This window comes from Tachyglossus aculeatus, chromosome 26, assembly GCF_015852505.1.
Source record: "Tachyglossus aculeatus isolate mTacAcu1 chromosome 26, mTacAcu1.pri, whole genome shotgun sequence".
Taxonomy (NCBI): Eukaryota; Metazoa; Chordata; class Mammalia; order Monotremata; family Tachyglossidae; genus Tachyglossus; species Tachyglossus aculeatus.
The window spans coordinates 4,890,649-5,030,918 of NC_052091.1; the positions used below are offsets into that span (position 1 = coordinate 4,890,649).

Genomic DNA, 140,270 nt, shown 5'->3' on the forward strand with positions numbered 1-140,270 from the left:
TTATTTATATTAATGTCTGTCTCCCTATCTAAACTATAAGATTGTTGTGGACAGGGAATGTATCTATTTGTTGTTTTATTGACTCTCCCAAGTGATTAATACAGTGCTCTGCACACAGTAAGTGCTCAATAAATGTAACCGAATGAACGAACATAAGGGGTGCACTGTGGAGAAAAGAGATAGAAAAATATTTACTGTAAAAAGAGAATAATAGTAATAATAATAATTATGGTATTTGTTAAGTACTTACTATGTGCCAAGCACTCTACTAAGCGCTGGGTGTAGATACAAGATAGTCAGGTCAGACACCACCCCTGTCCCACCTAGGAGTCTCAGTCTTCATCCTCATTTTGCAGATGAGGCAACTGAAGCACAGAGAAGTTAAGAGAATTGCCCAAAGTCACACAGCAGACAAGTGGTGGAGTCAGAATTAGAACACAGGTCTTTTGATTCTCCGGCCCCTGTTCTTTCCACTAGGCCATACTGTTTCTCTACTAGCCATGCTGCCGGGATTTTACGATTCCCTTAGCCCCTAATAGATAATCCATTGGCAACATTAATTAGGCACAGAGACTGGAAATGCAAATCCTGGCTAAACTGCAGGCTCACGCTGGTCTGGTCCCCCTCTTTAACTTAACCCAGACTGCCCCAAAACAAGCAACACCAATCAATCAATTAGTGGTATTTTCTGAGCACTTACTTGTTCAGAGCACTGTCCTAGGCCCTTGGGAGAGTACAATACAACAAAATTCATTCTTTCATTCATTCATTCAATCGTATTTATTGAGCACTTACCGTGTGCAGAGCACTGTACTAAGCGCTTGGGAAGTACAAGTCGGCAACATATAGAGACGATCCCTACCCAACAACAGGCTCACGGTCTCGAAGGGGGAGACAGACAACAAAACAAAACATGTAGACAGGTGTCAAAATCGTCAGAACAAGTAGAATTAAAGCTATATGCGCAGCATTAACAAAATAAACAGAGTAGTAAATATGTACAAGTAAAATAAATAGAGAAATAAATCTGTACAAATATATATGCACGTGCTGTGGGGAGGGGAAGGAGGTAGGGCGGGGGGGATGGGGAGGAGGAGAGGAAAAAGGGGGTTCAGTGTGGGAAGGCCTCCTGGAGGAGGTGAGCTCTCAGTAGGGCTTTGAAGGGAGGAAGAGAGCTAGCTAGCTAGCTAGTGTGGAGGGAGGGCATTCCAGGCCAGGGGAAGGAGGTGGGCCGGGGGTCGACGGCGGGACAGGCGAGAACGAGGTACAGTGAGGAGATTAACAGCAGAGGAGTGGAGGGTGCGGGCTGGGCTGAAGAAAGAGAGAAGGGAGGTGAGGTAGGAGGGGGCGAGGTGATGGACAGCCTGGAAGCCGAGAGTGAGGACTTTTTGTTTGATTCGTAGATTGACAGGCAGCCACTGGACATTTTTGAGGAGGGGAGTAACATGCACAGAGATGATCCGGGCAGCAGAGTGAAGTATAGACAGAAGTGGGGAGAGACAAGAGGATGGGAGATCAGAGAGGAGGCTGATGCCATCAGACCTTCCGCTCAACACCCTCCCTAATAACCATCCTCCTGTCACGTAGGTGACCAGTCAGCCAGTCATTTAGTCAATCGTATTTACTGAATGCTTACTGTGTGTAAAAAAGTGTACTAATCGCTTGGGCGAGTACAATACAACAATAATAATGATGGCATTTGTTAAGTGCTTACTATGTGACAGGCACTGTTCTAAGCACAGGGGTGGGTACAAGGAAATTGGGTTGGACACAGTCCCTGTCCCATGTGGGGCTCACAGTCTCAACCCCCATTTTACAGATGAGGTAACTGAGGCCCAGAAAAGTGAAGTGATTTGCCCAAGGTCACATAGCAGACAAGTGACAGAGCTGGAATTAGAATCCATGATTCCCGGGCCCGTGCTCTACCATACCATGTTGCTTCTCGTACAGACACATTTCCTGCCCACACTGAGCTTTCATTCATTCATTCAATCGTATTTATTGAGTGCTTACTGTGTGCAGAGCACTGTACTAAGCGCTTGAGAGACAGACATTAATATTCATTCAATTGTATTGAATGATTTAATCGTTATTTAATATAAATAACTATTTATATTTATGCATATATAATATAATAGTATAATATATCATATAATAGTATTTATATTATATAACATATAATCGTTATATATATATATATAACCATTAGATTTATATGTAACACAAAGGCTGAGGACTTAGAGCAGATCATGAAGGCTGCCCCAAGGCGACTACATAACCGAATAAACTATTCGAGGGTTGTAGATGATAGGAACCAAAACATTTCTTCTCTAAGAGGATTTTACACATTTTGTTTGTCAGAGATTCTCATCAATTTGAGCTTGAATCCCTGACAGAGAAGCCTGTTTATCCCAAATGGTTTCTTAGAATTGTATATGACTCTCCGGGTGCAATAGAAGAGGATTTATAGCACAGCTTTCCACCTCAATTGTGAGCTCTATTACTGGATTCCAATCTATCAGCTTGACTCCAGCTTCATTGTTCATATGACTCCTGTCTTTCCACTCTCAAATTCCACCCTAAATCCTACCGGTTTTTCCATGCTTCCTGGATTGACCCCCTTCCTCTCCATCCAAATGGCCACCACCCTGATTCAGTTTTTTTGTCATACTCTGGTTAAATTATCATATTGACCATTTCACTGGTCTCACCCCCTCCAGTTCATACTTTCCTGTGCCGTCCAGATCATTTTTTCTAAAATGTGGTTCTACAACACGTCCCTGCTCTTCATAAACTTCCAGTGGCTGTCCATTCCTCCATATCAAGTGGTTCTACAACACGTCCCTGCTCTTCATAAACTTCCAGTGGCTGTCCATTCCTCCGTACAAAGTGGAAAAGCCTGTACATTGACTTTAAGGCATTCCATCAGATTTCTAATCTCAGAGTAGAAACTCTATGTAGGTTGGGAACGACAATGATAATAATTGTGATTTTTATAAACTCTATGTGCCAAGTACTGTACTAAACACTGGGGCTGATACAAGATAATCAGTTCAGACACAGTCCCCGTCCCATTCAGTCAGTCAGTCATATTTATTGAGTATGCCCTGCACCGTACTAAAGTGCTTAGGAGGCAATAGAGCAATAAACAGACACTTTTCCTATCACTATCATTGTTCTGGGCTGGGCAGAATGTGTAGTGGATAGGCCCACTTTGGCTCAGGAAGGGGTGGCCACAGGTGACTGGGCTTCCTTCCTCCCCCAGTGTGCATGTTGGAGAAGAGAGAGAGAGAGAGAGAGAGAGAGAGAGAGAGAGAGAGAGAGAGAGAGAGAGAGAGTACAGGCAGAGCTCTGACCAGAGGCTAAGAAATCCATCCCAACCACCCAGACCAGGAGACCACCCGGTGAGGACCAAGGGAGGTCAGACAAGCAGAGTCCGAAGAGATGACTTCTAGACTGTGAGCCCGTTGTTGGGTAGGGACCGTCTCTATATGTTGCCGACTTGTACTTCCCAAGCGCTTAATACAGTGCTCTGCACACCGTATACGACGGAATGAATGAATGAGAATAGAACTCAGCAAGTCTGGAGATGGAGTTCTTTTGGGGGATGGGGCCGGAGTGACCCTGCGGAATTCTGGCCCCAGTGCAGCCCTCAAGAAGGGATGGGAAAGGTCACAATCGGGGGAAGCTGGTAGCCAGATGGAGTCAGAGCGGACAAAGTTGAGAAATGTCTGTGGCCCTCTGCCCTCCGTTTGGGCATCTCCCCCCGCCCCCCAGCTTCTGTGGTAAGCAGGCGGGCAGACAGAGGCCAGAATGGGAGGGGGAAGGCCAGAAAAACACGTGGCTAAGGCTCTCCGGTCTACCTTGATCTCCCGTGGCAATCACTCTGAGGACTGGGCACAGGGGGGACTGAGAACCTGTCTACATTTCTACATGTTTTGTTGTCTGTCTCCCGCTTCTAGACTGTGAGCCCGTTGTTGGGTAGGGACCGTCTCTCTCTGTTGCCGACTTTACTTTCCAAGCGCTTAGTGCAGTGGTCTGCCCACAGTAAGCGCTCAATAAATACGATTGAATGAATGAATGAATCTAGAGTGGGGCAGATTTCCATTCTAAAGGCATTTGCTCCCACTCCCTTGCCTTCCCTCGCTGCCGTTTTCAACCTCTCACTCCCTAGAGGCCACTCCCTCTCTACCGGCAAAACTTCCGAAGTCTTCCCCTTGCTAAAAGGAGCCAACTGTGTCCCCTATGACTTAATTTTTTTAAATCGTTACTATTATTGTCCTCCCAACCTAATCCCCTGCTTCTGCATCACCTCCACATTTATTTCCAAGACCCCTAAGTCCTTGATAGAGAAGCAGCATGGCTCAGTGGAAAGAGCCCGGGATTTGGAGTCAGAGGTCATGGGTTCAAATCCCGGCTCCGCCACTTGTCAGCTGTGTGACTTTGGGCAAGTCACTTCACTTCTCTGGGCCTCAGTTCCCTCATCTGGAAAATGGGGATTAAGACTGTGAGTCCCCCGTGGGACAACCTGATCACCTTGTAACCTTCCCAGCGCTTAGAACAGTGCTTTGCACATAGTAAGCGCTTAATAAATACCACTATTATTATTATTATTATTATTATTAACTTTCCAGCACCGTGGACAGAGACCTTGGATTCCACACGGGGTGCTCGTCGCCCTCTGGTGGCCGTAAGTAGTCCCTGCAGTTTCTCTGGGACGAGCGGAGCCAGGCGGGGGCAGAGCGCCTGAGAGATATCTCATTCATTCAATCGTATTTATTGAGCGCTTACTGTGTGCAGAGCACTGTACTAAGCGCTTAGGAAGTACAAGTCGGCAACATAGAGAGACGGTCCCTACCCAACAACGGGCTCACAGTCTAGAAGGGGGAGACAGACAACAAAACAAAACATGTAGGCAGGTATCAAGTCTTGTTAGGCAGCCAGAAGAGAGGCTGGGGACTAAAGGGAGATCTTTTCATTCATTCATCCATCCATCCATCCATCCATCCATTCATTCATTCATACTCACTGAGCGCTTACTGTGTGCAGAGCACCATACTAAGCGCTTGGGAGAGTACCATATAATAATAATAATGATGATGGCATTTGTTAAGCGCTTACTATGTGCAAAGCACTGTTCTAAGCGCTGGGGAGGATACAAGGTGATCAGGTTGCCCCACGTGGGGCTCACAGTCTTAATCCCCATTTTACAGATGAGGGAACTGAGGCACAGAGAAGCTAAGCGACTTGCCCAAGGGCACACAGCTGACAGTTGGTGGAGCCGGGATTTGAAGGGCACACAGCTGACAGTTGGTGGAGCCGGGATTTGAACCCATGACCTCTGACTCCCAAGCCCGGGCTCTTTCCACTGAGCCACGCTGTTTCTCTCAATAAACAGCACATTCCCTGCCCACAGTTCAATTCAATCGTAGTGCCTACTGCGTGCAGGGCACTGTACTGAGCCCTGGGGAAAGTACAACACAGCAATAAAGAGTGACAATCCCTGCCCACAATGAGCTCACAGTCTAGAGGCAGGGGAGACAGGCATCGATACAAATAAACACAATAAGCTTACAGTCTAGAGAGGCTATATTGTATTATATTTATATTATATTTATATATATTATATTTTATAAATATATTTATATTATATAAATATAACTAAATAAATTACTGATATGTACGTAAGTGATGTAGGGTGCAGGATGAATAAAGGAAGCAAGTCAGGGCAATGCAGAAGGGAGTGGGGGAAGAAGAAAGGAAGGCCTCTTGGAGAAGATGGATCTTCCAGAAGGCTTTGAAGAAGGGGAGAATAATTGTCTGTTGGATTTGAGGAGGGAGAGCATTCCAGGCCAGAGGCAGGATATGGGTAAGGGGTCGAAAGTGAGACAGATGAGATCGCGGTAGAGTGAGAAAGTTAACAGAGGAATAAAGTGTGTGGGCTGGGTTGTAGTAGGAGAATAGTGAGGTGAGGTAGGAGGGGCAAGGTGATTGAGTGCTTTAAAGCCAATGGTGAGGGGTTTTTGTTTGATGCGGAGGTGATGGACAACTACTGGAGTTACTTGAGGAATGGGGAAACATGTCTTGAACGTTTCTGTAGAAAAATGATCCGGGCAGCAGAATGAAGTATGGACTGGAGTGGGAGAGATAGGAGGCAAGGAGGCTGATAGAGTAATCAAGGCAGGCTAGGATAAGTGATTTGTACCGTACTGTCCAAGCGCTTAGTACAGTGCTGTGCACACAGTAAGCGCTCAATAAATACGATTGAATGAATGAAGTGATTGGATCAAAATGGTAGCAGTTTGGATGGAGAGGAAAGGGCAGATTTAAGCGATATTGTGAAGGTGCAACTGACAGGATTTAGAGCCTGGTTTTACTGCCTATGTTCATGCCACCCAGATCATAGCAGAACCCGGTAGAGTGAACGGTGGAGGGCCGCAGGACCCCCGACTCCTCCTTCTTCCAAATTAGGGGCAGTTGGAGTGGGGTTGCACAGAGTCACAGCCCTGCTCTGATCCCTGGGACCCCCAGATGTGACTTCTGGATCAGAGATACCCAGACACAGGCTCAGGGGCTGGTGAGGGGGTGGGGGTGGGGTGCTTAGGACTGGAAAAAGCTGGGGCAGATGACCTTCCTCTCTCCCTCCCTCTCCCCCTCTGCCATGGGGACCAATTTCCTCCCTCCTCCCTCTGGTCACCATAGAAGGGACCTTCATTAGGGAGGTGGAGAGTGGACAGACACTACCAAATCTGGCCTCTGGTGCCTTCAAGTGTGTATGTTGGGGGATAATACTAATAAAAATAATTATTATTATGGTATTGGTTAAGTGCTTTACTATGTGCCAGGCATTATACTAAACGCTGTGGTGGATACAAATAAATCGGGTTGGACACAGTCCCTGTACCATGTGGGGCTCAGTCTCAATCTCCATTTTACAGATGAGGTAACTGAGGCCCAGAGAAGTGGAGTGACTTGTCCAAGGTCACACAGCAGACAAGAGGCGGAGCCGGGATTAGAACCTATGACCCTCTGACTCCCAGGCCATGGGGATAGAGAGGAGGCAAAGGCTGCCAGGTCCCCAACTTATACTTCCCAAGCGCTTAGTACAGTGCTCTGCACACAGTAAGCACTCAATAAATACAATTGATTGATTGATTGATTGATTGATCTGATCTCAGTGTATTAGGAAGGACAGGGAATTCTGGAGGAGAGGCAGAGCCGGGCAAAATAATGAGAAACAATGAGATCCCTGGGGGTGTTTATCTCAGAGAAGAGAAGGCTGAGGGAGACCCATTGAAGGGCAGAGAGTGGAAAGAGTTTCCCAGAAGAACTGGGTTGGGAAACATAGTGGATAGAACACAGGCTGGGGAGTTAGAAGGTCATGGGTTCAAAAGCCGGCTCCACCACTTGTCTGCTGTGTGATCTTGGGCAAATCACTTCACTTCTCTGGTCCTCAGTTACCTCATCTGTACAATGGCATAGTGCTCTGCACAGAGTAAGCCCTCAATAAACACTATTGACATAGTGCTCTGCACAGAGTAAGCCCTCAATAAATACTATTGATATAGTGCTCTGCACAGAGTAGGCCCTCAATAAATACTATTGCCTGATTAATTATTTATACATTTTGGGTGTGGAAGCGGTTTCCCCAGAAGCCCAGAAACATAGCTGCCCCTAGCTGGTCGCTTATCTCTTGAGCAGCCATTTCCCCCTCCCCGCAACACACCAGATCATGATCACAGAACATGCAATGCATCTGAGGGTGAATCACAGAGCTTCCCCGGGACCGTTGGTCGCGTGGATTTTGACCTCAACTTCTGCCTTTCCTTATCAGCTGGGGCCAGAGGTGGTCAGGAGGGAGTCTCATTGTGAGGTCCTCAGAAGGACACTGTCCCCATCACTCTCTCTTTCCTCTTCTGCGGTGTGAATCGAAGCTACTGACCCACCTCTACTGGGTGGACTGAAGAGAGGTGCTGAGGGAAAGGGTAACGCTAGAGATACCTGTGGGATTTGTTTAGCGCTTACTAAGTGTCAAAAATTGTAGTAAGCCCTGGGGTAATAATAATAATAACAATGATGGTATTTGTTAAGCACTTACTATGTACAAAGCACTGTTCTAAGCACTGGGGAGGTTACAAGGTGATCAGGTTGTCCCATGGGGGGCTCACAATCTTCATCCCCATTTTCCAGATGAGGTAACTGAGGCCCAGAGAAGTGAAGTGGCTTGCCCAAAGTCACACAGCTGACAGTTGGCAGAGCCGTGATTTGAACCCATGACCTCTGACTCCAAAGCCTGTGCTCTTTCCACTGAGCCACGCTGCTCCTTCCAAGAAGGGGTAGAAATCAGATGATCAGGTCAGACACGATTCCTTCCCCACTAGTGGCTCACAATCTAAGCAGAACAGGTATGGAATCCCTATTTTACAGATGAGGAGGCTGAGGCCCAGAGAATAATAACAATAATAATGATGGCATTTGTTAAGCACTTACTATGTGCAAAACACTGTTCTAAGCGCTGGGAGATACAAGGTGATGAGATTGTCCCACGTGGGGCTCACAGTTTTAATCCCCATTTTACAGATGAGGTAACTGAGGCCCGGAGAAGTTAAGGGATTGCCCAAGGTCACACACATCAGGTAAATGGCACTTAGAACAGTGGCTGGCACATAGACAGCACTTAACAAATACCATTAAAAAAATGTTGAAGTCAGGATTAGAACCCAGGTCCTCTGACTCCTAGGCTCAGGCTCTTTCCATCAGGCCACACTGCTTATTGCTACCCAATCAATAAATTAATCGATCAATAATATCCACTAAGCACTTACTCTATGCAGAGCACTGTTCTAAGTGTTTAGGAGAGTTAACAGAATGAGTAGACATGCTCCCTGACCCCAAGGAGTTTACAATCTAGCTGAGCTCTGCTGAGGGTTGGGTGGGGGGACTGTCTCCGCTGATACCACTCCCACCTTCCAATGTGGGGGTCACTCATTGGGATCAGCCCCAGCCCACCTAGCTGTCCAGACCTCAGCTTTTAGCCACCCGAGTCCTGCAAACCCTAAAGCTGACATTGGAAAATAAGATCTGGTTCTAATCCTGGCTCTGCTTACGTACCTTCTGTGTGACCTTAGGAAAATCATTAAATTTCTTTGGGCCTCAGTTTCCTCATTTGTAAAATGGGGACTAAATAAATGTTCTCCCTCCTCCTTGGGCTGGGAACCCTGTATGGGACAGGGACTATATCTACTCCAGTGATCTGCACTGTTTGGTACATAGTAAGCACTTAACAAATTCTACAATTATTATCATTATTATTATAACTGCTGCTACCACTACTACTATTACTACCACCACCACTATCACTATCATTGTTCTGGCTGGGCAGAATGCATAGGTGATTTTTGACACCTGTCTACATGTTTTGTTTTGTTGTCTGTCTCCCCCTTCTAGACTGTGAGACCGTTGTTGGGTAGGGACCGTCTCTATATGTTGCCGATTTGTACTTCCCAAGCGCTTAGTACAGTGCTCTGCACACGGTAAGCGCTCAATAAATACGATTGAATGAATGGTCACAGGTGATTAGGCTGGAAGCCCAAGTCTGGACTTCCTCCTCTAGTACCCTGAATCCTTGCCATGCCGCCCTCCATCAGTAATAATAATAATAATGATGGCATTTGTTAAGCGCTTACTATGTGCCAAGCACTGTTCTAAGCACTGGGGGGATACAAGGTGATCAGGTTGTCCCACGTGGGGCTTACAGTCTTCATCCCCATTTTACAGATGAGGGAACTGAGGCTCAGAGAAGTTAAGTGACTTGCCCAACATCACACAGCAGACATGTGGCAGAGCCGGGATTCAAACCCATGACCTCTGACTCCAAAGCCCGGGCTCTTCCTACTGAACCATGCTGCTTCTCTGATCATCATCATCATCATCATCAATCATATTTATTGAGCGCTTACTATGTGCAAAGCACTGTACTAAGCCCTTGGGAAGTACAAATTGGCAACACCTGATGAGCAGGTGCCTTCACTAGTGTCCCAGGGGCAGGACCTTGGACCAAATCTCCCCTGCAAATGAGGCCTCAGATTCAAGAGGATGGAAATCCAAGCCCTAACCCTTCTCCTGCCCCCATCCTGGGAGGGTGGGCAGTGCCCCGGGCCCTTCTCTGTCCCCCTGCCCAGTGGGGACACTGTGAGTCAGCAGTGGAACTGAGGCCACAGCCCCTAGTTCCTCTTTCCACATATCTCCTTCCTCCCCGTGGGCCCCTCCCCTGCCCAGAAACTCTCTCACCACAGCAGAACTGCTGGCCTCCTGCAGAGACCTGAGCCGTGGGTCAACCCCCCTGTGCGGTGTGAACCCTCACAGGGAGTGACCCTCTTGCTCAAGGTCTCAGATGCTTGAGGTCTGATCGTCCCTGAGGCAGCCCTTGTCCTGGTAACAAGGACAAGCTGAGAGAGAGGCAGGTACCCAAGGGTCATGGAGGTGGGGAGAGATTCTGGGGGGGATTGGCAGGTTCATGAGGAGGCAGGGAGAACATGGTGAGGGAGGGTAGAGAGCAGGATGTTGGGGGTGGGGGAAAGGTTGGTTGGGGTGGAGGATAGAGAAGATGGTCACGGGAGAGGATGTCAGGGGGAGCCTGTTGTGGGAAGAGGTTGGCTGGGGTGGAGGATGGAGGTGGGTGGGAGAAGAAGTTGGCTGGGATGGAGGATGGAGAGGATGGTGGGAAGGAATGAGGAGAGCTTGGCTGGGCTGGAGGATAGAAAGGATGGTGGGGGGGGAAAGGAGAGGTTGGCTGGGGTGGAGATTGGAGAGGATGGTGGGAGGAGGTAGGGTGGAATATGGCTGGATTCAGTCTGGAGATACCAGGAAGCCCCCTGAGCACTCTGGGTTGCAGAGGAGGAGGATGGCATCAGATTCACTCCCACGACTCCCGGCCACCAGCCCATCACCTGGGGAGGACAAGCCCTCCGACCTCCTGTTGGCAGCCCAGGTCACCGTCTCCATCTTTGCCATCCTCTTCATCTTCGTGACCTTCTTCGCGGGTGTGTGCGGCAACGGGTTGGTCATCTGGGTGGCCGGCTTCCGCCTGCCCCACACGGTCAACCGCGTCTGGTTCCTCAACCTGGCAGTGGCCGACTTGGCCTTCACCTTGTCTCTGCCGGTCCTGGCGGTGGTTTTGTCCCTGAGCCACCACTGGGTCACCTGCAGGGCGATCACGGTCCTGCTGGTGCTCAACCTCTTTGCCAGCGTCTTCCAGTTGAGTCTCATCGCAGTGGACCGCTGCGTGTGCATGTTCTGGCCCCTGTGGGCCCGCCGACACCGCACTCCTGGACGGGCGGCGCTGGGGGCCGGGGCCGTCTGGCTCCTGGCCCTGGCCTGCATGGTTCCGGATGTGCTGTTCTTCGACTGGTGGGCCTTCCAAGGCTCAGCCGAAGGCAGCTGCTACAAAATCCTGGAACCCCGGAACCAGACCCATGGTGACGGGGAGCGGGGGTGGCAACCATCCAGGCGTCAGGCTTTGGCCCTCCAGGCTGGCCACTTCACCTTTGGCTTCCTGCTGCCGCTGATCCTCATCGGGGGCTGCTCCGGCCTCATCGCCTTCAAGCTGTGGAGGAGGCGGGAGCAGCTCAGCAGGCCCTTCCGCGTGCTGGCCTCCGTGGTGACCGCCTTCTTCATCTGCTGGTTCCCCTTCCATCTCCTGGGGCTGCTGCAGCTGGGGTCGGGGGCCCCTGCGGGCTCAAAGCTGATGTCCCCCCTCTTCAGCCTCCTGGGGCCACTGGCTATGTGCCTGGTCTGCCTCAACAGCTGCCTGAACCCCCTGCTCTACGCCTTCCTGGGCCGGGATTTCCGGGAGCACCTAGTCCGCTCCCTGCCCGCCGCCCTGGAGCGGTCCCTCAGTGAGGAACCCGGCCTCCTCCACCCCAACTCCTAGGGGACTGAAAGGCGGGGACAGAGACTGCAGGGTGGTGGTGGGGGACTAATTAATTCATTAATTAATTATGGTATTTGTTTAGCGGTTACTCTGTGCCAGGCACTTTACTAAGCACTGGGGTGGATACGAGCAAATCGGGTTGGACACCGTCCCTGTCCCCAGTTGGGACTCACAGTCTCAATCCCCATTTTACAGATGAGGGAACTGAGGCACAGGGAAATGAAGTGACTTGCCCGAGGTTACAGATCAGACCGGTGGCTGAGACTGGAAATAGGACCCAGGTCCTCGAACTCCCAGGCTCTTGCCCTTCCTACTGGTGCTTTCCGACTCACTACCCACTGGCCTGAATGGAAAGTACCGGGAGGGGGCTGAGCCTGCGGGGAGAAGGGGATTTGGGAAAGCGGAGAGTGGGTGGGAACTGCGAGGAAGAGGGGACTGTGGGGAGGTGGTAGAGGCGGGGGCTCCCGGGAAAGGGCAGGGAGATTCATTCATTCAGTCGTATTTATTGAGCACTCATTGTGTGCACAGCACTGCACTAAGGCTTGGGAAAGTACAACACAACAATAATCAGTGACATTCTGTGGGGTGGGCCAGAGGTCTGGGGAGGGAGAGAGAGCTGTAAGGAGGGCTGTGGGGGTAGAGGATTATGGAGAGGGGACAGAGGACTGAAAGAAGTAGGTAGAAGACTGCGGGGGTCGGGGGTGGCAGAGAAGACTGTGAGGGAGAGGACGTGAGACTCCCTGGGGGGGCTGCAAGGCAAGGGAGAAGGGACTACTGGGGGTGGCGGGGGAGGAGGGACTGCAGGAGGAAGAAAAGGGGAAGGGGTAAAGATCTGGGGGTGGAGGAGATAATAATACTTATAATAACTGTGGTATTTGTTAAGCGCTTACTATGTGCCACACACTGTACTAAGCGCTGCCGTGGATACAAGCAAATCGGATTGGATGCAGTGCCTGTCCCACGTGGAGCTCACAGTCTCAAGCCCCATTTTACAATGGAGGTGACTGAGGGTCAGAGAAGTGAAGTGACTCACCCAAGGCCATACGGCAGACGAGTAGAAGTCTGGAGGTGGTGGGGGGTACCTGAGCCTGAGACGGAGAACTGTTTCAATGATTAGAGAATCACCTTAGCCCTGAAAATCAGTTAGTTTATCAATCAGGCTAATCCATTTCAGGGGCAGGTTGAACGATTAAATCTCCATGGCTAAAGTCTGAATGAGGAGGGAGGCCATCAATATGCCAGTCCTGGGAAGATACAGTCCAAAACAATTAATCAGTAGAATGTACTGAATGCCGACTGTGCACAGCACACTGTACTAAGCACTTGGGAGAGTATGCGATTTAATAGACACAATTCCTGGCCTCAAGGAGAGTGCAATCTACTAGTATGGGTTGTGGAGCAAGCTGTGCAAATTCCAGGTTGGTGGGAGGGAAAAAGTAGGGGTGGTAAATGGATCGAGGGTAGAAAGAGAAGGGGGTACAACTCAGCCCCCCAACAACTGGTAACACAGTCACACGGCCCCCCAACCCTACCCCTGCTCTCCCCCACTGCTCCTCTACAGGCCTCAGTTTCAGAAAGTCAACACCCTCCCACATTTCTGTGACAAGTTATGCAGATATCACATGGTACTAAAAGGGGACATTGCTGCAAATTTTGGCCACTGGGCAGGGGCAGGCCATCTGTCCATCTGTCCACCTGCCTGCCCTAATGCTTTTGGAGAGGCTGGCTCACCTGGACATGCGGCGATGAAAATAGCCAGACCTGGAACACTTACAGAGGAGAACGAATTCAGGGCAACAGAGGAACACACATTTTTTTTCTCTGACCCTCTTAGCCTCCGGACCTTTAGCCCACTCTGCTCATCCTGTGCTGAAATGGAAGATTGTGCATTTGGAAACTCCAGAGCTATGCTTCAAGAAGTGGAATACAAGATAAGTGGCCATGCTGACATTTAGGGTGGCCCAGTTTAAGTTAAGGTTTAGAACAAGACAAGGAACAACCTGTGATTAAAGTATCTCCTATTTCTAAAGTCTCTTTGGCCTAATTCCTGTTGCCATTTTATTTTCACTCTCCCAGCTAATAGAGAGTACAGATTGCGCCTTTTGTATTTTTCTATAAAAAAAATAAATATCGGTTTATCTCATTTCTTTAAAGTGGAGCGGTCTGTGTTTGCCTGTGTGAACACACAACCTCTGAGGAATCCATACTGCCCTGGAGTTTGAGGCTTTTGATGATCTTTGATGATCTTCTGCAACTGGCTGCTGAATCCTCAGATAATAATAACAATAATGATAATAATATTTTATCCTCATATTCCCGTGGGGGAAACTGAGACACAGACCTTTCCTCTCTCTTAGTTTTTGTGCATGGGAGACCCTAGGCCTTTCCATCCAAGTCAAGAAAAAGAGAGGTGAGGAGGGGGATGAGGAGGTAGTAGTAATAATAACGATGGTATTTGTTAAACGCTTACTATGTGCCAAGCACTGTTCTAGGTGCTGGGGTAAATACAAGATAATCAGGTTGTCCCGTGTGTGGCTCACAGTCTTAATCCCAATTTTACATATGAGGGAACTGAGGCACAGAGAAGTGAAGTGACTTGCCCAAGGTCACACAGCAGACAAGTGGTGGAGCAGGGATTAGAACCCATGACCTCTGGTTCCCAAACCTGGGCTCGTTCCACTAAACCACGCTGCTTCAGTGGTAATATTACTACTAAAACAATTACTATTAAGGAATGTATTAAACACTTAGTATTTGTTGAGGGCTGAGGTGGATACAAGATTATGATTGCTGACATAATCCCTGCCCCTCTGGGGCTCACGGTCTATACGATGGGTCACGACGTTTCTCATAAAATTAAGCTCATAGCCAAATAAACCCTCACTAAACTTCCTTTTGAATCAATCAATCAATGGCATTTATTGAGTGCTTACTATGTGCATAGCACTGTACTAAGTGCTTTGGAGAGAAATCCATTATTACATGGAGATCGTTCTGGTTAGAAAGCCCTCAGACGAGAGACAGACATTTGACCCAGTTTCCCATATTGGAAAACTTCCCCAGTCTCACTCCAAGTGGAATTTAGCTCTACTTCCCTCAAGGTGGGGGAGAGGGGAGAGAATCTGTGCATCCCTATTGGCCTACAGTCTATCCCTTCTCAGAATATTCCAAACCATCCAGAGAGGAAAAATGGGCAGGGGGTGAGGGTGAAGTATAGCCCAAGTCAACTGGTAACCTGGCTATCTCTATTTCTTTCTCTCTCTCTCTCTCTCTCTCTCTCTCTCTCTCACACACACACACACACACACACACACACACACACACACACACACACACACACACACACAAACACACACCCCTCCCTTCCTCTGTAGGAAGAGGAAGCAGCATGGCCTATTGGGAAGAGCAGAGGCTTGGGAGTCAGAGGGCGTGGGTTCTAATCCCGGCTCCACCATTTGTCTGCTGTGTGACCTTGGGCACGTCACTTAATTTCTCTATGCCTCAGTTACCACATCTGCAAAATGGGGATTAAGATTGTGAGCTTCATATGGGACAGGGACTGGGTCCAACCTTGTATCTACACCAGTGCTTAGAACAGTGCTTGGTATATAGTAAGTACTTAACAAATACCATAATTATTATTATTATTAGGACACACAATCCATCCCCACAGCAGGAACTGGGGTTGGAGGCTGGGGGAGCTGACACCCAAGTCCAGTCAGTGCAGAGGTTGTTGCATAGCTGCCCTATGGTGTGTGTGTGTGTTGTGTGTGGGGGGAATGGGACCCTCACAGTCTAAAAGGGAAGGGAGAACAGATATTTAATCCCTATTCATTCATTCATTCAATCGTATTTATTGAGCGCTTACTGTGTGCAGAGCACTGTACTAAGCACATGGGAAGTACAAGTTGGCAACATATAGAGACGGTCCCTGCCCAACAGTGGGCTTCACTGTATGGAGAAGGAAACTGAGGCACAGTGCAGTTGCTCAAGATCACAAAGTAGACAAACAGTGGATACCAGATCTTTCAACTCCCAGGCTCGTGTTCTTTCACTTAGGTCACACTGTTTCTAATGGACGAAAATAATGCCACTTGCATAGAAAGATTTAATGGATAATCCATGGAGATTAAAAATGTGAAGCTCCTAGTCTCCCCCAGTTTAAGGAGCAGGAAAGGGCAACATCAATGCATAATGGTTGCCTCCCCAGCATGATTTTTAATAAGCTTTGAAAGTAGTGAGAATTCATTCATTCAATCGTATTTATTGAGCGGTTACTGTGTGAAGAGCACTGTACTAAGCACTTGGAAGAGTACAGTTCAAAAATAGACACGTTCCCTGCCCACAGCGAGCTCACTGTCTAGAGGATGGGGAGAGGGAGTTTCAGGCCAGAGGGAAGATGTGGGCAAGGGGTTTGTGGTGCGATAGAGGAGAACGAGGTACAGTAAGGTTGGTTTGGTAAAGTGAAATGAGTGTGTGGGCTCGATTGTTGTAGGAGATCAGAGAGATAAGGTGGTACTGGAGAGCTGATGGGAAGGAGTTTCTGTTTGATGGGAGGTGGATGAGCAAACCTTGGAAGTATTTGATGAGTAGTTGGTCCCCGCCCTAAATGCAACTCATAGTCTAACATGGAGGGAGAATGGGTATATAATCCCCATTTCACAGATGAGGAAACAGAGGCACAGAGAAACCAAGTGACTTGTCCGGGGTCCTACAGCCGTCAAGTGAGAAGCTTCATGGCCTAGTAGCTAGAGTTTGGGCCTGAGAGGCTGAAGGACGTGGTTCCAATCCCGGCTCTGCAGCTTGTCAGCTGCAGGACCCTGGGCAAGTCACTTAACTTCCCTGGGCCTCAGTTCCCTCATTTGTAAAATGGGTGTTAAGACTGAATCCTATGCAGGACAGGGACTGTGTCCAACCTGATTAACTTGTATCTACCTCTGTGTTTATTACGTTGTGGTATTTGGGAGAAGCAGCGTGGCTCAGTGGAAAGAACAAGGGCTTTGGAGTCAGAGGCCATGGGTTCAAATCCCGGTTCCGCCAACTGTCAGCTGTGTGACTTTGGGCAAGTCACTTCACTTCTCTGGGCCTCAGTTACTCATCTGTAAAATGGGGATTAAAACTGTGAGCTCCCTGTGGGACAACCTGATCACTTTGTAACCTCCCCAGAGCTTAGAACAGTGCTTTGCACATAGTAAGCACTTAGTAAATGCCATTATTATTATTACAGCCCCTGCCACATAATAAGTGCTTAAGAAATGCCATAAAAAGGGGCAGATGTGGAGGCGTTTCCCTGAATCTTTCCAATGGGTTCCGCCATCCCAGCTGTGAGCTCTACTGAGCCGGTGCCCCCCCAAAAGCCCGGCCCAAGGGGCCAGGCAGCCACTGTAGTAACCTCTCCCGGAACTCCTGGCTCAGCCACGTGTAGAGTAGCGGGTTGAAGCAGCTGTTAAGGTAGATCAGGCAGATGGCCAAGGCCGCCAGCGGGGCCGGCAGTGGGGACCGCCCTTCCGGGAAGGGTCTGAGCTGGAGCAGCCAGATCAGGTGGAGGGGGAACCAGCAGAGGAAGAACATGGCCATGATGAGCATGAGGACGTGGAGGGACAAGTTGGATAGCAGCCGCTGCTTGTGTTTAAGCCGGACAATGACGAGGCGGAAGCAGGCCCCGATGACGGCCAGGGGCACCACGTAGCTGACCACGAAACGGCTAATCACTAGGGCAGGGGTCTGCTGCCCAATGAGATCCAGCCATTCCTGGGTGCTCGGCCTGCTCTCGTGCCCTGGGTCGGATTGGTTTGCTGAAGGGGGGCTCATGGCTCTGTTCACCAGGCCAGGGAGGGTGAACCCCAAGGCCAGAAGCCAGGCCCCGCCAACCACCAGGGCCGCCCGCTGTGGGGTACGGTGGTTCCAGGTCCAGACGGGCCAGAGCACGGACACCAAGCGGTAGACAGAGATGAGGGTGAGCAGGAAGGTCCTGGTGTAGAGGTTGAAGTCGGTGAAGATGCCGAGGAACACGTGGAGCTGGCGGCCTGAAGGCCAGCGGGGGCCCAGGGCCAGGACGGCCACACTGAGTGGCAGGAAGGTGGTGCAGATGAAGTCGAGCGCAGCCAGGTTGAGGAACAAGATGCGGGTGACCAGGCTGGGCAGGTGGAAGCAGCCACCCAGAGGACCAGGCCATTGCCAGCCATGCCCAGCGGGCAGCTTATGGACAGGACGGCCAAGCCCAGGAAGTGCGGGATGGAGTCGGCCATGTGAGGCTGGATGACGTGGGGGCGGAGGGAGACCAGGGCGGGGTCCTCATTCTGGAACACATAGTATCCTGCGTTCTTCTCTTCCTCCCACCAGCCTCCTCCTCTCTCTCTGAACCCGATGCCTGGCCCCCATCCTCCTACTCCCCCATTGAGACCTTACCCCTTGGATACCCTTCCTCCCCAGCATGATGGTCACCCCTGACTGTCAACCCCAGGCCTCCCACCCACTCTGGGCCCCAGGCCATCCTGACCACCCCCCCTCTTTCTGCTCCCCGGTCACCCCCAGATGTCACTCACCAGTTGGGACAGTCTCTCTGGGGGCTGGAGCTTCGTGGTGAGGGATTGCGGGGGTCCCTGCAGGAGGAGGTTGGGGCTGGGGAAGCAGGGTGAGGGTGGGGATTTATGGGTGGAGGCGGTTCCCGGGGTGGCAGGACAGGAAGGGGCTTCAGTAAGAGGAACTTAGGACTGAGGGACTGCATAATTGTTGACTCACTGGGGGAAATCGGGAAGTGGGAAGGAACGGCTGAGTGCGGGGCTCCCCTTCCCCCCACCCGGAGGACTGTGGGGGGCAGGAGGAACCTCTCTGGAAGGAGCGGTAGGAGTCCGGAGCTCCAGCCCAGTCCCTGCTGAGGGGGCATCCCTAACTGCACCCCCTAACTGTACCCTGCTCTTGACTTGACCCCTTCTGAATTCTTCATCATGCAATGCCTCCCAACTGGGCCCTCATTTCCCTCAAAATTCACCAGATTTCAGCCTTCCCAATCCCCCTAAAATCTATTCTCCTCTAACAGACTTTCCTAGTTAATTTCCAATATCCCAGGTTTTTTTAAGGTATAACAATAATAACTATGGCATTTGTTAAACACTTACTATATACCAGACATTGTACTAAGTGCTGGGGTGGATACACTTATCCTCTGTGTGACTTTGGGCAAGTCACTTAACTTCTCTGTGCCTCAGTTACCTCATCTGTAAAATGAGGATTAAGACTGTGAGCCCCATGTGGGACAACCTGATTACCTTGTATTCCCCCCCAGTGCTTAGAACAGTGCTTGGCACATAGTAAGTGCTTAACAAATGCCATCATTATTATTATTACAAGCAAATCAAATTGGACACAGTCCCTGACCCACATGAGGCTCAAGTCTTAATCCCCATTTTACAGATGAGGCAACTGAGGCGCAGAGAAGTTAAATGATTTGCCGTAGGTCACACAACAGACAAGTGCTGGAGGTGGGATTAGAATCCACATCCTTCTGACTCCCAGGCTCCCAAGCCCGTGCTCTATCCACCAGGCCATGCTGCTTTTCAATTTGCTAAGCATCTACTCTGTGCTAGGCACTGTACTAAGCACTGAGGTACATATAAGCTAATCGGTTTGGACACAGTCTATGTCCCAGCTGAGGCTCACTGTCTAAATCACCATTTTACAGAAGAGATAACTGAGGCCCAGAGACGTGAAGTGACTTGCCCAAGGTTACACAGCAGACACATGGAGGACCTGATATTTAGAATACAAGTCCTTCTGACCCTCCAACCCTTAATCTATCCACTAGGCCATACTGCTCCTCCTGTATCGACATCATCCACACCTATCACTTATGTATTCATTAATGCCCAGGGGACAAGGCACCTGGGTACTAATCCTGGCTCGGCCACTTCCCTGCTGTGTGACCTCAGGCAAGTTACTTAACTTCTCTGTGCCTCAGTTCTCCTCATCTGTAAAATGGGGATTCAATACCTGTTCTCCCTCTACCTTAGACAGTGAGCCCTGTATGAGGACAGAAACTGTGTCTAATGCGACTGTATCTAACCCAGCCCATATCTCAGAACTTGGCACCTAATAAGCACTTAACAAATACCATAATTAATAATACCCATTCTCAACACCTGTGAATAAATATCTCTGATATTTATGATATTTATGATTAAAATCATTTATTTTGATACCTTCATTTGTAAACATTTTCTTTTCTTCCTCTCCCATTAGAGTGGAAGCTCCTTGTAGGCATGGAAAAGGTCTGCTGCTTTGGTGGTATTTCGCTAACCACTCAGTACAGTGCATGGTACTAAGTAGGTGCTCAATGAATCCCATTATTTCTGCTACGACAACAACAACCAGAGAGTTCGGTGTCAGACCGGTGGTACATCCAGCTCAGAATTCTGCCTTTGATGATTTAACATGGACTTAACATGTCTAAAACCGAACTGCCTAACTTCCCACGCAGATCCTTTCTTCCCCCTCACGTTTTGTAGACATCACCACCACCCTTCCTGCCACACAAGCCTGGAACCTTGGTGTTATTCTTGACTCCTCTCTCTCATTCAACCCATGTATTTCATCCATTGCCAAATCTTGTCAGTTCATCCTTGTCAATTTTGCCAAAATCTCTCCTGTTCTCTCCATCCAAGCTGCTATCATGTTAATCCAAGCACTTATCCTACCCTGCCTTGATTTCTGTATCAGCCTCCTTGCTACCTTCCTGCCTCCTGGCTTTCCCCACTCCAGTCCATACTTCACTCTGCTGCCCGGATCATTTTTCTACAAAAACTTTCAGTCCATATTTCCCGACTCGTCAAGAACATCCAGTGGTTGCCCATCCACCTCCACATCAAACAAAAACTCCTTGCCATCGGCTTTAAAGCACTTAATCACCTTGCCCCCTCCTACCTCACCTCACTCCTTTTGTACTACAACCCAGCCCACACACTCTACTCCTCTAGTGCCAAACTACTCTCTGTACCTCAATCTCATCTATCTCACTATCAACCTGTTGCCCACATCCTGCCTCTGGTCTGGAATGCTATGTTTTCATATCCAACAGACAATTACTCTCTCCACCTTCAAAGCCTTATTGAAGACTCATCTTCTCCAAGAGGTCTTCCCTGACTAAGCCCTCATTTACTCTTTTCCCACTTCCTTTTACCTTTCCCTGACTTGCTCCCTTTATTCACCGCCTCCCCCCAGCCCCACGGCATTTATTTGCATATCTGTAATTTATTGATTTATATTAAGGTCTGACTCCCCCCTAGACTGTAAATCCACTGTGGGAAGGGACTGTCTATTATACTGTTGTGTTGCACTCTCCCAAGCTCTTAGTACAGTAAGCCATCAATAAATACGATTGATTGATTGATTGAATGATGAGGACAGATGTTTGGGGGAACATTGTGAACCTTGAAACCCATCTGTATGGTGATGGATTCCCCATCTAAAGCCCCATCCCCATCTAAAGCCTCTAACTTTCCCCTCAAGTGACTCAGACTGGACCACACTAGAGTGGAAGAAGTCAAGTGGACATGGTGATTGCCCTTGAGGTTTTCACCCAGAGTCTTTGGGATTTATCCAGGTCACGGATTCTCCAAACCCTCCTGAGCAAGGGCAAACTGAATCCTGGACCGGGGTGAGGAGAAGTGAGTTTGAATCCACTCGGTGCCACTCACTCGTTTGGGCCCTGTGTTGAGTTGCTCAGTCTTTGGTTCCCTGAGAAATGGGCATAAGTGGGTGTAGAAATTTTCGTCTCCCACTGACCCAGATTTCTAACGACTCTTGCTATCCTCTTCCCTGGCCTTTGGGAATCCTTCCTTTCCCCTTCTGAGGAGCCGGACCCCAATCAATCAATCAATCAATTGCATTTATTGAGTGCTTACTATGTGCAGAGCACTGTACTAATACTTGGGAGAGTATAATTTAACAGAGTTGGTAAACACGTTCCCTGCTCCTAAGGAATTTATAGTCTAGAGGAATGTATTCCCCCAGTGCACAACTTGGGTTGAGGGAGAATAGAAGGAAGAAAAAGAAATAGAGAAACACCAAACTTCAGCCATATGGGGTGGCGGCGGGAGGGATATTTTGAATGAAAATTGTCAACAAGCAAATAGAATACAGACTGTTCCCCATCACCCAAGGATTCTCTGCTACTAATGTTAGAGAAGCAGCGTGGCTCAGTGGAAAGAGCACGGGCTTTGGAGCCAGAGGTCATGGGTTCAAATCTCAGCTCTGCCAATTGTCAGCTGTGTGACTTTGGGCAAGTCACTTAACTTCTCTGTGCCTCAGTTACCTCATCTGTAAAATGGGGATGAAGACTGTGAGCCCCCCGTGGAACAACCTGATCACCTTGTAACCTCCCCAGCGTTGGGGGGAGATGGGGAGATAACTGGAGGGAGCCGTGGGGTCAAAGGAGTGGTTTTTTTTAGGAGAGAGGAGATATGGCCTGCTAAAAAACAGTGGGAAAGAAGCTATTGGAGAGTGAACAGTTTACGATGGAAGTTAGGGAGGAAAGGAAAGAGGGGACAAGTGTTTTGATGAAGTGCAAAGAATGGGGTCAGATGCGCAGGTGGAGGGGGTGGATTTAGAGAGAAGGCAGAAGATTTCCTCTAGAGATAGTGCTGGGAAAGATGGGAGAGTTGAAGAAGGGGAAGGACTGGAGATATTTTCAGGAGATCATGCCTGATAGTGTCAATTTTGTTGATGAATTAGGTGGCCAGGTCAGTGGGGGCAAGGGATGTGGAAGTGGGGGTGGGGGAGACAGGGGACCTGAGGTTGGAGTTAAATGCCTGGAACAAGTGGCACCGGGGGGTTCAAATCCCAGCTCCACCAACTGTCAGCTGTGTGACTTTGGACAAGTCACTTAACTTCTCTGTGCCTCAGTTACCTCATCTGTAAAATGGGGATTAAGACTGCGAGCCCCCTGTGGGACAACCTGATCACCTTGTAACCTCCCCAGCGCTTAGAATAGTGCTTTGCACATAGTAAGTGCTTAATAAATGCCATTATTATTATTATTATTATTACAAGTCCATCAGGTTGGACACAGTCCCTGCCCCACATGGGGCTCCCAGTCCTAATCCCCATTTTACAGATGAGGCAACTAAGTCAAGGAGGAGTGAAGTAACTTGCCCAAGGTCACACAGCAGACAAGTTGCGGGGCCGGGATTAGAACCCACGTCCTATGACTCCCAAGCCTGCACTCTTGCCACTGGGCTATGCTGCTTCTCTGGAAGGATGTGGGCGAGGGGTTGGTGGAGGGATAGATGAGATCGTGGTAGTTAGAACAGGTTGGTGTTAGAGGAGTTGGAGTGTGCAGATTGGGTTGTAATAGGAAAACAGTGAGGTTTGGAGGGAAAGAGCTAACTGAGGGTCTTAAAACTGATGATGAGGAGTTTCTGTGGAATGTGGAGATTGTCACTGGAGGTTTCTGAGAGGGCAGCGGGGCCTAATGGAAAGAACAGGAGACTAAGAAGCAGGAAACCTGGTTCCAGCTCTACCACTGGCCTCCTATGGGACCTTGGGAAAGTTGCACAATCTCTATATCTGTTTCCTCATCACTAAAATGGAGATAAGATAGCTACCTCTTAGACCATGAGCTCTATGGAAGGCGGGGCTGGGGGGGCGGGCGGTAGGGCAGTCAGGCTCAGGCTCTACTGATTATCTTATACCCAGCTTCCGTTCCCTTAATTCCACAGAAACTGGACTCTCAAATGTCACTAATGATCTACCTCTTGTCAAATCCAACGGCCTCTACCCCAGCCTAATCCTCCTCGACCTCTCAGCTATTTTTGATACTGTGGACCACACCTTTCTTCTAGAGACGTTATCCAACCTTGACTTCACTGACGCTGTCCTTTCCTGGTTCTCCTCTTATCTCTCTGGCCATTCATTCTCGGTCTCCTTTGTGGACTCCTCCTCTGCCTCCCATCTCCTTATAATAATAATAATAATGATGGCATTTGTTAAGCGCTTACTATGTGCAGAGCACTGTTCTAAGCACTGGGGGGGATACAAGGTGATCAAGTTGTCCCACGTGGGGCTCACAGTCATCGTCCCAATTTTACTGTGGGGTCCCTTGAGGTTCAGTTCTGAGCCTCCTTTTATTCTCCATCTTCACCCACTCCCTTGGAGAACTCATATGCTCCCCCGGCTTCAACTACCAACTTTATGTGGATGATACCCCAATCTACATCTCCAGCCCTGATCTCTCTCCCTCTTTGCAGTCTCGCATTTCTTCTTGCCTTCAAGACATCTCAACTTGGATGTCCTCTGGTCACCTCAAGCTTAACATGTCCAAAACAGAACTCCTTATCTTCCCACCCAAGCCCTGTCCTATCCCTGACTTTCCCATCATTGTAGATAGCACCACCATGATGATGATGGCAATTGTTAAGCGCTTACTATGTGCAAAGCACTGTTCTAAGCGCTGTGGAGGATACAAGGTGATCAGGTTGTCCCATGAGGGGCTCACAGTCTTCATCCCCATTTTACAGATGAGGGAACTGAGGCACAGCGAAGTTAAGTGACTTGCCCAAGGTCACACAGCTGACAATTGGCAGCATGGCTCAGTGGAAAGAGCACGGGCTTTGGAGTCAGAGGTCATGGGTTCAAATCTTGGCTCTGCCAACTGTCAGCTGTGTGACTTTGGGCAAGTCACTTCACTTCTCTCTGCCTCAGTTACTTCATCTGTAAAATGGAGATGAAAACTGTGAGCCCCCCGTGGGACAACCTGATCACCTTGTAACCTCCCCAACACTTAGAACAGTGCTTGGCACATAGTAAGTGCTTAACAAATACCATCATTATTATAGGGGCAGCAACAGTGCTTGGCACATAGTAACTGTTTTACAAATACCATAACTACTATTATCCAGCGCTCAGAACAGTGCTTTGCACATAGTAAGTGCTTAATAAATGCCATTATTGTTATTATTTATCATTAATTGGTGGAGCTGGGATTTGAACCCACGACCTCTGACTCATAAGCCCGTGCTCTTTCCATTGAGCCATGCTGCTTCTCTAATCCTTCCTACCATCCTTCCTACCTCTCCTCACTACTCTCCTACTACAATCCAGCCTGCACATTTTGCTCTTTTAAGGACAACCTCCTCACTGTTCCTCAATCTCATCTATCTTGCCAATGACCTCTTACCCACATCTTGCCTCTGGCCTAGAACTGCCTTCCTTAGCATATCCAACAGATAATTACTTTCTCCCTTTAAAGGCTTACTGAAGGCTCATCTCCTCCAAGAGGCCTTCCCTGACTAAATTATCATTTCCTCTTTTCCCACTCCCTTTTAAGTTGCCCTGATTTACTCCCTTTATTTACTACCTTCTCCCTAGCCCCACAGTATTTATGTACATATTCATAATTTGTTGATTTATATTAATGCCTCTCTCCCCCTTAAGACTGTAAGCTCGTTGTGAGCCGGGAATGTGTCTGTCATAACAATAATAATAATAATAATAATGATGATGATGGTATCTGTTAAGCACTTACTATGTGCAAAGCACTGTTCTAAGTGCTGGGAGGGATATAAGGTAATCAAGGTTGTCCCACGTGGAGCTCCCAGTCTTAATCCCCACTTTACAGATGAGGTAACTGAGGCCCAGAGAAGTTAAGTGACTTGCCCAAAGTCACACAACTGACAAGTGGCGGAGTCAGGTTTAGAACTCATGACCTCTGGCTCCCAAGCCCGGGCTCTTTCCACTGAGCCATGCTGCTTCTCTATTATATTGTATTGTGGTACTCTCCCAAGCACTTAGTACAGTGCCCTGCTCACAGTAAGCCATCAATAAATTCAATTTATTAGTTGACTGATGAAGACGAGTGCTTGGGGGAACAGTGTGAGCCTTGACACGCACCTGTATGGTGATGCATTCCCCAACTAAAGCCCCTAGTTTCTCCCTCAAGTGATTCAGTCTGTACCATACTAGAGTGGAAGAAGCCAAGTGGACATGGTGATTGCCCTTGAAGTTCTTATCCAGGTCATATCCGGGATTTATCCAGGTCAGGGACCCTCCAAGCCCTCCTGAGCAAGGGTGAACTGAAGCCTGGATAGGGGCAAGGAGAGGCAAGTTTGAATCCCCCCGATGCCACTCACTCATTTGGGCCCTGAACTGAGTTGCTCACTCTTTGGTTCCCCATCTGAGAAATAGGCATGAAGAGGTGTGGAGATTTTTCCCTCCTAAGGGTCCAGATTTCTAATGATCCTTGCTGTTCTCCTCCCTAGCCTTTGGGGATCCTATCTTTCCCTTTCTGGGGAGCAGGCCTCCAATCAATCAATCAATCAATTGCATTTATTGAGCACTTACTCTGAGCAGAGCACTGTACTAAGCCCTTGGGAGAGTATAATTTAACAGAGTTGGTAAGCATGTTCCCTACAAACAAACAGCCTGGGCTGAGGGAAAATAGAAGGAAGAAAAATAAATTGAAAAACAACAAATTTCACCCATATGGTGTGGGGGAGTGGGGACATTTTTATTGAAAATTGTCAGCAAGCAAGCAGAGTATTGATTGTTTCCCCATCACCTAAGGATTCTCTGATAATAATCTTGAAAGTGCACTTGGGGGGACTCTATCTGAGTTAGCCTCTCACAGTCCTGTGAAATGAACATGGGACTGAAAGGCAGGAGACCCAAATTCTGGTCCCAACATTGGCCTTGGGCAAGTCACTTATCCTCTCTGGACCTCAGTTTCCTCCTCTGTTAAATAGGAATACCTGCTCTCCCTCCCTCAGATTGTGGGCCCTGAATGGGAGGAGGAGGATGTCTGGTCTGATTTTCTTCTGTCTACTCTAGCTCTCAGCATAATGCTTGGCATAAAGTAAGCACTTAATTAGCATTGTAATTAACTATGGTAGGCGAGGTGGAAAGATGGGCAAGGGAGGAGTTGTTCTCAGGGAATCAGAGAGGAGGAGGAATCTAGGGACAAGGAATTCTGGGAGGCATTCCTAACGAGGATGGGAGGTAGGGGAGATATTGGAGGCACCTCCTCCCCGCCAAAGGATCCAGGGTATGTTGGAAGACCCTGGGTCTCAGGGTGGGGACACGACCCCGAGCGATAGGTTCTCTAAGCAATCCTCACTTTTAGAAGCAGCTTGGTGGATCTCCTGAGGGTTTCGAGGGTCCCACCATTCCCAGCCCCCCTACACGTGGGAGGCACAACGACCCAGCTCCTTGATCTTCTCCACAATCGTCGCCGCTTGGTGCCGGACATTCATTTTCGCCACGTGCACCAGCTTGTCGAAATCATCCTTGCTGTAGCCGGAAATGCGGAATGTGGGATATCTCTTATGCCACTGCTCTATGTCAGCTGGGATTCAATCAGAGACAGACCCATGGCCGTTGACCGACAGACAGCCACGGATAGAAAGCCCCCCACCACCGAGAGACAGACAGGCCCCCCACCACAGACAGACAGGAAGACACACAACCAGGGAGAGACATGCAGCCATTGAAGGACATAAAGCCATGGACAGACAGCACCATCACCATGGACAGGGGACAGACCCACCACCACAGGTGGACACACAACCACGGACAGCCAGACAAGCACGCAACCACAGAGAGACACACAGCCACGAGCAGACACCCGGCTACAGACAGGCAATACCATCATCACAGACAGACAAACATACAACCATGGTCAGAAGCCCCACCACCACAGGCAAACACACAGTCATAGATGGACACACAACCATGGACAGATGGCACCACCACCACAGACAGACAGACAGACAGTCACAGACAGACAGCCCCATCACCATGGACAAATAGAGAGACCCATCACCAGGGAGAGACATACAGCCAAGGACAGACACATAGCCACAGGCAGGCAAGATCCAAGGCCAGAGACAGACAGATCCACAGTCACAGCCATGGACAGACAGAAAGACAGAGACAAGTATGAGAAAAAGTCCCGGGGTAAACCTCGTGGCCCCTAAACTAAGTCTCCATTGGCCATGGTGGGCAAGGAACCCACATACACCATGTCTCTGACCCTTCAGGCCCTCAGTTCCAATTCCTGCTTGTCTGACTTCCCATTACAGTATTAAAATCCTTGAGGGCAGGACACTGGTATTTGGCTTCTGTTGTAACTTCCAAGCACATAGCATAGTACCCATCAATCAAATGTATTGATTTAACACTGCACTAAGCACTTGGGAGAGTACAAAAGAGTAAGTAAGCACAATTCCCACCCACAAGGATCTTACAATTTAGTGGAGGAAACAGACATCGAAATCAATTTCAAATAGGGGAAGTGGCAGGATAAAAGGTAATGTATATAAGTGCCGTGGGGATGGGGTGAGTAACAAAGTGCTTAAGGGATACCAGCCCACTTACATAGCCGATGGAGAAGGGAGAGCAAATTGGGTGGGGAGATGAGAAGTCCAGTCTGATTACTTGTATCTACCTTAGGGTTTAGAACAGTGCTTGGCACCAGTAAGTGCTTAACAAGTAGCATAATAATAATAATTATTATTATTATTAGTCAGAATAAGCTTCTTGGAGAAGATGTGATTTTAGCAGGACTTTGAAGATGGGGAGAGTTGTGGTCTCTTGGACATGAAGGGAAAGGGAGTTCTAGAGGGAGGATGTGGGCAAGGAGTCACAGGTGAGAGAGACAAAACTGAGGCAGAGTGAGTGGGATGCTTGTTAGAGGAGCAAAATGTGAGAGCTGGGTCATAATGGGAGAGGAGCGAGGTAAAGCCAAGGGAAGAGAGCTGAGGGGCTCAGCCAATACCTGCCCTCCAATCTCCCCCTCTTCCAATCTCCTACCTCTTCAGTCCCCTGCTCCCCCAGTCTCCCACCTCCCCTTCCATGTCCCCATTGTCTCCCACATCCCAATCTCTGACCCCTCCCCAAACCCACACCCTCCAGTCTTCCCATCCAATCTCCGACCCCTCCAGTTTCCCACCCCCTAGTCTCACACCCTTCAGTTTCCCTCCTCCCCCCACAAAGCTCTCTTCCCCCCGGATCTCCCACCCCCATTTCCCGGCCCTCTGCTCCACCTCCGCAGTTGTTTCTGTTGAAAAGCGGGAAATGCATGACAATTGGGGCCTGTTCCCTCTCTCCACCCTGGAAGACATAGCAGTCGGATGGCTCCTTGGCGTCTCTGTCGAGCTCTGCCTTGTTCACAGGGGGGAAAGGGATGCCGTTGGCTTGGCAGTAGTCCGAAGCGACCTTGATGGTCTGCAGGAAGACCAAGGGGATCCAGTTACCCATCAGCCCTCAGGAGGCAACTGGAAGTTTGCCCGAATCCTGAGTCCCAGGCCCAGGCTTTTTTCACAAGGCCACATTTCTTTCCTGGTTCCAGACCCGCTTGGAGGATGGTGCCACCCCCTAGCCAGGGTGAGCCAGTGCTGCCCCCCCTCATCCCCTTGTCCCGGGGTGGGCTCTTCCCCTAATACCTCAAAAGGATCCCCAGAGCTGAAGTCAAAGGACAGGATCAGATCCACGTGCCTGGCGGGGTGGAGGGCCAGGGGATATGCGCTGTTTAAGGCCAGGCCAGCATCCACCAGGTGGAGGACTTTGCGCTCGGTCACCTCTGGAGCATTGATGTCATCTGAGGACCCGCAAGTGGGACCTGATGAGTGCCAGTCCTCGCTCTACCCACCCCTATCCCCCCTGGATCCACCCTTGGGACTTTGGTTAGTCTCGGGGGGCCACTCACGACTCCTCTCTGCCTTGGGTGCCTGGATCATTTTTCTATAAAAACGTTCAGGACATGTCACCCCATTCCTCAAAAGACTTCAGTGGTTGCCCATCCACCTCTGTATCAAACAAAAACTCCTCACCATTGGCTTTAAAGCCCTCCATCACCTTGCCCCCTCCTGCCTCACCTCACTTCTCTCCTTCTACAACCCAGCCTGCACACTTTGCTTCTCTAGTGCTAACCTCACCATGCCTCGATCTCACCTGTCTCGCCACTCACCCCTGGCCCACATCTTGCCTCTGGTCTGGAACGCCCTCCCTCCTCAAATCTGACGGACAATGACTCTCCCCACTTTCAAAGCTTTATTGAAGGCCCATCTCCTCCAAGAGCCCTTCCCAGACTAAGCCCCACTTTTCCTCACCTCCCACTTTCTTCTGTGTCACCCTGACTTGCTCTCTTTGCTCTCTCCCCCCATATCCAAAGCACTTACATACATATCTGTAATTTTATTTATTTGTACTGATGTCTGTCTCCTCCACTCTAAACTGTGAACTCATTGTGGGCAGGCAATGTCACTGTTAATTGTATTATACTTTCCTAAGTGCTTACTACACTGCTCTGCACACAGTAAGTGCTCAATAAATACGACTGAAAGAAAGAATGAATGAATGAATGAATGAATGACAACCCTGGCAGGCCCCCAGAGTCTCCTTCACCAGCCAGGAAGGGTCTGGAGCTGGAGACAGGTGAGGCCCCCACACAGTCAATCTTATCACCTCCTCCAGTTCTAGGCTCTCCCCCAGGGTCGTTAACCCTCACAGGAAGCTTCTTACCCAACTTATACAGGAAGTTATTGGTGCTTCCCCAGTCCCAGTTGAGGAGGCACCGCAAGGTTTTTCTCAGGAAGGAGAAGAAAGAGGCTTCATAGCCTGGGGAAGGCAAAACATGACATCAGCTCTGCTGAGCTTGTGCCTGGGTATGTTTTCTGGTTTAAGACAGTCAAAACAACAACTGTTTCTGTGTTTCTGCACAACATAGCACCGCCAGATCTGCTAGAGGGGCTGAGGCTGGGGGACCCTGGGATTGTATCATCAGTCTGTCAATCAGTGATATTAACTGAGTGTGGAGTACTCGGGATTCAGTCATGAGTCTGGCAGGACTAAGAACTTGAGAGGAGGGATTGGTTCCAATGCCAGTGACTTAATTAATTTAATTAATGATGGCATTTGTTAAGCACTTACTATGTGCCAAGTTCTAAGAGCTGGGGAGGGATACAAGGTGATCAGGTTGTCCCACGTGGGGCTCACAGTCTTCATCCCCACTTTACAGATGAGGTAATTGAGGCTCAGAGAAGTTAAGTGACTTGCCCAAGGTCACACAGCAGTCATGTAGTGGAGCTGGAATTAGAACCCATGACCTCTGGCTCCCAAGCCCGTGATCTTTCCACTGAACCATGCTGACATTCACACTCTCATCCCTACCTGTCATGTTTCCAATCTGACTGTCCTGTGTCTACCCCAGCGCTTAGCGCAGTGCTCAGCATGAGCCCACTGTTGGGTAGGGACTGTCTCTATATGCTGCCAATTTGTACTTCCCAAGCGCTTAGTACAGTGCTCTGCACATAGTAAGCGCTCAATAAATACGATTGATGATGATGATGAAGTACTTAATAAATGCCCCAATTGTTATTATTATTGTCGTTGGCTCATAGAATGTGGTGAGCAAGTAGACTGACATGGGGTCAGCACATCGTGATGTGCACAAAAGGGACTTTTGCTAGCAGGGTCCGCTGATGGCCAAATTAGCCACAAAATAGTTTCAGCCTTGTGCCGGAACATCTCCATCGCCCAGTAGGTGGTTGCTCTGGTCTTTGCCACTCACATTAGCCAGTTATTTTCAGGATTTCTGCTGGGCCTGTCCACCTCGCAGAACGCCCTAGGGATTTAGAACAGTGCTCGGCATATAGTAAGCGCTTAACAAATGCTATTATTATTATTATTATTACTATTTCTTAGGTCAGAACCCTCCACCACTGATGGCAGAACCCCAGCAGGCAGGGCCGGGGCTAAAACCCAGATGTCCTGATTCCCAGAGCGCTTCTCCTTCCACTGGACCAACAGCAGGGCAGGAAACAGTACCAGGAAGAAACTGCTGAACAAATAACTGCTTGAACAAACAAATGTAGGCCTACATCTTCAACTCTTATGTGCACATGTATATTCAATTGTATATGTGACTATTCTAATATTTCATCCTGAAATATTCAGTCTATTCCCTATCTGATTCTCATTCCTTTTGTTCCACTATTTGAAAGTAATGTTGTCTGACAAGCCCTCATTAAAGAGTAAGATCCGTTTTTGTTTTTTAATGTTAAGCGCTTTCTAGGTGTCAGACACTTGACTGAGCAGTGGGGTAGATAAAAGATAATCAGGTTGGACCCAGTCCCTGTCTCACATGGGCCCCACAGTCTTAAAGCTCATGGGCAGGGAATGTGTCTGTTAGATTGTTATGCTGTACTCTCCAAAGTGCTTAGTACAGTGTCCTGCACACAGTAAGCACTCAATAAATAAGATGGATTGTTTAATCCCATTTTACAGATGAGGTAACTGAGACACAGAGGATTTAAGTGACTTTCCCAAGGTCACACAGCAGACAAATAGCAAAATCGGGACTATAGCGCAGGCTGTCTGAATCCCAGCCCTGTGCTCTTTCCACTAAGCCATGCTGCTTCTCTTGTTGGCACGGATCGTGGATTTTACTTCCGTTAGATTCCCCCAACTGTTTAGTACAGTGCTCTGCACACAGCTGAATCTCAATAAATTCCATACCTTCTATTTCTACCACAGGGAACAGAGCACATTAAGTTGAGTTCAATTTTTGAACTTGTTAGCGATAAAACTCTATTCTCATTTGGGGCCATTTCTGCCCTGCCCTCTTACCCCCCCAGTAAGCTTGGGGTAACATAGTTTCATAACATGGTTCTTGCGTGTCCAGTCATTCACAACCCAGAGATCTCTGGGATCAGGTCTATAGGGAAAGGAGGCAAAGAGGACTTACTTGTTTCCACGAGGGGCAGCTCAAAAATCTTCTCCACCAGCTGAGAAAGAAGTCTCTTCTTATCCTCCAAGGACATTCTGTCCCACTCCTGGATTGTCACCTCAGCTGACTTATAGGCCTCCTTAAAGGTCAGCGAAACTGTCCCAGAGTCAGAGACCACTTAGTTCTCTGGACCCCCCCTGTGGGGAGGAGGTGGGGGCAATGGAGGAGGGGGTAGAAAGGGGCCAGCCATCCCCAAGGTCTGTGGGGGGTGCAGGGGCAAAGAGGGAAGGAGAAGGGATGGAGGCAGGTCTGGATAACTAAGGAAATTGGCAGGAGCTGAGCACAGGGGACCTCAGGAGGATGAGCTCAGTTCCAGGGCCAAACCAGGCTGTTCTATTAGACTGTAAGCTCCTAGTGGGCAGGGTCCCTGTCTTGGGTTTTTCTTTTGTCTCCCAAGAGCTTAGTACAGCACATTGGAATCAATCAAACAACTGTATTTATTGATCACTTACTGTGGGCAAAGCACTATACTAAGCAGTTGGGAGAGCACAATACAGTAGGGTTGGTAAGTCCTGATCTCTGCCCTCAAGGAATTTACAGCCTAATAATAATAATAATAATAATAGTGATATTTTTAAGTGCTATGTGCCAGGCATTGTATTAAGCACCGGGGCGCATACAAGCAAATCTGTTTAGACACAGACCCTGTCCCACACAGGGCTCACAGTCTTAATCCCCATTTTACAGATGAGGTAACTGAGGCCCAGAGAAGTGAAGTGACTTGCCCAAGAGCACACAGCAGACAAGTGGTGAAGCCGGAATTAGAACCCACGACCTTCTGACTATAGAACCCATGCTCTATCCACTATGCTATGCTGCAAATTACAGTAAGGGGTTTGGCAGAATATAAGGATATGGACTTAAATGCTGCAGAACCCGGGTGGGCTCAATTATTACTACTACTACTACTGCTACCACCATTACTATTAGGGTCAAAAGTTAGGGGGGACCCCTCACCTTAGAGGCCCCCAACACGAAAACCCGAAAATCAACCCAGTTCTGGTTTCCAACAGACACCAACCAACTACAGATGTGGCATGAGGAGAATGGGTGAGCTAGTGAATAGGGTAGGCTTTAAAGAAGGAGGAAGAAGAAGGGGGGAAGGAAAAGAATGAGGAGGAGGAGGAGAAGAAGAAGAAGAAGAAGATGATGAAGAAGAAGAAGAAGAAGAAGAAGAAGAAGAAGAAGAAGAAGAAAAAGAAGAAGAAGAAGAAGAAGAAGAAGAAGAAGAAGAAGGAGGAGGAGGAGGAGGAGGAGAAGGCAGAAAAGGAGGAGGAGGTGGTGAAGGAGGAGGAGGAGGAAGAGGATGAAGAGGAGTGGGAGGAGAAGAAGGGGGAGGAGGAGGAGGGAAAGGGACTGGAATCCTCCCTTCTACCAACTCTGTTATAGTGTACCCTCCCAAGCGCTTAGTACAGCAGCAGCGTGGCTCAGTGGAAAGAGCCCGGGCTTTGGAGTCAGAGGTCATGGGTTCAAATTCCAGCTCCACCAATTGTCAGCTGTGTGACTTTGGGCAAGTCACTTAACTTCCCTGTGCCTCAGTTCCCTCACCTGTAAAATGGGGATTAAGACTGTGAGCCCCACTTGGGACAACCTGGTCACCTTGTATCCTCCCCAGCGCTTAGACCAGTGCTTTGCACATAGTAAGCGCTTAACAAATGCCATCATTCATTCATTCAAGAAGAAGAAGAAGAAAAAGCAGGAGGAGGAAGTGGAGGAGGAGAAGGAGGAGAGGAAGAGGAAGAAGAAGGAGGAGGGGGAGGAGGAGGAGGCAGAAAAGGAGGAGGAGGAGAAGGAGAAGGAGGAGGAAGAGGAAGAGGATGAAGAGGAGTAGGAGGAGAAGAAGGGGGAGGAGGGAGAGGGGAGAGGGACTGGAATCCTCCCTTCTACCAACTCTGTTATAGTGTACCCGCCCAAGTGCTTAGTACAGTGCTCTGCGCACAGTAAGCGCTCAATAAATATGATTGCCTTTACCATTCAGGCTGTCTCTCAGGCCGTTCAGAAGCAGGAGGCAGTCTTTGCCCCCCAAGTAGGCAATCTCCAAGCTGAGCAAGTCCAGGAGAATCTTTTCACAGTGATGCCCTGCAGGGAAAGACGAAGTCGACCCATGGAATTGGAGAAGAACCCCCTCTTCTGGAGTAGAGTGGGACTGCAGCAGGGGCGGGCAGAAGCCCCCAGCTTAGTGCTACTCCCACAGGCGACCAACAGGGGGAGCAGAGTGCCACCATGGTGATAATAATAATAGTAATAATAATAATAATAATGTTGGTATTTGTTAAGCGCTTACTTTCTGCCAAGCACTGTTGTAAGCGCTGGAGGGAATACAAGGGAATTAGGTTGCCCCACGTGGGGCTCACAGTCTTAATCCCCATTTTACAGATGAGGAAACTGAGGCACAGAGAAGTGAAGTGACTTGCCCAAAGTCACACAGCTGATAAGTGGCGGAGACGGGATTAGAGCCCATGACCTCTGACTCCCAAGCCCGCGCTCTTTCCACTGAGCCACGCTGCTTCTCCAGACGCTGGTGATGCGTCTGGAAAAACAAATCTGGGATTCTGCAGGTGAGGAGAAGCCCAAAGGGAGCAAAGGAGGCATCAGAGATCCTAAGGGCTGGATTTATTTTGGAATTTTATCTTTGGTCACCCTCTACAGGGTTTACAATTGGGATGCATTAAAGGAAAGGCATTTACTACTGCCCTTCTAGATCCTGGACATAGGGCTACACATAATAATAATAATAATAATAATAATAATAATAATAATAATGGCATTTATTAAGCGTTTACTATGTGCAAAGCACTGTTCTAAGCGCTGGGGAGGTTACAAGGTGACCAGGTTGTCCCACATGGGGTTCACAGTGTTCATCCCCATTTTACAGATGAGGTCACTGAGGCCCAGAGAAGTGAAGTGACTTGCCCAAAGTCACACAGCTGACAAGTGGCGGAGTCAGAATTTGAACCCACGACCTCTGACTCCAAAGCCTTTGCTCTTTCCACTGAGCCACGCTGCTTCTCAAGTTATCATATATGTAACAACAGGCAGGTGACATCATGCAATGCTGACATGTATTTCGTCCTGTAGAAGTCCCTCCAAGGCTGCCCAAATCTAGGGTGTTTATTCTGGGGGACCCCTGAACCCCCTCCCAACTCGGACCAGAGCCTACATTCCCCTCCCAAATCCCTGAGTACATGGACATCTCTTCTGGGTTATGGGATTTGGCCCTAATAGCTGAGTAGTTAGTAGTAGAGAGAGGGTACCAAACATAAAGTTTTCCAGTGCCAGACAGGGGACAGACCTGTTGGAAATTTCTCTGTCTGGTGGAAAACTAGACATATGGCTACCCCAGGGGCAAAAGAATGGAAAACAGCAAATTCCAGTGCAGTTGAGGAACATGGCCAAAGCCTGGTGGCTTTCCGGTAGTCCACACTGTTCTGAGAGGGAAAACGGTCCCAAGCAGGGGCATCTTGAAGTGTTTCACCAATCCCCAGAAGCCAAGGGACATCGCTGGAAAGAGACTGTCTCCACTAGGCCATCAGGGTTCCTTGTGATCTTACCTTCTGACATCACTCTGAACACTTTATCTTGAACCCTCCTACTTACAAGCAGGTTCTTGATCGCATCTGCAAAGAGGAAAAGAGCTCTGACAGCTGCCAGGGAAGGGGAGGGTCCTGAAGGGTCTCAGGAGGAGGGAATAAAAAATCCTCACTAACAGGGGAGAAGCAGCGTGGCTCAGTGGAAAGAGCATGGGCTTTGGAGTCAGAGGTCATGGGTTCAAATCCCTGCTCCACCAATTGTCAGCTGTGTGACTTTGGGCAAGTCACTTAACTTCTCTAGTATGTTTGGTTTTGTTCTCTGTCTCCACCTTTTAGACTGTGAGCCCACTGTTGGGTAGGGACTGTCTCTATATGTTGCCAATTTGTGCTTCCCAAGCACTTACTACAGTGCTCTGCACATAGTAAGCGCTCAATAAATACGATTGATTGATTGATTGATTGATTCTCTGTGCCTCAGTTACCTCATCTGTAAAATGGGGATTAAGACTGTACCCAATGGGTACAATTTTTGGGTCACCCACTGGATAGTGGCACAGTGTAGGCCTTTGGTCCAAAGAGATTGAGCAGTTGTCTGCGTGATAGGGTAGAGGGGTCCTTTGGTTCTAAGACCATGCTGCCAGCCTAAAGATCATAACCACGGCAGTGAGGACCACACTGGGATCTCTGGAACACGGGGTGACTTTTCTGGCCCCTTGCCAGGGTGAGCAGTGGTTAGGAGGAGAAAGTTCTACCCATCACCAGCTGGACCTAGGCTGGAGTGGTTTTCTTAAAGTGATTTTTTAAAACTGGTATTTGTTAAGCACTTACTATGTGCCAGGCACTATACTAAGTGCTTGGGTAGATTCAAGCTAATCAGGTTGGACACAGTCCATGCTCCATTTATGGCTCATGGTATTAATCCTCATTTTACAGATGAGGGAACTGAGGAATGGAGAATAATAATAATAATAATAATGGCATTTATTAAGCACTTATTATGTGCAAAGCACTGTTCTAAGCACTGGGGAGGTTACAAGGTGATCAGACTGTCCCATGGGGGGCTCACAGTCTTAATCCCCATTTTCCAGAAGAGGTAACTGAGGCACAGAGAAGTTAAGTGACTTGCCCAAAGTCACACAACTGACAAGTGGCGGGGCCAGGATTTGAACCCCTGACCTCTGACTCCAAAGCCCATGCTCTTTCCACTGAGCCATGCTGCTTCTCTGCAGAAGTCAAGCGACTTGCTCAAGAGCAACTGGCAGACAAGTGGGGGAGCCAGGTCCTCAGACTCTCAGGCCCGTGCTGTTTCCACTAGGCCACACTGCTTCTCCTGCAGACACCCTGACCGGGGGTGTGGCACCTGGGATTGAGCTGGAGTGGCATGGCCTCGGCTCTGCCTCTGCCACCCGCTGCCTTTGAGTCATCAAAAGTGGGGGTTTGGGTTAGGGTTGAGAGGTGGGGAGTTTTTAAGAGCTGAGGGAAGCTTAATTCTTTCTAGAACCCCCAAGAAGGACACCCCTCTCCCGGGCAGTACCCTCATTCCTCCTGGTAGCCCCCCAAGTGTACCTGAGATGATGTCCATTATGGTCTGGAAGTCCCCAAGAGCACTGCCGCAGAGGCCTGGGAAGAATAGGAAGAGAGGCACCAAGGAATGAGAAGCAGACTGGGCAGGTCTCAGCCTCCCTTCGGGGTGACCGTCTGGGGATCTCAGAACACTTTATGAAGGCCAGTTCATTCGTTCTTGCATCTTCCCCAAAAGGTCAGGAGGGGGACAGAGACCCCCAGACCTCAGCTAGGAAATATTACAGTCTCAGCCCCCTCTCCTGGAAGCCTTTTACTAACCCTCTGCCCGGGGTTGCGGTCCAACTGAAAAGACCCTCTGAGTTTCGGTCCAAATTGAACACCAATTAGCAATGCTGGCGTGGGGGTGCTAAGATGAGTTGCCTGAGGAAGCTGGGGGAGGCGAGGGGGAAAGGAAGCAGAGGAAGACATTACCCCCACTCCCCCCCGCCATGGCCACCTGGGGACCCCATCCTTCCTCTACCTCTCAGGTAGGACAGTTCACGCTCAGGTTTCTTTGACTCCAACTCCCTGGCCTTAAATCTGCAGCCAAAATGGTTGGTGGTGACATAGGCTCCGTGGGCGGGGAATCCAGCCGTGTGCACGGTGAACTCGAACCAGGCGTCTGGGAGGGAAGAGAGACCTAAAGGAGCATCAGCACGGCGGACACCCACCCAGAGTGGCAGGGGCGGAGGCCAGTAAGCTGGCCATTCACCATAACTGCCCTGAGGTCTGGGTCAGTGTGAGTCCGGCCAAATCTGCTTGGCTAATCAGAGGCTCTCGAAGCGACATAGGCCAGGCTTGGGAGTTCCGGGAGCTAGGTCCAGGCTCATGGGCCCAGTCACCTGGGCCTGTCCATCCTGTCCTCAGCTCTGGAAGTAACTTGATCTACACGGGAACCCGAATCAGCGGCTAGTGCCCTCCAGTTTGTTTGTTTTTTATGGTATTTGTCAAGTGCTTACTATGTGCCAGACACTGTTCTAATCACTGGGGTAGATACAAGGTAATCAGGTTGGACACAGCCCATATGGGGTTCACAATCTTAATCCCCATTTTACGGATGAGGTAACTGAGTCACAGAGAAGGGAAGTGACTTGCCCAAGGTCACACAGCACACAAGCGGTGGAGTCGGCACTAGAACCCATGTCCCTCAGACTCCCAAGCCCATATTCTAACCATTAGGCCATGTTGCTTGCGAGTCGCAACTGTAGTTCTGGGCCTGCTTGGGCACTGCCTCCATCCATGCTTCTCCTTGTGAGAAGCAGCGTGGCTCAGTGGAAAGAGCCTGGGCTCGGGAGTCAGAGGTCACGGGTTCTAATCCCGGCTCCGCCACTTGTCAGCTGTGTGACTTAGGGCAAGTCACTTAACTTCTCTGGGCCTCAGTTCCCTCATCTGTAAAATGGGGATTAAGACTGTGAGCCCCACGTAGGACAACCTTGATTAAGTTGTATCCCCCCAGTGCTTAGAACAGTGCTTGGTACATAGTAAGCGCTTAACAAGTACCAACATTATTATTATTATTATTATCCACCCAGCTGCCCCCGGAAGCTGCACTTCCTGTGGGGAGATGCAGTCAGCTCTCTGACCAGGCCCTGCTGGGGTGGAGAGGATGGGGCACAACTCATCGGTATTGCAGCTCCACTCAGGCCTTCCCTTAGCAAGCCACCCGGGGCTGCAGTGTGCTGGAGGGGAAGAGGGGAATCAGGACTGAACCCCGAGGATTAAACAGAGGAAGAGTCCAGATCGCTGAACTGCTTCATCCCCCAGCACGTGGTCTCCTCCTTTGAAGCCAGGCTACTCTGGGGGTGGCTGGAATACGGGAGCCCTGCCGGCCACCCCGCTCCACTGAGGACCCGCCCCCAGCCATATTGCCCCATCTCTTGGAACAAAACATCCCCCCTAGGGAAAATATAAATTCAGTCCCCTCCTCCGAACGCTGCTCCCCAGATGTCCCAAGCAGTTCCTCTGATGTAGGCACCCAAGGTCTTCTAACTCAACCCCTTCCCCAGCCCTGGGCGGGAAAGGGGTCCCTCAGTTCCCTCACCTGGGGCCAATTTCCTCTTCCACTGTTGCAGATAGTGTCTGTCCACTGCAGAGAAGATGGGGTATGGCACCAACCCCTTCTCGGACTGTTCTTTGATGCTGGTCAGAGGGTCATCTTGCAACTGGAGGTGTCAGGTGGGGGTGGTAGAAAGCAGAAATGTAGCAGTGGTGCCCCCAGGGCCAGGATAGAAGGATCAGGAAATTCCTAGGTTCTCACTGTGAGAGTATGGCAAAGCACAAGCTTCCTGGCCCAACCTGACTGTCCCCACCTGACCGGCCCCCAGCCCCTCTCCACCCTCAAAGATTCAGGAATCCAGGAGCCTCCTCTAAGAGGAAATGATCAGGGACAGGAGGCATCACAGCTGTTTCCCTTGGGGCTCTGTTGTTCCAAGGATGTTTGGGGATGTGTCCAGAAGGCACTCCGAGGCCCTGTCCACAGCATCCAGAAATCCTGGACCCCTTTCCCCAGTGGCATCCCGAGTCTACATCCCCTTCCTATGGTGCCATTGCCAGGAGTTTTCCCAGCTTCAGGGAAGGGGTCACCGGGTGCCATGGCCCCCACCCCCACAGGGCAGCCCCAAAAGGACTCACCATCTTGGTCTGCTCATAGACCACAAAGTAGGCCCAGAAGTCAGTAAGAGAATAGCGCTCCAAGCCTGCGGCCCATTTAGCCTTCTCCAGGGCCACATCAAGATCCCAGGAACCCTCTGTGATCCGCGAACGCATCTCAGCCTCTGCCTTCTCCAGTTCTTGGGACCAGTCTCCGTGGGCATAGAGAGAGGACATGCACCTCGGGGGTACAGAGGGAGCTGTGGGCCTCCAGCCTAACCAGAGAATGGAGGTGAAGGAGGAAAAAGAGGAGGAGTTGAGGAACCTGGGGTTTGGGCTGAGGAATACTTACCAGGTGGAGCCTGAAACACCAGAGAAGTACATGATGGAGTCAAGCAGGCCTTGGTGGGCGAGTTCTGTCAGGGTGGCCTGGCAAGCGATGGAGGCCCGCGTGCCCCCACCAGACCCCAGGACCATGATGGTTGGGATCTTGTCCTGAGGGAAGGATTGGGGGGGAGGGGGAATGACCATGAGGGGAATGCAGGGGCGATGACCCTAAAGCCAGGGCAAGGGGGTATGCTCTGGGCCCAGGGATAACTCCACAGAAGAGGGAGGGGGAAAATCAGTCAATAAGTGGTATTTAATGAGTGTTTGCTATGTGCAGAACACTGTACTAAGTGCTTGGGAGAGTACAATACAATAGAGTTGGTAAACCCGTTCCCTACCCACAGGGTGTTAACAGTCAAGAGGAGAAGACAGACAAAATAAATTACAGATTAGTAGGTAAGTGCTGTGGGGCTGAGGGTAAGGTGACTATCAACCACTTAAAGGGGACAAACCCAGTACATAAGCAACACGGAAGGGACGGGGAGTAGGGGAAATGAGGAGTTAGTTAAGGAAGACCTCTTGGAGGAAATAGGATTTTAGTAAGAAGGTGAGGAGAGTGGTAGCCTGTCATGTGTGCACTCAATAAACATGGCTGCTGCTACTGCTGCTACTACTACTACTAATAATAATAATAACAGCATTTATTAAGTGCTTACTATGTGCAAAGCACTGTTCTAAGTGCTAGGGAGGTTACAAGGTGATCAGATTGTCCCATGGGGGGCTCAAAGTCTTCATCCCCATTTTACAGATGAGGGAACTGAGGCCCAGAGAAGTGAAGTGACTTGCCCATAGTCACACAGCTGACAAGTGGTGGAGCTGGGATTTGAACCCATGACCTCTGACTCTAAAGCCCGGGCTCTTTTCACTGAGCCACTCTGCTTCTCCAACTACTACTACTACTACTACTACAACTACTACTACTACTACTGGATTTTTCCTGGGCATTTTTCAAGGAGCCCCTTTCTAAAGGACTGGCAGGTGTCAACCACAACCCTGGGGGGGTCCAGCTTCGCTTTTAAGAGGGGTGAATGACCAGTTCCCGGGGTCCTTTATGTTGGTTGTTTGGAAACAAGCAGCCATGAGCGGGAACCATGGGGAAAAAGGAGATAAGTAACAGAGTGGTGGGAGGTGAGTGGGCCAAAGAGGGGCAGGAAATCCCCCCGGTGCCAGGGTTGGGCGAGCCCACCTGCCCACCCATTCTGGCCGGGACCCCCGACCTCTCTGAGGGCAGTGCCTTCCAGTCGGGACCTGAAAAAGGAAGAGGTGGGGCAGCATTTGGCCCTGACTTGGCTCTGCCCCAGAATCCCGCTTTTATGCCAGCCTCCATACCAAGTTGCAGCCCCACTTCTTCAGGCATTCCATGATCACCCGTTGGCGGCTCCTGGTGGCTGCCCTTTCCCCCACAGATATGGCTGGGAAAATCAGGATTTCTGGACTCCTGGGGGGCCAGAGACAACCAGTTTGAAAAGGAACTGGAAAGGAAGTCGGAGTGAGGCAGACCTGCCCCCACCCCAAGCCTTGGGTGAGCCTGGCATGACTTCCCTGCTTTGAGGCAGGGGGCTGGAACAGATGACCTCTCAGGGAACACTCCAGCTCTGGAGCTCTATGGGTCTCTGATGAAGAGATGGAGCGAAGGGAAGGAATCCCGAATGTGGGGCTTGTCCAGGGGCTTGGGCTGAACGCCACCCCAGGGGCATCGCCCAATGCTGCCTGCTTGGCTGTGAGCCTTTTGGGGCAGCCCCTACCGACATCCATGCCCCACCCTCCCAGGGAGAGCAGGACCCTCTGGGCCCAATAAGGCCAGAGTCTGGCCTCACTCTCACCTATCCCCACCTCAGGCCCCTCCTTACCTATTCACTTGATCCATTTCCTCTGAAGTCAGCAGTGTGTTTCCTGCCAAAGGAGCGGGCCTCCGTTCTGCTGTTCTGTCCCTGAGCTGGTGGCACCTAATAATAATTATTATTACGGTGCTTGTTAAGTGCTAACTATGCGCCAAGTACTGTTCTAAACACTGGGATAGACACAAGCTAATCAGGTTAGACCCGATCCCTGTTTCCATGGGGCTCACAATCTAAATTCCCATTTTACAGATGAGGTAAATGAGGCCTAGAGAAGTGAAGTGACTTGCCCAGTGTCACACAGCAGACATGAGATTAGAACCCATGTCCTCTGACTCCCAGGGCCATGATCTTTCCACTAGGCCACACTGCTTCTCCTAAGGTAATGCCGATCCCGGGGAGATGAGTGCATTCGTCCTCCTGACCCACTTTCCTGGGGGGAGATTCATCCAGACCTGGGCCTGGGCCTCCCACAAAGAACTCCATCATGTCCAGCAGTTAATGGGGGGATGTGACCACCTGTCCCAGGCCCGAGGGACTGCAGGGGCAACTAGATGGCTGGAAGCAGCGGCTGTGTGGCTGCCCCTTGGGAGCCCCTGGGGGACTCAGCTGACCCAGGTCCTCAGAACCTCATAAGCCCACCACTTCTCCCCCCGGGTTCAAGGTCTCCTAGAAATGACCTGACCCCTTGGGCTGAGTGAGTAGGCTCAGCCTGGCCCCCACCCCAAACCACAGTTCCCCTGGCTGATCCCTCCCCGAAACCAGGAAATGCTTACCAATGCCCAACCTGCTCCCTGCGCCCACATCCGCTGATGCCACATCTGCTCTGCTCCCTTCCAAACTTTTTCGGGGTCACCTCGGGGTGTTCTCCAGGAGGCCACGGATTTGTCTGCTAATCCTGGAACTGCCGGAAGGATGGAGGCCTAGGGACAGATGAGAAACTGAGGAGTTGGCTTCCCCCACCTCCTCAAACACCCCTGCAAGCCCCTCTATGCTATCACCATCCTCCTTCCCATCTCTACCCTTCTTACTGCCCACCCCCACCTAGCTGCCTACTTCCTAACCCAGTGAACCTCAAACTAGGGAGGATAGCTCTTCCCCGGGCTCTGGGGGTCAGCCGCCTGCCCTTTTTAAATTCCTGTGAGGTCATCGGAGGGGAGAGGGAGGGACTCCCTGGGTACCCCAGTCCTGGTTTGGACCCCCTCTTTCCCAGGTCCCTGGAGATCATCAGAGTCCCAGACAGTTTTGGGGGTGGGACACCAGGGGAGTCAACAAACCAGGGGTCCCCAAGCTGAGCCCCATCTCTCCTTACCTCATAATCCCAGAACCCTGCTCTGATCCCCCGAGCTGCCGTCCAAGTCCAACTCTGTGTTGGGAGAAGTCACCCTATATAGCCTCCCTGGAGGGGATGTGGGAGTGGCTCCCACGCCACAGAGGGAAACCTTGCCAGCCCAGTGTGGAGGCCAGGGCTGGCCCGCAGGCGGCCCCCACACAATCAGTGGTATTTACTAAGGTCTTACTGTGTGCAGAGCACTGTCCTAAATGTACAATATAACAGAGTTGGCAGTCACGCTCCCCAGGGCCTGCATATACGCCAGAGCTTCTGCAGCCCAGCTATGGAGCAGCTCTCCAAGGAATTCCCAACTCTAACTCAGGCCGCGTGGTAACAGGTCCCAGTCCACCTGGTGGGAATCCAAGCGGCTGGCTGCCAGGGATCCGCAGCAGGGGAGAGAGGCCAGACAGAATTCCAGCTGGGCTCCCTGGCTGGAAGCACCTGACTGGTCCGAGAAACCATGATCCAAAATTAGTTACAGAGCAGCCGACCTCCCCACCCTTCAAAGTCTTATTGAAGCCACATCTCCTCCAGGGAGTCTTCCCTGACTAAGCTCTAAGTTGACTTCAGTCAGTCGGTCAGGCAATCATATTTATTGAGCGCTTACTGTGTGCAGAGCATTATACTAAGCTTATGGGATAATTCAAAATAACAATAAATGGACACATTCCCTATCTACAACGAGTTTACAGTCTAGAAGGGGAGACAGGCATTAATATAAATAAATAAATTACAGATATGTACATAAGTGCTGTGGGGCTTTGAGGGGGATGAATAAAGGGAGCAAGTCAGGGTGACACAGAAGTAAGTGGGAAAAGAGGAAAGGAAGGTTTAGTCAGGGAAGCCCTCTTGGAAGAGATGTGCTTTCAGTAAGGCTTTGAGGGATGACAGACAGGGAGCTGGTAAGTGCTTAATAAATACCACTGATAATAATAATAATAATAATAATATTGGCATTTTCTTTAGCACTTACTATGTGCAAAGCACTGTTCTAAGCGCTGGGGGGGATACAAGGTGATCAAGTCGCCCCACATCTTCTTCCTAGCCTGGATCTCCCTCCCCCTCCATATGAACCAGACCACCATTCTCCCCACCTTCAAAGCGTTATTATGATCACACCTCAGCATGGTGTAGTGGTTAGAGCACGAGATTGGCAGTCAGAAGGTCTTGAGTTCTAATCCCCACTCTGACACTTGTCTGCTGTGTGACCTTGAGCAAGTTACTTCCCTTCTCTGGGCCTCAGCTACCTCATCTGTAAAATGGGAATTGAGACTGTGAGCCCCACGTGGAACAGAGACTGTGTCCAATCCAATTGGCTTGTATTTCCCCCACAGCACTCAACAAATAGCAAGCACTTAACAAATACCATAATTATTATAATTAATTAATAATTATTATTATCTCCTCCAAGATTCATTCATTCAATCATATTTATTGAGCGCTTACTGTGTGCAGAGCACTGTACTAAGCACTTGGGAAGTACAACTTGGCAACATATAGAGACGGTCCCTACCCAACAGCGGGCTCACAATCTAGGAATTAAGCTTAATTTTCCCCTGCTCCCTCTCCCTTCTGTGTGGTCTATGCACTTGGATCTGTGACCTTTGGGTAGTTGATTATCGCCCCACCCTAAACCTCACAGGACTTATGTATGTATCTTTAAATTATATATTGTAAATGATTTATTTATATTAAAGTCCATCCCCGACTCTAGACTGTAAGCACTGTGGGCAGGGAGTGTATTGGCCAACCCTTGTATTGCACTCTCCCAAGTGCTTAGTACAGTGTTCTGCACACAGTAAGCACAAAATAAATACCATTGATGATGATGATGCCCTCCTCCACTGCCACCATTTGGGCCCAGAGCAGTACATGGGGATTAAATACCTGTTCTCCCACCTATTCAGACTGCGACCCTCATTTGGGACAGGAATTGTGCCCAGCCTGATTTACTTGCATCTACCCCAGTTCTTAGAACAATACTTGACACACAGAAAGCACTTGTCTATGCACTTGGATCTGTAATCCTTTGGATTTTTGATATTCGCCCCATCCCCAACCCCACAGCACATGTGCACATATCTTTAAATTATATATGATAAATTACTTATATATTCCTATTAATGTCTGTCTCCCCCTCTAGACTGGAAGAGTGTTATGGACAGGGAATGTGTCTGTTTATTGTTGTATTGTACTCTTCCAAACTCTTAACACAGGGCTCTGCACGCAGTAAGCGCTCAATAAATGTGATCAAATGAATGAATAATTCTGTTGTACTCTCCCAAGCACTTCATACATTGCTTTGCATGTAGTAAGTGCTCAATAAATACCATTGATGGATTGATTAATAAGCGCTTAACAAATAACACTAAAGAAGAAAAAAGAAACTGAAGGCCGGTAAGAGTTGGGAAGGGAGGTTGACGGAATTGGAACTGGGTCAGTAGGCCGCTCTTTCACTGCGGGTGACTCGTTCCTCCTAGTAAAGCTAGCCCGTGTGCCTCTTCCTGTTTTATACCTGGAGCCATCGAGGACCAGAGAGGTCACTCCTCATGCCAAGGTCACACAGCACGGTTAGAGCTTCTTGTGGAGAAGGAGGCCAGGAGTACGGTGTCAGCTTCCCAGCCCCTAAGCTGCCAGCCTCGTGCCAAGCTGGGCCACACACCCCTCCCACAGCCCAGCTGTGTTCTTGTTTACATTGGCCCCAGGCCTCAGTGGGATCCTGTTCCTTGTCCGGATAGGAGACATTCCAGAGATGGTTTCTGTTGATTAATTCCTGTAAACCCAGAAGCCTTAGAGGGCAGCCCTTGACCTGCACGCCTAACAAAAATAATAATGGTATTTGTTAAGTGCATACTATGTGCCAAGGACTGCACTAAGCACTGGGGTGGATATAAGCAAATCAGGTTGAACTGTGTCCCTGTTCCATGTGGGGCTTACAGTCTCCCATCCCCAGATGAGGTAACTGAGGCCCAAGGAAGTGAAGTGGCCCGAGGTCACACAGCAGACATGTGGCAGAGCCAGGATTAGAACCCATGACCTTCTGGCACCCAGGCCCATGCTCTATCCACTACTCAATGCTGCTCCTGATGTTGGAATCTATATTTTACTCCATCATCCTCTTCATCTGCTCCTGACCCAGTTGCTTAGAGGTCATGGATCACAACCATGGTCCTGTCTACCCCTCCACCCTTCTCATACTTATGTGAGACCCGCCGCCTTCTGACTCATGATCAGGGGGTCAAAGACCCTTCAGAGGGTTGTCTGGAGGGCTGGGGTTGGACCGGGGTGAGGGAGGGGGTTGGCATCTAGGCGGAGGCCAGGTCTGGCATCAGGATGAAGACAAGGACTCAGACAGGAGCTGGGGATGGGTGGGTTCGTTCATTCATTCAATTCATTCAGTCATATTTACTGAGCACTTACTCTGTGCAGAGCACTGTATTGCTTAGGACAATATAGTACAACAATTAACAGACACATTCCCTGCCCACGGTAAGCTTCCCATCTAGAGGTGGGAAGGGTGGTTCACCTTTCCCATCACTACACAGGGCTGGAGGTCAAGAAAGAAATGACCTTAATCCTTTAATCCCTTTGACTGAGACCCCACAGGGAGTAGTAGAAATAGTAGTAATGATTATGATGGTATTTGTTAAGCGTTTACTATGTGCAAAGCACTGTTCTAAGCACTGGGGGGATACAAGGTGATCAGGTTAATAATGATGGCATTTATTAAGCACTTACTATGTGCAAAGCACTGTTCTAAGCGCTGGATTGTCCCACGTAGTAGTAGTAAGTAATATTCATTCATTTCATTCAATCGTATTTATTGAGCACTTATTGTGTGCAGAGCACTGGACTAAGCGCTTGGGAAGTACAAGTTGGCAACATAGAGAGATGGTCCCTACCCAACAGCAGGCTACAGTCTAGAAAGGGGAGACAGACAAAAAAACAAAACATATTAACAAAATAAAATAAATAGAATAAATAGCGCTTAGTACAGTGCTCTGCACACAGTAAGCGCTCAATAAATACGATTGATGAAATACATACAAATAAAATAGAGTAATAAATACGATTGAATGAATATATACATATATACAGGTAGTATATATGAGAATAGTAGTAGTAGTAGTTGAAGTAATAATATTTATTAATAGCATTAAGTGCTTACTATGTGCAGAGCACTGAACTAAAAGCTGAAAAAGAATGCACAGTTGGGAATTAGACATGGTCGCTGGCCTTCATGAGGCTCACAATCTAAATATATAAGAGGAAGAGGGAACTCATAGACACATAATATACACTGGCAATGTGTCTGTAATATTGTCATATTGTACTCTCCCAAGGGCTTAGTAGAGTGCTCTGTACACAGTAAGCACTCAATAAATACAATGGAATGAATGAATGAACGAGTGAAAGAAGATGAAACAAACCAAAAGAAAATATAAAGATATGGACAAATACACAAAAGAAAACCATAGATCAGTAGGGTGCCGTGGCTAGAGGAGCAGAATTTCAGGCTTTTCGTGGTTCAGAGTCCACAGTCAGTCTGGCAGTCAATTGTATTTATTGAGCGCTTGAGGTATGCAGAGCACTATACTAAGCACTTGGGAGAGTGCAATATAACATTAGGACAGATATATTCTCTGCCCACAATGAATTTAGAGTCCTAGAGTGAGGGAAGAGCTGAGGGAGCCTGAGGAACTTTTTCAGGTCTGCAGTCACAAACCACAGCCATCACCCTTCCTGAGGTTTGGAGGAGGCACCAGGCTGAAGCTGCTTGTCTCCGTCCTGCTTGTCTCTGTCCCGCCAGGGCAGGGTGAGGCAGGCCAGATGAAGTCTCCTTCCATATGGCACCACCAAATGGTCACGTGACTCCTTCCGGTGCCCGCCACCCCCCATCGTAGTGCCCACGGCCCGTGCCGCCTTCCTCTATCGGACCACCACCTTGCCGCCTCGAGAACCTGTGCCGGCTCTCATTCGTTCATTCAATCATACTTATTGAGTGCTTACTGTGTGAGGAGCACTGTACTAAGCATTTGGGAGAGTACAACACAGCAATTAACAGACACATTCCCTGCCCACAACGAACTCACGGTCTCCTCTGCGACACTGAGGATCCTCCATCCTGGCTCGCCTTGCCCCATCCCGGAGAGATGGAAAGAAGCAGCCTTCACCCTGGAGCCTCCACAAATCAACAGGAAGACTGGTGGCTGTAGCGATCACCGTGGCTATGGTTGTGACTGTGGACTCTGAACCATGAAGAGCCTGAAATTCTGCTCCTCTAGCCTTAGCCCCAGATTGATTTTTATTTTTCCTCTTCCTTGTCTTAGTGCTTTTGGTTCATCGTCCCTTGTAATAATAATAATAATAGTGTTGGTATTTGTTAAGTGTTTACTGTGCACTGAGCACTGTTCTAAGTACTGGGGTAGATACAGGGTAATCAGCTTTTCCCATGCATCTGTTGCCAATCCCCTTTTTTAGTATTAGATTGTGAATCCGCTGCGGGAGACGGATGAGGTCTAATTCCCACCTGAATAGGCTTTCCCAGCGCTTAGTACAGTGTTCTGCACCTAATAAACACAATTGCTATTACTCCTCCTCCTCTTACTATAGTGCTCCTCCTCCATCTACTACAACCACTACTCCTACTATAATAATAATAATAATTAATATTAATAATAATAATTATCGTTATTATTATTATTAGTCTTCTAGACTGTGAGCCCACTGTTGGGTAGGGACCGTCTCTATATGTTGCCAAATTGTACTTCCCAAGCGCTTAGTACAGTGCTCTGCACACAGTAAGCACTCAATAAATACGATTGAATGAATGAATAATGTTGGTATTTGTTAAGCGCTTACTATGTGCCAAGCACTGTTCTAAGCGCTGGGGGAGATACTACTACTACTACTACTACTACGACTATGACTACTGCTACTAGAGAAGCATCTGGCTCAGTGGAAAGATCACGGGCTTTGGAGTCAGAGGTCACGTGTTCAAATCCCAGCTCCTCCAGTTGTCAGCTGTGTGACTTTGGGCAAGTCACTTAGCTTCTCTGGGCCTCAGTTTCCTCATCTGTAAAATGGGGATGAAGACTGTAAGCCCCCCCTGGGACAACCTGATCACCCTGTAACCTCCCCAGAGCTTAGAAAAGTGCTTTGCACATAGTAAGAGCTTAATAAATGCCCTCATCATTATTATTATTATTATTATTATGACTACTACTACTACTATTCAGCATGGCCTAGTGGACAGAGCACAGGCCTGGGAGTTAGAAGGACCTGGGTTCTAATCCCAGCTCTGCCACTTGTCTGCTGAGTGACCTTGGGAAAGCCATGTCTGCACACAGTAAGCACTCAATAAATACGATTGAATGAATGTCATTTCTCTGTGCTTCAGTTACCTCATGTGTAAAATGGGGACTAAGATTGTAAATCCCATAATAATAATAATAATAATGGCATTTATTAAGCGCTTACTATGTGCAAAGCACTGTTCTAAGCGCTGGGGAGGCTACAAGGTGATCAGGTTGTCCCATGGAGGGTTCACAGTCTTAATCCCCATTTTACAGATGAGGTAACTGAGGCACAGAGAAGTTAAGTGACTTGCCTGAAGTCACACAGCTGACAATTGGCAGAGCTGGGATTTGAACCCCAGACCTCTGACTCCAAAGCCCGTACTCTTTCCACTGAGCCATGCTGCTTCCCCTAAGGGACATAAGGGACAGGGGCTATATACAACCTGATTAGCTTTAACCTACCCAGCATTTAGTACAGTGCCTGCACTTAGTAAGTGCTTAACAAATACCACAATCATTACTATTATTACTACTATTGTAGGGAAAATTGCCAAGCCCTATGCCCTGAGGAACAGGCATTACTACCTAGTCTGGCCCCCCTCTCTCTTGCCCCACATCCTCCTCAGGGTTACCCGGACCTCCTCATTTCGCAGACTGTATATGATGGGGTTCAACATGGGGGTGACCACCGTATAGGAGAGGGACACCAGTTCCTTGGTCTCCGGGGAGTAGCTGGATCTGGGCTGTAAGTGAATGACCCCAGTTGTGCCATAGAACAGAGTGACAACCAGGAGGTGGGACATGCAGGTGGATAAGGCCCGGCTTCTTCCAGAGACCAGGCGCGACCCAAGAACAGCAGAGAGGATGCAGCCGTAGGACACGGCGATCAGTGTGAAGGGGACGAGTGTGACAAAGATGGTGGTAGCCAGCACATGGGCTTCAAACACCCCTGTGTCGGCACACACCAGACTCAACAGTGGAGAGATGTCGCACAGAAAATGGTGGACCTCCTGCCGCCCACAGAAGGGAAAGCTGAACAGCCAGAGCGTGAATGTGAAGGAGACAGAGACCCCCACCATCCAGGTGCCCACTGCTACCCGGAGGCAGCGGCGGGGGTCCATAAAGGCCCCGTAGCGCAGCGGGTGGCAGATTGCAACATACCGGTCAAATGCCATTACGGTCAGGAGGAAGCACTCTGCTATGCCGCAGGACAGGATCAGGAGAAGCTGGAGGGCACAGGCTAGTAGTGAGATCCGCCTCCGGTCGGCCAGCAGGTCGACCAGAAGTCTGGGGACGATGTCCAGGGAGTAGCAGATCTCCAGCAGGGACAGATTCCGGAGGAAGAAGTACATGGGGGTATGGAGGGCAGAGCTGGTCACCGTGACGAAGATGATGAGGCTATTGCCTGCCAGGGTGATGAGGAACATCACCAGGAACAACACAAAGAGCAGCGGTTTCAGCTGGGGAAGGTGGGAAAACCCCAGGAGGATGAACTCGGTGACAGTGGTCTGGTTGCCTTGAGCCATGGCTTCTTTGGGCCCTTCTGGTTCAGGGTTGAACTGTGAAAGGTCATACCGTGCCATCCGAAGTGGAAATCGGTCGTGCAATGTAATAGTGTGGACTTGTGGTCAAAAAATTGGGAAAGCCGGAGCAAATTAAGCTTGCATTCCATTACAGTGTAATCCCACTCTGGGCAGGGAAGGCCTCTCGAACTTCTGTTGTCCTTTCCCAAGTGCTTAGTAGAGTGCTTTGCACCTGGTGGGAGCCCAGTAAATAAATAAAGAAATATAACTTCAGCCTCAAGACAATGATGTGCAAAGTTCACACACAATTATTTGGAAAAAGCTGGATTTGCATTGGAGACCTCCCTCTGGAGAGATGAGAGCAGATTTGGGCTCCGTGTTTGGAATGGCAGGGCTTCTTTTATTCGCCTTACTGATCCCTCTACCAGGACGATTTCTCCTCAATCAATCCATCAGTGGTATTTATTGAGCACTTACTAGGTGCAGAGCACTGTACTGAGTGATTGGAAGTGTACAATACAGCAGAATTAGCATACGTGTTCCTGCTCATAACAAGCTTACAGTTTTGAGAAGCCTTGCTGAACATGGCCCCAGAATTATCTGTGCCTTTGGTGCCCTTTTCTTCCACCTAAATACAGGAGACATTTTCCTAGTCCCTTTACCCCCCATGTTGATGATGATTATGGTATTTGTTAAGCGCTTACTATGTGCAAAGCACTGTCCTAAGAGCTGGGGGAATACAAGGTGATCAGGTTGTCCCACTTGGGGCTCACAGTCTTAATCCCCATTTTACAGGTGAAGTAACTGGGGCACAGAGAAGTTAAGTGGCTTGCCCAAGGTCCCACAGCTAAGTGGCGGAGCTGGGATTCGAACCCATGACCTCTGACTCCAAAGCCCGGGATCTTTCCACTGAGCCATGCTGCTTCACGTTTTCAATCCCTTGAAATGATCTCCAGGAGCCACAAGAAAGTTTCACCAATCTCTATATTTCCTAATTTATTAATTAGTTTTATTCAGTTTAGGGTATTTGGTAAGTGCTTACTTTGTCACAGGTACTGTACTAAGCGCTAGGGTAGCTATAAGCTAATCAGGTTGGACACAGCCCCTGTCCCAGATGGCGCTTACAGTCTTAATCCCCATTTTACAGATGAGGTAACTGAGGCACAGAGAAGTGAAGTGATTTGCCCAAGGTCACACAGCAGACAAGTGGCAGAGCCAGGATTAGAACTCAGGTTTAGGTTTCCTTTAGTTTGGAAAAATCAATCTTAGCATGTTCTCCCTCCTACTTAGATTGTGTCTTTTTTTTAAAAGGTATTTGATAAGCAGCGTGACTCAGTGGAAAGAGCCCAGGCTTTGGAGTCAGAGGTCATGGGTTCAAATCCCAGCTCCGCCAATTGTCAGCTATGTGACTTTGGGCAAGTCACTTGACTTCTCTGGGTCTCAGTTCCCTCATCTGTAAAATGGGGATGAAGACTGTGAGTCCCCCGGGGGACAACCTGATCACCTTGTAACCTCCCTAGTGCTTAGAACAGTGCTTTGCACATAGTAAGCGCTTAATAAATGCCATCATTATTATTATTATAAGTGCTTTTATGTGCCAAGTATACGCACGGGGTAGTGTTAACCTAACATCATCATCATCATCATTATCATGAATTCCTACTTACTGAGAGCTTACTGTGTGCAAAGCACTGAACTAAGCGCTTGGGAGAGTACATGATAGACTCCATTTTAGGGAGGCTACCATTTCAGGACCCCATAAGAGAAAGGTAGGCATGGTCCCACTGGCTAGCTAAACCATCTGCCCATGTGGTTAAACGTTCTGTACTTGGGGTTTCTGAGTTCCTCAAAAATGGGGAGCCCTCTTGGGTAGAAAACCAAGTAGAAGCTACCATGATGCTTGGCTCCCAACGATCTGCTTCCCCTCCTATCAGGCTCCCTTAGACTTGTGTTAGATTGTCCTGGCCTCGACTCTCGGGGTTGCCCGGGGGACTCTGTGACAAAATGCAGGAACCTTGCAGGGGCTCTGGCCCGTTGGTGGTTTCTGTGAGTATTCTACTTCCCCTTCCCTGAACTGCAGTTAGGTTTTTGCTTAAGGTTCTGTGGTTCCCCAGTGTCAGATGCACCCCTCTGGAGACAGTTCCCCTGACGGATTGCCCCAGATCCACGCTAACAAGGAGGTCCTGGCGACCCTCCCTTCAAGGCCCCACTGAGAGCTCACCTCCTCCAGGAGGCCTTCCCAGACTGAGCCCCTTCCGTTCTCTCCCCCTCGTCCCCCTTTCCATCCCCCCCATCTTACCTCCTTCCCTTCCCCACAGCACCTGTATATATGTATATATGTTTGTACATATTTATTACTCTATTTATTTATTTATTCATTTTACTTGTACATATCTATTCTATTTTATTTTGTAGTATGTTTGGTTTTGTCTCCCCCTTTTAGACTGTGAGCCCACTGTTGGGTAGGGACTGTCTCTATATGTTGCCAATTTGTACTTCCCAAGCGCTTAGTACAGTGCTCTGCACACAGTAAGCGCTCAATAAATATGATTGATGATGATGATGATGATGATCCCCCTTAGGCCCTTGATTAATTGGTTAATGCTTCTTTTTATTGCAACTTTTACAATAAACTTGCTGCTGTGGCTGCGACCACATCTGCAGAACCTCACAGGTCTCCGTTAATCCTGACTTCTGCGATCTTGATACCCAGACGTACCCTACCCACTCTGACAAGCTTCTCAGAGTGGACACAGTCCGCAACCCATATGGGGCTCACAATGTTAATCCATTTTACAGATGAGGTAACTGAAGCACAGACAAGTGAAGTGACTTGCCCAAGGTCACACAGCAGGCAAGTGGCAGAGCTGGGATTAGGACCCATGTCCTTCTGTGGGACAGGCCGTCACCTGGCCTAATTAACTTGTACCCCAGTGCTTAGAACAGTGCTTGACACATAGTAAGTACAGTCTCTAGATTGTGAGCTCATTGTGGGCAGGGAATGTGCCTGTTTATTGTTATACTGTACTCTCCCAGGCCCTCAGTACAATGCTCAGCACACAGTAAGCACTCGATAAATATGATTGAATGAATGAATGTGAACTCTTTATTCACTACCCCTTCAGCCCCACAGCACTTATGTACATATTCATTATTTATTTATTTATATTAATGTCTGTCTCCTGCTCTGGACTGTAAGCTTGTTGTGGGCAGGGAACGTATCCACTAACTCTGTTATATTGTACTCTCCCAAGAGCTGAATCCAGTGCTCTGCAACCAGTAAGTGTTCAATAAATGCAACATTGATTGATTGATTGATTGATTGATTGATCATAATAATAGCAATTATTAATACCAAGGGACCCTTCTGGCATCCTTCAGAGACTTAACCCAGGTCAGGGAGACAGTTCCATGGCCCAGATCCAAGAAGGTGCTTCCCTGGTTGTCTGATTGATTGATTGAAGCAGCGTGGCTCAGTGGAAAGAGCCCAGGCTTTGGAATCAGAGGTCATGGATTCAAATTCCATCTCTGCCAATTGTCAGCTGTGTGACTTTAGGCAAGTCACTTAACTTCTCTGGGACCCCGTTACCTCATCTGTAAAATGGGGATTACAACTGTGAGCTCCCCGTGGGACCACCTGATCACCCTGTAACCTCCCCAGTGCTTAAAACAGTGCTTTGCACATAGTAAGCACTTAATAAAAGCCATTATTATTATTATCATTATTATTGACTGAGTGGGTGCAGGTATGCAGCAGCCCTGGACATAACCCAAGCAATCGATCAATTAATCAACAGTATTTGTTGAGCATCAACAGTGTGCATAGCACTGTGCTAAGCACTTGGATGAGTTCAGTGGAAGTAGAAAACACGATCCCTATCCACAAGAACCTTCCAGGGGAACGAGGTGAGAAGCAGACTGAATCCAGTCTGATTAGCTTGTATCTATCTACCCCCGCACATAGAACAGTGCCTGGCCCACAGTAAGAGCTTAACAAATATAAAAATAATAATAATTGTGATGTTTGTTATGCCAAACACTACTAAATGCTGGAGTAGATATAGGATTGTCAAGTTCCACAAGGAGTTCACAGTCTATTTGGAGGGAGAACTGGTGTTGAATCCCCCATTTTGCAGATGAGGGAAATGAGGTACAGAAAAATTAAATGACTTACCCAAGGTAGTTTGGCAGGCAGGCGGTGAAGCTGGAAATAGAACACAGATCCTCTGACTCCGAGGCCTGGGTTCTTCCTACTAGGCCATGCTGCTTCTCCTCCCATCACCCCAGAACTGGAAAAAATCCCAAACAATTAAAGGGGAGCAAGAAATGTGGCCTAATGAAAAGAACATGGAGCTGGGAGATAGAAAAACCCGGTTCTGGTCCTGGTTCTGCCATTCACCTGCTGTGGGACTTTGGATAAGTCACCTAACCTCTCTGGTCTTGTTTCTTCCCCTGCGAACTGGGGTAAATTCCCTCCTCTCCTCCCTTCTCAGACTGAGAGGCCCGTATGGGAAAGAGACTGTGCCTGTCTGATTTTCTCATAGAGACCCCAGCACCTATCACAGTGCTTGGCAAATCGCAACCACTTAAACACCCCAAGGGGAAACAAAATGCTGCACTCAAGGGGGCTTCCGCTTGCTGACCAACTGGATTCCGGATCCCCATCTTCACGGGGAAAGAAAATGTCAGGTTCAAACCTGGGTTCCTGGAGGGCAGGAAGCAGGATTAGGTGACCTGTGGAGGGCTTCCTCGAGGATCCTAGTAAAATGAGGTGGAAGTGTAGGAACTTGGACACCAGGATCATCCTCTTAGCCAAACACTGACCTCTCTGACCTCCTTTCTCGGGAACGCCTCTTGGTTTCCAGCCGTCCCAACTTACAGCGTAGAAATGATATTTACTGAGCATCCCCTGGGAGCCATTCTCTGTGTACTGAGCACATTAACAGGCTGGTTCTGGAGATGCGGATTTGGGAATCCTCTGCATCGAGGTGGTAATAGAAGCCGCCTGAGTGGATCAGCTCCTTGGCAGAGTGAGGGCAGAACAAGAAGAGCCCAGAAGCCAGTACAGAGCCTTGGGGGATGAGGACAGGAGGAGTCCGAGTAAGTATAGCTAAAACCAGAGAGAGGTTGGAAGAGACTAGATAGCAAGAGGTCAAGAGTAGTCCCCCAATCAGTCAATCAATCAGTAGTATTTATTGAATGCCTACTTGTTGCGGAACACTGTGCTAAGTGCTTGGGGAGTATAATACAGTGCTCAGCATACAATGTGATCAATACAATCCATCAATCGATTGATTGATCAAGGATTAGTAAAGAGAAGAAGGCTGTATAATTGGGGACCAGGAGATGATAGGGATAATGGGGAGACAGAGAAAATAATCATTATTATTATGATAATAATTATGGTATTTGTTAAGCTCTTACTAGGTGCCAAGCACTGTTCTAAGCGCTGGGGTAGATACAAGGTAATCAGGTTGGACACAGTCCCTGTCCCACATGGGGCTCACAGTCTTAATCCCCATTTTACAGGTGAGGGAACTGAGTCATAGAGAAGTTAAGTAACTTGCCCAAGGTCAAACAGCAGACAATTGGCAGAGCCAGGAATAGAACCCACGTCATCAGACTCCCATGCCCATGTTCTTGCCACAAGGAGGGAGTTTGGGCTAGGAGAGGTCAGAGAACTAAGGGAGGAGGCTGGCTGGATTGCTGCCCTCTTCTGCCTGTCGCTGCTTGGGGTGTCTGTACTCTGCCCTTTCTGCCCTTTCTGATCTGCTCCTTGGCTCCCCCAGAACCCTGATCTCCCCTGAAAAATTTGGTTCTCGCCCTCTCTGGTGGGCCCTTCCACCCTTCCTCTTTCTGACTGTATTTCTCCTCCCCCTTCTCCTCTGCCCTCTCCTTCTCATCTGGTCTCTGTCTCCGAGCTCCACCCTTCCTCCAGCCTCTTGTCATCCACCTGCCCTATGATTCTCGCTCGATTCTCTTCCCTTTCCATGCCCTGCACCCCTTGGCTCCCAAACCCCAGATCCCCATTAACCTACCTCCCACTCCTCCAGCTCCCTGGCCCTGACACCCGTGTCCAAGGTGGGAGAGAGACACTGTCAGGTTTCTTCCATAGGCATGGAGGTAGGGAGCATTTCAGCTGTGAGTATGGCTGTTGGTCTCCCCCCCTGAGGGTGGCAGGGGGGTACCCCAACCCCCGCTTTCCCACACCATCATTCCCAAGGGTCTTTGGGAACCGAGCTGCCAGGGGAAGCAGAACGGAGATCCCCCGAAGCCCTACAGTTCCCTCCTATGGGGCAGGGGCTTTGGGGGTTCAGAGTCCAGGGCTTCGGCTTGTAAGGACCCCAAGCTTTTTACTCTTTTTTATGGTATTTGTTAAGCAATACTATATGTCAGGCACTGTACTAAGCACTGGGGTAGATACAAGTTAATCAGGTTGGATACAGTCCCTGTCCCACATGGGGCTCACGATCTTAATCCCCATTTTACAGATGAGGTAACTGAGGTCCAGAGAAGTAAACTGACTTGCCCAAGATCACAGAGTAGGCAAGTGGTAGAGCAGGGATCAGGGCATTTTGACTCCCAGGCCCCACTATATCCACTAGGCCACACTGTTTTGGTGTGTAGAGGACCCACCCCCATAGCAACCCCCAGTTCTTGGGCCCCCTGCATAAAACCAGGATTCTCAAGGTGGCACACTGTGGAGGACTCCAGTTTGGGACCAGCTATTCGAACAGCCCCACTAATCCGGCCTATTTCAATGGGAATTAGACCATCAGCTCCTTGAGAGCAGGGACTGCAGCTATAATGTCTGTCATATATCCCCAAGGCCCAGGGTTTGTCTTTTTTATGGCATTTGTTAAGCACGTATTATGTGCTAGGTTACTGTTCTAAGTATGGGGGTAGATACATGGTAATTAGGTTGGACACAGTCTCTGTCCCCCGTGGGGCTCACAGTCTTAATCCCCGTTTACAAATGAGGCAACTGAGTTCCAGAGAAATGAAGTGACTTCCCCAAGATCACAAAGCAGGCTAGTGGCTGAGCCAGGATTATTCATTCATTCAATCATATTTATTGAGCACTTACTGTTTGCAGAGCACTGTACTAAGCGCTTGGGAAGTACAAGTTTGGAACATATAGAGACGGTCCCTACCCAACAGCGAGCTCACAGTCTAGAAGGGGGATGTTGTCCCACGGGGGGCTCACAATCTTAATCTCCATTTTACAAATGAGGTAACTGAAACCCAGAGAAGTTAAGTGACTTGCCCAAAGTCTCCCAGCTGACAATTGGCTGAGCTGAACCCATGAACTCTGACTCCAAAGCCCGGGCTCTTTCCCACTGAACTACACTGCTTCTCCTAGACTAGAATCTAGGTCCTCTGATTCCCAGCCTCATGCTCTTTCCACTAAGTAATAATAATAATTATGGTATTTGTTAAGCACTTGCTATATGGCAAGCACTGTTCTAATCGCTGGGGGAGGTATAAGGCAATCAGATTGTCTCACAAGGGGCTCACAGTCTTAATCCCCATTTTACAGATGAGGCAGCAGAGGCCAAGAGAAGATAAGTGACTTGCCCAAAGTCACATAGCTGACAAGAGGCAGAGCTGGGATCAAAACCCACTACCTTTGACTCCCAAGCCCGTGCTCTTTCCACTGAGCCACACTGCTTCTCTAAGTGCCACTGCTTCCCATCCACGTGCAGGTTTTCTGCTCTGCCCCTTCGGCCCTGTTCCATCTACTGACAGTCAATCCATCAGCAAATCATATTTATTGGGCACTTGCTGGTTGCAGAGCACTGTAGTAAGCACTTAGGAGAGTACAATATAATAGAGTTGGTAGAACTACCCTCTTGCCTAGGCCCTGCCCTGCCTGCCTAAAGGGACTACCCAGAAGATTTCAGGAATGGGAAACAGTGCCAACACAGAAACATCAATCAACGACCACCCTGGGTCCCCTATTTCACAAACCCAAGAACCCCAATGGTCACTTAAAACCCTCCCTCATGGAACTGCCCCCCTGCTCCAACTTGCTGTCCCTCATCACTTCCAAAGTCCTTTGCCCAACCAGGAAGCCCCTTGCCTGCTGGAAGACTCAGTTCTGTGCAGATCTCTGTCCTTCCCAAACATCCCCACTCTTCCAGGAAGCCCTCCCAGGCTGAACAGAAGAGAGGAGAGGTTGGGATTCCCCACCCCCTCCCCATAACCCTCCAAATTCCCTCTACTACCCTCCCCCATTTCCTCCCAAGCAAGGGAAATGTTTGTTTTCATTTAGACATTTGGTCAAGTGTCTCAGTGACCTTGACATTCACTCATTCATTCATTCATTCGTATTTATTGAGCACTTACTGTGTGCAGAGCACTGTACTAAGCGCTTGGAAAGTACAAGTCAGCAACTAATAGAGGTGGTCCCTACATGACAATCTGCCTCAGGATATCTAGCCTAGATCATAAGCCTCTTGAGCGAAGAGACCATGTCTATTCAACACCTTTAGCTGGATTCCCTGGACAGCTCTGTACACAAAGAGAAGCAGCATGGCTCAGTGGAAAGAGCCTGGGATTTGGAGTCAGAGGTCATGGGTTCAAATCCCAGCTCTGCCAATTGTCAGCTGTGTGACTTTGGGCAAGTCACTTAACTTCTCTGTGCCTCAGTCACCTCATCTGTAAAATGGAGATTAAGACCTTGAGCCCCACGAGGGACAACCTGATCACCTTGTAACTTCCTCAGTGCTTAGAACAGTGCTTTGCACATAGTAAGCGCTTAATAAATGCCATTAAAAAAAAGAGGACTCTCGTGAATGCTTTTATGATGGCTCAATCCTCTTCCAAATGCTACCATGATAGACGCACCTGGAAAACTGATGAACATTCTCTTTGGTGACTTCCTTTTTCTCAGTCAGTCAGTGGTTTTTATTGAGCACTTACTGTGGGCAGAACACTGTACTAAGCACTTGGGAAAGAACAATGAAATAGAGTTGGTAGGCATGATCCTTGACCTCAGAGAGCTTACAATTTAGCGGGAGAGATAGACATTAAAATAAATTGCTGAGAGGGGAAGCAGAGTATTTACTTAAGTGCAGTGAGACTATGGTTACAAAGTACTTAGTTATATTTACGGAGCACTTACTATGTGCAGAGCAGTGCTTGGAAGAGTATAATATGACAATATAAAGGACACATTCCCTGCCCACAATGAGCTCACAGTTTAGAGGGGGAGACAGACATTAATATAAATAAATTATGGATATGTACATAAGTGCTGTGGGGCTGGGAGGGAAGAATAAATAAAAGGAGCAAGCAGGGAGATAAAGGTGGGAATGGAAGAAAAGGAAAAGAGGGTTTAGTTAGGAAAGACCTCTTGGAGATGTGCCTTCAATAAGGCTTTGAAGAGGCGGAGAATAATTGTCTGTTGGAGGTGAAGAGGGAGGGCATTCCAAGCCAGCGGGAGGATACGGGTGACAGGTCAGCGGTGAGATAGACGAGATTAAAGTACAATGAGTAGGTTGGCATTAGGGGAGTGAAGTGTGACAGCTGGGTTGTAGGAGGATAGTAGTGAGTCGAGGTAGGAGGGGGAAAGGTGATTGAGCACTTTAAAGCCAATGGTGAGGAGCTTCTGTTTGATGCGGTGGTGGATGGGCAACCACGGGAGTTTCTCGAGGAGTGGGGTGATGTGTCCAGAACGTTTTTATAGAAAAATGGTCCGGGCAGCTTAGTGAAGTGTGGGCTAGAGTTGGGGGAGACAGGAAGCAGGGAAGTCAGCAAGAAGGCCGATACAGTAATCAACGCTGGATCGCATAAGTCCTCTAGACTGTAAGCTCGTTGTGGGCAGGGAATATATCTTTTATATTGTTATAGTGTACTCTCCCAAATGCTTAGTACAGTGTTCTGCATACAGTCAGCACTCAATAAATGTGATTAATTGATTGCTTGCATTAGCATGGTAGCAGTTTGGGTGGAGAGGCTGCCAGGTAATAATAATAATAACAATAATGGCATTTATTAAGTGCTTACTATGCGCCAAGCAGTGTTCTAAGCGCTGGAGAGGTTACAAGGTGATCAGGTTGTCCCATGGGGGGCTCCCAATCTTCATACCCATTTTACAGATGAGGTAACTGAGGCCCAGAGAAGTGAAGTGACTTGCCCAAAGTCACACAGCTGACAAGGGGCGGAGCTGGGATTTGAACCCATGACCTCTGACTCCAAAGCCCGTGCTCTTTCCACTGAGCCACGCGCCTCCCAGAGGGGACCCTGTTCAGGCCGGCAGTAAGTTTCCCACTGTCACTGATGTCATTTTCTCTGGAAGATGGGCCCAGATCACACTCCCGAGCGGCCAGATCACACTCCCGAGCGGCCCAGCTAACGAGCCGGGCTGCGGCCTCACAATTCCCGGGCGGGGAGCTGTGGAGACTGCCACATTTAATGAGCTCAAGGCATTGCTCCCAGTGGCCTGAAGGGATGGAATCTGGGGAATGATTACAAACTTTCCTCCCAAACTTTCCGCCTAACACCATGTGGCCAATTACTGGCAGCTGGAGACCTCTCCCCACCCCTCATGGGAATGGGGGAAGGCAGCTCCATGGGACCCAATGGGGTCCTGCCTGCCAAAACCTCTGCCTCCGCACACCTGATAATAATAATAATAATAATAATAATAATAATAATAATAATAATAATAATAATAATAATAACAACAACAATGGTACTTCAGTGATATGTGCTGAGCACTAAGTCCTGGGATAGATACAAGTTAATCAGGTTGGACACAGTCCCTGTCCCACATGGAACTCACAGTCCTAATCCCCATTTTACAGATGAGGGAACTGAGGCACAGAGAAATGAAGTGTCCTGCCTAAGGCTACACAGCAGACAAGTGGTGGAGTCGGGATTAGAACCCAGGTCCTTATGATTCCCAGGCCTGTGCTCTATCCACTAGGCCATGCTGCTTCCCTACGGAATGGGAGGGTGTCTCCCTTCTCCCAGTTAAACTGGTCAGGCCTGCAGAGTAGCAGACTGACAGACCAGAACTCTTCCCATCTTCAAAGGGAAGCAACGAGGCCTAGTGGATGGAGCACAGGCCCAGGAGTCAGAGGACCTGGGTTCTAATCCTGGCTCAGTCTACTGGATGACCTTGGGCAAGTCCCTTAACTTTTCTGCAACTCAGTTGTTTCATCTGCAAAATGGGGATTCAATACCCGTTCTCCCCCCTACTTTGACTGTAAGCTCCATGTGGGACCTGATTGTCTTGTAGCTACCCCAGATCTTAGTACAGTGCTTGGCCTAAAGTAAGTGCTTAACAAATTCTGCAATTATTATTATTCAAAGTCCTTCTTAAGTAATATCTCCTCCAGAAGCCTTCCTGGACTTCCTGCTCATCCTTCCATCCCATTTTGCCTCCTTACTGCATCTCCCATGCATTTAATATCACCCCCTAAATACTTAGGAACCCCCCCAACCTCATCTTCACAGCACTTGTCTATATGCCATATATATAATATAATATATTTATATATAATATAATAATATATATGCTATATATGTTAGTACAGTGCTATATATGCTATACATATGCTATATACATGTGTTATATCTATTTCTATATATAATACAGATATATCTATATGCTCTATATAAATAAACACAGTGCTAAGTGCTTAGTACAGTGCTCTGCACACAGTAAGTGCTCAATAAATATGATTGAATAAATATGCACTTACACTCATATTTTTCCCTTACCTTTATTTCATTTTAATGTCTGTTGGACAGTAAGCTCTTCAAGTGCAGCGATCGTGTCGACAAACTGTACTTTCCTAAGTGCTCAATTCAGTGCTCTGCACAAAGCAAATGCTCAGTAGATACCACTGACTGATCATTCAATTGTTTGGTTGGACCTGGGGGATAGATGGAGGGTTAAGAACTGAGCCAACACTCACATAACCCTGGATCTTTCCATATTAAGACCCGTCACAACCATTCCAGCTGCTGATGACACTGCTTGCCTAAATCTAAATACAGAGATGTGGAGTTGAGAGGGAGTTGATAGGAGTTCTCTGCCGGCCCTGAAAGGGAAGCCTGTGGGGCTTAGTGATTAGAGCACGGGCCTGGGAATCAGAAGGACCTGGGTTCTCACCTTGGCTCCGCTACTTGTCTGCTGTGTGACCTATGGCAGGTCACTTCACTTCTCTGTGCCTCAGTTCCCTCATCTGTAAAATGGGGATTAAGACTACGAGCCCCATGTGGGACAGAGACAGTGTCCAACCTCATTTGCACGTGCTTAGTATAGTGCCCGGGACATAATAAGTGCTTAACAAATACTACAATTGCTATTATTATTAGCTGGTGCTTTGACAGGTTTTCCGCTGGCCTGGCCCCTGTCCAGGATGAAAACACCAGACGCTTTGTTGTCTGGTGTTATGTCCTCCTGCTGGGTCTCGCGATTTGAAAAGAGTGGCTTCAGAAAATAGCGGTTATGACACCATCACATTACTCTGTCCTGTCCTTCCCACCCTCCCCCACCCCACCGGGGCCCTCCCTACCTCTCTCCCTTGACTGATAAAAATAATAGTGAAATAAAATCAACCCGGGGAGAATACAATTGATTCTTGATTCACTGACGTTTATTAAATACAGACTATTAGTGAGTAACCCTCGAGGGAGGAAGACTTCCTTAAGGTAATAGTTACTAGGCTGTAAGCTCATCAAGGGCAGGAATCCTGTAGACTCAGTGAATTATACTTTCTCAAGTGGTCAGCACAGTGCTCTGAACACAGTAGAGTGGAAGCTCCCTGAGGGCCGGGTTCATATCTACTTTGTTGCACTCCCCCAAGCAATTTTTATAGCTCTTGGCACCTAGGAGGTGCTCAACAAATTGACTGGTTGTGACAGTTGCCTGGAATTCCTTCAACAAACAAAAACCAGTGAGGCCGTGCTGATTTCTTAGACCAAGGTTGGTTCCGCCAATGGGGCGTCTGGACAGATCCTGAACGAAGGACGGCAGCACAGTAAAGAGACCCCTCAAGGACCTCCAGCAGTGGGCAAAAAGAGGGCACGGAGGCTCAGGGGCCTGGTGGGGCGGACTTCTCACTGGATTGGGCATATGCTTTTTTTTTCCTTCTGGGACAAGTCATTTTTCAGATGCTGGACTTTCTGTTGGACGTTGGTGGCCTTTGCTCCCTTCTGTTTTAACTCATCGATGCACTCCTGGAAAGATTCTTTCTTCTCCTGGTGCTGACGCTTGTAATTGGCCGCCTTCGTCTCGGCCTTCAGACGGGCTTCCCGGAGGTCCTGGATCTGCTGGTCTCTGGAAGCGGTGTCTTGTTTGTACAGCTCCTGCAGGGCCTTGTACTGGTTTTTCTGGAGGTTGACCTCCTTCGAGAAGCCCTCCTGCAGAAGTCTGGCCTGCTCCTGGGAGACATGGCATAAGGAGCTGTCAGCAGGAGTGCATGGGACGGGAAGAGAGGGGAATTGGGGGAGGAAGAGATGGAGGAAGAAGAGAAGAAGGACCAGCATGGCCTAGTGGAGAGAGCACGGGCCAGCCCACTGTTGGGTAGGGACTGTCTCTATATGTTGCCAATTTGTACTTCCCAAGCGCTTAGTACAGTGCTCTGCATACAGTAAGCGCTCAATAAATATGATTGATGATGATGATGACGAAGGATCCAGGTTCTAATCCCCACTCGGCCGCTTGCCTGCTTTGGGACCTTTATTCATTCATTCAATCGTATTTATTGAGCGCTTACTGTGTGCAGAGCACTGTACTAAGCGCTTGGGAAGTACAAGTTGGCAACATATAGAAACGGTCCCTACCCAACAGTGGGCTCACAGTCTAGAAGGGAGAGACAGACAACAAAACAAAACATATTAACAAAATAAAATAAATAGAATAAATATGTACAAGTAAAATAAATAATAGAGTAATAAATATGTACACACATATATACATAGTGACTTGAATATAAATAGCACACCCCTCTAAATGTTTATCACAACCAAAAATTTGGTAACCCAGTTTTCTGGATATGCATATGCTAGGTATGCAAGCGTGGGGACTTTCCTTTTTTCAGAGCAGTAGTTGCCCAAAATCAATCAATTAATCAATGATAGAAAGTCACTTCACTTCTCTAGGCCTCAGTTACCTCATCTGTAAAATGGGAATTAAGACTGTGAGTCCCCATGAGGGACAGGGACAGTATCCAACCTGACTTTTACCTACCCAGCACTTAGTACAGTGCCTGGCACACAGCAAATGCTTAACAAATACTGTAAAAAAGGAGAAGAGCAGGAGGAAGAGGAGGAAGGGATAAAGGAGGAGAAGGCAGAGGTCCCATTGTGGATGCCAGCACAGCCCTACTCTCTCTCCCCTGCTCTTCCCAGCCCTTGATTAATGATTGAATTAGGTTATTTGTCAAGCACTTACTATATGCAAAACACTGCACTAAGCACTGGGGTCAATATAAGTTAATCAGCCCTTTTGTTGATGCCTGTCTCCCCCACTCTAGACTGTAAACTCGTTGTGGGCAGGGAACATCACTGCTTATTGTTGTATTGTGCTTTTCCAAGCATTTAGTACAGTGCTGGCACACAGTAAGTGCTCAATAAATATGATTGAATGAATGAATAACCCTGTCTGCCTTTCTGTAGTCCCTCTGGACCCCACCCTCCCTCTCCCACCTCTTGGTCTGAGCTGGACTGGTTATGCCCTCACATAGCTGTTGGATTCTTTCCCTCGGTCCCTTGATGTTCTGGGTCAGCTCCATCCCTCCTTATAATAATAACAATTGTGGTTTTGTTAAGTACTTACTATGTGCCAAGCACTGTACTAAGTGCTGACACAAGATAATCAGAACCCACATGGGGCTCACAGTCTAAGTAGGAGAGAGCCATTGAATTCCCATTTTACAGATGAAGGAACTGAGGCACAGAGAATTTAAGTGATTTGTCCGAGGTCACACAGCAGAGAAGTGGCGGAGCCAGGGTTACAACCCAGGTCATTTGACTCTCGGGTCCCGAGCTCTAGGCATTAGGCCATACCGCGTCTACAACCCCAAGCTGTTTGAAGTCAGAGGCTGTGCCATCTGCTCTATGTGAGTCTCTCTCTGTTGCTTGTCATGGATGAATCTCTGTTCCTGTGTAAGTGGCAGTCTTTCCCACTAGACTGTATGCTCCTGGAGGGCAAGAACCCTGCCTTTTCTATCCTGGCATTCCCCAAAGGGTCTTGTACAGGCCCTGCACCCGGCAATCAATCAATCAATCAATCAATTGTATTTATTGAGCGCTTACTATGTGCAGAGCACTGTACTAAGCGCTTGGGAAGTACAAATTGGCATCACATAGAGACAGTCCCTACCCAACAGTGGGCTCACAGTCTAAAAGGGGGAGACAGAGAACAGAACCAAACATACCAACAAAATAAAATAAGTAGGATAGAAATGTACAAGTAAAATAAATAAATAAATAGATAAATAGAGTAATAAATATGTACAACCATATATACATATATACAGGTGCTGTGGGGAAGGGAAGGAGGTAAGACGGGAGGATGGAGAGGGGGACGAGGGGGAGAGGAAAGAAGGGGCTCCGGCAGACTTAGCACAGTTAATTGACAAAATGGTCTGGGGGCCAGGTCCTCAGTACCCTACCGCAAGCCTGAAATGTAATGTTTTCTGCTGATCTTCCATCAGCTTCTTGTTATCCTGCTTCATTTTCTCCATCAACTGGTTCCAGTTCTCCTTGTAGCTCTTCTCCTGCTGCTCCAGCAGCTCTTGCATTTTCTCCTGCACCTGCTGCATTTTCTTCAATTCCCGCATGGTAGCCTGGGATTTCGCCCGCTCCACTGTAGAGGGAGGAAAGGAAATTGGCCTCGGGGGGAGGGCGAAGGGGACAGGACACACCTCCCGGTGCCCTCCTCGACCTGGGCTGCGGCTCCTCAGGGTGGTGGCCGTGGATGCCACAGTCATGGGGGGACCGCAGACTTGGCTGCAAATTTGTCTCTGAGTCCCAGAGGTGTCTGGGTCTCCCAAACCTGGGGCTGCCTGGGTGTGCACTTAGGACCCACTGGTGGGGGAGGGGAGGGCAGGTTCTGGATTTGCAAGGCTCTGGGGGAGAGGGAGAGGGGCTTGGGTTGGAACAGCCTCATCCCCCAGGTGTGTCTGGACTGTGAGAAGCCCTGCTGCAAACACTAGACACACCCCAGATTTGGGCACCCCCCAACATTGCTGCACTCTGCTGCTCCCCTGATCTGGCACCTCGGTACCAGCTGGTCTGGACAGGGCATCCCCCCATAATCACCATACCCCTCTGCTTCCACTGTACCTTCAATCTCCTTATCCTTCTGGGACAGGGACTGGTCCAGCTGAAGGATGGAGTCAGCCACCTCCTCCTGGCTCTTCCAATAGTTCTGGAGGCACACTTCTGCCTGGGGGCCAGAGGAACTGTCAGATCCTTGGTTGAACAGCGATCCACTCCTGGGATCTGCCCCTGGAATCCACCCAGTGGATCCACCCCGGTGACCAAAGCGCCTGGGCCATTGTCCCCAAGGATTACACTGTGGCAGCCCCAGTTCTGGGAGGGAGAAGAGTAGAATCTACTGACTTGGGGGACCCGAGCAGCATGGTTGGGGGCAGTTCAGGCCATAAACTCTTCCCCATAACAACATCCTCACCTATTTTCTGGCAGAGGTGGGTACCCTCAGGGACTGGGCATAGGGAGTTGGGGGTGGCATTCATTTACTGAATCATATTTATTGAGTGCTTACTGTGTGTAAAATGGGGTTTTCCATTTTACTCTCCCCACGTCCCTTCAAATCCTTACTGAAGGCACATCTCGTTCAAGTGGCCTTCCCTGACTAAGCCCTCCTTTCCCCTTCTCCCACTCCATTCAGCGTCATGCTGATTTGCTCCCTTTATTCATTCCCTCTCCCAGCCCCACAGCACTTATATACATATCTTCGATTTATTTTTTTATTTATATTAATGTCTGGCTCCACCTCTAGACTGTAAGCTCATTGTGGGCAGGGAATGTAATTGTTGTTTGTTATATTGTACCCTCCCAAGTGCTTAGTACAGTGCTTTGCACACAGTAAGAGCTCAATAGGACTGAATGAATGAATGCAAAGCACTTTACTAAGCGCCAAGTGGCAACCCCTTACTTCCCTCCCTGTACCACCCCACCCTGGAATGGGCCCGGGGAAAACCCTGGGGAGCACCAGTCCCACTCTGGACCCCTCTGGGTTACCCCCTTGGCCAGGTCCTCGGGGGTTCAGGCACCCCAAACCATCCCGGGCAGTACCTGTGGACCCTTCCTGGGGATCTGAGTGTACTCCTGTTCCAACTCTTTCCTCTTTTGGATGAACAGCTGGTAGCCCCCTGGCTTAGAGTACAGTCCCTGTTTCACCTCCATCTCCTGTGGCCTGAAAATCTTCTGGATTAAGTTTGTGCACAGCTTAGTGGACTCCTCCTCATTCTTCTGACACAACTCCTCCAGCTTCAATTGCAGGATCTCCTGATGAGGGAGGGGGGAATGGGGTGGGGGAGATATGGGGGAGAAGGAAATAGATGCTGAAGGCGTCTCCACCTGGCAGAGCTTTAAAAATCAAGCAAACACCCAGTCTTCCTTCTCCTGTAGACTGTAAGGTCTTTGTGGGCAGGGAACACATCTACCACCTATTAGAAGGCACTCTCCCAAGTGCTTAATACAGTGCTCTGCATACAGTAAGTGCTCAGTAAATACGATTGATTGATTGGACACTCTGCCCCAACCTGGAACCAGATGGGTTGACCAGATAACCGTTAGAACTTGAATATTTCATTCCCACTCTTGCTATGTGTGCACATGCCTGTATTTTTATTTGGGCTTTCATTTATATATTCAATGACTTATTCTCCTACTTCACCTGATCTAGTGGAATGACTTCCTGCTTTCTCTTTCTGCTCCCAGTGCTTATTTAACTGCCTGTTACATACCATAAATCACCTACTAGACTGTAAGCTCATTTTGTTGTTGTTCTTATGGTATTTGTTAAGTGCTTACTGTGTGCCAGGCACAGTACTGAGTGCTGGGGTAGATAAAAGTTAATTAGGTTGGACAGAGTCCCTATCCCGCATAGGGATCACAGTCTTAATTCCCATCTTACAGATGAGCCAACTGAAGCACAGAGAAGTTAAATGACTTGCTCAAGGTCACACAGCCAGGTCCTTCTGGCTCCTAGGCCCATGATCTATCCACTAGACCATACTGCTTCTCGTGTGGGCAGGGAATACTCTACCAATTCTGCTGAATTGTACTCTCCCAAGTGCTTAGTGCAATGCTCCATGCACAGTAAGTGCTCAATAAATACTGAGGAGGAGGATGATGACCACTGACTGATGGAGGTTGATTCTTCCCTTTCTCACCCCACTGACATAGGTGCATCCCTCTCCCTCTGAATGATTGGTTGGTTGACTTTCCCCTTTCCCAGTCCCAGCAAAGCTACCTCCTCCTCCCTCTGGCTTATTGGTCGGTTAATTTTCCTCCTTCCCAAACCCAACAAATGTACCACCTCATCCCTCTGGCTGATTGGTTGGTCGATCCTCCCATTTCCCAGCCCCGTGTAGGTACCGCCAGCTCCCTCTGGAATTTCTGCTTCTTGTCCTTGAAGGAGCGCTGCATGAAGAGCCGGAGAGCCTCCCTCTCGCACACTCTGTGAGCCTCCAGCAGCTCCAGGAGGGTCCCTGTGGGGAGCTGGACCTGCTGTGCCATCAGGGTGGTGTAGTGGGAGCAGGCGACCTTCACCGCCTCAGCATTCTCAATCTGGGCCAGCGCCAACACTGCATTCTCCAGGCAGGGCACATTTCCGCTCCGGATGGTCTCCACATAGGTCTTCACCAGCATGGCCAGGCCTGAGAAGGGGCATGTGACACCTTCAGGGGACTCCTTGCGTTTGCTGACAAATTGTAACCTCCTCTCCCCTACCGATTTTTATTATGGTATTTGTTAACACACTTACTATGTTCCAGCCACTGTACTAATTGCCGGGGCAGTTACAAGCTACTCAGGATGAATGCTGTTCACGTTCCCTGTGGAGCTCACAGTCTTAATCCCCATTTTACAGGTGAGGTAATTGAGGCATAGAAAAGGTAAGTGATTTGCCCAAGGTCACACAGCAGACAAGTGGCAGAGTCAGGATTAGAACCCAGGTCCTTCCAACTTCCAGGTCTGTGCTTTATGCACTAGGCCACGCTGCTTCTCAGTTTCAGGGTTTGGGTGGAAACTGGCTCCCCAGGGGGCTTGCCCCCCATGGGAACCCAGGAGACTGGGCTGACGTCAAAGGGCCCATGTCCCTGATGACTACAGGGAAAGGGTCTGCCCCAACTCTCCCCCACTGAGGGCTCCACGGTCCTGTTGGACCCAGAATCCCCTGGGATAATGGTCAGGCTGCTCCTTTGCCCTTCCCTTTAAAATGTAAGCTCCTTGTGGGCAGGGAACATATCTTCCAACCCTGTTGTGTTATGCTCTCCCAAGCACTTAGTACAGTGCTCTGCAGATAGTAAGCACTCAACAAATACCATTGATTTACTGATTGATTGATTGATCTCCCTAGAGCCCAGTAATGAGAGTAGGCTTGGGCTCCTTGGGAAACAACCCAAACACAACAGGTAGGGCCCCCGGAACTGGACTGGCCTTGCAACCTCAAGGAGGAAGCCAAGGACCACTGGACTTGCTGTGTCCTCAGTGTGGCTTAGTGGATAGAGAACGGGCCTTGGAGTCAGAAGGACCTGGGTTCTAATTCTAGTTCTGCCACGTGTCTGCTGTGTAACCTTGGGCAAGTCACTTCACTTCTCTGGGCCTCAGTTACCTCATCTGTAAAACAGGGATTAAGAGTATGAGCCCCACATGGTACAGGGACTGTGTCCAACCTGATTAACTCGTCTCTACCCCCGTGCTTAGAACAGTGCTTGGAACATAGTAAGCACTTAACAAGTATAATTATTTGTTTTTCATTTTATTTTTCATCCCTTCTGGGGGCAGCAGCCCAGACAACTCCCACCCCCAGGGATTAGGCAGGGCAGACTCACGGGGGCCATTCACCACGATGCCACCCTGCAGAGTCTTGATCTTGGTGTTCTGGAAGATGTAGGTACAGAAGTTGTTGGCCTGTTGCACGAAGTCGGAGTACAGGTGGTCCTCCCCCAGCTCATCCAGGTGGCCCACAAGCTTCGGGGGTGCAGGAAAGCTGAAGGTGAAGCACTTGCGGCTGGGAAAGAACTGACGGATGCATTTCCTGGGCAGGTTCAACATCTGGGTGTTGGGGTGGTCCCCTGGTGGAGGATGCGTAGTGGAGGGGTTACAGCACAGTGGGGTTCAGGGTCCAGGAAAATAATAATAACAATAATAATAATAATAGTGGTATTTGTTAAGCACTTACTACGTGCCAGGCACTGTATTAAGCGCTGGGGTGGATACAAGAAAATTGGGTTGGACATAGTCCCTGTATGACACGGAGCTCAGTCTCAATGCCCATTTTACAGATGAGGTAACTGAGGCCCGGATAATAATAACAATGGAATTTATTAAGTGCTTACTGTGTGCAAAGCACTATTATAAGCACAGGGGGATACAAGGTGATCAGGTTGTCCCATGGGGGGCTCACAGTCTTAATTCCCATTTTACAGATGAGGGAACTGAGGCACAGAGAAGTTAAGTGACTTGCCCAAAGTCACACAACTAGCAATTGGCAGAGCCGGGATTTGAACCCATGACCTCTGACTCCAAAGCCCGGGCTCTTTCCAGTGAGCCACCCTGCTTCTCTAAGTGAAATGCCTTGCCCAAGGTCACACAGCAGACAAGTGGCAGAACCATGATTAGAACCTGGCCCCTGGATTCAAACCAGGATCCTGGGCTGTGACCTCCTTCCATCATCGAGTCTTCCTCTCTCTGTGCCACTGAGAGGACAGTTGGTGGGTCTGCCTCTGCCACCAGCCCTCAAGAACCAGGACTGTCTGTTTCCCTCTTGGTCTAGAAGACCCTCTCCAGGAAGAGTAGACGGGAAGACAGGAGGAAGTGCGAGACTGCAGAGAGGGAGAGAGATCAGGGCTGGAGATGTTGATTTTGGTATCATCAGCATTGAGTTGATGCCTTGGGAGTGAATGAGTTCTTCAAAGGAGTGCGTGTAGAAGGGAACACAGAACTGAACCTTGAGGGACCCCCACAGTTAGGGTTTAGGAGACAGAGGAAGAGCCTACAAAGAAGACTGAAAATGCCTTGCCAGGGAGATAAGAGGAGAAACAGGGGAGGACAGAGTCCGTGAAGCCAAGGTTGGATAAAGTTTCCAGGAGGAAGGGATGGTCCGCAATGTCGAAGGCAGTTGAGAGATCGAGGAGAATTAGGATGGAGTAGAGGCTATTTGATTTGGCAAGAAGGAGATCACTGGCCTTTGAGAGGGCAGTTTCTGTGGAGTAAAGGGGACAGAAGCCAGATTGGAGGGGATAAAGGAGAGAATTGGAGGAGAGGAATTTCAAAAGGCAGGTGTAGACAACTCACTCAAGGAGTTTGGAGAGGAATGGTAGGAAGGAGATGGGGTGATAACAGAGGGAATCGTGGGGTCAAGAGAGGGTTGTTTTAGGAGAGGGGAGACATGGGTATGTTTGAAAGCAGCGGGGAAGAAGCCGTTGGAGAGCAAACAGTTGAAGGCAGTTAGGGAGGGAAGAAGGGAAGGGGTGAGAATTTTGATACAGTGTGAAGGAATGGGGTCGAATACTTAGGTGGAGGTGGTGGCTTTTGAGAGGAGGCAGGAGATCTCCTCTAGAGATACTGCTGGGAAGGAGGGGAGGGTTGAAGAGGGGAATGGAAAGGGGAGGGACTGAGGGGCGATTTTAGGGAGCTCATGCCTGATGATGTCAATTTTCTTAATAAAGTAGGTGGCCAGCTCTTTGGGGGCAACAGATAGGGAAGGCAAGGGACAGGGGGCTTGAGGAGTGAGTTAAATATCTGGAACAACAGGCGAGGTCAATGGGCATGGGTGTCAATAAGGGTGGAGAAATAACTTTGCCAGAAGGAGGAAAGGGCAGAGTTAAAGCATGCAAGGATAAACTTAAAGTGGATGAAATTGGCCTGATATTTAGATTTCTGCCAGCAGCGCTCTGTGGCTCGAGCAAGAGCAAAGGAGGCATACTGTGCAGGACTATGGGTTTGTTGTATGAGACTGATGAAAGGATAGGGGAGTGAGTGAGCTGTGTTCAGTAGAGAGGGTGACTTTGAGATTATCTATTTGGTCATCAAGGGAGAGTAGTTTGAGTATGGAGGCTAGGAGGGACATGATGAGTTGAGAAAATTGGATGGGGTCAAAAGATCGGAGGTCACTGTGCTGGAATAGTACAGACTTCTGGGGTGGAGGTATGAGGGAGAGGAGACAAGTTGGGAGGTTGTGGTCAGATAGAGGGATTTCAGAGTTGGCGAAGGTAGAGATTGTGCAGTGGTTAAAAACGATGAGATCAAGTGTGTGTCCAAGTTGGTGAGTGGGCGAGGTGGAGTGGAGTACCTTGAGGTCAGTGGAGTTGAGGAGTGATAGAAGGCGGTCAGCAGAAGGGTCATCAGGAATATCTATGTGGATAGTGAAGTCCCTAAGGATCAGTGTGGGCTTGGAGAGAGAAGGAATATGAGAAAGGGATCAAAATGGTTAAAGAAGTTGGAGGTGGGACCTGTGGAGTGGTAGATGACAGTCACCTGAATCTAGAGTAGGTGGTAGAAGCCAATGATCAGGGCTTCAAAGAAAAGGAAAGAAAAGAAAGGGATGGCGGAGGTGGAATGGTGCGAAAGCAGCATTGAGGCGTGGGAAGGAAGCCAACACCTCCTCCTTTTCCAGTGACTCTGGGGGAATGGGAAAAGGCCCCCTCTGGAGAGAGCAGCAGGGGAGACCGTGTCATCTGGGGAGAGTCAGGTTTCAGCGATGGAGAGGAGGAGGAGTGACTGAATCAGGAACAGTTCAAGGAACAGTTCGAGAGAAGCAGCATGGCTCAGTGGAAAGAGCACAGGCTTTGGAGTCAGGGGTCATGGGTTCAAATCCCAGCTCCGCCAACTGTCAGCTGTGTGACTCTGGGCAAGTCATTTAACTTCTCTGTGCCTCAATTACCTCATCTATAAAACGGGGATTAAGACTGTGAGCCCCCCGTGGGACAACCTGATCACCTTGTATCCTCCCCAGCGCTTAGAACAGTGCTTTGCACATAGTAAGTGCTTAATAAATGCCATTCAAAAAAAGGATGAAGGGAAACTTTCCCATGAAGGAGCGAGAGTTCCACAGGCCACACTTGGCTGAAGTTGTGGGGAACACAATGGGGGAGGGGACAGCATGAGGGGTGGGGAGGGTTTGGATGGGAGTGATTGATGGGAACCGGCACATGGGAAAGGGGAAGAGAGGTGGCACTGGGACAGGATTAAAGGGAGGGGGTGAGGAGGAGGGATGCGGGTGGTGCAAGGGGAAGGAGGGAAGTTGGGTGAAGGAGGGGAGGATAGGGATGGGCTGACAGGAGGCGGGAGATTGAATGGTCATGATGGGGTTGGTGAGGTAAACGACAGCAATAACAACTTAATTCGGTGATACCCAGAGGAGATGGTTGAATTGTCCTTTCGTCGTTGAGAGTGAAAAGCCAGGAACTAGGAGAGATGGTTGAATTCAGGCCTTGAGAGTGAAGAGTCCAGTGTTTAGGGGAGCCCTTATGAGATGGTTCAATTGTCCTTGGGGCCTTGGGAGTGAAGAGGTCAGTGACCAGGAATAAACAACTTGGGTTGGGCAGAGTAGGTGCAAAGGCAGGCAGCTTTTGAAACGTAATAATGTGAGAAACTGGGCCTTTATTACCTAGGAGTTAGCTCCTTGTGAGCAGAGAACACCCCAACCAACTCTGTTATACTGTACTCTTCCAAGTGCTCAGTACAGTGTGCTGCACAAAGTAAGCGCTCAATAAATACCATTGATTGATCCAGACCCAGGTTCTCACCTTTCTGTAGCTTCAGTGCCCTCTCCAAGTACTCATCCTCTGAAATGCACCGCCCATCCAGCTCCAGGTCCAGGATGAAGTCCCTCACGACCCACAGGAAGTCAGGGAAGAAGCTCACGAACTTGTTCGAGTCTTCCACCCCATTGGTGCAGGGCTGAGATGACACCCTGATCCGCTCGGTCAACTCCGTCACATACCTGGGAGCATCGCTAAGGAACGGTGAGAGCGAGGGCACCCCTGCCTGCCTCATTCCTCTGCCCTTTTCACCCCCTCCCCTGCCCCTCCCTCGCCATTCAATCTCTGTCCCTTGCTCCCTATTCTAGAGCGGCACCCAGACTTGTCCATCCGGTGGCCCCCAGGAGAAAGATTGGCCCATTGAAGGGTGAAAGCAAGGAGCCCCTCATAGCCATGGGCAACTCTTCCCTGTGGAGCGAGTCCATCCCACCTACTCTCACAATCCACCCCAGAATTTCCTACCCCTCCATTAGGCCTCCAACAATTCCCATGCTGTCCCCCAAACCCACCCATAATGCCCCCAACAATTACCATGCTGCCCTCTAAAACCAGCTGGCACCTCTCACCTGCTACCTAGGAGCACCTCTTACCCAGGCTGGTCATTCAGAAGCAATCCAAAGGTCATTTGGTCTAGCCCTCTGCCTTTAAGTCCTTAATGCCTAAATCAACTAGGATACCTGTGTCTGTCCAAGGGTTCAATCCTGCCTCACTGCCAGAAAGTCCCTCCTTATACAATCTGAGCCCATTTCCTCTTGTCTAATCCTCTAAGGAGACCAATCTACTGCCCCCAGTTAATCTGGGCTGTGAACTCCTTGTGGGCAGGCAACGTTCTACCAACTCTGTTATATCGTACCTCCCTAAGCAAGTATTACACCACTCTGCACACAGTAAGCTCTCAATAAATATCATTGATTGATTGATCTTTCAGGAGCTCAGAGCCCTACCCACACCGCCCTCAGCCTTCCCTTCTCCTGGCCGAGCAATCCCCTCTGCCGGATACTGCAGCTTCTCCAGTGCGTACTGGTCGATGACGCCCTTACTGTTGTACACAAAGATGCTGCTCAGCAGGATGGCCAGGGAGAAGATCCACGAATCGTGCCTGGCATCCCCCTGGAATACAGAGGGCCCACTGTTCAGGGGACTGCCCAGCCCACCCCCTTCCACCTCCCCATCCCCAACCAGTCTCCAGAGAGGAGCTCCAAGAGAAGCAGCGTGGCTTAGTGGATAGAGCACTAGCCTGGGAGTCAGTAAAACCCGGGTTCTAATCCCAGCTCCGCCACATGACTGCTGTGTGACCTTGGACAAGTCACTTCACTTCTCTGTGCCTCAATTACCTCACCTGCAAAATAGGGATTAAGAGTGTGAGCCCCATGTGGGACAGGGACTGTGTCCAACCCCAGCGCTTAGAACTCTTGGCACATGGTAAGTGCTAAACAAGCACTATAATGCGTGGCTCAGTGGAAAGAGCACGGGCTTTGGAGTCATAGGCTGTGGGTTCAAATCCCGGCTCTGCCACTTGTCAGCTGTGTGACTTTGGGCAAGTCACTTCACTTCTCTGGGCCTCAGTTCCTTCATCTGTAAAATGGGGATGAAGACTGTGAGCCCCTGATGGGACAACCTGATTACCTTGTTTCTACCCCAGCGCTTAGAACAGTGCTTTGCACATAGTAAGCGCTTAACAAATACCAACATTATTATTATTATTATTATAATGACTATCATTATTATTAATCAGAATTTCTGTCCTATTTTGAGACTCCAGGACCTCCTGGGACAGGGAGCATTGTGCCCCAGAAATTTTGATTGACACACTCAACTTGCTCCCCTACTCCACTCCCTTCCCCAAGGTTACATTTTCCCAGATCCCAGTGGAAGCAGCCCCATAGGCCTTCCCGTCACCTCCCAGCCCCTCTCCCACTCACCTTCTCCGTGTCTCCCAACCCCTCGGTGTCCAGCAGCACCAGAGTGTATCTGGGTTGGGAGGGGTGGGGGATACACCACATCCAGATGCCCTTGGTTTGGGACTGGATGGTGGAGCCCAGGGTGAACCCTGCAGGGTTGGGGGAGGGAGAGGCCAGTCACTAGGGGTCTGGGGGAGGAGGGCCTGTTCCCTCCCCCATCCCTCCCGCGGTGAAAGAGGGTCTCCCAGTGTACTCTAACGGTTCATTTCTTCATCTCTGTTCACTGCCCCCCACCCACCTTAGGGGAAGTGGTTGAATGAGCCCCAATCTGGAGGGAGCAGAAGACTCTTCTGAGCTCCCAAGGCCTGATCCAAGCCCATCAGAACTTTCAGACTCAGTCTCTGAGGAGGGAAGTCTCACAGACAGGTGGGACTCTAGAGTGGGAATGTCTCTGATACAGGTGGATCTCAGAGGCGGGAAGTCTTTCGGACAGGTGGATCGTTGGGGCAAGGCATCCCTGGGACAGGTGGGTCTTAGGGGCAGAAAGTCCCTGGGACAGGTGGGTCTCTGGGGTGGGAATGTCTCTGCCACAGGTAGGTCTCAGAGGTGGGAAGTCTCTCAGTCAGATAGATCTCTGGGGCAGACAATCCCTAGGACAGGTGGGTTTTAAGGGTAAGAAGTCTCTTCGGTGGGTCACTGGAGTGGGAATGTCTCTGACACAGTTGGGTCTTAGGGATAAGAAGTCTCTCAGACAGGTGGTTCTCTGGGGTGGGAATATCTCTCAGACAGGTGGGTCTCTGGGGCAGGAAGTTCCTGGGTCAGGTGGGTCTCTGAGGTGGGAATGTCTCTGACATAGGTGAGTCTTGGGGCAGGAAGTCTCTCAGACAGGTGGGTCTCTGGGTCAGGAAATCCCTGGGTCAGGTGAGTTTCTGATGTGGGAACGTCTCGGAGACATGTAGATCTCAGGGGCAGGAAGTCCCTGGGACAGATGGGTCTCTGGGACGGGAAATCTCTGGTGCAGGTGGGTCTCTAGGGAAGAAGCCTCTACCGTAGGGTCTCTTAGTCTTGGCATTGCCTTGCCAAAGGGATCCTCTGTGACCCAGGCCCCCTGAGTCTGAGGGAAGATCTCTCTGCTTGGCAGCAAACAGGTGCCCTGGGATGGTTTCCGTGCCCCAGAGGAGAGCTGGGGGTTTTATACCTAGGGTGGGCACCTGAGCCTAGTTGGGTGGTCCAGTTTGAGTTCTCCATGCCGGGAGTTGGGTGGGAATCGTGCCTTGGAGGAGGGTCTCCAGGGTGGGGGAGAGCCTTCAGGCCACTACTCACCTTTCCTCTGTCTGGCCAGTTTATTCATGAGGTAGGACTTCCCGGTCCGGTACATCCCCACAATGGCTACGACCACCACGGGCTGAGTGATCCTGGAGAGGATCGCCAGGGCCTCTGGGTTCACATCCAGCTGATGGTTTGAACTGTTTTCCACCAGGCACATCGGGGCCTGCATGGGCAGCCCCGCACAGCAGCCAGCTAAGGGTAACAATAATAATTGTGGTATTTGGTAAACACTTACTATATGTCAACACTGTGTTAAACTCTGAGGTAGAGACAGGATAATCGGATTGGATACATTTCCTGTTGTCCCTCATGGGGCTCACAGCCTAAGGGGAAAGGAGAAAAAATATTTCATCCCATCTTACAGACAAGAAAACTGAGGCACAAAGAAGTTAAGGGACTTGCCCAAAGTCACACATATCTATAGACTATCCACTAGATTATAAGGTCCTTTAAGGAAGGGATCACATCTATTTACACTATTATATTCTCCCAAGTGCTTAGTACAGGGCTACACCTATGATAAGCACTCAATAAATACCACTGATTGATCGACTGATTCTCTCTTACCTTCTATACTCTATCCACTAGATTATAAAGTCCTTTAGGGGAGGGATCACATCTATTTACACTATTATATTCTCCCAAGTGCTTAGTACAGGGCTACACCCACGAAAAGCATTCAATAAATACCATTGATTGATTGACTGAGTCTCTCACGTTCTATCTGTATTTCACTTTAAAGTCTGTCTCCCCCTTTAGACTGGAAGCTCCTTGAGACCAGGGATCAGCTCGACTGACCCTCCTGTACCCTCCAAAGCACTTAGTACTCTACTTTCAGTAGGTGGGAGACCTTGGAGGAGAAGAAAGAGGAGGAGGAAGAGAAGGAGGAGGAGGAGTTGGACAACACCAGGCTCAGCCCCCTCCCTCACTGCTGCTGGAAACCGAAAGGGTGTGCACCGGGTGAGAGCCTTTGGGACGACTCCACCCATCCAGGAAGGAGCCAGAAAGGCCCCAGATTAATCAGTCAATCAATCGATGGTATTTATTGGGCAAGCACTCAGTACAGTGCTAAGCGCTTAGTACAGTGCTCTGCACACAGTAAGCGCTCAATAAATACGACTGAATGAATGAATTGGGCAGTTACTATGTTTAGAGCACTGTGCTAAGCTTTCGGGAGAGTACAATATGACAGAGCTAGCGGACACATTCCCTGCCCACAGCAAGCTTACAGTCTAGAGATCTTGGGGCATCAGTCCCATCAGCTGACTCTCTGCCCCACCCCTGCCCCCAAGAGAGTCAGAGTTCCACTTACCCTCTCGGACAAAAGCATTTTGGGCCTCTCTGTGGTCAGCCCTCAGGGGCTTGAGGGGCACTCCGCCCTCCACTTGGTGGGGAACTTGGCTCCTCTTAGGGTCCTCGGATGTCTGTTGTCCCTGACAGCCGAAAGCTTTCTGGGACCTCTTCTGGAAGAGACGAAGGTCCTTTCGTTGGGGACCGGAAGTTGGCTTGACTTCTTGCCCTTCTTGAGGGTGAAACTGGACCTTCTGATGGAAGAACTCGAAGGCTCGCTGGGAGCTGGGGCTGGGGCCGGGGCTGGGTTTGGGGCCGGGGCTGGGCCTGGGGCCTGGGTTGGCTCCTTCCATCTGGTGGACCGCCTCTTGTCAGGCTCCTTCCCCAGACTGGCTCCGTGTCTTCTCCTGTGGAGAGGCCACGGCCGTGTCAATGGGGGCCGATGGGAACCATTAGGGGTCAATGGGAGCCAATGGGAGTCGATGGGACCCGATGGGAGCCGTTGGGGGAAGATGGTGGCCAATAGGGGTCACTGGGGCCCTATGGGGGACGATGGGAGTCAATGGGATCTGACGAAGGCCAACAGGGGACGACAGGAGCCCATTGGGGCCGATGGGGACTGATTCAGCCAACAGAAGAAGGAACTAAAAAAACAGAGTCCTTCCCCACAACCCCAACAGTAAAGAAACATAATCTGACTCTGAGTTCACTCTTCAGAGAAAAGGCATCAGGAGGGAATTGAGAAGCCGCATTACCTAGTGGGTAGAGCACAGATCTGGGAGTCAGAAGGACCTGTGTTCGAGTTTCGGCTCTGCCACTTGTCTGCTGTGTGACCTTAGGCAAGTCACTTCACTTCTCTGTGCCTCAGTTCCCTCATGTATAAAATGGGGATTAAGACTGTGAGCACCATGTAGGACATGGACTGTGTCCAACGTTATTTGCTTGTATCTTCCGCTAGCTCTTAATATAGTGCCTGGCATATAGTAAACACTTAACAAATACTATATAAAAAAGGGAACTGGTGGCAAAGGGGCCTGGCGCCTGACTGTTTACCCTATTTCCCTCCCTCCAATGTTACCTATACACTTGAGCCTGTACTCTCTAAGCATTTAGGACTCACGCCACCCCAACTCACAGTATTTAAGTCCATATCTTAATAATAAGAGCAGTACCCACCCCTTCTTCTGAGGATTCTGGAGGATTGCCCAAGGTCTGAAGTCCTGCAGTGGACCAAGACGCTACAGGGAAACCCAGGCCTAACTGATGGGCCCCACCCGGTTGTTTCGTCAGTGGGAAACTGGCCCAGAGCTCTCTCCTGGCCCAATTGTTAAGGAAAAGTTCATGGAGTGGGCGTCGGGGAAGGAGGGAGACAAATGGAAAGCAGAACAACAGCTGCATCCTGATTCTTGGTGCTGAGCATCATGGGTGGACTTGGGCATGCATGGCGCATGACCCTAAAGCTGGGGGGGTTGGGAGGGCGGCAGGGGAGGGAAGAGAGGAGAAACATCTGGTCCAGCACCTCCCAAGATGGCTAACAGGAATGGAGAGTCCACCATCTACCTCAGTCTCCACCTCCTAAGTCTCTCCCAGTTCTTCCCCTCTCCTCAATCCTTTCTCCTTTAGTACATTTGCTGTGGAAAGGGAACATGTCTACCAACACTCTTATATTGTACTCTCCCAAGTGCTTAGTACAGTGCTCTGCACACAGTAAGTACTCAATAAATACCACTGATTGATTGACTGATTGATGGATACAACCCAGTCCATAGAGGAGATTGACACTACCTGTTTAGAACACCTTTTACACAATCAGCTGCCTGAATGCAACATTCACTGGAGGGGAAAGGGCAGTAGGGGAAGACACTTTTCTCCCTTCTGCTTTTCCTCAATCTACTTTGGATTTCCAATTCTATGCCAGATCACAACCAATGGCCCCCAACCCCCGAAAAGTGGGATCAATGTGGGAAGGAAAGAGTTTTCCTCTCTCCCCTCAGTCCTTTTCCTTTCTCCCCTCTCCAACTCCCTTTCTCCCATTTCTTCTTGGTTCCCCTTCCCTCCCTTTTCTCTTCTCTCCTTCAATCCCTACCCTCTCTTTCTGGCCCCTCTCCCATGAAACAGAGGAAGACCAGCTTTCTGGCTGTCCTATACCTGATACTCCTGGGAAAGGTCTTCCTATCCTGGGGGGCGTTCTGTGTTCTTCCTCTTCCTCCTCCTCCGTCTCCACTGCCGTATGGATGATGGTAATCTTTTGAGAGACACGGAACCCAGCATAAAATAATCCTTGTAAAGTTCAAAAAGTCCAAGGGATCAGGAAGTTCCAAGCTGCCAATCAAAACAACAGATGTTATCAGGAAGTTACTTTAATTAGCTTCTCTGCTTGGAGGGCCACTGGTGGGGCCCTGCTACTTGTCTGGAGCAAAGGTGGAGAGGGCCTCTCCCCTAGTCTGACTCATGAGACAGAAGGAGCAGGAATCAAAAGCCAAAGACTCTCTCATTTCCCTCCTGGGGGCCTTCAGGAGACCTGGAATTTCTACTACTGCCTCTGCCATTCTCTTTTTCATCTTTCTGACTCCATTCTCCATAAATAATTGTCTATCTCCCTCATTAGGTTGTAAACCCTTGGAGGGCTTACTCTTCCAAGGGCTCAGTACCATGCATTGCATTGAAAGGAAATATAAATAAATAAATAAATAAATAAATAAATAAATAAATAAATAAATAAATAAATAAATAAAGATTATTGCTCAATAAATACATTGATTGATAAATGAAGCAGATATGAGGACCTCCCAGGGGGCATTCATTCATTCATTTATTCAATCGTATTATTGAGTGCTTACTATGTGCAAAGCACTCTCCTATACGCTTGGGAGAGTACAATATAACAACAAACAGGGGAAATGTAAGCCAATCCTTTTTCCCTCGGGTCCTCAGTTCTTAGATTGACCACCCCCACTTCCTAAAAGGATCAGTCCCCCTCCCCACCCCCCTACTCCACCCAAAGGATGTCTAAATTTTTTTATGGTACTCGTTAAGGGTTTAGTATGTGCCAGGCACTGAACTAAGTGCTGGGGTAGATACAAGATAATTAGATTGACACAGTCCATGTCCCACGTGGAGCTTACAGTCTAAATCAGAGGGAGGGGGATTTAATCTCCATTTACATATGAGAGAAGTGAAGTGACTTGTCCACTGTAATATAACAGGCAAGTGGCAGAGCCGGGATTTGAACCTATATTCTGCTGGTCAGTTTCACTTCAGTCTTTGACATTGTGCTCTGTGGTTCTTTGTACATTAGCCAGTCTGTTCCCCTCCTTTCTCTTCCCATTGACCCACCCCAAAGGACCAGATCCGAGTTCACTCCTTTCTCCATCCCTGTCCCAGTCCCTAGGTCAGGGCTCAGCCCTTCCATAATAATGATGGCATTTGTTAAGCGCTTACTATGTGCAAAGCACTGTTCTAAGCGCTGGGGGAGATACAAGATGATCAGGTTGTCCCACTGGGGACTCATAGTCTTAACCCCCATTTTACAGAGGAGGTAACTGAGGCTCAGAGAAGTTAAGTGACTTGCCCAAGGTCACACAGCAGACATGTGGTGGAGCCGGGATTCAAACCCATGACCTCTGACTCCAAAGCCCGTGCTCTTTCAGCTGAGCCAAGCTGCTTCACTTCACTTCTCACTTCCATGAGAGCTCTAGATATTTCAGACTAGACCATAAACTCCTTGAGGGCAGGAGTCATGTCTACTAACTACTGATTGTACTCACCCATTTGCTTAGTACAGTGCTCTGCTGACAGTAAGTGCTAAATAAATAGAGAAGCAGCATGTCATAGTGGATAGATCATGGGCCTCGGAGTCAGAATATCATAGGTCCTAATCCCGGCTCTGCCACATGTCTCCTGTGTGACCTTTGGCAAGTCACTTTGCTTCTCTGTGCCTCAATTACCTCATCTGTAAAATGGGGATTGAGACTGAGAGCCCCAAGTGAGACAGGGTCTGTGCCCAACCCGATTTGCCTGTATCCACCCCAGCATTTAGAACAGGGCTTGGCACATAATAAGTTCTTATCAAATTCCACAATTATTATTAATAATAAATCCCACAATTATTATTAATAATAAATCCCATCCATTGATTGATTGATTAATTCAGACTGACAGCTCTGATTCCTCACTGCTTTCTCACTTCCCGCCAGGAAGTGGTGAGGAAAAATATGGAACTTTTTTTTCTAGGACAGGGGAGGGTTTATTACAGAGAAAAATGTGGTAAGAAAGATAACAGATCTTTGATAGGCTGCTCACTCATATTTGTCTCCGTTCCTTCCTGGCACAAAGTTGCGTGAGATTTGATGAGCCAAAGAGCCAAAGGCAAGGAGGCAGTCTTTAACTGGGAATCAACTCTCTTGCATGGGACTTTAAAAGCACCTCTGAGGGCAGTGAAAAATCTTCTGTAATCCAACGTCTATCGACCAAACCACGGTTTGCTCAGATACCCCCCCCCCAAAAAAAATAGCTGAGAGAAGAGGAGGGAAGGTAAAAAAAGGAAAGCAGAAAGAAGAAAGGAGGAAAGCAGAAAGGAGGAGAGAATGGGAGAGGGGAGGAAAGATGGGTAGAAAGGAAGAGGACAGAAAAGAGAAGGAACAGGGAGAAAAGAGAGGGTGAAAAGGAGAGAAGGAGAAAGGAGACAAGGAGAGAGAGGAGGAGAGAATGGGAGAAAGGAAAAACTGTCTTTTGAAGGTGGGGAACGGATCTTGCATTAGTTGTACTTTCCCAGCTGCTTAGTACTGTGCTCTGCAGTCAGTAGCCAAGAAGAGAGGATGAAAAGGAGAGAAGGAGAAAGGAGAAAAGGGGAGAGAGGAGGAGAGAATGGGAGAAAGGAGGAGAAAAACTGGTGTCTTCTGAAGGTGGGGAACAGGTCTTGCAACAGTTGTACTTTCCCAACTGCTTAGTACTGTGCTCTGCAGTCAGTAGCCACTACGATATCTACCCATGTAGCCAAGACACATTAGAAGAATGTGGTGTTTAGGAAGGCACATTCAAGGCCTTGGACATAAGGTTTCTGTGAGCTCACTGAATAAACAGTGCAATTGCAGAGCTCAAAATATCGAAACTTTTAGGAGCTGCTTCATATAGTGGGAATGCCAAAGCTGCCAAATTCAGACACATAGTTCTATTAGCCTGTCTGAGGAGTGAGAGGGCAGGGAGAAGGAAGAGGAGGCAGATTGGGAAGGAAAATGAGAAGGGGAAGAAAGAGGAGTGGTGAAAGGAAGGGAAGATTCAGGGAGGTGAAGAATAATAATTGAAGGAGAAGCAGAGAAAGGAAGAGAGAAGAGAAGAGAGGAGGAGAGAAGATAAAAAGAGAAAGGGGGGAGGGGAGATGGGAGAGAGGAGGAAAGATTCATTCAGTCATTCGATCGTATTTATTGAGTGTTTACTATGAACAGAGCACTATACTAAGAGCTTGGTAGAATCTTATAACAATAAACAGACACGTGGGGAGAAAGGAGAGAAAGGGAAAGGATGAATGGGAGGAGAAAAAAGTAGAGAAAAGAGAAGGAAAGGGGAGGAAAGAGGAGAGAATGGGGAAGGAGTGGAGAGAGGGAGGAGGAGGAAAAAGGAGAGAAGAGAGGAGAGAATGAAAAGGAGGAAAAAAGGGGAGTGGAAGAGAGAATGGGAGAAAGGAGGAGAGGAGGGGAGAGAAGAGGAAAGATGGGGAGAAAGGAGGAGGAGAGGAAGGGGAAAGGAGTAGAAGAAGAAAGGAAGAGGAGAAAGAAAGGAAAAAGGAGATGAGGGAAACAGTAGAAAGAGAAGAGAGACATATTTTGTTAATATGTCTTGTTTTGTTGGCTGTCTCCCCCTTCTAGACTGTGAGCCCGCTGTTGGGTAGGGACCGTCTCTACATGTTGCCAACTTGGACTTCCCAAGCGCTTAGTACAGTGCTCTGCAATCAAGCAATCGTATTTACTGAGTGCTTACTGTGTGCAGAGCACTGTACTAAGCGCTTGGGAAGTACAAGTTGGCAACATATAGAGACAGTCCCTACCCAACAGTGGGCTCACAGTCTAAAAGGGGGAGACAGAGAACAAAACCAAACATACTAACAAAATAAAATAAATAGAATAATAAATATGTACAAACATATATACATATATACAGGTGCTGTGCGGAAGGGAAGGAGGTAAGATGGAGGGATGGAGAGGGGGACGAGGGGGAGAACAAAATAAAACATATTAACAAAGTAAAATAAATAGAATAGATATGTACAAGTAAAATAAATAGAGTAATAAATACGTACAACCATATATACAGGAGCTGTGGGGAAGGGAAGGAGGTAAGGCGGGGGGGGCGGGGGGGATGGAGAAAAGGAGGAGGGGGAGAGGAAGAAGGGGGCTCAGTCTGGGAAGGCCTCCTGGAGGAGGTGAGCTCTCAGTAGGGCCTGAGAGCTCTGCACACAGTAAGCACTCAATAAATACGATTGAATGAATGAATGAAAGTCACTTAACTTCTCTGTGCCTCAGTTCCCTCATCCGTAAAATGGGGTTGAAGACCGGGAGCCCCAGGTGGACAACCTGATCACCTTGTTTCCCCCTCCCCCCCAGAGCTTAGAACAGTGCTTTGCACATAGTAAGTGCTTAATAAATGCCATCATCATTATTATTATTATTAAAAACCGTTAAAAAAACATACTGAGCGCTTGGGGATGAAGACTGCGAGCCCCAAGTGGGACAACCTGATCATCTTGTTTCCCCCTCCCCCCCCCAGCGCTTAGAACAGTGCTTTGCACATAGTAAGCGCTTAACAAATGCCATCATCATTATTATTATTACTATTAAAAACCGTTAAAAAAAAACATACTGAGCGCTTGGGGATGAAGACTGCGAGCCCCAAGTGGGACAACCTGATCATCTTGTTTCCCCCTCCCGCCAGCGCTTAGAACAGTGCTTTGCACATAGTAAGCGTTTAACAAATGCCATCATCGCCATTATTATTATTATTAAAAACCGTTAAAAAAACATACTGAGCGCTTGGGGATGAAGACTGCGAGCCCCAAGTGGGACAACCTGATCACCTTGTTTCCCCCTCCCCCCCCCCAGCGCTTAGAACAGTGCTTTGCACATAGTAAGTGCTTAACCAATGCCATCATCATCATTATTATTATTATTATTATTAAAAACCGTTAAAAAAACATACTGAGCGCTTGGGGATGAAGACTGCGAGCCCCAAGTGGGACAACCTGATCACCTTGTTTCCCCCTCCCCCCCAGCGCTTAGAACAGTGCTTTGCACATAGCAAGCGCTTAACCAATGCCATCATCATCATTATTATTATTATTAAAAACCGTTAAAAAAAACCATACTGAGCGCTTGGGGATGAAGACTGCGAGCCCCAAGTGGGACAACCTGATCATCTTGTTTCCCCCTCCCCCCAGCGCTTAGAACAGTGCTTTGCACATAGCAAGCGCTTAACCAATGCCATCATCATTATTATTATTATTATTAAAAACCGTTAAAAAAAACATACTGAGCGCTTGGGGATGAAGACTGCGAGCCCCAAGTGGGACAACCTGATCACCTTGTTTCCCCCTCCCCCCCCAGCGCTTAGAACAGTGCTTTGCACATAGTAAGTACTTAACCAATGCCATCATCATGATTATTATTATTATTAAAAACCGTTAAAAAACATACTGAGCGCTTACTGTGGGCAGAGCACTGTCCTAAGCGCTCCTTCGAATCGAGACTGAGAGATCGGACGGGACAGCTTAGGAAGCTAACACAATTGACATGTAAATCGCATTGCTGCAGCAACACGGGCGGACTGATTCGAGTTGCAGAAACCCCCATTAACAAGGGAGCAGAAAAGATGTCAAGGGGGCAGAAAAGATGTCAAGGCCACCGGAAGAGGCCAACCAAACCGGAAGTTCCTCCAGGAGCGGGACGAACATACTCAAGAGGATGTTGGCGCTGTAGCCATTTCCCTCTCAGGAGGCCCCTGACTGGGGTTGATAATAATAATAATGATGGTATTTGTTAAGCGCTTACTATATGCCATGCACTGTTCTAAGCGCTGAAGGAAGGCGTCTGGGTCCTTGAGGGGCCTACCCAGCCTGCCGACTTTGTTCCTTAAAAAACACCAACCCACTCACTATGTCTAAATCACATTTGTCCCACCACTAACCCCTTGCCCAAGTCCTACCTCTAGCCTGGAACTCCCTCCCTCTTCATATCAATCAATCAATCATATTAAGTGCTTAGAAATAAAAATAATAATAGCATTTATTAAGTGCTTACTGTGTGCAAAGCACTGTTCTAAGCGCTGGGGAGGTTACAAGGTGATTCATTCATTCAACCCTATTTATTGAGTGCTTACTGTGTGCAGAGCACTTTATTAAGCGCTTGGGAAGTCCAAGTTGGCAACAAATAGGGACGGTCCCTACCCAACAGTGGGCTCACATCATCAATCATCAATCGTATTTATTGAGCGCTTACTGTGTGCAAAGCACTGTACTAAGCGCTTGGGAAGTATAATTTGGCAACATATAGAGACAGTCCCTACCCGACAGTGGGCTCACAGTCTAGAAGGGGGAGACAGAGAACAAAACAAATCAGGTTGTCCCACGTGGGGCTCACAGTCTTAATCCCCATTTTACAGATGAGGTAACTGAGGCCCAGAGAAGTTAAGTGACTTGCCCAAAAATGATAGTACAGTGCTCTGCACACAGTAAGCGCTCAATAAATACGATTAAATGAACGCATGAATTTACTGAAGGCTTACTGGGTTCAAAGCACTGCACTAAGCATTTAAGAGAGTACAATATAACAGAGTTGTTATATGATGATGATGATGGCATTTATTAAGCGCTTACTATGTGCACAGCACTCTTCCAAGCTCTGGGGAGGTTACAAGGTGATCAGGTTGTCCCACGGGGGGCTCACAGTCTTCATCCCCATTTGCCAGATGAGGTAACTGAGGCACAGAGAAGTTAAGTGACTTGCCCAAAGTCACACAGCTGACAATTGGTGGAGCCAGGATTTGAACCCATGACCTCAGACTCCAAAGCCCGGGCTCTCTCCACTGAGTCATGCCGCTTCTCTTCTCCCCATCTTCAAAGCCCTCCAAAAATCTCATCTTCTCCAGAAAAGCTTTCCTGACTAATCCAATCAGTCAATCAGTCATTTGTATGTATCGTGCTCTTACTGCGTACAGGGCACTGTACTAAGTGCTTGGAAGAATACAATATAACAGACACATTCCTTCCCCACAACGAGCTTATTCATTCATTCATTCATTCATTCATTCAATCGTATTTATTGAGCGCTTACTGTGTGCAGAGCACTGTACTAAGCGGTTGGGAAGCTTATAGGAAGCCTGCAGTCTAGAGAAAGTTTACAGTCTAGAGGGGGCTATCCATCTCCTCATCTTCCCACCCTATCAAATCAATCAATCACATTTCTTAATCAATCATTTATTGAGTGCTTACTGTGCTCATAGTACTGTACTAAGCGCTTGGGAAAGTACAATATAACAAAGATGTTCCCTCCACAGCTAGTTTACAGACCTATCTTCTGCATCGCCTAGGCACTTGAGTCTGAACCACCAAAACATTCGCTTAGTACAGTGTTCCGCAATAAATAAATAAATAGATGCTGTTAAGTGATTGATTGATTGATTGATTGCAAATGGAAGCGATCAATGCATCAGTCAGGGAAAGGAAGGAGAGATCAGACTTTAATAATAGTAACAAAAATGATGGTATTTATTAAGGGCTTACCATGTGTCAAGCACCATTCTAAGCGCTGGGGTACATACAAGATTAATCAGTTTGGACACAATCTCTGTCCTAAATGAGGACGCCCTTCACTACCCCAGCCCATTCCTCTGGTCTCTCCCACACAGCTCAGAGATCCGGGTGGCTCCAGTAGTGGTCAAGCTCAAAACTAAAATAATTATGGTACTTGTTAAGCGCTTACTATGTACCAAGCTCTGTATTAAGCGCTGGGGTAGATATAAATTGATCAGGTTGGACACAGTCCCTGCCCCACATAGGGCTCACAATCTCAATCCCCATTTCACAGATGAGGCAATCCAGAGAAGTGAAGTGACTTGCCTAAGGTCACACAGCCGACAAGTGGCAGAGCCAGGATTAGAAACCAGATCCTTCTGACTCCTACGCTTGTACTCTATCTGTTAAACCATGCTGTTTCTCAAATGAAGTCTGAAGACTGTTCACACCAGAACACAAGTCTCCCTGCGAAGAGGTATCTTGGCAGCGGTAAAGGCCCTTGAAATCGCCCCAGAGTTCACACATTTAGTTCTGTTAATGTCTGTCTACCCCTCCAGACTGTAAGCTCGTTGTAGGCAGGAACTGTGTCTACCAACTCTTTTAATTGTGTTTTCCCAAGAGCTTAGTGCAGAGCTTTGTGCACAGTAAGAGCTCAATAAATATCATTCATTGATTCAATGATTGTATTAGCAATATGAGCAAAAACTAAACAGGTCTATTAGTTGCACATTTATAACGATACTCAGAGGGGAAAAAAATGTTACTTTTTTCAGGTGCCAAGTATAAGTGAGTAGTTGGATTCCTTTCAAATGTATCACTCCCCAAGTCTCTCACAGAACTGGTTAGAGCAATTTTTCACCAAAATTCTACAAATAAAGTTCTTCTACTTGGCATGCTAAACATTTTTAATAAGTGAAAGATTTCATTTCAGCCGGAATGTTCAGGTAGCCCCCAAAAGTGGAGAGTAATTAGTCATGATAATATGGAATTTCAGAAGCACCAATAAAAATCTCAGAGACTTCATATCAGGATTAAATGCCTAAATTCCCTCCTACTTTCTGGGGGACTGTGAGCCCAGTGTGGGTTAGGGACAGTGTCCATTCTGATTATATTATAATAACGCCAGTTCTTGGCACATAGTCAGATACCATCATTACTACTGTTATCTCATCCCCCTATCAGCACTATTTATAATTCATTTTTTTGTCTCTCACCCAATAGGCTGTTAAAATCCTGATGGGCAGGGACCGAATCTGCTGACAGATGGTGTCAATAAATACTACTGATAATGATGAGTACAGTGTACTCCCTTAGAGACCTCATCCACTCCCACGACCTCAACTACTATCTCTCTCCGATGACTCCCAAATCTACCTCTCCAACCCTGATCAGAAGCGGCCAGTGGTCGAAAATGGGGCGGTTCACGGGCCTCCCCGAGAAGTGTCTACTGGGCGGCTGGAGTGGTTCTCGACTCCTTTCTGAATTTCACACCTTCAGGCCCACGGTTCACACTCCCCGTGGCCTACAGCATAAATAGCCGGAACCTGGGGCCTCCAGACACAGGTTACAAAGTTGAAGGAGTGTAAAGGACTCTGGCGAAGAATTCCCCCCAGAAGAAGGTAGGTCTGATATCCAGGGGCATTACTACAAGAGCAACTCAGTATCTGTTTCCCATCCTATTCATAAGGAAATGTAGAGCATGGGAATCAGCCTGAGAGGCGACATTTTTCTTTGAGACCTGGACCATGTCCTTCTCTGGTCCCTCCAAACAAACTTCCAGAGGCAGAAAGGGAAGAAGATCTCTGGGCAGGGCAGAAGATACAGCAGCATTGCCTGGTAGAAAGAACAAGAAATCTCTTGGTGGTCAAGAGATTTGTGTTCTAACCCTGGGTATGCCACTTGTCTGTTTAGACTATTTTACAAGGTATTTGTTAGGTGCTCACTTTGTGTCAAACACTGTTCTAAGCAAGTGGCGAAGGGCAAATCTCTAATTTCTCTACCTCAATCACTTCATATATAAAACATTTGTGTATCCCTCCACCATTATGGCGCCTGTATATAGTAAGCACTTAACAATTACCACAATTATTAACATTAACAAATACAATTTAAAAAGATGAGGGGAGTTTGCCTATGGGGGCACTCATTCTGCATTTCCTCTATTATCTTTCAAAGGATACTTCTTCAGCTTCAAAACCATTGACTGACTGAGTGATGGACCAGAAAACCTTCAGAAGCTGCCTCCTGGAGCCGGACATCCGGGTAAATTGGAATCCAAGGGTCTGAGGGAACGGGGGAGGGGGTCTCTGTTTGTAAGGAATGGACAGGGGTTGAGGTCCTTGTGAGAGAAGGGGTCCTTGTCTTTCTTGAGGTCTTAGTCCTGCTTTGTGGGAAGGGAACATGACTAACACCTCTGTTGCATTGCACTCTCCCAAGCGCTTAGTAAAGTGCTCTGCACTCAGTAAGTGCTCAATAAGTGCCATGGATTGATTGATAACAGTGCCCACAGGAAGGCAGTGTAAATTTAGATCCCTTTCCAAAACGAACAGAGCTCAGGTGACCCATGCTCTGTTCTAAGGTCAGTCAGGGCCTGTAAGGTCTTGGGCAAGTCACATAACTTCTCTGTGACTCGGTGTCTCATCTGTTAGATAGTTATAGGATACCTACTTCTTCCTCTTAGGATGTGAGCCCCATGTAGGACAAGGGTTCTGTCTAACCTGTGTTTAGCCCAGCGTTTAGTGCAATTCTGGGCCCATATTGAGAGTCTAAATATCATAATGGATTGAGGAAAAAGCCTTGGGACACAATGCTAAGCAACTAGGGTGTAACCAGAGAGACTCAGGAGGGAGACAATATGTTAAATGACATAAGGCAGAGAAGGGAACCGGTCAGAGCACCTGGATGTCTCATCCAGAAGTGGGAGATGGGACAGCTGACCCCGTCAGCAGAAATGCAATAAATAAATAAGAAATGCAATAGATTTATTTTCTTCATTCTCTCTCTTCTCTTCCCTCAGCCACCCACCATCCATGGCACTTTCAGGAACTGGATCCTTGGCCCCTCCGCCAGGGTACGTTATTAATAGTAATCATTATTACATCAACAATAATGTTAATGGTACTTGCACTCTACTAAGTGTTTGGGTAGATATAAGGTGATCAGGTCAGACACAGTCCCTACCCTTCACAGGGCAAAGAGGAAGGAGAATAGATATTTAAACCCCATTATACAGTTGAGGAAACTGAGGGATAGAGAAAGGTTTTGTCCGTTGGGCCTGGGCCTTCCTGGAGGGACAAGGGAACAGATTTTAAGGCAAGAGAAAGTGCAGGTCCTGGGATGGGGGAAGAATGGGTTATTATTGTGAGAATGGTGGTAATGAGCCATATTTGTACATATTTACTATTCTATTTATTTTGTTAATGTTTTGCATCTAGCTTTATTTCTATTTATTCTGATGACTTGACACCTGTCCACATGTTTTGTTTTATTGTCTGTCTCCCCCTTTTAGCCTGTGAACCCGTTGTTGGGTAGGGACCATCTCTATATGTTGCCAACTTGTACTTACCAAGTGCTTAGTCCAGTGCTCTGCACACAGTAAGCGCTCAATAAATACGAATGAATGAACGAATGAATGAATGAGCCATCAGTGGCGTGTGAGATGTGAGGTGAGGTGCCGTAAATCAGCAGGCACCCCCTACAAGAGGGCAAGGATGGGTTGGGCAGAAAGACTTCTAGTGCTCTGCACACAGTAAGTGCTCAATAAATATGATTGATTGATTGATTGATTGATTGAAAGACTTGGTGTGAAGATTCCTGGTGAGATGTCCTGAGCTGCTCTCAGAACTGATCCCTCTTCTTTTTCTCCATCCAGAAAGCGCTCTCTGGACCAATACGGCTGAGACAATCCTCATCTTCCACGTATCACCCATATTCCCGGACTGTGCAGCACCCTCAGACTGTTGGGGAGCTGACAAATGGAATAGGTATGGTCACATCCACCAAGCTAGCTCTCTTCCTCCCTTCAAAGCCCTACTGAGAGCTCACCTCCTCCAGGAGGCCTTCCCACACTGAGCCCCCTTTTTCCTCTCCTCCTCCCCCTCCCCCCCGCCCTACCTCCTTCCCCTCCCCACAGTACCTGTATATATGTTTGTACAGATTTACTACTCTATTTATTTTATTTGTACATATTTGCTAATCTATTTATTTTGTTAATGATGTGCATTTAGCTTTAATTCTATTTATTCTGATGACTTGACACCTGTCCACATGTTTTGTTTTGTTGTCCATCTCCCCCTTCTAGACTGTGAGCACGTTGTTGGGTAGGGACCATCTCTATATGTCGCCCACTTGTACTTCCCAAGCGCTTAGTACAGTGCTCTGCACACAGTAAGCACTCAATAAATACGACTGAATAAATGAATGAATGAATGAATGAATTCAGGTGACCAGGCACCTGAGTCCTTGCATCTATCTATCCTCTAGTTTGTAAGCTCCTTGTGGGCAGGGATCGTGTCTGTCATCTGGTATGTTACTTTGATTGATTGATTGATTGATATCCCAGATGAGATCAATCCATCAACCAGTAGGATTTATTGAGAACCTACTGCATGCAGAGCACTGTTCCAGGCTCATGGGAGAGCATGATTTTTGATCTCCCTCTTCAAGGGGCTTACAATTTAGTGGGAAATTCTGGCCTCTGACCCCCTGGAGACAAGCCGAGATCCACAAGCTATTTGATTTCCTGTGAGCCTGCCCTGGCCATTGATTCGCCCTGACAAGAAGGTCTCAGTTCCTTGTGACTCCACTTTGCAAACTCAGCAGTGAGGAATGAATTATGATCATTTTCGTTTCTCTTTCTAGGTTTCCTCCAAGTTGGGAACTCCTTAGATCTAGCCCCAAGTTGCTGCAGTCACTGGCCCCTCCGCGTAGAAGAGGTTTGTGAAGGGGCGGGGGCTGGTGGAGAGATGTCCACAGGGACTGCTGCTTGGTTGTAGCATCCCCCTGTTGGTCTGGAAGGAGGGATGGGGGTGAGCAAAGGGATAGGATTTGGGAAAGGGAAGAGGGAAAAGCAAGGACAAAAACTTTCCTCCCACCTATCCCCACCAGGTGCCAGTGGGTTATCACCTCAATCCCTGCCACTTCCCTGGTTATCTGACCCTCATTTTGCTCCTCTTCTCTCCTTCCAGGGATCCTTCAGCAGACCCGTGCCTTGCAGGGAGTGTTCAACTTCAATGTCTCATCCCCTAATCCAACCTGGGACTCACCAACAGAGGAATCATGACCCTCAGATAGGTAACCTCCTACCACCCCCTCTGAAAAGAAATCCTCGGTATTAGGGCTCTTTCACTCCTATTTTCATCTCAACTCACACTTTGCTCCCTCCAGGAAGCCTTCCCCGATTTATCATTCATTTCCCCACTTTATTTCCTCCTCCTCCCTTCCCCCACCAGTGTCATTTCAGCACTTTGGCATCACTTCGACCCATGAACATGAAATCATACTTTGTTGCTTCGTTTACCTATCATTTATAGGTGTCTGTTTCACAGCTAGACTGTAAGCTCCTTGTGGGCAGAGATCATGTCTACTAACTCTGTTATACCCTCCAAGCTCTTGGGACAGGGTTCTGCACAGAGTGAACACAAAATCTACCATCAGTTGGTTGATAAGTTGGAGTGAAATGTGACCATTTCTTATTCTCTCTTCCTAGATCTTCCACGTTTTCGGAATCCTTCGGACTCAAGCTCTTTCAGCCGCCAGCCCTTCAGATCAGACGATCCTCTGGAGGTATGTGTGCTTGGGAAGCCTACGGGGACCCTCCTCATCCCCCTCTCAACAGGCCCTAGCTCAGAGACTAGATGAGAAGATACAACAGTGGTTGAGCGGGGGAAGAGGATCAAGGGGGAAAAGGGGAAAAAAATATCTCTCCCACTGCATTCCTCATCTATTGGCCTCTTCAGCACCCAGACCACTTCTCCTCAGCAGGTGCCAGTGGGTTATCTGCTCTATCCCTGCCACCTCCCTGGTTATCTGACCCTCATTCTGCTCTTCTCTCCATCCAGGGATCCTCCAGAAGGCCCGTGCCTTGCAGGAAGCATTCAACTTCGACGTTTCATCCCTTAATCCAACCTAGCACAAACCAACAGATGGATCTCGACCCACAGAGGCAGACAGGTAATCTTCTACCACCCCACTCGCCAAGGTCGTGATGGACTGGTCCTCCCACCCTCTGCCCAGCTGCTTCCTCTAGAAGAAGCAGCTCGTAGTGGGCAGGAAACCTATCTGTTAATACTGTTGTACTGAACTCTCCCAAGCGCTTAGTACAGTGCTCTGCATATAGTAGGCGTTCAATAAATACCACTGACTGGTTGATAACTGAGGGTCCAGGCTTACCCTCTTTCAGTTTTGGCCCCTCCACGAGGATGCCCTCAACTAATACCTGTGGAAACCAACTCAGTCTGGCTTCCCTCCCTTCCCTCACACTCTCCCTGATCTCCCTAGGATGACTCATCGGGTAGGTATGGAATATGACCGTTTTCTGCTTTCTCTTTTTAGGTTCTCAGGTTAGGAATCTCTTGGACCTGACCCCAAATGACCCGCCTTTAGATGATCCTCTGGAGGTATGAGTGATTTCTATTGCATTGCATTTTGCAGGGTTTCACCCTCCTGATGGGGTTGGGAAAGGGAATAGAGGGAAAGGAAGGCTGTGGGAAAGAGCGTGAAGGAAAGAGGGAGGTAATGAGAGAGACAGAGCTTTGGGGTTAAAAAATGATGATGGGTGTGGAGAGGAAGAAACTCCAGACTAACTCCTTTTTTCTCCTTCAGGGTCTCCCGTACTTCCAGCCACCACCCCCCATCCACTACAAGATCTGGATCCCCATCCACTCTGGCCCCCCTCAGCCCAACCCCGTGGGTGATTTGGTCGCCATGCTGGAAGCCAAGTTGGCACCTTTGAGACGCTATCATCTCCTGGAAAGTGATGATGAAGAGGAGGAAGAGGAGAAGGACTCCCCAGATAGCCCAGAGACACCAGATAGAGGGACCAACCAGTTTCCATGCGTGATCTTTACACGGGTGCTCTTGGAATCTCCACAATCTCCACAATCTCCCTGTGCTGGTTCCCAAGGGGACTCAGAACTCTTCCTGCTGGGCCAAGAAGGTAAGTGACCAGTCCTGATGACCCTCCTCCTGTCCTGCCAACTTCCCAATATCGTTTCACCTTTTTCAAGATGAGAATACTTCCCCAGAGTTGACCCCAATCCCCCCATGCCCTTTCCCAAACCCTTGTGCTTTAACACACGTTCAGTAAGGTTCAATATCTCCTTACAGGTTCCCTCGCTGAAAATGTGCCAGAGCCAGCCTCCTTTGTGACCATCGAGACCTCCCTGTAGCCCACTCCATGAAATGTTTTCCTTCCCTTCCACTCCAATCATAGACTAACCACGGACCAAATCAATGGAGTGGAAAGAGAAAGAAGATTAGTTCAAGGAATTTCTCCAACACCCGCCTCGACAAACCCCAAAGTAATGGACATGTGATTGATGGACCCCACAGGAAAGGAGTTTGGGGGGGGGGGGGGTTCTTTTACTCATTTTGATTTTAACCCTAAATAAAATTCCAAGTTATATTTATCATCATCTCTAGTCACTGTACAATCTCTTCCCTCAGCAACTCCGAAATCCCTCTATCTGACCACAATCTCCTCTTCCACACACCTTTTCCCCTCATATCTGTCCTGTTCCCCCAACCTTTCGATGCCATCCAATTCTCCCTGCCCCATTTAATCTCTATACCTTTTCTACTTTTCCTTGACGACCAAACTGACACCCACTCTACTGAACTCAACTCACTCCCTTAACAATCGCCAGTCTCATACTACTAAGCCACCTCCACTTCCTCCTGTTCTGAGCTGCTGGCAGAAATCTAGACATCAAGCCAACCTCACACACCTGTCCTCTCTTCTGCTTAGCAAAATTATTTCTCCATCCTTATTAACTCCCATGCCCATTGCCCTCAACAATTACTCCAGAAGTTTAACTCTCTTCTCAAACACCCTGGCTCTTCTCCCCATCTTGGCCAGCAGTGCCATTAATGACCTGGCCATCTACTCTTTTTTTAAGGAAAATTGGAAACCGTCAGGCATGAGCTCCCTAAAATCTCCCCTGCTCTTTTCCATTCACTCCCCCTTTTCAGCTCCCCCATCTGTCCTAGAAGTATTTTTAGAATTCACCCCCTTCACCTGCTATTCCAACCCCATCCCTTCAAAGCACCTTGTAAAAGTACTTGCCCCTACTTTCTTCCTTCCTATTACTATGGCTCCCTCCCTAACTGCCATAGTAATAATAATGAATTAGGCACTTACTATGTGCAAAGAGCTGTTCTGAGAGCTGGGGAGGTTACAAGGTGATCAGGTTGTTCCACCGAGGGGTTCACAGTCTTCATCCCCATTTTACAGATGAGGGAACTGAGGCACAGAGAAGTTAAGTGACTTGCCCAAAGTCACACAGCTGACAGTTGGCAGAGCTGGGATTTGAACCCATGACCTCTGACTCCAAAGCCTGTGCTCTTTCCATTGAACCATGGAATGGACTGGCTTCCTCACTGCTTTCAAGCATGCCCTTGTCTCCCCTATTCCTAAAAAAGCCCCTCCCTTCATCCCAGGACCCCCTCCAGTTATCACCCCATCTCCCTCCTCCTATTCTTGTCCAAACTCCTTGAGCAAGCTGTATTAATACTCCAATTTTCTCCTTGACCCCCTCCAATCTGGCTCCCATCCCCTTCACTCCACAGAAATTACCCTCCCAAAAGTCACCAAGTAGTACTTGCCAAATCCAATGGCCTCTACTCTATCCTAATCCCCCTCTACCTCTCAGCTGCTGTTTTACTACAACCCAGCCAGCACATTTCACTCCTCTAATGCTAAACTTCAACACTGCACCTCTATCTCATCTATCTCACCGCCGACCTCTCACCCACTTCCTGCCTCTGTCCTGGAATTCTCTCTTCATATCCGACAGAGAATTACTCTGCCTACCTTCAAAGCCTTATTAAAAGCGCAATGTCTCCAAGAGCCCTTCCCTCATTTCCTCTTCTCCCATTCCCTTCTGCATCACCTTTGCGCTTGGATTTGTTTCCTATATTTCCCACTCCCCATGGGCTAGTGAGTCAGAGGACGTGTGTTCTAATCCCAGCTCTTGTCTGCTGTGTGACTTTTCTCTGTGCCTCAGTTACTTTATCTGTAAAATGGGGATTGAGACTGTGAGCCCCACATGGGACAACCTGATTACCTTGTATTTACCACAGCACTTAGAACAGTTCTCTAAGCGCTTAACAAATACCATAATTTTTATTATGATGTACATATCAATAATTTATTTATTGAAGTCTGTCCCTAGATTATAGTTCCTAGACTGTAATCTCATTTTGGGCAGGAAATATGTCTACCAAATCTATGATATTGTACTCAACCAAGCGCATAATACAGTGCCCTGCCCAGCTTAATACAGTGCTTAATGATTGATATCTTATTGTACTCACTTTGTTTGGCACTAATATGTGTCACCCAGGGAAAGTCACCAGTCCCACTGATACCTCAAACCAAAAGAACAGAAATTCCTCATCTTTCCACTTAAATTATATCATCTTCCTGTTTTCCTCATCTCTATCCACTATAGACAACACGCTCCCTGTCTCATAGGTCTTGCCAATACCCTCGACTCAGCTCTTTCCTTCAACTCAATATTCAACCTGTCACCAAATCCAAATCGCATCTACCAGCTCTGAAACTGAATCCCCAGAGCTGTGAAGGTCTCTTCCAGACTTCTCCCCAGTTTATTCCCCGTGTGGGATGGAAGCTCTTTTGGGACAGGGATCACAGCGACCTATTTAGAAACAAAACCTCTTCTGTTTTATTGTACTTTCCCAAGAGTGTATGGTGTGCACGCTAAGCGCTCAATGGATTAGCTTCCAAAAGCAGACTCTTTATAGATTTCAGGGGACTCTTTTGTAAAGAATTCTGTCAGTTGTCCAAAACTGGAGATCTCCCATGTACTCCTTCCACCTTCGTCTCTGACTCTTTCACCTACCTAAATCACTTACCCCATTCTCCTCCCCTCCCTAATCTCAAACCTATCACTCTCCACTCTGCCTTCAAACACGTGCAAATATCCCACTTTTTAAAATCTCAAGGTCTCTTCCCTATCAATCTCTTCCCTATCTCCCCATTTCCTTGCCTCCATTCCTCGCTCATAGAGCCCAGCGCCACTATTTCCTCTCAACCCTCTTCAGTCCAGACTGCTCTGGACTGCTCTGGAGAGAGCATTGTCAGAGCACTGTCCAAAGAACTCCTGATTCCCCTCACCTTATCTGCTTCTTTTGACACCCTCATCCTCCTCCACATACTATCCCGCTTCTCCTCAATTTCAATCAGTGGCTCCTCCTCTTCCTCTCATCTTATGTTCTGGGACATCTATTCTTCTCACTGCACTCTCCCATTCTTAGAAAGCTCATCCGGCTTCACTTGGTCTCCCCTCCTCTCCCCTTTCTCAATCTACCTTCATCATCTTCCTCAACTGTTGCTCATCTCATATATTTAATCCGCTCCAATCCCTTCTTGCCTTCCTGTGTTGTGGCCTTGGACAAGGTACTTAATTTCTCTGTGACTCAGTTTTCTAATCTTATAAAAATGGGGATTAAATTCCTATTCTCCATCTCTCTCTTGGGGCATGGACTGTGCCCTATCCTATTGTAAATTGCAATTAATAATACCATATTAAAACTCTACATCACAGAAGGCTTTGAAGTGTGGGAGAACTGTGGTCTGTTAGATTTGAAGGGGTTGTGAGAAAGAGGTCGGCAGCAGGAGAGATTCGAGTGGAATGAAGAGTTTGAGCTGGGTTGTAGTGGGAGAAGAGAGTGACTAAAGTAGGAAGGAAAGAGTTGATAAAATGTCTTAAAGCCAGTGGCAAAGAGTTGCTCTTTGAGAAGAGAAGTGGGTAACCATGTGCGGTTTTTGAGGTGTGAGTAGGATGATGTTTTAGGAAAATGATCCAGACATCTGTGAATTATGGACTCTTGTACTCTGCCAAGTGCTAAGCATAAAGTATGCTGAAAATGCTGAAAAACTATTGAGTTTGGGCAAGGGCTGCAACTCATATTTCTTCTGTACTTTCTATTTCCCAAGCACTTTCAGTTCACACAGTTACCCCTACTGCTTATAAGATGTGTTACATGCCCTCTTGAAACTTACAATCTAATGGGTAAAACAAGTAGGCAAAAAGAAGGTCATGGGTTCTAATTCCGGCTCTGCCATTTATCAGCTGTGTGACCTTGGGCAAGCCAATTAACTTCTCTGTGCTTCAGTTACCTCATCTGTAAACTCTGTAAAAACCTGATTACCTTAAATCTAACACTGTGCTTGGCACATAGTAGGCTCTTAACAAATACCATCATCATAGCTAAACCTTGATTTGAATTCAGGTGGAGTGTCACTTGGGACTGGGTTCATAAAATGGTTAACCTTATTAGGTGTTTATTAGCAGTATGTTAACTAGGCTGCCTAAAGGTATCCACCCTTGTTAGCACCTCCAGAACCATTTTTCCTCATCATAGCTTCCCCTTCCCATTTCCCTTGATTCATTCAGGAATACTCAGTGATCACCAATTATGTGCAGAGGCAGAATTTTTAAACTACATTTTCCAATCGGCCAAGAGACCTACATTTCCTAGCAACCACCGGGGCGGCTTTCTGGCAACACCTTTTCCAATGGCGCGCATCTATTAAAAACGAAAATGATGTGGAATAAAGTGTCATAAAGACTAAAAAATCCTACTTTATATCTGTCTCCCCTCAAGATTGTAAATTATGTTGCAGTATTCTCCTTAGAGCTTAGTACGGTGCTCTGCACCTAGTATGCACTCGATGAATACCGTCGATTGATTGAACACATTTATTGGCCATTGGGAGCGACAGCAGAGTCCCCTCTGCACTTTGTTGAGTTAACACCAAATCCTCCGGCCACAATCTGCACCTCTCTAGGTGCGCAGGGCCACGAAGCCCGCTCCGTCCCATTCATTCGGATGCCTGGGCCTCGCATTCTCGTCATCATCGTTATCACTCACAGCAGTGATTGAGTAAAAGATGTCACTGCTGTCCTCAAGGGGCTTCCTGTCACACGTCTGGAGCTTCTCGTTCTGAGAGCTGGTATCCGCGGTCTGATGGCTCAAAGAACTCTGTTTAGGAGTCATCCAGATGCGTGCGTTCCCACGGTGAGGCTCCGGGAAATGAAGGGCAAGCTTTTCCGGGGGTGGAGGAACCCCCGGGGGGAAGGCGCCTGGGTCCCAGCCAGCTCTGGCCTGGGATACTGAAGGAGCCGGGAGCCTCTGAGTCGAGGTCTGTAACAGGTGTCGTTTTCGGCTGGGGGCCAGGGCGGCTTCGAGCATCTTGTGCAGATCTCTGACTGGGTCGTCCTGAGGTGGGCAGGGGTATGGTGGGAGAGAGTGCAGGTAGCGAACTGGGGGTGGCAAGATGAATTCCGGAGGGCCCTGGAGGAGACAGAGAGAGAGAAAAAGTCAGGAGAAAGCCCGGCCCCAGGGATGCCCTGGCTGAAAGCTAGGGTGGGATTCGCAGGGGCGTTCTGGGTGGCAAAAGGGAGGGCTGGGTGATGGTATCCTGATGGTATTGACACCTATGTACTTGTTTTGTCGTCTGTCTCCCCCTCCCTTTAGATACTCCCAAGAGTATCTATCCCAGCCCTTGGCATATGGTAAGTGCTAAACAAGTACAAATAATACAAATAAAGGGAGCTGAAGGGGAAGTCTTGAAGTGATGATAGCTTGACAGCCGATCCTTGCCTCCCTCCATGATGTGTGTGAGCAGAAACTAAATCAGAGACTCCAGGAAACCAGATCGGAGAAGCTGAGTTTCGACCAAGAGCTCTGGAAATGTCAGACACAGACCTCAGGAGAAGGAGCTGGATCCGGGTGCTGGGGAATATGGGTTGGTACCTGGTATGAGTGAGGCAAAAAGTGACCTGCAGGGAGAAAAGAAGGGGTTCTAGTTAATCCCGTAACCCCAACATGAGACATTCCCAGAGGGGGAGGAACCCCAAGGAATCTTGGCTAAGGAGGGATGAGGGACATGGGACAGTGCTTAACAAATTCTACAATTTTTATTATTATGACTTGGGGTCATCGACACCTTGGACTGGGCTCAGGGACCATCAAGTCTGGGTCACCCAGGGTGGCTTGACTCAGGACCTTGGACTGGGCTCAGTGAACCAGTGGTATTGAGGTGAAGGTTCAGATTTCCCTCCTTGGAAGTGAGTGAAACATTAGATGCCAGTCCACTGGGTCCCTGGGGGGGCTGAAGGATATTAGTGAGGCCAAGGCATGGATCTTACCTGTCCTGTTACACATGTGTTCTGAGGTCCAGGGATGGAAGTAGCTGCTGAAATAGGGGTGGTACATGGAACAGGGCCACAGCCTCGAATCCAGGAGGTGGAGGGATGGTAGCTGACAGGAGAGAAAATTGGACTATTGGGGCAGGGTCCTGGGGGTGTTCTGTTTTTTCCAGGTGGGTGTTTGCCCCCTCCCCCTGCAGTCACCCATGGGAAGGAGCCGTGTGGGGGTTGAGGACAGAACAGGGCCCTCAGTTTGCTCCAGAAATGAAGATACATCTCCTTTCATTCAATCATATTTATTGAGCACTTACTGTGTGCAAAACACCATACTAAGCGCTTGGGAGAGTGCAATATAACCATAAACAGACACATTCTCTGCCTGCACTGAGCTTAAAGTCTAGAGGGGGTGGCAGACATTAATATGAATAAATAAATAACAAATATATACATAAATCGCAAATAGGCCTTCCCTGACTAAACCCTTCTTCCTCTTCTCCCACTCTCTTCTGCATCATCTTGTCTTGCTCCCTTTATTAACAAATTCTACAATTTTTACTATTATGACTTGGGGCCATCGACACCTTGGACTAGGCTCAGGGACCCAGCCCTACAGCGCTAATGTACATATCTGTAATTTTATTTATTTATATTAATTTCTCCCCCCTCACCCCAGGCTGTAAGCTCGTTGTGGGCAGGGAATGTATTTATTAGTGCATCATACTGTCCTCTCCCAAGCGCCAGTACAACGCTTTGCACAAGTAAGCTCTCTATAAATTCAATTGACTGACTGAGAAATCCAGTAGGGACAAAGCATTTCTCAGGCCCCATTGGGCAGAGCGAGGACCCAGCTGGGCCATGTCCTATTCATTCATTCATTCAATCGTATTTATTGAGCGCTTACTGTGTGCAGAGCACTGTACTAAGCACTTGGGACCCAGCCCACCCACCCAAGCCACCCTCAGACTGCTCCCACCCTCTCCCTCCGGGGCTATGGGAAACTCCTACCTCGCCTGGGGGACACAGATCCCGCTGATTTCGAAATTCTGCAGGGTTCGCCATGGGGACTGGAAAAAGAGTCGAGATGAGCTGAGGGGAAGGAAATACAAATACAGATAAAAATATTTATTTGTAATGATATCAGCCTCCCCACCCACCACCCTCCCAAACTGTTGTGGACAGGGAATGTGTCTGTTTATTGTTGTATTGTACATTCGTAAGCGCTTAGTACAGTGCTCTGCGCACAGTAAACCCTCAATAAATACGATTAAATGAATGAATGAAAAGAATTCCCAAGTTCACCGCCTGTCCATTCCGCCCCAAGTCCCGGATCCAATCCTCCTAGTGTCCACACCCACCCTTTGGACCTCCCCAGAGTCGTTCCAGACTAGGGGTTCGCTCTAGAGGGGCTCAACGGGGGGAAATTGCCCCTCCACCAGATCTTTTTCCATCCCAGCCGCCTCCCCACCCGCCTGGATCCTGAGGCTCACCTGTCGGGGACTGAGCCTCCTCCTTTCGCTGCTGCCTCCACTCGCCTATGACTGCTGATGACCACTGATGAGTGAGTGTCAAGAGCTTCGAGCAGGGCTATTTATTGGCTGGCTTCTTGCAATGGCAGCCCCAGTGCCAACTCAAATGTTCACACCTATTTAGTAGGACGAGAACCCACTCCTTCCCACCCCCACCCGCCCTCGGGGGACCCCAGCCCCTCCCTCAGCACTGAAGGGTGGGCAAACGGTGAGGAGGGGTCCCTTCCCCTCGGGCTGGACTGGCCTTTCCACAGATTCCAGGCCTGTCCCTGACCCACAGAGTCGCCAATTGCTGTTCCTGAGAGCATCTTGTTTTCCCGTGCTCCCCTCCCAATCCCCTCTAGACTGTAAACTCATCCTCTAAACTGTAAGCTCATTGCAGGCAGGGGATGTGTTTGTTGCATTGTAATATAATCGAGAAGCAGCATGGCCTAGTGGCACAGGCTTCGTAGTCAGAGGACATGGATTCTAATCCCAGCTCCACCACTTTGCTGTGTGACCATGGGCAAGTCACTTCACTTCTCTGTGCCTCAGATACCTCATAATAATAATAATGGCATTTCTTAAGTGCTTACTATGTGCAAAGCACTGTTCTAAGCACTGGGGAGGTTACAAAGTGATCAGGTTGTCCCACAGGAGGCTCACAGTCTTAATCTTCATTTTACAGATGAGAGAATTGAGGCCCAGAGAAGTAAAGTGACTTGCCCAAAGTCACACAGCTGACAATTGACGTAGCCAGGATTTGAACCCATGACCTTTGGCTCCAAAGCACAGGCTCTTTCCACTGAGCCATGCTGCTTCTTTTTCATAAAGTCTGTACCTCATCTGTACCTGTACCTCATCTGTAAAGTGGGGACTGAGACTGTGAGCCCCATCTGGGACAGGTACTGTGTCCAACTCGATTTGCTTGTATCCACCCCAGTGCTTAGTACAGGGGCTGGTACAAAGTAAGTGCTTGACAAATACCATCGTTATTATTATTTAAAAATACCATAATTATCATTATTTATTATTATTTTCATGATCATACTCTCCCAAGCATTTTGCACAGTATTCTGCACACAGTAAGCACTCAATAAATACAATTGACTGATTCCATCTCTGCCAGGCTCTGAGGTATCCCAGACACACTGTCCCTTCCCCTCCCTCTTCCTACTTCTGTCCCTCCTTCTGAAGATATTCAGTTCCAAACCCAGTGTTACAATGGGGAATGACTCCATGGCAGTAATGCTGTGTGCAGAACTGAGGTATAAGACACCTCCACTACCCCAAGGGACCCAGGACAAACCGGATCTCCTTGTCCCCCGATCCTTTTATCTGTCAATCAATCATTCATATTTACTGAGCTCTTACTGTGTGCAGAGCACTGTCCTAAGTGCTTGGGAGAGTACCATACAACAATTAACTGAAACATTCCCTGCCCACAACGAGCTTACAGTGTAGTGTGGAGGAGACAGACATCAATACAGATAAATAAATTACAGATGTGTGTATAAGTGCTGCGGGGCTGGGAGGGAGGAAGAGCAAAGAGAGAAAGTCAGGGTGATGCAGAAGGGAAAGTGAGAAGAGGAAATATGGGGTTTAGCCTGGGAAGGCCTTTTGGAGAAGATGTGTCTTCAATAAGGCTTTGAAGCGGGGGCGAGAAATTGTCTGTTGGATTTAAGGAGGGAGGGCATTCCAGGCCAGAGACAGGACATGGGCAATGAGTCGGTGGCGAGATAGGCGAGATGGGGGCACAGTGAGAAGGTTACTACTAGAGGAGCAAAGTGTGTGGGCTGGATTGTAGAAGAGTAGCAAGGTGAGGTAGGAGGGGGCAAGTTGTGGACTGCTTTAAAGCCAATGGTGAGGAGTTTTTGTTTGATGTAGAGGTGGATGGACAATCACTGAAGATTTTTGAGGAGGGGGGTGACATGTCCTGAACTTTTTTGTAGAAAAATGATCTGGGCAGCAGAGTGAAGTACGGTCTGGAGTGGGGAGAAACAGGAGGCAGGGAGGTTAGCAAGGAGGCTGATGCAGTAAACCAGATGGGATGAGTGATTATATTCTTATGACTCCCAAGTCTGTGCTCTATCTGCTGGACCACACTGCTTCTCCCTGTGAACACCACTCAATAAATAAGATTGATTGATTGAATTACTTCACTACATAGAAACCTCTCTTCCAAAGATCACCAGTGATCTCCTTCTTGCCAAATCCAATGGCCTCTACTTCATCTCGACCTCTTAACTGCCTTTGACCCTCTCGACCACCCTCTTCTCCTGGAAATGTTACCCAACCTTGGCTTCACTGACATTGTCCTCTTTGGGTTCTCTTCCTATCTCTCTGGTAACTCATTGTCAGTCTCTTTCATAGATGATTCCTCTGCAACCCACCCCTAACTGTGGGTTTCCCTCAAGGTTCAGTTCTGGGTCCACTTCTATTCTCCATCTCCCCCCACTCTCTTAGAGAACTCAACTACTACCTCTAAATAGATGATTCCCAAATTTACATATCCAGCCCTGATCACTTTCCCTCTCTGCAGTCTCGCATTTCCTCCTGCCATCGAGACATCTCTTCTTGGATGTCCTGCCATCATCTCAAACCTAACATGTCAAAAACAGAACCCCTCTTCTTCCAACCCAAACCCTGTCGTAACTTTAATTTCCTAAAACTGTAGACAGCACCACTATCTCACAAGCCCATAACCTTGGCATTATCCTTGGCCCCTCTCTGTCATTCAACCCTCATATTCAAACTATCACTAAATCCTGTCGGTTCAACCTTCACAACATCACTAAAATCTGTTCTATCCCTTCTATCCAAACTGCTACCATGTTAATCCAAGCATGTGGCTCAGTGGAAAGGGCACGAGCTTTGGAGTCAGAGGTCATGGGTTCAAATCCCGGCTCCACCAATTGTCAGCTGTGTGACTTTGGGCAAATCACTTCACTTCTCTGTGCCTCAGTTTCCTCATCTGTAAAATGGGGATTAAGACTGTGAGCGCCCCATGGGACAACCTGATCACCTTGTAACCTCCCCAGCACTTAGAACCATGATCTGCACATAGTAAGCACTTAATAAATGCCATCATTATTATTATTATCCTACTCCACCTTGATTACTCTATCGGCCTCCTTGCTGACCGCCCTGCCTCCTGTCTCTCTCCACTCTAGTCCATTCTTTACTCTCCTGCCAAATCATTTTTCAAAAAAGTTCACTCCATGTTTCCCCGCTCCTCAAGAACCTAGAGAAGCAGCATGGTATAGTGGATAGGGCACGGATCTGAGAGTTAAAAAAAAAATCCCAGCTCTTCTTTGTCTGCTGTGTCACCCCAGACAAGTCACTTCACTTCTCTGTGCTTCAGTTACCTCATCTGTAAAATGGGGATTGAGACTGTGAGCCTCACATGGGATACGGACTGTATCCAACTTGATTTGCTTGTATCCACCCCAGCACTTAGTGCAGTAGCTAGCACATAGTGAGCACTTAACAAGTACCATCATCATTATTATTATTATCATTCACCTCCGCATCAAGCAGAAACTCCTTACCATCAGCTTCAAAGCACTCAATCACCTTGTCCCCTCCCACCTTACCTCGCTGCTCTCCTACTACAACCCAGCTGCACAGTTTGCTCCTCTAATGCCAACCTACTAACTGTACCCCATCCAGCCACCGACTTCTCACCCACGTCCTGCCTCTGGCCTGGAACGACCTCCCTCTTCATATCCAACAGTGACTCTACCTCCTTCAAAACCTTATCAAAGGACAATCTCCTCCATGAAGCCTTCCCTAAGGCCCCCTTTCCTCTTCTCCAACTCCTTTCCGAGTCAGCCTGACTTACTCCCTTTACTCATCACTCCAGCCCCACAACACTTATGTACATATCCATCATTTATTTCTTTATGTCTGTCTCCCCGTCTAGACCGTAAACTCATTGTGGGTAGGGAATGTGTCTGTTTTAGTGAAGTTGTGTACTCTCCCAAGCTTTTAATACAGTGCTCTGCATTCAATCGTACTTATTGAGCACTTACTGTGTGCAGAGCACTGTACTAAGCGCTTGGGAAGTACAAGTTGGCAACATACAGAGATCGTCCCTACCCAACAGTGGGCTCACAGTCTAGAAGAGTGGGCTCACAGTCTAGAAGTCTCTGCACACGGCAAACGCTCAATACATCCGATCGATTGACTGATTAGGGAAGCAGCGTGGCTTAGTGGAAACAGCACGGGCTTGGGAGTCAGAGGCTTTGGGTTCTAATCCCGACTCCGCCACTTGTCAGCCGTGTGACTTTGGGTAAATCATTTAACTTTCCTGTGTCTCAGTTGCCTCGCGTGTAAAATGGGGATTAAGACTCTGAGTCCCGTGTAGGACAAACTGATAACCTTGTATCTATCCCAGCGCTTAGAACAGTGCTTGGCACATAGTAAGGCCTTAACAACATCTTTATTATTAGTGTTTTCACAGATGATCGCTGCCAGGGGTGAGCTGTGAGCCCACTGTTGGGTAGGGACCGTCTCTATATGTTGCCAACTTGGACTTCCCAAGCGCTTAGTACAGTGCTCTGCACACAGTAAGCGCTCAATAAATACGATTGAATGAATGAATGAATGAATGAATCCGAATCTAGGTCAACCAGAGCGGCATCCCTCCCGTAGCCACTAGATGGCACTACTCCCCCATTCTCCGCAACTCATTCATTCATTCAATCGTATTTATTGAGCGCTTACTGTGTGCAAAGCACTGCACTCACGAGAGGCTTCCTCCTCCGCCAACCCTGCCCCCTGCTAAACTGACTCTTCTCCTTCCCCAGCTGGTGCTCCGTCGCTCTCTCCCCAAAGCCCTGTCATTTTGGACTCCTGTCTCCCCACCCCCAACACTCCCTGACAGGCCATCGTATCCATCACCCTGTCTCAATCCATCAATCAGTCAGTGCTATTCACTGAGCACCTACAATGCACAGAGCACAGTACTAAGTGTTTGGGAGAGTATATACAATATAATTAGGGGGCACATTCCCTGCTTATAACAAGTCTCCATGCAGTATCCCTTTCTACTACTATGATTGGCACCCTTTATTCACCTCTCCCTCAGCTCCCTAATACTTATGTACATATCTGTAATTGAATGTATTTATTTATATTAATATCTGTCTCCCCCTCTAATAATAATAATTATTATTATTGTGGTAGTTGCTGAGCACTTACTATGTGCCAAGCACTGTTCTAAGCAATGGGGTAGATATAAGGTAATCTTGTTGGACACAGTCCCTTTTGGAACTCACAGTCTTGAATCCCGATTTTACAGATGAAGTAACTGAGGCACAGAGAAGTTAAGTGACTTGCCCAAAGTCGCACAGCAGTTTTGTGGCAGAGTCAGTTAGAACCCACAACCTCTGACTCCGGGTCTGTGCTCTATCCATTATGCCATCCTGCTTCTATAGGCCATGCTGCTTCTCTGGACTCTCTGTCCTCTAAGCTCTAAGCTTGTTATAGGCAGGGAATGTGTCTATCAACTCTATTACACTGTATTTCATTCATTCAATCATATTTATTGAGCGCTTACTGTGTGCAGAGCACTGTACTAAGCGCTTGGGAAGTACAAGTTGGCAACACATAGAGACAGTCCCTACCCAACAGCGGGCTCACAGTCTAGAAGGGGCTCACAGTCTGTACTCTCCCAAGCGCTTAGTGCAGTGCTCTACACACAGTAAGCGCTCAATAAATACGATTGCTTGCTTGATTAATTGATTCCTAGCCCAAATGAGACTCTCCTGTACAAAAACACCCCCCAGAAGGAACCTTCCCAACCTTCCTTATTATCCCATTTGAGCTCTCACACCCTCAATAAAGTCTAACTGTCACCTCTTATGCCGCAGCTGAACTAGATCCTTCTGGTGGAAAAGGAAGCCATATAATCCCTTCCCCACGTCCTCTCCCCAGGTCCGGCCTGGATCAACAGTTGGCTGCCGTCTTTCTCCCTTCTCCAAATTAGCTCAGTTACCAGAATTCGTGGCAACTTGGTGGGCCCTTCGGTCAAAGAGAGAGATGAGGAGCAGGACCCTGGGGCTAGGAGGGAAACGGGGTTAACTGGGTGTAGGTGAAGAGTCCCGGTGACAAGAATCGATGGTCAAAACTACTGTTTGGCGTTTAATAAATGTGTAATTAAGGATGCAGTCTGCGGTTCCAAATGTCCCCATTCGGGGGCGCCAATTACGTAACAATGCCGTTCCAAACGGGAGGTTTGTCGAAATGATTGATTATCCGTGCACGTTCCGGGCAGGGATCCCTGGCGGGTAATCGGGAGGGGGACTGAGAGAGAGAGAGAAATGGGGAGAGATGGAGAAAGAGGAGAGATAGAGAGACAGAAAGGAAAGATAGAGACACAAAGACACAGAGCAAGAGAGATGCATCATCATGCACTCATTCAATCGTATTTATTAAGCACTTACTGTGTGCAAAAGCACTGTACTAAGCGCTTGGAAGAGTAATATAACAACAAATCATCATAATCAATCGCATTTAATAATAATGGCATTTATAAAGCGCTTACTATGTGCACAGCACCGTTCTAAGCACTGGGGAGGTTACAAGGTGATCAGGTTGTCCCACAGGAGGGCTGACAGTCTTAACCCCCATTTTACAGATGAAGTAACTTAGGTCCAGAGAAGTGAAGTGGCTTGCCCAAAGTCACACAGCTGGCAATTGGCGGAGCAGGGATTTGAACCCATGACCTCCGACTCCAAAGCCCGGGCTCTTTCCACTGAGCCTCACGTGCTTCTCACGCTGGTTACTGAGGTCTTATTGTGTGCAGGGCTTGGGAGTGCACAGCACAATAATATAACAGACACATTCCCTGCCCACAACAAACTAGTAGTCTAGAGGAGGAGACAGACATTAATATAAATAATTATATTACGGTTATGTAATAAAAAATAAATTACGGTTATGTAGTGGGGCTGGAGGGGTGGGGAAGATGGGGAATAAAGAGAGCAAGTCATCCGGGTGACACAGAAGGGAATGGGAAAAGAGGAAATGAGGCCTTGGTCAGGGGAGGCCTCTTGGAGGAGAGGTGCCTTCAATAACGTTTTGAAGGTGGAGAGAGTAATTGTCTGATGGATTTGAAGAGGGAAGGGGTCCTAGGCCAGAGGCAGGACGTGGGAGAGAGGACTGTGGTGAGAAAGATGAGATCGAGGTACAGTGCGTAGGTTGGCAGAGAGTTCAGCTACAAAGTAAGATACAGAGAGAGGAGAGAGAGATGGAGGAACAGAGATAAAGACAGAGAGAGATACAGAGAGAGGAGAGAGACAGAAAGGATGGGGTGGGACTGGGAATATTACCTCAAGCTTAAAATGGAAGGAGGAGTGATTGGAGAGAGGAGGAAGGGACAGAGATAAGGGAGACAATGGGAAGAAGGTTTACTAGATAGCCAGGGGAGTGATATTCTAGTTTTTGACCCCATGTAGATCCAGTCACCACCCCCAATCAGTTTTATCTGGCTAAGTCCGGAACTCTTAGTAATTTAACATTTGGTATGTGTCTCCTCCACCTCACAGCCTCCTCAGATAATTCCTTGAGCTGCGATCCAGGGATCCAGGCCAGAGAGGCAGTTCTAACTGGAGCCACAGCTGGACTTTCCTGAGATTTCCTCCCTAATTCCTCTACCAAGGGCCTGGAGTTTCCATTGTGAAAGCACAGCCTGGTTGCAGTCAGTCTTTAGTTAGTGATTGTGTTTATTAAACACAAGTAATCTATTATTATTCTATTCTTAACAATCAAATGATGACTGAGACAGCATGGCCTAGTGGAAAAAGCATAGATAGATCAATCAAATTCCTTCATTCATTCAATCATATTTATTGAGCACCTACTGTGTGCAGGAGCACTGTACTAAATGCTTGGGAGAGAACAACAACACAGTTGCTAGACACATTCCCATGCTCGCTGTGTATAGTTCTTGGATAGGTTATTGTTGTACTGTACTTTCCCAAGAGCTTAGTGCAGTGCTCTGCACACAGTAAGCACTCAATAAATAGGATTGAATGAATGAATGATTTTGATTGATTGAGCTGTGCTTTTTCCACTAGGCCATGCTGTCTCAGTCATCATTTGGTTGTTAATAATAGATAATGGTGGTATTAATTGAGAAACAGTGTGGCTCAGTGGAAAGAGCCCGGGCTTGGGAGTCAAAGGTCATGGGTTCTAATCCTGACTCCACCACGTCAGCTGTGTGACCTGGGGCAAGTCACTTCACTTCTCTGTGCCTCAGTTACCTCATCTGTAAAATGGGGATTACGACTGTGAGCCCCACGTGAGACAACCTGATTACCTTGTATCCCCCCCCCCCCCCCCAGTGCTTAGAACAATGCTTGGCACATAAAAAGTGCTTAACAAATGCCATAATTATTATTATTATTTATTAAGCATATACAATATGCAAAGCACACATAAGCTGCTGGAATGCCATAACCCAGACCAAGCTACAGGTCTTCAAAGTTGTGGTGCTGTCTATTCTGAGGCTGGGAGATAAATGCTTGTTAAATGCTCATTATGTGCCACATATTGTATTAAGCGCAGGGGTAGATACAAGCAAATCGGGTTGGACACAGTCTCTGTCCCACATGGGGCTCCCCCCTATCCCCTCCTCCAGCCACATATCCCCTCCTCACAATGCCCACGTGCTTCCTTTGATTTCTGGAGGAGTTCCATCAATCAACCATATTTACTGAGCACTTACTGTGTTTAGTGTACAATATAACAGAGTTGGCAGACACATATTCTGCCCACAACAAACTTACAGTCTAGAGGGGCAGGTACCATCAGCCATGATCAAAAAAGGGGGGCAGGGCAGGATCACAAACATAGTCCTGGAAAGAAGTCCACTTCATAGCACTAAAGCTGTACACTCTGTAGCCCAGCTGTGCTTGCTGGGGCATATAAGGAGGATACCGAGACAACTAGATAAATGAGAAGAATGGATGCCAGTGTGATAACCAGCCAGCTGGACATTTGTGGAAAATGGACAACAGTAGGCACCCAGCAGATGGACATATGAGGGAAATGGATGATGGTAAGACACTCGAACAGCTGGCCACATGGGGAGAATGATGGTAGGATACTCAAACAGCTGGGTGCATGAGGAGAATGGTAGAATACCTACACAGCTGGTCACAAAGGGAAAATGAATATTAGGGTACTCAAACAGCTGGACACATGAGGCAGGAGAATAATGGTAGGATACCTAGACAACTGGACACATGGGGAGAATGGATGACTGTAAGGTACTCAAACAGCCACCATTCAGTGTACTACAATTGGACAACCAAAACTAAAAGGTGTGTGCGTTGTGGGGGGGGGGGGCACAGAAAATATTATAAGGGCACAGTTATGGCCTCACATGACCCCAGCTCGGCACTGGGACAGGCACACCAGCGTGGCATGCTGAAATCCCAAGAGGATCACAATTATGTTTGTGATCCTTTCAAGCAGAAACTTCAAGAGGATCAGGAGACAAAGGGGGAAGAAGCAAGAAAAGTGCCAAGCACGACAACCAGCCACCGTGTCAGCCCAACAAAGAGCCATGTGTGTGTTTGTACGTGTGTGGGTATGTGCACGCTTGAGTGTGTGCGTGTGTGCACCCGGGGTGGGACACGCATTGGTCTTTCCGGCAGCACACCCATCCATGGGTGAATGTCACCGGTGGTGCCCATTGTCTGTGAGCACGGAGGGCGATTTCACTGACCCAAGATGGGCGAGGCTGGCAGGACGGTGGCCCTCTGAACTTTTGTGTCACCAACCAAGCCTGGGGAGGGCTAATGTTACTGAAGAAACACTCCCATACAGGTCCCATTGTGTAGGAATCATGTAAATAAAAATATAACCACCTGGGGCACTTCTGCACATGGTGATTTGTACACCCTCCTCTTCCAGGATTTACTCCTATTGTGGCCTAGAGGATACAGCACAGGACTGGGAGTCAGGAGACTTGGGTTCTCCGGGTTCTCTACACAGCTCCACTGCTTGCCTGCTGTGTGATCTTGGGCAAGTCTTGGCTTTTCTGTGCCTCAGTTTTATCATCTTTAAAATGGTGTTTAAATATCTGTTCTCTCTCCCCCTTAGACTGCAAGCCCCATGTGGAGCAGGGACTGTGGGCAGGAAATATTTATTGCTATATTGTACTCTTCTAAGTGCTTAGTGCAGTGCTCTGCACACAGTAAGAACTCAATAAATACGATTGAATGAAGTGAATGAATGAATGATTATCCTGCATCTATCCCAGCACTAATACCACAACTATTATTATCCCTCCGATCTGTAAACCATTTCAGTGTTAGAGAAGCAGCGTGGCTCAGTGGAAAGAGCCCGAGCTTTGGATTCAGAGGTCACGGGTTCAAATCCCACTCCACCAATTGTCAACTGTGTGACTTTGGGCAAGTCACTTAACTTCTCTGGGCCTCAGTTCCCTCATCTGTAAAATGGCAATTAAGACTGTGAGCCCCACGTGGGACAATCTGATCACCTTGTATCCCCCCAGTGCTTAGAACAGTGCTTTGCACATAGTAAGTGCTTAACAAATACCATCATTATTATTTCAATGTCCATCTCCCACATTCGAATATAAATTCAGGGATCATGCTCATTAATACAGTTATACTCACCCGGAGTGCTCTGCATATAGTAAGCACTTAAGAAATACTATAGATTGACAGACCGATAAAAGTGATCACAACCCCCCAGATGGTGGAATGTGTGAAGTTTAAAGCAGATTTTTGCCTAGATTAAAAGTTAAAATCAAACTCAAAAATCTCCCCTATGCGCATATGTAGCTTTTTTTTAAGTCAGGAAAAATCCATTTTGTAAAGAGAAAAAGGGGAGGCACTAGCTCTGTCTTTGGCTCCCTGGCTGTGGAGGAGGGGGAGACTGGGTCTGGGTCCCTGAAGGGGGTGAAGCTGTAGGTCAGGAGACCTGGGATGGGATGGGGGTGGGTGGAGAGAGGTTTGGGGAGCAGGTCTCTGGGTTACTGCCCTGAGGGAGAAGGGGAGGCAGGAGGCCTGGGCTCTGACTGGGGAGTGGACCCTCTGATGGAATCTCTAATAATGATAATAGTAATAGTTGTGGTGTTCATTCAGTGCTTACTGTGAGCCAAGCCCTATGCTAAATACCAGGGGAGATACAAGATAATCAGATTCCACCCACAGTTTTAGGGGGAGAGAAGGAGAGTGGCCTAGTGGAGAAGCAGGACAGTCTAGTGGAAAGAGCACCATCCTGGGAATCAGAGGAACTCTACTACATTATCTGCTGTGTGACCTTGGGCAAGTTACTTAAGTTTTCTGTGCCTCTGTTACCTCCTCTGTAAAATGTGGATTAAGACCGTGAGACCCGTGTGGGATATGGATTCTGTCCAACATGATTTGCTTGAATCTATCCCCGAGCTTAGTACTATGTTTGGCACATAGTAAGAGCTTAATAACTACCATATTAGTACAGTTACTATTATTATTCATTCATTCAATCGTATTTATTGAGTGCTGACTGTGTGCAGAGCATTGGACTAGGCACTTGGGAAGTACAAATCGGCAACATATAGAGACAGTCCCTACCCAACAACAGGCTCACAGTCTAGAAGATTATTAAAGTGGGCAGGGGATGTCACTGTTTATTATTAATAATAATAATAATGCCATTTATTAAGCACTTACTATGTGCAAAGCACTATTTTAAGCGCTGGCAAGGTTACAAGGTGATCAGGTTGTCCCACGGGGGGCTCACAGTCTTAATCCCCATTTTTACAGATGAGGTAACTGAGGCACAGAGAAGTTAAGTGACTTGCCCAAAGTCACACAACTGACAATTGACGGAGCAGGGATTTGAACCCATGACCTCTGACTCCAAAGCCCTTGCTCTTTCCACTGAGCCACGTGGCTTCTTGTTATTGCATTTTACTTTCCCAAGTGCTTAGTACACAGTAAGCACTTAATAAATACGGTTGAAGGAATGAATTTTTTTATTATTATTTTTAATAACAGGTTCTTAATCCCCATTTGACACACGAGGAAACTGAGGCTCAGAGAAGTGACTTGCCCAAATTCACAAGTAGCAGCGCCGGGATGTATATGTGTTTGTTATGTATGTATATATGGTTGTACGTATTTAGTACTCTATTTATTTTACTTGTACATATTTATTCTATTTATTTTATTCTGTTAATATGTTTTGTTTTATTCTCTGTCTCCCCCTTCTAGACTGTGAGCCCACTGTTGGGTAGGGACCGTCTCTGTATGTTGCCAACTTGGACTTCCCAAGCGCTTAGTCCAGTGCTCTGCACACAGTAAGTGCTCAATAAATACGATTGAATGAATGACGGAATGAACGCGGAATCTCTCTCCAGACCCCCAGAATCCCACCCCTTCCCGCAGTACTGGTGGAAACCGGATTGGTCCCGTGCTTTGGGGGACGGGGGACGGAGGACTCCCCCTCGTCCCCCTCTCCATCCCCCCCATCTTACCTCCTTCCCTTCCCCACAGCACCTGTATATATGTATATATGTTTGTACATATTTATTACTCTATTTATTTTACTTGTACATATCTATTCTATTTATTTTATTTTGTTGGTATGTTTGGTTTTGTTCTCTGTCTCCCCCTTTTAGACTGTGAGCCCACTGTTGGGTAGGGACTGTCTCTATATGTTGCCAATTTGCACTTCCCAAGCTCTTAGTACAGTGCTCTGCACACAGTAAGCGCTCAATAAATACGATTGATGATGATGATGATGATGTTGAGTAGGGACTGTCTCTATATGTTGCCAATTTGCACTTCCCAAGCTCTTAGTACAGTGCTCTGCACACAGTAAGCGCTCAATAAATACGATTGATGATGATGATGATGATGTTGAGTAGGGACTGTCTCTATATGTTGCCAACTTGCACTTCCCAAGCGCTTAGTAGAGTGCTCTGCACACAGGAAGCGCTCAATAAATACGATTGATTGATTGATTGATTGATTGATTGACTCCCCTTACACACACACACACACACACGAATTTTGCTCGGGGTGAGATGCCCCTGGGGGGTGGGGGGCAGCCACTTATCTGTGGCAGCACCCTCCCCGGAACCAGTCGCCAAACCCCCAGGAAATCACCTGCGATCTACCCCCTTTCTCCCTCCATCAGTTGGTCACCTGGTAATCCCGTAATCTCCATAATCCCCTTCCTCCTCTGCCCCGCACCCCCGAAGCAGTAGATGGGAAGGGAGCCGGGCTGGGTGACCTGCGATCCGGAATTGGGAGAAGGGGGTATCTGGCCCCCTGCCCTGGGGCGGGGCGTCCTCCTCCCCTCTCCCCCCCCCCCCCCAGGAGAACAATCCGTCCTTATTCAGACCCCCCACCGAGTGGGCCGGGGGCCAAAGCAAACGGAGCCGGGCCGAGCTGTCCAAGAACACGTGTCCCCGCCCCTCCCGTCCCCCTCTGGCGCCCCATTCATTCATTCAATCGTATTTATTGAGCGCTTACTGTGTGCAGAGCACTGGACTAAGCGCTTGGGAAGTCTCTATAAATTGGCAACATATAAAGACAGTCCCTACCCAACAGTGGGCTCACAGTCTAGCCCCAATCTCTCCCCTCTCCCCTTCATTCCTCCCAGCCCCCCATCTCGGGGTGACCCCCTCCTGGGGGCGTTCGGACTACCCTTCCCTCTCTAAGCCCCCCTTTCCTCTTCTCTCTCTCCCTTCTGCGTCACCCTGACTTGCTCCCTTTAATAATAATAATAATAATAATGGCATTTATTAAGCACTTACTATGTGCAAAGCACTGTTCCAAGCACTGGGAAGGTTACAAGGTGATCAGGTTGTCCCACGGGGGGCTCACAGTCTTAATCCCCATTTTCCAGATGAGGCAACTGAGGCACAGAGAAGTTAAGTGACTTGTCCAAAGTCCCACAGCTGACAGTTGGCGGAGCCGGGATTTGAACCCCTGACCTCTGACTTCAAAGCTCGTGCTCTTTCCAACTGAGCCACGCTGCTTCTCTGCTTCCCCTTCTTCATCCCCCCCGTCCCGGGCCCACATCACTTATCCCAGCTCCGCCAATTGTCAGCTGTGTGACTTTGGGCAAGTCACTTCACTTCTCTGTGCCTCAGTTGCCTCATCTGGAAAATGGGGATTAAGACTGTGAGCCCCCCGTGGGACAACCTGATCACCTTGTAACCTCCCCAGCGCTTAGAACAGTACTTTGCACATAGTAAGTGCTTAATAAATGCCATCATCATTATTATTATGCCCGTATCTGAAATTTGTTTATATGATGATGATGATGGTATTTGTTAAGCGCTTACTGTGTGCCAAGCACTGTTTTAAGCGCTGACTGTTCTAAGCGTTCTAATGTCACTCTCCCCCTCTAGACTATAGTAAGCCCGTCGTGGGCAGGGAATGTGCCTGTTTCATTGTTATACTTTACTCTCCCAAGCGTTTAGTCCAGTGCTCGGCACACAGTGAGCGCTCAATAAAAACGACTGACTGGCCGACAAAGAGCAGGCTGCTGCCAGAGGCGGCGCTATCCGCGTCCGCGTTATACCTGGACGTGGATCCCCACCACCCCAGAGTCAAAGCAAGGCAAAGCAGTCCTGGACTGCCATTAGGCTCCTCCTCGGAGCTCCGTGCCAACCTGCCCAGCTTCTCCCCACCCTCCCACTCCTCAGGCACATGTTACTGTTATTTCTGGCTGGCGGCCTGGGCCCCCACCCTTTCTCCCCCTCCCCAGAACCAGCTACAGTCAGCTGGCCTCAGCTTCCCCGACAGCACCACCAGGACTTCCTTTCATGATCCAGGATTCGTCCCAGCCCTTTGGCCCCACTCTGGTCCCACCCCGGTTCCCCTTCCCATTAAGCCCCCTTCCCATACGATCCCCGGCTCCCCTCAGAGCCCCAGGAGACCCCCAACCCAGAAGAAGAAGACTGAAAGACAGGTCGAGGAGTTTGCTTTATTGGGGTGGATTCCAGGGCTCCTTCCATGGAGGGTGAGGTGGGCGGGGAAGGGGGGTGGTCCCGGGGGCATCACTCTTCCCCAACCCACAAGTGGTAGACCTGGTCTGTCAGGATACCGGTGTAGGTGGACATGGCCGCTGTGCTCTTACTGTAGACGTCCCTGTGGGGAGAGAGGGAGCTGGGGGAAAATCTGTGGGGGGAGGACAGAAAAGGACTGGAGAGAAGCAAGAGCTGGGGGAGGTTGCTGAAGGGGAGGGTGTCTGGATCCCCCAGAGGGTGGGGGGCTGGAGGAGATGGTGTCTGGATTTCAGAGGGCTGGGGGCTGAGTCAGTGGATATCTGGGTCCCACAGGGTGTAGGGCTGTGGGGGGAGAGGGTGCTTGGATCTTATAGGGTGAGGGACAGGGGAAGAGAGTGCTTGGTCCCTAGCAGGTAGAAGCCTGGAGAGTTGGTGTCTGACCACCCAGAGGGTGGGGGGCTGGGGCAGAGGATGTCTGGATCCAAGAGGGCAAGGGTCTGGGGGAGAGAGTGTCTCAGTCTCAGAGGGTGAGGGGTCGGGGGAGAGGGTGCTTGGGCCCCAGGGGGTGAGGGCAGGGGAAGAGGTGTTTGGGCCCCGAAGGGTGGGAGCTTGGAGAGGTGGGTATCTGAGCCCCCAGAAGGATGAGGACTGGGGCAGTGGGTTTCTGGATCCAAGAGGTAAGGGGTGGGGGAGAGGGTATCTGGAGCCTAGAAGGTTGTGGGGTGGAGGGAAGAAGGTGTCTGGTCTTCAGAGGGTGAGGGCAGGGGGAGAGAGTGATTGGGCCCCAGAGAGCGGGAGAAGTGGGTGTCCGAGCCCCAAGGGATGGGGGATGAAGGGATGGGTGTCTGAACCCCCCAGAGGGTGGGGGGCTACAGGTGTGAGTGTCTAAACCCCCAAGAGGGTAGGATCTGGGGGAAAGGATGTCTGGACCCCAGTGGGTGAGGGGCTGGAGGGATGGGGGGACTGGGCCCCAGAGAACGAGGGCTGTGGGCCCCAGAGGGTAAGGGGAAGGGTGGGAGTAGAGAGGCCGTGAGGCTGGGCCCCTGAAGACAGTAGGGGCCCAGGGAGTGGAGGGGTCTCGAGGCTCCGTACCTAATCTTCTCATTCAGGCCGGTGCTCTTTGCCTTCTCGTACAGCTCTCGGGCTGCGGTGCCCACTGTCCCCAGGTAGCCTACCAGAGTGTCCTGCACCCTGTCCAGGAGACTCTGGGGCTCCTCCCGACGGAGTCTAGCCCCCTGGACCACTGCAGGAGGAGGCAGATTTCAACCACTGGGCCTCCCTCCATGGCCTCTGCCCACCCCTGCCCAGGAACGAGACTTCTGCCCCCAGCCCCCTGCCCTCTCCCTCAAACTGCTCCCTTCTCAGGCCAAACTGCCTGTCCAACCTCCTGTTCTCTCCTCCCTTGCCTCACCGGAGCTCAGCAGCAGCAGCAGTAGGAAAGAAGAGATGCCTTTGGGTCCCATCATGGCAGAGTGGACTTGAGACCAAACAGACAGGGCTGTGAGGTGGCCGGATGGACAGACGGAGCCCAGGGAGACAGAGAGCCAGTCAGAGAGCGGGGGCAGAGGAAGGACAGAGAGCTGAGAACAGGTTCTCTCTGTACCCCTCCAGAGCCCACCCCCGCCTTTTTTCTGCCCCCATCCCCCACCTCCTCTGCCAGCCTCCCCCTTTCTCTCCCCTTCTTGCCTCCCCACTCCCTCTCTCCCTCTCTCACCTCCTGCTCTAGGGTCTCTGTTCCCTAGGACAAGGTCAGTGGCTTTATAGGCAACACTAACCCCTTCTCTTCCCACTCCGCCCTCAGGGAGACCAAAGTCCAGGCCAACAGAGGCAGCTAGACAGGTGGGGGAGAGGGGCAGGGAGGGCACAGGTTTAGGAAAAAGCAGCTTAGCCTAGTGGAAAGAGCACGGGCCTGGGAGTTAGAGGACGTGGGTTCTAATCCCAGCTCTGCCACGTGTCTGTTGTGTGACTTTGGACGAGTCACTTAATTTCTCTGGGACTCAGCCACCTCATCTGTAAAATTTGGGATGAAGACTGTGAGCACCATGTGGGACATTCATTCATTCATTCATTCAATCGTATTTATTGAGCGCTTACTGTGTGCAGAGCACAGTACTAAGTACTGTGTACTAAGCGCTTGGGAAGTACAAGTTGGCAACATTTAGAGACGGCCCCTACCCAACAGTGGGCTCAGTCTAGAATGGGGAGACAGAGAACAAAACAAAACATATTAACAAAATAAAATAAATAAAATAAATATGTACAAATAAAATAGAGTAATAAATAAATAGAGTAATAAATAGAGTAATATTTACTCTACAGGGACAGGGACTGTGTCTGGCCCAACTACCTTGTATCTACCCCAGCATCTAAAACAGTGCTTGGCACATAATAAGTGCTTAATAAATATCACAATTATTATTAATTTTATTATTAATACTACTACTAATAATAATAAATAGCAGGGTGGGGGAAGATTTATCTCTCCCCCGCAACCCAATCACTATCTATCTATCATCTATCTATCTATCTATATCTATCGTCACCCAAGCAGCCTCTCCCACAAGGAGGGACTGAAACCTGGGGAGAGACAGGGCCTGAGAAGCAGGGGTCTGGGTTCCATGAGGGGATGGGGGTGCTGGGTTGGGGAAGATCTGGGCACTGGGGAGGCATAAACAGAGTGGGGGAACCACAGCTGGGGCCTTGGTGATTGGCTTGGGGGTTGACCTGGTCGCCAAAACAGGAGCTGGGACTGGGTGTATGATGCCAGGGTTTTTATGGAGAGGCAGTACCAGGAATGTGGGAGCTAGACCCCAGTGTTCTGATTTTAAGGCCTGAAAGACCCTTTCAGATTGTGGGTGGGGCCGGTATTCATTCATTCATTCAATCGTATTTATTGAGTGCTTACTGTGTGCAGAACACTGTACTAAGCACTTGTGAAGTACAAGTTGGCAACATATAGAGACGGTCCCTACCCAAAAACGGGCTCACAGTCTAGAAGGGGGAGACAGACAACAAAACAAAACATGTGGATAGGTGTCAAGTTGTCAGAATAAATAGAAATAAAGCTAGATGCACATCATTAACAAAATAAATAGAATAGTAAATATGTACAAGTAAAATAAATAAAGTAATAAATCTGTACAAACCACGTCCTCCCCCTGGCCTGGAATGCCCTCCCTCCACACATCCGCCAAGCTAGCTCTCTTCCTCCCTTCAAAGCCCTACTGAGAGCTCATCTCCTCCAAGAGGTCTTCCCAGACTGAGCGCCCTTTTTCCTCTCCTCCTCCCCATCCCCCCCACCCTACCTCCTTCCCCTCCCCACAGCATCTGTATATATCTTTGTACAGATTTATTACTCTATTTATTTTACTTGTACATATTCCCTCCTCCTTCCCCATGTCCCCCCCCTTGAAAGGGGGGCTGTCTGCCCTGAGGAAGAGAGGCCCCCACCAGAACCGGGGACCAGCTCGGGGAGAGTCGGGGGAAGCTACCCCAAAACCCTATGTTTCTCTTCCCACACCTCAGCCACCAAGTCCTTAACTTAAGGTCTGGGGTCCCTGCCTTCCCCATGTTCACAGTGGACAGCCTTAGTGCTGGGTGACTTTGGGCCAGTTACCTTAACATCTCTGGTATTCCAATTCCGGCGCTATAATGAAGAGGAGCCTGTGCCTGGAGGAACTAACTGCCATGAGGCCCCTCCAGCCAGACCTGGGAAGTGGCTTGGTGGGCAGTCACTAAGCTGTGTGACTTTAGGACTCTGGACCTCTGGGTTTCCATTTCCAGAATGGACTTCATGAGTAGGTCTTTTGGTGGGCAGTGTATGCTTGGACCAGTAGCTTAACCACTCTGTACCTCCCTGCTGTGCAACTTTGGGTCAGTAGCTTAATCTCTCTGGGCCTCCTTACTGTCCAATTTTGAGCCAGCAGCCTAAACTCTGTGGTGTTTTGGGCCCCCTCCTCTTCAGTCTCCCCAGGCTTTCCTTTTTTTCCATCTTGCTCTGCAGGACTTCACTCCAGGAATGGAACCTCTCCTACATCCATCCATCCCTACAGCAGAGAGACAGATTCCCCCACTCCCCACCCTCGGCCCCCTTGTCCAATCCAGGAAGACAAGCCAACCACTGGGAAAGAAAAGCCACAGAGACTGCAAAGCCATGTTCTTCCTTTTATTCCCAGGCTAAGGTCAAGTTTCCTGGGTGAGGTTTAAGGTGGTTGGGGGTGTAGGCTCTACCTTGCTCTTGTCGCCCTCCCCCTCCTTCAGCCCCTCCCTTTGGCAGAGGAGCGGGAAGCACAGGAGGCTACGAGCCCGACCCACGGCCCGTTGCCTTGCGCTCTGCAACCACTGGCTGGTCCGGGCCCCCACATCACTCAGGTGGTCTTCGTAGTAAGTAGCCAGAAAGGCGCCCACAGGAGCCAGGGAACTTTGGGCCGGAGCCCTGCGGAGAACAATCACAAGAATCAGAACCAGGCTTCTCCCCTTCCTCCTAGCCTTCTCCCTTCCCCCATCGCAGAACCCCTCCATATCAGGTACCCAACACCACGATTCCCAGTCCCCAGGGTTCTCCATCCTGTTCCTACCACCTGTGCCCCTCCCCAGCCCCAGTCTCTCCTTTCTCCGAGAACCCCACTCTCCTCCACTCACCAGATCCAGGTCCAGTTTTCGCGGGTGGTGATCTTGTCCACGACCGGGTTCACGAAGTGATCCACAGCCCCCCACACCATCGAGCCAATGCCCCAGCCCGTCCCCGCTGGGGCCTTCTCAGCCGCTGCCTCTTCCATGGGGGATTTCCCGGCCCAGACCCCTACAGATGGAAGAGTCCTGAGCCCTAGGCTGGGTGTGCCCCCTGCCATACCCCTCCACTTTCCTGTCTTCTCCAGTGCCCTCCACCCCTCCCCAGCCCCCAGACTCCTCTCCAGGACCCCCCAACCCCACTGTGTGACCCCTGTCTTTATGGACTGGATCCCCCCCCCCCCCATCCCCCCCACCTTACCTGCTTCCCCTCCCCACAGCACCTGTATATATGTATATATGTTTGTATGTATTTATTACTCTATTTATTTATTTTATTTGTACATATTTATTCTATTTATTTTATTTTGTTAATATGTTTTGTTTTGTTGTCTGTTTCCCCCTTCTAGACTGTGAGCCCACTGTTGGGTAGGGACCGTCGCTATATGTTGTCAACTTGTACTTCCCAAGCGCTTAGTACAGTGTTCTGCACACAGTAAACACTCAATAAATACAATTGAATGAATGAATGAATTATATTAATGTCTATCTCCCCCTCTAGACTGCAAGCTTAATGAGGGCAGGGAATGTGTCTGTTATATTGTGATATTGTACTCTCCCAAGTGCTTTAGGTCAGTGCTCTGCATATAATAAGTGCTCAATAAACACGATCGACTTGACTGCCTGACTCTCTGCAGCACCTCCAACACTCTCTTGGCAACCAGACCTCTCTTTGTGATCCCTCCTACCCCTCTTTGTGACCATGTGACCTCTCCTCAGAGACCCCCACCTCTTCATTTTCCATTGGCTTCCAGTAGTGACTCTGTTTCTGTGTTCTTTTCCTCTGCACCACCCCCAGATCCAGTTTGTCTGCCTTTCTCCCCCTTTGGGTCCACCTGCACCCCCTCTGTGTTGTCCCTCTTCTTTCACTAGCTGACAGCTGTTTCCCCAACCCCTCTCCTAAGCCACCCCAATCAACTCCACTTTTGCCCCGGCTATTAACCACCAACACTTGGGTCCTTGAGTCACCTTCACCTCTCCTATCTTCCTGCTCTGGCCTGTCTCTGCCCATCCTACCACTGTGGGCCTTTGTACGGGGCCCCCCTATCATTCCCTCCCTCTCTGCCCAACTGGGTCACCCCAGGCCTTTGGGCACCTTGGGCCTGACCCCACTGTGTCCGTCTGTCTGTAGGTTCACCCCTGCTCCCAACAACTAGGTGCTTGCCTGTTGGCCTGCTCTGCTTCTGTGGGCTATTCCAGCAGTCCACGGTTGAGGGGTGTCAGGGGGATGATGACCACTAGCTTCCAGCCATGGGGTTATAATATAATAATAATAATGTTGGAATTTGTTAAGCGCTTACTATGTGCCAAGCCCTGTTCTAAGTGCTGGGGTAGATACAAGGTAATCAGGCTATCCCAAGTAGAGCTCACAGTCTTCATCCCCATTTTACAGATGAGGTAACTGAGGCCCAGAGAAGTTAAGTGACTTGCCCAAGTTCACACAGCTGACAAGCGTCAGAGCCGGGATTAGAACCCAGGACCTCTGACTCCCAAGCCCATGCTCTTTCCACTTAGCCACGCCACAGGGTTAGCACCATGGGGGTTGGGACCACCAGGATGATGGCCTTGGTGTTATAACCAATGGGGATGGTGGCCTTGGAGTAATAGCCTCAGGGGTGACGGTCATAGGGAAGGTGGCCACAACGGTCTGGGACAAGGAAATGGCTACCATGGGGGTGATAGACACAGGGGTCAATGTCATGGGGGGGGGGTGGCCATTGTGGGGAGAAGGGTGGCCATAGGTGGGGTGGCCTTTGAGGGTGGTATTTCTGGGATGGTGTTGCCAGGCTGACAGTGAGCTAATTCAGGTAGCTGTTGAACACTTTGAAACCGGCTCTCTGCTAGGAACAACCGCCCCTGTTCCCCCCACCCCCACACACCCCCACACACAAATTCTCCCCTCCTCCCAGCCCACAGGCCACCAATCCCTTGCCCCCAACTCTCTGGTACCTCTACCTTCAGCCACCCCCCGCCCACCCAAGCCCACCTAGTCTGCCTCCCTGGACCCCTGCTCCCTGGTTCCCCATTGCCCCCACCCAACCACCCTTACCCAGGGCCCAGGCCAGGAGCAGCACCCAGGGCAACAAGAGGCCATGTCGGAAACTGGACATTTCGTCGGCGTCTGTCCGTCCGTCCTCTCAGCAGCTCCGTGCTCCCTTGAGGGATACAGCCCCACAGTGCTCCTCCCCCTCTGACCCCCCCACCTTCATACCCTCAGTCCTTCCACCCCCAGGCCTCTCACCCTGTAGTCCCAGGCTGGGAGACGGACTTTGTTCTGAGTTGATAGAGTGGTCATTGATTCAACAGTCCAGCCTCACTGTCCCTGCCAACCCCACAGCCCTCACTCTCCCCACTCCACCTAACTTCTCGTTCTCTCCCCTCCCCTCCACCCCCCCAAGAACCCTGCCCATTTCACCCCTTCTGCCCCCAAATCAAAGCTCTCTCTTCCCCTCCCCGAGAGGCAGGGCTTTGAAGGAAGTGCCATTGCCCCTAAGGTAGGCCTCTTGCCCAAAGGATCCTTCTATTCCTCCTCCCCCAGCCCTCTCTGTTCCTTCCCTCCCCCCGATCCCACAACCCCCATCATAGGTTTCTAGGAAAGTCAGTGGGTCAGAGGTGAGATGAGAACAAGACTGAATAGTACTGGAGGGAGAGAGGCAGAGAACACTAGAGGGAAAGAGGCTGGAAATACTGTAGGGAGAGAGGAAGGAAGCACGGGAAGGAGAGGAGCAGGGGACACTGGAGGAGAGGAGAAGGAGGCACTGGAGGGAGAGAGGAAGGAAGCACAGGAAGGAGAGGAGTAGGGAGCATTGGAGGGAGAGAAGCAGGGGATACTGGAAGGAGAGGAACAAGGACACTGGAGGAAGAGGGACAATAGTCACTGGAGGGAGAGGGCCAGGGGGCACTGGAAGAAGAGCAGGGTTTCTAGAGGAAGAAGGCCGAGGGCACTGGTTAGGGGTATCATGAATTCTGGGGAAGATGGGAAGAAAGAGGAGGTAGGGACTTCAGTTCGAGGGGAGGTACTGGGAATAGAGGGACAAAAATTAGGGTGCTTGGGGGCACAGGGAGGCAAGAAGGGAGGAATGATAGACCTGGGGATCAATCATTAGTATTGATCGGGCACTTACTGTTTGCAAAGCACTGTACTAAGTGCTTGGGAGAATAAATAGAATTAATAGATAGGATCCCTGTCTTCAAGGAACTTATCTTCCAGTTGAGGAGATAGATTCTAAAATCAACTACAGATAAGAGGAGGTAATAAAGATATGTACATAAGGGCTGGGTGGGTGGAGGGGGGTGAATACCCAGCCCTTGGTGATGCAGAGGTGTTAAAGGGGCAGCTAGGGGATGTAAGGTGGGGAGATGAGAGATTAATCAGGGAAGTGGGATTTCAGAAAGGCTTTGGAGATGGAGGGAGGAGGGTTCAGCCGGACACCCCATCCACCTCCGCATCATACAGAAACTCCTCACCATCAGCTTTAAAGCACTCAATCACCTTGCCCCCAACCCCCGGACTTCACCTCGCTACTTTTCTACTCTGACCCAGCCTGCACATTTTGCTCCTCTAATTCTAACCTTCTCATTGTACCTCGATCTTCTCTATCACTGATCTCTCTCTCTCTTCCTGCCTCTGGCCTGGAACACACTCCCTCCTCAGATCTGACAGACAATTACTCTCTCCGACTTCAAAGCCTTATTGAAGGCACAACTCCAAGAGGACTTCTCTGACTAAGCTCTCCTTTCCTCTTCTCCCACTCTCTTCTGCATTGCCCTGACTTGATCCCTTTATTCATCCCCCAGCCCAGCCTCGCTTATGTATGTATCTGTAATTTTATTTATATTAATGTCTGTCTCCCCCTGTAGACTGTAAGCTCGTTGTGAGTAGGGATCATGTCTGTTATACTGTTATAATGTACTCTCCCAAGGGCTTAATAAATACGAATGACTGACTTGCTGACTGACGTAAAGCAGGCGGGAGGGGTTTTAAGCATGAGCTCTGCTGCTGATGGGGAGGGAGACGTTGGGAGCACGAGGTTTGAGCAGGAAAATCTCTGCAGAGGCAGGGGTATTGGGCAGATGGAGAGGGCTGGCTCTAGCCTGTTCCCTGCCCCCAGTTGTTGACAAAAATGGTCAAGGCAAGAGTCACTCCTCCCCTCAAGGCCAGCCTGCTGAGGGGATTTCCAATGTTTGTTTTAGACCCAGTCCATTGAGGTGAAGGTCTTCCAGGCCCCATCTCCAACCCCAACCCTACCCTTTCCCCTCAACCTCAGCCCTGCGTCTCCCCCAACCCAAGCCTCACCTCTCTCCACACCAGACCCCTCTCCCCCACCCCAGTCCTGCCTCTCCCCAACACTAGTCTTCCTCTCCCCTATCCCAACCCTGCCTCTCCCCAACTCCAGCTCTGTCTCTCCCCCGACACCAGTCCTGGCTCTTCCCCTGACCCAGCCCAAGTCCTACCTCTCCCTCCAGCCCTGCCTTTCCCCTACCCTAATCCTTCCTCTCCCCAACCCCAGCCCTGTCTCTACCCCATCCCAGCCCTGACTCTCCTGACTCTCACTCTCCCTCCAGTCCTGCTTTTCCTCCACCCTAGTCCTTCCTCCCCCACACCCCAGCTCACCCTCTCCCCCATTCCAGCCCTGTCTCTTCCCAAACACTCCTGCTGCTCCTCACTCTCCACCTCTTTCTAAAACTGAGCAATGGTGGCCCAAGCCCCACCCCATCTCTCTGTCTCTCCCTCCTTCCCCAACCCAGTTCCCATGACCCCTCCAAGTCACACACACAGAGGCTGGGAGAGCTGCTCAGGGTTTATTGCAACAAGGGATTGGCACAGGAGGGGCTTTATCTGGAGGGTTCAGTGGGGGACGGGCCTGGCGGGGGGACAAGTTGGAGAGCCTCACGAGAGGGGTAGTTTAGCGATCCTAGTCCTGGCCTTGCTTGAGGGCCTCCACCTTTTCCTTCAGCTTGCGGAAGTTGTCTGCGAACCATTTCCTGGACAGAGAGAGGAGCGGAGACAGGGTCAATAGGGAGGACGCCCCCCTGCACCCAAATTCTCCCTTCGCCTCCCCACCAACTCCCTCCAGCCTAATCTTCTGATCTGTGTTCTCCTGGTCTCCTAGCCCTCCCGACCCTCCTGAGCCCCCCGAGCCCCTCAATTCCCCTAGCCCCCAGGGCTCTCAACTCCCCAATCCTCAGAGTTCCCCTCCAGGTCCTGGCACCTGGTCTTGACGGAAAAATCGCTGTCGTGCAGTTCAGAAAAGGCGGCCTTGGTCTTCTCCCCTAAGGTGTCAGCCAAATCCTTCACCTTCGCCTGGAAACGCTCAAAGCCGCTAAGGACATCTGATTCCGTCTGATCTGCCACCACGGGGTCAGGGCCTGGAGGAGATCCAGGTGAATGGGCCCACAGGTCAGGAACTCGGGGTGAGGGGGACGGGGGATGGGATGTAGAGGGGTGGAGGCGCGCATGGGGTCACAAGACTGCCGAACTGGGAAGGGCAGTGTTGGAATCACTCCTTCGACCCTCCCGCCTTGGCCACAGGGCAGCAAATCGTAGGGGGAGCGGCTCGGTGATGTCACTAGTTGCGAGGCAGACTATCCAAACAAATAAAGAACTCGGTGAGGCTCTAGTTGGGGAGAATTGAGAGGAAAGGGCGGCGGGGCGGGGGAACAGGGGAGAAGAGGAGAATGACTACACAGAGGAGGCTTCCAGACTTCCCCCGCCCTTAGTCTGGTTTCCCTTCCTCTCCCAGAGGGGTCGTAGGGGTCGCGGTCTTGATCTGAGGGGGAAGGGCCGGGAATCAGTCAGACAGTTGCATTTATTGAGCGCTTACTGTGTGCAGAGCACTGTACTAAGCGCTTGGGAGAGGACAATATAAAAATAAACGGACATATTCCCTGCCCACCACGAGTTTATAGTCTAGAACTGGGGCGGGGGACGCTCCAGGGCTTTATGGAGATCAGGAACTTGGGGGCCTGGGGGAGTTGAGGGGTTAGGGGAGTTGAAGGGGGTTTGGGGGGGGGGGATCAGGAGGTTAGGGGTCCAGGAGCAGGTAGAGCAGAGGACCAGGCTGGAGGGACGGGCGCCTTGTAGATGCAACCAGACCGACGCGAAGTGGGTGTTTTTGGAGGGTGGAGGGTTGACGTGCGCCTGGGGGAAGGAGCCTGGGGCGGAGGTCAGGACAGCCAACGTTCTGCATCCCTGATTCCCGGATTCCTTTCCCCATTACCCCTTCCCTGCCTCCCCTCCAATTCCTCCCCCGCCCCCGTACCTGATAGGACAGACAGGGCGACAACCAGAACGGCGAGGGATAGGATGGGCTTCATGGCGAATCCTGAGTGGAGACTGCGAGAGGGTGGGAAGGGTCAGGGGGATGGGAGGCGGGGAGGACGCCCCATCACTAAGTCCCTGAGGGCTCCCCCGGCTCTCCCCGCTCCTGCCCTCATTCATTCATTCATTCAATCGTATTTATTGAGCGCTTACCGTGTGCAGAGCACTGGACTAAGCGCTTGGGAAGTACAAGTTGGCAACATATAGAGATGGTCCCTACCCAACAGTGGGCCCTCCTTCCCCCCGATCCTCCGACCCCCTCCCCGCCCCCCGCCCCACTTTAGCCAATCCCACTCACCAGAGTAAAGAGAAGGATCTGGTTCGGACCACGCCACGGACTCTGGTTTTATCAGGGCCGGGGCGGGGGAGGGCGAGGGAAAGAGGGAGGAGTGTGTATGGGAAGGGGGCGAGGGGAAGGCGGGGGGGATTAGGAACGGGGCGGGGAAAATTCAATCCACTCAAGATCCCGGCTCCTTTCCTTCCTCCTCCCCCACGCGACTGGAGTGCTCCTTCTTCCTCCCTCTTCCCCCATCCGTCTGGAGCTCCCCCTCCTCCTGATACTCCTAGTCATGGGTTCTAATCCCACGGGTTTCCCCTCCCCATTGCCTCGTCCCGTTCCCTATGCTCTACCCCCCTCCCCGTCCCACAGCATTTGTGTATAGATGTGCATATTTGTAATTATAAGTATTTATTTTTATACGTACATATCATTTATTCTATTTTATTAAGGCTGTGTGTCTAGCTATAATTCTATTTATATTGATGCTATTGATGCCTGTCTACTTGTTTCGTTTTGCTCTGTGGTCTGTCTTCCCCTTTCGAGACTGTGAGCCCCTTGTTGGGTAGGGCATGTCTCTATTTGTTGCCGAATTGTACTTTCCAAGCGCTTCGTCCAGTGCTCTGCACACAGTAAGCGCTCAATACATACGATTGAATGACCGAATGAATCTATAATTCTTTTTATTTATAATGATGCTACTGATGCCTGTTGACTTGTTTTGATGTTTGACTCCTCCCCCCCCCCCCCCCCAGACTGTGAGCCAGGGATTGTCGCTATGTGTTGCTGAATTGTACTTCCCGAGCGCTTAGTACTGTGTTCTTCACACAGTAAAGGCTCAATAAATACGATTGAATGAGTGAATAACCCCGGCTCTGCCCCTTGTCTGCTGTGTGACCTTGGGCAAATCACTTCTCTGTGCCTCAGTTCCCTCATCTGTAAAATGGAGATTGACACCGTGAGCCCCACATGAGACAGGGATGGTGTCCAAACCGATTTGTTTGTATCCACCGCACACCAATACAGTGACTGGAACATAGTAAGCGCTTAACAGATAGCACAATTATTATGATTGTTATATTCCACCCGTCCAGAGCACTCATTCCAGCTGACGCCCAAACCCGTTTGGAGAGCCTCCTCCTCCGGACGCCCTCCCCACCCGTCCGAAGCTACCCCCTCAACCCTCCCCCCTCCATCAGGACCCCCTCTCATTCATTCATTCATTCATTCAATCGTATTTATTGAGCGCTTACTGTGTGCAGAGCACTGGACTAAGCGCTTGGAAAGTACAATTCAGCAACAAATGGAGACATCCCCTACCCAACAACGGGCTCACAGTCTAGAAGGGGGGAGCCAGACACCAAAACAAAACAGATCCAAGTGTATGTATCAGGATGAAATCACTTCTGATCCTCCCCCCTGGCCGTCCTCCGCCTCACCCTCCCTCCCACCCTCACATTCCCCGGGAGAGTTTCCCACGCCTAGTGCCCTACATCGTCCAACATCCTTCCTCTCCGTCTTACCCAACCCGAGCTCCAGCCCTTCCCCCACGGAGCACGTCTCTTCCACCCTCCAACAGCCAACTTGTACTTCCCAAGCGCTTAGTACAGTGCTCTGCACACAGTAAGCGCTCAATAAATACGATCGAATGAATAATAATAATAATAATGGCTTACTATGTGCAAAGCACTGTTCTAAGCACTGGGGAGGTTACAAAGTGATCCAGTTGTCCCACGGGGTGGGCTCACAGTCTTAATCCCCATTTTACAGATGAGGGAGCTGAGGCCCAGAGAGGTGAAGCGACTTGCCCAAAGTCACACAGCTGACAATTGGCAGAGCCGGGATTTGAACCCATGACCTCTGACTCCAAAGCCCGCGTTCTTTCCACTGAGCTATGCTGCTTCTCCAGCATGAATGAATGAATAGCCAACCTCCCTCCCCCCGACCCCAAACCCCAACTGAAGCCCAAATCCCCCCACCTTTTCCCCTCCAAGTCCCAGTCCCTGTTTAATAATAATAATAATGGTATTTATTAAGCACTTACCATGTGCTGAGCACTGTTCTAAGCGCTGGGGGGGGGAATACGAGGGAATCAGATCGTCCCAGGTGGGGCTCACAGTTTTCATCCCCATTTTACAGACGAGGGAACTGAGGCCCAGAGAAGTGACTTGCCCAAAGTCACACAGCTGACAAGTGGCGGAGATGGGATTCGAACCCAGGACCAGTTCCCCAGGGATGTCCAGCTGGCTCCGGACCCCGGCCCTCACCCCTCGCTTCTCCCTGCTGCTTCCCACCCCGCATCCCCCCCTTCTAGACTGTGAGCCCGCTGCTGGGTAGGGACCATCTCTAGATGTTGCCAACTTGGACTTCCCAAGCGCTTAGTCCAGTGCTCTGCACACAGTAAGCGCTCTAATGTGTTAACGTGAAGAGACCTGGGGATAAATAGATCTCCCCCTTCTAGACTGTGAGCCCTTTGTTGGGTAGGGACCGTCTCTCTATGTTGCCAACTTGGACTTCCCAAGCGCTTAGTCCAGTGCTCTGCACACAGTAAGTGCTCAATAAATATGATTGAATGAATGAATGAATAAATACGATTGAATGAATGGATGGATGAATGAATGAATGAATCAATCAATCAGTTGTATTTATAGAGCGCTTACTGTGCGCAGAGCACTGTACTAGGTGCTTGGGAAGCCCAAGTTGGCAACACGTAGAGACGGTCCCTACCCAACAGTGGGCTCACAGTCTAGAAGGGGGAGACAGAGAACAAAACCACACGTAGTAACAAAACAAAATAAATAGAATAGATATGTACAAGTAATCAATCAATCAATCAATCGTATTTATTGAGCGCTTACTGTGTGCAGAGCACTGTACTAAGCGCTTGGGAAGTACAAGGTGGCAACATATAGAGACGGTCCCTACCCAACAGTGGGCTAATAAATAATAATAATAATAATAATAATGGCATTTGTTAAGCGCTTACTATGTGCCAAGCACTGTTTTAAGCGCTGGGATAGATACAAGGTCATCAGGTTGTCCCATGTGGGGCTCACAGTCTTCACCCCCATTTTCCAGATGAGGTAACTGAGGCGCAGAGAAGCCAAGTGACTTGCCCAAAGTCACACAGCAGACAGGTGGCGGAGCCGAGATGCGAACCCACGACCTCTGACTCCAAAGCCCGGGCTCTTTCCACTGAGCCATGCTGCTTCTCTGTACATACATGTAATTTGTATGAACATATATACATATATACAGGAGCTGTGGGGAAGGGAAGGAGGTAAGGTGGGGGGGGAATGGAGAGGGGGAGGAGGAATGAATGAATGAATGAATGATTCATTCATTGATTCATTGAGAAGAAGCATGGCTCAGTGGAAAGAGCCCGGGCTTTGGAGTCAGAGGTCGTGGGTTCAAATCCCAGCTCCGCCAATTGTCAGCTGTGTGACTTTGGGCAAGTCACTTAACTTCTCTGTGCCTCAGTTCCCTCATCTGTAAAATGGGGATGAATAATAATAATAATAATAATGACATTTATTAAGCGCTTACTATGTGCAAAGCACTATTCTAAGCGCTGGGGAGGTTACAAGGTGACCAGGTTGTCCCACGGGGGGGGGAGGGGGGGCTCACAGTCTTAATCCCCATTTTCCAGATGAGGTCACTGAGGCCCAGAGAAGTGAAGTGAGTTGCCCAAAGTCACCCGGCTGACAAGTGGTGGAGCCGGGATTGGAACCCATGACCTCTGGCTCCAAAGCCCGTGCTCTTTTCCACTGAGCCACGCTGCTTCTCTAATTAATATAAATTACAAAGAGAACTGAAGGTGAAGACTGTGAGCCCCCCATGGGACAACCTGGTCACCTTGTAACCTCTCCAGCGCTTAGAACAGTGCTTTGCACGTAGTAAGCGCTTAATAAATGCCATTATAAAAAGAATGAATGAATGAATGAATGAATGAATGAATGACAGGCGGGGGCCGAACCCCGAGGTTACTCCCGGTCAGGCTGTCGGCGGCGGCTCCGCGCTGACCGCCAGTGACCCCTGGCGGCGAGGAGCGGGGGCGGTTCCCCGCGGCCGCGGGCCCCAGGCCCGGGTTGGCTACTTCGTGCCTCGCCCTCCCCCGGGCCTGGCCTGGTCCAGCCTGGCCCAGCCTGGCCCCTCCGGCCCCCGGCCCCCGGTCCCCGGCCCAGCCCGCTCCCCCCCGGCCCGGAGGATTTGTTGTGAAAGTCTCAGACAGACACGAGACCGGAGCACACACTCAGGGGGGAAGAAATTGCAACACAGAGGGGCCGCTGCCGACTCAGCCACCCCTTACCGAACGCAGTTGGCATCCCCAGACCCAAGCTTCCTGCCTCCCCCCGGCTCCCGGCCCTTCCTGCTTCGAATAAGCGCTCAATAAATACGACCGAATGAATGCCCCTTTGGGCCTCTCTCTTGGGGCCAAGCCACGAAGCCCGTTGGGCAGGGAGAGTGCCCAGGCTGAGGAGTCGGAGAACCTGGGTTTTAATCCTGGGAGCTGGGTTCTCCCCCTTCTAGACTGTGAGCCCGCTGTTGGGTAGGGACCGTCTCTATATGTTGCAAACTTGGACTTCCCAAGCGCTTAGTGCAGTGCTGTGCACACAGTAGGCGCTCAATAAATATGATTGATTGATTGATTGATTGATTGTGAGCCCATTGCCGAGGAGTCGGAGGACCTGGGTTTTAATCCTGGGAGCTGGGTTCTCCCCCTTCTAGACTGTGAGCCCGTTATTGGGTAGGGACCATCTCTATATGTTGCCAACTTGTACTTCCCAAGCGCTTAGTACAGTGCTCTGCACACAGTAAGCACTCAATAAATACGATTGAATGAATGAATGAATGAATGACTGCGAGCCCGTTGCCGAGGAGTCGGAGGACCTGGGTTCTAATCCTGGGAGCTGGGCTCTCCCCCAGTAAGCGCTCAATAAATACGATTGATTGAATATAGAGACGGTCCCTACCCAACAACGGGCTCACAGTCTACAAGTGGCTATAGGGGGAAGCAGCATGGCTCAGTGGATAGAGCACGGGCTTGGGAGTCAGAGGTCATCGGTTCAAATCCCGGCTCCACCACTTGTCAGCTGTGTGACTTTGGGCAAGTCACTTAACTTCTCTGTGCCTCAGTTACCTCATCTGTAAAATGGGGATTAAGACTGTGAATCCCACATGGGACAACCTGATCACCTTGTATCCCCCCAGCGCTTAGAACAGTGCTTCACATCTAGTAAGTGCTTAATAAATGCCATTATTATTATTATTATTATATGTTGCCAACTTGTACTTTCCAAGTGCTTAGTCCAGTGCTCTGCACAATAAGTGCTCAATAAATACGATTGAGTGAATGAATAATCCGACTCCCCTAGGCACCTGCTGTTTGACCTTGGGCAAGTCACTTCACTTCTTCGAACCTCGGTTTCCTCATCTGAAAAAGGGGGATTCAATCCTACACCCTCTACTTAGACTGTGAGTTCCATGTGGGATAGGGAGTGTGTCCAACCCGACCCCCTTTTAGACTGTGAGCCCACTGTTGGGTAGGGACTGTCTCTATATGTTGCCAACTTGTACTTCCCAAGCGCTTAGTACAGTGCTCTGCACACAGTAAGCGCTCAATAAATACGATTGATGATGATGATCTTGTATCTGGGTCAGCACTTAGTGCAGTGCTTGGCACATAGTAAGCGCTTAACAAATACCAAAATGTATTTTTATTACTATCGTTGTTGTTGTTATTATCATCATCATCATTTCCCTCCCCCTTACACTGTGAACTCCACGTGGCCCAGGGACTTTGCAGTTGTATCTATGCCAGGGCTCAGTTCAGTGCTTAACAAATACCACAATTATTATTCCTTGGATCCCAGCTGCCATTGAACCCAGGCTGTTTTGGTGTCGTCCTTCCTCAAAAAGCAGGGAGGGGGAAGGGAGAAGGAGACACAGGAGCAAATTTAGGGTTTAAACCAGAAGAGAGGAGGGAATTGAAGGGGTGGGGGGGGCGATTGTAAACACACAGTAAGAGCTCAATAAATATCATCCATGGGTTGATTGAGGAGGGACACAGATTGAGGGATAGGAACATGGAATACTGGGGTGTGTGGCAGGGGAGGGTGCCTCAGTGGCTTTAGGGCACTCAGTCAACTCAACTCTCTCTCTTTTACTTATCGTCTCTCCTCTCCCTCTATACTCCAGCTCACAAGGTTCACTCCTCCATAGCCAAACTACTCACTGTATCTCATAGTCTTCATTCATTCATTCAATCGTATTTATTGAGCACTTACTGTGTGCAGAGCACTGTACTAAGCGCTTGGTCTTTTCTGTCTTCATCGAGCCCACCCCTTTGCCTGGGACTTCTCATCCAACAGACCATATTCTCCCCATCTTCAAAGTCTTTCTGAAATCACATCTCCTTTAGGAGGCCTTCCCTGATTAACCTCCCTGTCTCCACAGAGAAAACTGACCTAATGGAAAGAGCATGGGCTTGGGAATCAGAAGTCGTGGGTTTTATTCCCAACTCTGCCACATATCTGCTGAGTGACCTTGGGCAAATCATTTAACTTCTTTGTGCCTCGGTTACTTCATCTGTAAAATGGGGATCAAGATTGTGAGCCCCATGAGGAACATGAACTGCGTCCAACATGATTACCTTGTATCCACCCCAGTGCTCGGAACAGTGATTGGCACATAGTAAGTGCTTAGCGAATACCACAGTTATTATTATTATTAGAAAACACTGAATAAATACTTTTGATGGGTTAGCAGGCTGGTTGGGGAGGGGATTGAGCCTGAGTGTGGATTTCTCCACACCGAAGAAGCAGAGTGGCCTAGTGGATAGAGCACGGGCTTGGGAGTCAAAGGACCTGTGTTCTAATTCCCACTCTGCCATCTGACTGCTGTGTGACCTTGGGCAAATCACTTTACTTCCCTGGGCTTCAATTACCTCATCTGTAAAATGGAGATGAAGCCTGTGAGCCCCATATGGAACAGGGACTGTGTCCAACACGATTTGCTTGTATCCACCTCAGTGCTTAGTACAGTGCCTGGCACATTGTAAGCACTTAACAAATACCATCAGCATCACCATGATCATATCAGTCAATTAATCAGTGGTACTTTTTAAGTGCTTACTGTGTACAAGATACTGTATTATGAGCTTGGGAGAGTAAAGTAGAGGTTTGTTTGGGATGGCGCATGGGATGTCTGGCAGGGAAAGCCTACTGGAAACTCAGGGTCCAGTCTGCTCTGGTTCTGTCCTGGCACTGACCAGCCCAGGTTTCTTCCTGCTGACCTTACCTAGATCATCAACATCAGCAGCAGTAGCAACAGCAAGGTTCACTGGCACAACTTGAACCCTGGACCTCCTGAAGCAGCTTGGCCTAATGGAAGAAACACCGTCCTGAGTGTCCGAGGACCTGGATTCCAAATCCCGGCTCTTGACGTTTGTCTGATGTGAGATCTTGGGCGTGTCGCTTAATCTCTCTGTGCTTCAGTCTCCTCACCTGTAAAATGGAGATTTAATACCCATTTTCCCTCTCGCTTAGACTGAGAGTCCCATGTGGGACAAGGACTGTGCCCCAAATGATGATCTTGTATCTATGTCCAGTACTTAGTACAGTGCTTAATATATTGTAAGCATTTGAAAAAATACTACTTATTCAAAAGTAACACTGTAGTTCTCTGCCCTGAAGGAGCTCACAATCTAATGCACTGTGTCCAGCTTGATGATCTTATATCTACTTCATTCATTCAATTGTATTTATTGAGCACTTACTGTGTGCAGAGCACTGTACTAAGCGCTTGGGAAGTACAAGTTGGAAACATATAGAGACGGTCCCTACCCAACAACGGGCTCACAGTCGACTTCAATGCTTGGCATACAGTAAGCACTTAATATTATTATTATTATTACCGACAAAAAGTATTTACCAATAAATGGAGCAAGAGGAAAAACAAGGACATAAACAGGAAGCCCAAATGTACCAAGTTGAGTGAATAAACATTCACTGAATCAGGCATATGGGTAAACAACTGAACTTACAAATAAATAAAGATGTATACAAGTGCTGAGGATAGGAATAAAAGACATAAGTGCTAAGGATGGAGGAGATGGGAATTAATTAGGGAAGGCTTCTTGGAAAAGATCAAGCAGTCATTCAGTAGTACTCTGACAATAGTTAGCAGAACACTGTACTAGGCATTTGGAAGAGTTCAACAGAGTTAGTAAACACAATCAACTCCAATCAATCAATCAATCAATCAATCGTATTTATTGAGCGCTTACTATGTGCAGAGCACTGTACTAAGCGCTTGGGAAGTACAAATTGGCAACACATAGAGACAGTCCCTACCCAACAGTGGGCTCACAGTCTAAAAGGGGGAGACAGAGAACAGAACCAAACATACCAACAAAATAAAATAAATAGGATAGAAATGTACAAGTAAAATAAATAAATAAATAAATAAATAAATAAATAGAGTAATAAATATGTACAACCATATATACATATATACAGGTGCTGTGGGGAAGGGAAGGAGGTAAGATGGGGGGATGGAGAGGGGGACGAGGGGGAGAGGAGGGAAGGGGCTCAGTCTGGGAAGGCCTCCTGGAGGAGGTGAGCTCTCAGCAGGGCCTTGAAGGGAGGAAGAGAGCGAGCTTGGCGGAGGGGCAGAGGGAGGGCATTCCAGGCCCGGGGGATGACGTGGGCTGGGGGTCGACGGCGGGACAGGCGAGAACGAGGTACAGTGAGGAGATTAGCGGTGGAGGAGCGGAGGGTGCGGGCTGGGCAGTAGAAGGAGAGAAGGGAGGTGAGGTAGGAGGGGGCGAGGTGATGGACAGCCTTGAAGCCCAGGGTGAGGAGTTTCTGCCTGATGCGCAGATTGATTGGTAGCCACTGGAGATTTTTGAGGAGGGGAGTAATATGCCCAGAGCGTTTC

General features: G+C 49.0%; 10 protein-coding genes across 13 annotated transcripts; 2 read left to right on the forward strand and 8 right to left on the reverse strand.

Moving 5' to 3' along the window:
• The first annotated feature begins 10,903 nt into the window (after window positions 1–10,903).
• On the forward strand, window positions 10,904–11,970 carry LOC119946225 (formyl peptide receptor-related sequence 4-like). The gene has a single exon (XM_038767677.1). It carries the CDS (start codon window positions 10,904–10,906, stop codon window positions 11,930–11,932), a length of 1,029 nt encoding a protein of 342 aa, XP_038623605.1. The 3' UTR covers window positions 11,933–11,970.
• Window positions 11,971–17,167: 5,197 nt separating this feature from the next.
• Window positions 17,168–18,556, reverse strand: LOC119946142 (N-formyl peptide receptor 2-like). The gene is given in 3 exon segments (XM_038767572.1): window positions 17,168–18,084; window positions 18,087–18,231; window positions 18,478–18,556. Coding segments are annotated over 2 exon segments (915 nt in total). The 5' UTR covers window positions 18,181–18,231; window positions 18,478–18,556; the 3' UTR covers window positions 17,168–17,263.
• An 8,278-nt stretch (window positions 18,557–26,834) lies between these two features.
• On the reverse strand, window positions 26,835–42,644 carry PLA2G4C (phospholipase A2 group IVC). The gene is made up of 14 exons (XM_038767320.1): window positions 42,628–42,644; window positions 42,107–42,215; window positions 40,743–40,885; window positions 40,433–40,631; window positions 39,843–39,963; window positions 38,283–38,423; window positions 37,805–37,858; window positions 36,260–36,325; window positions 34,680–34,787; window positions 32,667–32,804; window positions 30,443–30,538; window positions 29,365–29,519; window positions 28,954–29,146; window positions 26,835–27,266 (listed from the first exon to the last, which is right to left on the reverse strand). Exons 1-14 carry the CDS (start codon window positions 42,642–42,644, stop codon window positions 27,100–27,102), a joined length of 1,707 nt encoding a protein of 568 aa, XP_038623248.1. The 3' UTR covers window positions 26,835–27,099.
• Window positions 42,645–44,261: 1,617 nt separating this feature from the next.
• LOC119946226 (olfactory receptor 10A7-like) lies at window positions 44,262–51,830 on the reverse strand. The gene is made up of 2 exons (XM_038767678.1): window positions 50,880–51,830; window positions 44,262–44,393 (listed from the first exon to the last, which is right to left on the reverse strand). Exons 1-2 carry the CDS (start codon window positions 51,828–51,830, stop codon window positions 44,262–44,264), a joined length of 1,083 nt encoding a protein of 360 aa, XP_038623606.1.
• Window positions 51,831–64,549: 12,719 nt separating this feature from the next.
• Window positions 64,550–82,504, reverse strand: LOC119945984 (guanylate-binding protein 1-like). Its single transcript, XM_038767322.1, has 12 exons — window positions 82,420–82,504; window positions 80,294–80,678; window positions 78,976–79,173; window positions 77,674–77,801; window positions 76,752–76,861; window positions 75,737–75,933; window positions 71,819–72,061; window positions 70,362–70,642; window positions 69,054–69,266; window positions 68,079–68,181; window positions 67,406–67,599; window positions 64,550–65,171 (listed from the first exon to the last, which is right to left on the reverse strand). Exons 2-12 carry the CDS (start codon window positions 80,622–80,624, stop codon window positions 64,848–64,850), a joined length of 2,322 nt encoding a protein of 773 aa, XP_038623250.1. The 5' UTR covers window positions 80,625–80,678; window positions 82,420–82,504; the 3' UTR covers window positions 64,550–64,847.
• A 9,762-nt stretch (window positions 82,505–92,266) lies between these two features.
• LOC119946227 lies at window positions 92,267–97,440 on the forward strand. Its single transcript, XM_038767679.1, has 10 exons — window positions 92,267–92,314; window positions 93,069–93,122; window positions 93,924–94,035; window positions 94,913–94,986; window positions 95,239–95,344; window positions 95,760–95,836; window positions 96,112–96,223; window positions 96,605–96,669; window positions 96,875–97,208; window positions 97,379–97,440. The coding sequence occupies exons 1-10, from the start codon at window positions 92,267–92,269 to the stop codon at window positions 97,438–97,440; spliced, it is 1,044 nt and encodes a 347-aa protein (XP_038623607.1).
• Window positions 97,441–102,005: 4,565 nt separating this feature from the next.
• LOC119946081 lies at window positions 102,006–111,229 on the reverse strand. 4 transcript variants are annotated; one of them, XM_038767475.1, is made up of 6 exons: window positions 110,956–111,229; window positions 104,937–105,000; window positions 104,455–104,535; window positions 103,450–103,561; window positions 103,055–103,080; window positions 102,006–102,592 (listed from the first exon to the last, which is right to left on the reverse strand). In XM_038767475.1, exons 3-6 carry the CDS (start codon window positions 104,506–104,508, stop codon window positions 102,083–102,085), a joined length of 702 nt encoding a protein of 233 aa, XP_038623403.1. In that variant the 5' UTR covers window positions 104,509–104,535; window positions 104,937–105,000; window positions 110,956–111,229; the 3' UTR covers window positions 102,006–102,082. The 4 variants fall into 4 exon arrangements, with proteins under 4 accessions (XP_038623403.1, XP_038623404.1, XP_038623405.1 ...); XM_038767476.1 differs by having other exon boundaries at window positions 104,937–104,987; window positions 110,817–111,229; XM_038767477.1 differs by having other exon boundaries at window positions 104,937–104,990; window positions 110,817–111,229.
• Window positions 111,230–119,901: 8,672 nt separating this feature from the next.
• On the reverse strand, window positions 119,902–121,495 carry APOC2 (apolipoprotein C2). Its single transcript, XM_038767387.1, has 3 exons — window positions 121,355–121,495; window positions 121,036–121,186; window positions 119,902–120,085 (listed from the first exon to the last, which is right to left on the reverse strand). Exons 1-3 carry the CDS (start codon window positions 121,407–121,409, stop codon window positions 119,995–119,997), a joined length of 297 nt encoding a protein of 98 aa, XP_038623315.1. The 5' UTR covers window positions 121,410–121,495; the 3' UTR covers window positions 119,902–119,994.
• Window positions 121,496–124,094: 2,599 nt separating this feature from the next.
• Window positions 124,095–126,896, reverse strand: APOC4 (apolipoprotein C4). The gene is made up of 3 exons (XM_038767473.1): window positions 126,782–126,896; window positions 124,585–124,744; window positions 124,095–124,378 (listed from the first exon to the last, which is right to left on the reverse strand). Exons 1-3 carry the CDS (start codon window positions 126,840–126,842, stop codon window positions 124,126–124,128), a joined length of 474 nt encoding a protein of 157 aa, XP_038623401.1. The 5' UTR covers window positions 126,843–126,896; the 3' UTR covers window positions 124,095–124,125.
• A 2,623-nt stretch (window positions 126,897–129,519) lies between these two features.
• Window positions 129,520–131,424, reverse strand: LOC119945977 (apolipoprotein C-I-like). The gene is made up of 4 exons (XM_038767307.1): window positions 131,352–131,424; window positions 130,995–131,068; window positions 129,945–130,101; window positions 129,520–129,717 (listed from the first exon to the last, which is right to left on the reverse strand). Exons 2-4 carry the CDS (start codon window positions 131,047–131,049, stop codon window positions 129,648–129,650), a joined length of 282 nt encoding a protein of 93 aa, XP_038623235.1. The 5' UTR covers window positions 131,050–131,068; window positions 131,352–131,424; the 3' UTR covers window positions 129,520–129,647.
• Between the last annotated feature and the right edge of the window lie 8,846 nt (window positions 131,425–140,270).

Coding starts and splice junctions, on each gene's coding strand:
- LOC119945977 (XM_038767307.1), bottom strand. CDS start 131,049: ATGAAGCCCATCCTATCCCTCGCCGTTCTGGTTGTCGCCCTGTCTGTC. Junction 130,102..130,994: donor CGCCCTGTCTGTCCTATCAG/GTACGGGGGCGG, acceptor GATCTCCTCCAG/GCCCTGACCCCGTGGTGGCA. Junction 129,718..129,944: donor GATTTTTCCGTCAAGACCAG/GTGCCAGGACCT, acceptor CTCTCTGTCCAG/GAAATGGTTCGCAGACAACT.
- LOC119945984 (XM_038767322.1), bottom strand. CDS start 80,624: ATGGAAGGAGCCAACCCAGGCCCCAGGCCCAGCCCCGGCCCCAAACCC. Junction 69,267..70,361: donor AATTCCAGAGGGAGCTGGCG/GTACCTACACGG, acceptor CTCCCTCATCAG/GAGATCCTGCAATTGAAGCT. Junction 65,172..67,405: donor CATTACATTTCAGGCTTGCG/GTAGGGTACTGA, acceptor CATGTCTCCCAG/GAGCAGGCCAGACTTCTGCA.
- LOC119946227 (XM_038767679.1), top strand. CDS start 92,267: ATGGACCAGAAAACCTTCAGAAGCTGCCTCCTGGAGCCGGACATCCGG. Junction 93,123..93,923: donor TCCTTGGCCCCTCCGCCAGG/GTACGTTATTAA, acceptor TTCTCCATCCAG/AAAGCGCTCTCTGGACCAAT. Junction 97,209..97,378: donor CTTCCTGCTGGGCCAAGAAG/GTAAGTGACCAG, acceptor ATCTCCTTACAG/GTTCCCTCGCTGAAAATGTG.
- LOC119946081 (XM_038767475.1), bottom strand. CDS start 104,508: ATGGCGAACCCTGCAGAATTTCGAAATCAGCGGGATCTGTGTCCCCCA. Junction 103,081..103,449: donor ACACATGTGTAACAGGACAG/GTAAGATCCATG, acceptor TTCTCCCTGCAG/GTCACTTTTTGCCTCACTCA. Junction 102,593..103,054: donor TTTTGCCTCACTCATACCAG/GTACCAACCCAT, acceptor TGTCTCCTCCAG/GGCCCTCCGGAATTCATCTT.
- APOC4 (XM_038767473.1), bottom strand. CDS start 126,842: ATGTCCAGTTTCCGACATGGCCTCTTGTTGCCCTGGGTGCTGCTCCTG. Junction 124,745..126,781: donor GCTCCTGGCCTGGGCCCTGG/GTAAGGGTGGTT, acceptor TTCCATCTGTAG/GGGTCTGGGCCGGGAAATCC. Junction 124,379..124,584: donor GAAAACTGGACCTGGATCTG/GTGAGTGGAGGA, acceptor TGTTCTCCGCAG/GGCTCCGGCCCAAAGTTCCC.
- LOC119946225 (XM_038767677.1), top strand. CDS start 10,904: ATGGCATCAGATTCACTCCCACGACTCCCGGCCACCAGCCCATCACCT.
- APOC2 (XM_038767387.1), bottom strand. CDS start 121,409: ATGATGGGACCCAAAGGCATCTCTTCTTTCCTACTGCTGCTGCTGCTG. Junction 121,187..121,354: donor GCTGCTGCTGCTGAGCTCCG/GTGAGGCAAGGG, acceptor CTCCTCCTGCAG/TGGTCCAGGGGGCTAGACTC. Junction 120,086..121,035: donor GGCCTGAATGAGAAGATTAG/GTACGGAGCCTC, acceptor CTCTCCCCACAG/GGACGTCTACAGTAAGAGCA.
- LOC119946226 (XM_038767678.1), bottom strand. CDS start 51,830: ATGGCACGGTATGACCTTTCACAGTTCAACCCTGAACCAGAAGGGCCC. Junction 44,394..50,879: donor TGCGAAATGAGGAGGTCCGG/GTAACCCTGAGG, acceptor TTCTCGGACCAG/TCAGGTGCTTCCAGCCAGGG.
- PLA2G4C (XM_038767320.1), bottom strand. Junction 37,859..38,282: donor TGAACTGTCCTACCTGAGAG/GTAGAGGAAGGA, acceptor TATTCTTCCCAG/GCCTCTGCGGCAGTGCTCTT. Junction 32,805..34,679: donor CCTGAGAGACAGCCTGAATG/GTAAAGGCAATC, acceptor ACTCTGGGACAG/TTTCGCTGACCTTTAAGGAG.